At 52.6% G+C, this 144,179-nt stretch overlaps 1 protein-coding gene across 1 annotated transcript; it reads right to left on the bottom strand.

The window, feature by feature from the left end:
* Positions 1-33,169: 33,169 nt before the first annotated feature.
* Positions 33,170-123,166, bottom strand: LOC140392375 (C-type lectin domain family 4 member E-like). Its single transcript, XM_072477670.1, has 8 exons — positions 123,074-123,166; positions 119,566-119,637; positions 117,583-117,654; positions 99,427-99,546; positions 87,335-87,538; positions 83,555-83,697; positions 77,213-77,319; positions 33,170-33,464 (listed from the first exon to the last, which is right to left on the bottom strand). Exons 1-8 carry the CDS (start codon positions 123,138-123,140, stop codon positions 33,269-33,271), a joined length of 981 nt encoding a protein of 326 aa, XP_072333771.1. The 5' UTR covers positions 123,141-123,166; the 3' UTR covers positions 33,170-33,268.
* Between the last annotated feature and the right edge of the window lie 21,013 nt (positions 123,167-144,179).

Below are 144,179 nucleotides of genomic sequence, written 5' to 3'. Positions count from 1 at the left end.
GTCTGGCCCAATTCCCCAGAACTCCCTCAGTCTGACCCAATTCCCCAGAGCCCCCTCAGTCTGACCCAATTCCCCAGAACCCCCTCAGCCTGACCCAATTCCCCAGAACTCCCTCAGTCTGACCCAATTCCCCAGAACTCCCTCAGTCTGACCCAATTCCCAGAACCCCCTCAGCCTGACCCAATTCCCCAGAACTCCCTCAGTCTGACCCAATTCCCAGAACCCCCTCAGCCTGACCCAATTCCCCAGAACCCCCTCAGCCTGACCCAATTCCCCAGAACCCCCTCAGCCTGACCCATTTCCCCAGAACCCCCTCAGTCTGACCCAATTCCCCAGAACTCCCTCAGTCTGACCCAATTCCCCAGAACCCCCTCAGTCTGACCCAATTCCCCAGAACTCCCTCAGTCTGACCCAATTCACCAGAACCCCCTCAGTCTGACCCAATTCCCCAGAACTCCCTCAAGTTGACACAATTCCCCAGAATCCCCTCAGTCTGACCCAATACCCCAGAACCCCCTCAGTTTGACCAAATTCCCCAGAACTTCCTCAGTCTGACCCAATTCCCCTGAACTCCCTCAATCTGACACAATTTCACAGAGCCCGCTCAGTCTGACCCAATTCCCCAGAATGCCCTCAGTCTGGCCCAAGACCCCAGAACTCCATTAGTCTGACCCAATACACCAGAACTCCCTCAGTGTGACCCAATTCCCCAGAACACCCTCAGTCTGACCCAATTCCCCAGAACTCCCTCAGTCTGACCCAATTCCCCAGAACCCCCTCAGTCTGACACAATTCCCCAGAACCTCCTCAGTCTGACACAATTCCCCAGAACCCCCTCAGTCTGACACAATTCACCAGAACTCCCTCAGTCTGACACAATTCACCAGAACTCCCTCAGTCTGACCCAATTCCCCAGAACTCCCTCAGTCTGACCCAATTCCCAGAACCCCCTCAGCCTGACCCAATTCCCCAGAACTCCCTCAGTCTGACCCAATTCCCAGAACCCCCTCAGACTGACCCAATTCCCCAGAACCCCCTCAGCCTGACCCAATTCCCCAGAGCCCCCTCAGCCTGACCCAATTCCCCAGAACCCCCTCAGTCTGACCCAATTCCCAGAACTCCCCTCAGTCTGACCCAATTCCCCAGAACTCCCTCAGTCTGACCCAATTCCCCAGAACTCCCTCAGTCTGACCCAATTCCCCAGAACTCCCTCAGTCTGACCCAATTCCCCAGAACTCCCTCAGCCTGACCCAATTCCCCAGAACTCCCTCAGTCTGACCCAATTCCCAGAACTCCCTCAGTCTGACCCAATTCCCAGAATTCCCTCAGTCTGACCCAATTCCCCAGAATCCCCTCAGTCTGACCCAATTCCCATAACTCCCTCAGTCTGACCCAATTCCCAGAATTCCCTCAGTCTGACCCAATTCCCCAAAACCCCCTCAGTCTGACCCAATTCCCAGAACTCCCTCAGTCTGACCCAATTCCCAGAATTCCCTCAGTCTGACCCAATTCCCCAGAACTCCCTCAGTCTGACCCAATTCCCCAGAACTCCCTCAGTCTGACCCAATTCCCAGAACTCCCTCAGTCTGACCCAATTCCCAGAACCCCCTCAGCCTGACCCAATTCCCCAGAACCCCCTCAGTCTGACCCAATTCCCCAGAACCCCCTCAGTCTGACCCAATTCCCCAGAACCCCCTCAGTCTGACCCAATTCCCCAGAACTTCCTCAGTCTGACCCAATTCCCCTGAACTCCCTCAATCTGACACAATTTCACAGAGCCCGCTCAGTCTGACCCAATTCCCCAGAATGCCCTCAGTCTGGCCCAAGACCCCAGAACTCCATTAGTCTGACCCAATACACCAGAACTCCCTCAGTGTGACCCAATTCCCCAGAACCCCCTCAGTCTGACCCAATTCCCCAGAACTCCCTCAGTCTGACCCAATTCCCCAGAACCCCCTCAGTCTGACCCAATTCCCCAGAACTCCCTCAAGTTGACACAATTCCCCAGAATCCCCTCAGTCTGACCCAATACCCCAGAACCCCCTCAGTTTGACCAAATTCCCCAGAACTTCCTCAGTCTGACCCAATTCCCCTGAACTCCCTCAATCTGACACAATTTCACAGAGCCCGCTCAGTCTGACCCAATTCCCCAGAATGCCCTCAGTCTGGCCCAAGACCCCAGAACTCCATTAGTCTGACCCAATACACCAGAACTCCCTCAGTGTGACCCAATTCCCCAGAACACCCTCAGTCTGACCCAATTCCCCAGAACTCCCACAGTCTTACTGAAGTCCCCTGAACTCCCTCAGTCTAACCCAATTTCACAGAGCCCGCTCAGTCTGACCCAATTCCCCAGAATGCCCTCAGTCTGGCCCAAGTCCCCAGAACTCCCTCAGACTGACCAAATTTCCCAGAACCCCCTCAGCCTGACCCAATTCCCCAGAACCCCCTCAGCCTGACCCAATTCCACAGAACCCCCTCAGCCAGACCCAATTCCCCAGAACTCCCTCAGTCTGACCCAATTCCCCAGACCTCCCTCAGTCTGACCCAATTCCCCAGAACTCCCTCAGTCTGACCCAATTCCCCAGAACCCCCTCAGTCTGACCCAATTCCCCAGAACTCCCACAGTCTGACACAATTCCCCAGAACTCCCTCAGTCTGACCCAATTCCCCAGAATTCCCTTTGTCTGACACAATTCCTCAGAACTCCCTCAAGTTGACACAATTCCCCAGAACTCCCTCAGTCTGACCCAATACCCCAGAACCCCCTCAGTTTGAGCAAATTCCCCAGAACTCTCTCAGTCTGACCCAATTCCCCAGAACCTCCTCAGCCTGACCCAGTTCCCCAGAACTCCCTCAGTCTGACACAAGTCCCCAGAACTCCCTCAGCCTGACCCAATTCCCCAGAACTCCCTCAGTCTGACCCAATTCCCCAGAACTCCCTCAGTCTGACCCAATTCACCAGAACTCCGTCAGTCTGACCAAAATCCCACGAACCCCCTCAGTCATGCCCAATTCCCCAGAACTCTCTCAGTTTGACCAAATTCCCCAGAATCTCCTCAGCGTGACCCAATTCCCCTGAACCCCCTCAGTCTGACCCAATTCCCCAGAACTCCCTCAGTCTGACCCAATTCCCCAGAACTCCCTCAGTCTGACCCAATTCACCAGAACTCCCTCAGTCTGACCCAATTCCCCAGAACCCTCCCTCAGTCTGACCCAATTCCCCAGAACTCCCTCAGTCTGACCCAATTCCCCAGAACTCCCTCAGTCTGACCCAATTCCCCAGAGCTCCCTCAGTCTGACCCAATTCCCTAGAACCCCCTCAGTGTGACCCAATTCCCCAGAACCCTCCCTCAGTCTGACCCAATTCCCCAGAGCTCCCTCAGTCTGACCCAATTCCCTAGAACCCCCTCAGTGTGACCCAATTCCCCAGAACCCTCCCTCAGTCTGACCCAATTCCCCAGAACTCCCTCAGTCTGACCCAATTCCCCAGAACTCCCTCAGTCTGACCCAATTCCCCAGAACCCTCCCTCAGTCTGACCCAATTCTCCAGAACTCCCTCAGTCTGACCCAATTCCCCAGAACTCCCTCAGCCTGACCCAATTCCCCAGAACTCCCTCAGTCTGACCCAATTCCCCAGAACCCCCTCAATCTGACCCAATTCCCCAGAACACCCTCAGTCTGACCCAATTCCCCAGAACTCCCTCAGTCTGACCCAATTCCCCAGAACTTCCTCAGTCTGACCAAAGTCCCCAGAACTTCCTCAGTCTGACCAAAGTCCCCAGAATTCCCTCAGTCTGACCCAATTCCCCAGAACTCCCTCAGTCTGACCCAATTCCCCAGAACCCCCTCAGCCTGACCCAATTCCCCAGAACTCCCTCAATCTGACCCAATTCCCCCGAATTCCCTCAGTCTGACCCAATTCCCCAGAACTCCCTCAGTCTGACCCAATTCCCCAGAACTTCCTCAGTCTGACCCAATTCCCCAGAACTCCCTCAGTCTGACCCAATTCCCCAGAACCCCCTCAGTCTGACCCAATTCCCCAGAACCCCCTCAGTCTGACCCAATTCCCCAGAACTCCCTCAGTCTGACCCAATTCCCCAGAACTCCCTCAGTATGACCCAATTCCCCAGAACTCCCTCAGCCTGACCCAATTCCCCAGAACTCCCTCAGTCTGACCCAATTCCCCAGAAATCCCTCAGTCTGACCCAATTCCCCAGAACTCCCTCAGTCTGACCCAATTCCCCAGAACTCCCTCAGTCTGACCCAATTCCCCAGAACTCCCTCAGTCTGATCCAATTCCCCAGAAATCCCTCAGCCTGACCCAATTCCCCAGAACTCCCTCGGTCTGACCCAATTCCCCAGAACTCCCTCAGTCTGACCCAATTCCCCAGAACTCTCTCTGTCTGACCCAATTCCCCAGAATTCCCTCAATCTGACCCAATTCCCCAGAACCCCCTCAGTCTGACCCAATTCCCCAGAACTCCCTCAGTCTGACCCAATTCCCCAGAACCCCCTCAATCTGACCCAATTCCCCAGAACTCCCTCAATCTGATCCAATTCCCCAGAACCCCCTCAGTCTGACCCAATTCCCCAGAAATCCCTCAGTCCGACCCAATTCCCCAGAACTCCCTCAGTCTGACCCAAATCCCCAGAACTCCCTCAGTCTGACCCAATTCCCCAGAACTCCCTCAGTCCGACCCAATTCCCCAGAACTCCCTCAGTCTGACCCAATTCCCCAGAACTCCCTCAATCTGACCCAATTCCCCAGAACTCCCTCAGTCCGACCCAATTCCCCAGAACTCCCTCAATCTGACCCAATTCCCCAGAACCCCCTCACCCTGACCCAATTCCCCAGAACCCCCTCAGTCTGACCCAATTCCCCAGAACCCCCTCACCCTGACCCAATTCCCCAGAACCCCCTCAGTCTGACCCAATTCCCCAGAACTTCCTCAGTCTGACCCAATTCCCCAGAACTCCCTCAGTCTGACCCAACTCCCCAGAACTCCCTCAGCCTGACCCAATTCCCCAGAACCCCCTCAGTACGACCCAATTCCCCAGAAATCCCTCAGTCTGACCCAATTCCCCAGAACTCCCTCAGTCTGACCCAATTCCCCAGAACTCACTCAGTCTGACCCAATTCCCCAGAACCCCCTCAGTCTGACCCAATTCCCCAGACGTCCCTCAGTCTGACCCAATTCCCCAGAACTCCCTCAGTCTGACCCAATTCCCCAGAACCCCCTCAGTCTGACCCAATTCCCCAGAACTCCCTCAGTCTGACCCAATTCCCCAGAAATCCCTCAGTCTGACCGAATTCCCCAGAACTCCCTCTGTACTTCTCTGAGCCCAGTTACCGGGTTAAACACAACGGACCAGGGGCGAAATTCTCCGTTATCGGCGGAAAGTCCGCCGATCGGCGCAAAAAACGGCGCAAATCCCACTTGCGTCACGTCATAAAAATGGGCCGATAGTCACCGGCCCGAAATGGGCTAGCAGCGACGTAACGTGATCCGCGCTTGCGCAGTGGTTCACGCCGTGCAGCGTCATACGCGCTGCACGGCGTGACGGCTCATTAGGCCGCGCAGCTCCCCCCCACCCGACCGGAACACCCGACCGCAACACCCGACTGGATGGCTGGCCGTCGCTCAGCCCCGAGGTTCGAGTCACGTGATGTGGAGGCGCTCCTGGACGCGGTGGAGCAGAGGAGGGATGCCATGTATCCCGGGCACGGCCGCAGAGTTGCCCCACGCCACAGCCGGCGTCTGTGGAGGGAAGTGGCAGAGGCCGTCACCGCTGTGGCCCTGACACCACGGACAGGCACCCAGTGCCACAAGAAGGTGAACAACCTCGTTAGAGCAGGCAGGGTGAGCCTCCCCATATCCCCCCTCCCCCATATCCCCCCTCCCCCATATCCCCCCTCCCCCATATCCCCCCTCCCCATATCCCCCCCTCCCCCATATCCCCCCTCCCCCATATCCCCCCTCCCCCATATCCCCCATATCCCCCTCCCCCATATCCCCCACTCCCCCATATCCCCCCCTCCCCCATATCCCCAAGTGAATCCAGCCCTAACCTTAACCTCTGCAATGCACGCGCAACCGATGGCGTGCATTCATATACCTGCCTAACACTGTTGCCTTTTACCCCTGCCACCACCCGCCCCCCCCCCCCCCCCCCCACAGGAGAAGCGCGCACACAACAATAGGGAGCATGTGAGGACTGGAGGAGGGCCCGCTGATGAGAGGCCACTGACCGTACACGAGGAAAGGGCCCTGGAACTGGCTGGCGGACCTGAGGACCGGGAGGTTGCTGATGCAGAGGTCGGGGGCCCACGAGCAAGTGAGCCACCAACAGCCCGTCCCCATATCCCCCCTCCCCTATATCCCCCTCCCCCGTATCACTTGATCACTGCCTGATGTCTAACCATGCATGCTTCATTGTGTATCGCAGGACCAAACGTCCTGGCACCCATCCCCGCAGATGCACACCGCCCGCAGGATGCCCCTCGGAGACCACGGGAGATGGAGAGACCCGGACCCTCCAGCATGCGACGCCCGCAGGATGCCCCTCGGAGACCACGGGAGACGGAGAGACCCGGACCCTCAAGCATGCGACGCCCGCAGGATGCCCCTCGGAGACCACGGGAGACGGAGAGACCCGGACCCTCCAGCATGCGACACCCGCAGGATGCCCCTCGCACACCACGGGAGACGGAGAGACCTGGAGCAACAGGGAGACGACACCCCCGTCACGTGCGGGAGCGACCACCCAGCGATGAGGGGGGCAGCCACAGACCCCCGTCACATCCGAGCCAGGACACCACTACCCAGGACACCACTATCCAGGACACCCCTACCCGGGACACCACTACCCAGGACACCCCTACCCGGGACACCACTACCCAGGACACCCCTACCCGGGACAGCACTACCCGGGACACCACTACCCAGGACACCCCTACCCGGGACAGCACTACCCGGGACAGCACTACCCGGGACAGCACTACCCAGGACACCCCTACCCGGGAAGACGAAATACCGGACAGTGACTCAGAGTGGATGGGTGGAGACGAACCCCCACCCCAAAGTGCCATGGAGTCAGAGTGGGACGAAGAGCACGACACAACGCCACTGCTGTCACCAACACCCTCCACCATCGCAGAAACACTCACCACGGTTGGGCACTTTAGTGATGAGGCGTCTGGTACACTCACTGGTGCGCACAACACAGCCGTCCCGGTACAGCAGGTGGAGGTAGGAGCAGCAGAGGGACCGGGCGGTCGGAGGGCAGCCCAGGCCAAGCGAACATCTGCCGCCCAGATGGATCCCGGGTTCCTGCAGTTACCACACCCACACATAGATCCGATGCAACCACCGACACGGAGACGAGCGAATAGGGTGACAGGTGGCTTGCGGCGGCTGCGGTCGCAGGTGGAGGAGTCCACCCGCGTCCAGGAGCTGGGAGTGGTCCCGGTCATGCGTGCCACCCAGGCTGACACCGCACGGGTGGCGTCCGCGGTGGAGGCAATGGGTGCGACGGTGTCAGACATGGGGAACGGTTTGCGAGGCCTGGGGCCTTCCGTGCAGGCGGCGTCTGTGGCCCAGGAAATGGCTGCCCTCTCACAGGAGGCCATGAGCCAGTGCCAGCGCCAGATGGCAGAGGCGCTCAACGCCATAGCCCAGTCTCAGCAGGCCATGGCCCAGTCTCAGCAGGCCATGGCCCAGTCTCAGCAGGCCATAGCCCAGTCTCTGCAGGCCATGGCCCAGTCTCTGCAGGCCATGGCCCAGTCTCTGCAGGCCATGGCCCAGTCTCTGCAGGCCATGGCCCAGTCTCAGCAGGCCATCGCTGAGGGCATCGGCGCCAGTGGCCATGTGCGAGCCGGCGTCGCACTGTCACAGACAGGGTTTGACAACCCCCTGGGCTCCATGGCTGCAAACCTGCAGACCCCTGTCGATACCAGCACGGGCCTCCAGGACTGGCAGCGCCAGATGTCGGGGGCGCGTCGGATGGCCAGTCCGTTCGCATCCCCCACCCATGTAAGGCCTGGGGGCCATCGGGCACCCCGAGGGAGGAGGAGGTGGTGTGGTCCGTCCCGGCTCCCTCTGTAGGGGAGGTCCCGGTACACCGCGACACCTCGAACTCCCCCCCTTCCGTCCCAGGTGCATCGGGTGGGCAACGGGCAGGACAGGCTGGCAGCTCGCCATCCCAGTCGCCCGGGCCGCAGCCTGGCCCATCTAGGCCAGGACGCCCCAGGAAACGGCCACCTAAGGGATCCAGTGTCAGAGGGCAGGAATCACAGGAGTCCACCTCCAGTTCTGCTGTACCGTCTGGGGAACCACGTAGACGTAGCCAAAGGGCCCGTAAGGCCAAACAATTAGACACTGAGTAAGTTGGCACGGGTGCAGGGCACAGATGAGTTTTAGGGGCTAGGGCACGTGCATGAACTCCTTTGGTTATTAAAGTCAATGTTACACCTACCGAAGCTGCCTTTGTGCTCTGTCCAAAGTGTGCGGGCGTGTCATGTACGTTGAGCGCAAGTGTGTGTGTGACGGGTGGTCTTACCTCAGCCCCAGGTGAGTCTGCCCCCTTCCCCCTGGGCCGTCATCAACATCCCCCGGGCAGAGGACGGGACCGTGCGCTGCAGTGTCACAGCCGCATGCAGGGATGGTCCGGGTGGATGGTGGTACTGTGGCCATGGGTCAGACATAGACCAACGATGTAGAGCCAGGAGCTCATCGGAGGCGGGTTGTCATCATCCTCCATGGCCTGCGATAGACACGCGTCCACCCGCAACTGGGTGAGCCCGGCCCGTTGTGCCGCCGGTGGATCGGCAATTGGGGGGGGGGGGGGTGGTGTGCATGCGGGTGGGGTGGGTGGGGTTGGGGAGGGGGGTGAGGGTGCTGGGTGGGTGGATGGGTGGGGGGTGTGGGTGGTCGGCTGTTGCCATGGTGTGCGGTCTGTGGCCATACTACCCGATTCCCACGCCCATCTAGTCAGTGAAGCGGGCGTCTATCAGTCTGTCCCGTGCCCGCTGGGCCAGCCGGTAACGGTGGACAGCCACCCGCCTGTGTCTACCCCGTCTGCCCTGACCATTGCCCCCATCCCCCTCATCTGGGGAGGACTGGGCCTCTTCCTGCTGCTCCTCCACTCCGCCCTCCTCTGCCTGCGGCACATCGCCCCTCTGCTGGGCTATGTTGTGCAGGACGCAGCACACCACAATGATGCGGCCGACCCTATCTGACCGATACTGGAGGGCGCCCCCAGAGAGGTCCAGGCACCTGAAACGCATCTTCAGCACGCCAAAGCACCTCTCGATCACTCCCCTTGTCGCTACATGGGCATCATTGTAGCGGTTCTCCGCCTCATTGCGTGGCCTCCGTATAGGCGTCATCAGCCACGATCGCAATGGGTAGCCCCTGTCGCCCAGCAACCAGCCCCTCAGCCGGGGATGGCGTCCCTCGTACATGCTGGGGATGGATGACCGCGACAACACGAATGAGTCGTGTACACTGCCTGGGTGACGGGCGCAGACGAGCAGGATCATCATGCGGTGGTCGCAGACCACCTGTACGTTCATCGAATAGGTCCCCTTCCTATTAGTGAACACGGCCCTGTTCTCTGCAGGTGGCCGCACGGCGACGTGCATCCCATCGATCGCGCCCTGGACCATGGGGAACCCGGCAACGGCAGAGAAGCCCACGGCCCGGGCATCTTGGCTGGCCCGGTCCACGGGGAAGCGGATGTAGCGGTGCGCCATGGCATAAAGGGCATCTGTCACTGCCCGGATGCACCGATGCACCGATGTCTGCGATATGCCGGACAGGTCCCCACTCGGTGCCTGGAATGACCCCGTTGCATAAAAGTTCAGGGCCACCGTAACCTTGACGGACACGGGGAGAGGGTGTCCCCCGCCAGTGCCACGCGGTGACAGGTGTGCCACCAGGTGGCAGATGTGTGCCACGGTTCCCGGCTCATCCGGAGCCTCCTCCTGCATTCCCGGTCCGTGAGGTCCTGGTATGACTGCCGGGGCCGGTACACACGGGGCTCCCTCGGGTGCCTCCGTTGCCGTGGGGCCGCGACGTCCTCCTCCCCCTCCTCGTCCTGTCGGTCAGGTGTCCCTCCAGCCTGGGCGGCTGCCGCCTGCCCCTCTGCGGCAGCCTGCGCCGCCTCTCTGGCACGCTCCTCCTCCTCCTCCTCCTCATCCAGGGCAACATAGACATGAGCGGCTGCCACCACGGCGGCCAACATCGCTGGATGGTCTGAAAACATGACGGCCTGGTGGGGGGGGAGGGGAACGACGACATGTCATCATTGCCCATATCCCCTCCTCCCCCCAGCCAGGTGGCATGGACCGCATGGGTCCAACTGTTGGAGGCTGGCACCTCGCCAGGTGGACCAACTAATTTGCCCTCCCATCACCCACCCCGGCACGGACCCCCTCCCCAACCTCCACCCCGGCACGGACCCCCCCCAACCCCCAACCTCCACCCCAGCACGGACCCCCCCCAACCTCCACCCCGGCACGGACCCCCTCCCCAACCCCCAACCTCCACCCCAGCACGGACCCCCCCAACCCCCAACCTCCACCCCGGCACGGACCCCCCCCAACCTCCACCCCGGTACGGACCCCCCCCAACCACCAACCTCCACCCCAGCACGGACCCCCCCCCAACCTCCACCCCGGCATGGACCCCCCCCAACCCCCAACCTCCACCCCAGCACGGACCCCCCCCCCAACCTCCACCCCGGCACGGACCCCCTCCCCAACCCCCAACCTCCACCACAGCACGGACCCCCCCCAACCCCCAACCTCCACCCCGGCACGGACCCCCCCCCCCAACCTCCACCCCAGCACGGACCCCCCCCAACCCCCAACCTCCACCCCAGCACGGACCCCCCCCCAACCTCCACCCCAGCACGGACCCCCTCCCCAACCCCCAACCTCCACCCCGGCACGGACCCCCTCCCCAACCCCCAACCTCCACCCCAGCACGGACCCCCCCAACCCCCAACCTCCACCCCAGCACGGACCCCCCCCAACCCCCAACCTCCACCCCGGCACGGACCCCCTTCCCAACCTCCACCCCGGCACGGACCCCCCCCAACCCCCAACCTCCACCCCAGCACGGACCCCCCCAACCCCCAACCTCCACCCCGGCACGGACCCCCTCCCCAACCCCCAACCTCCACCCCAGCACGGACCCCCCCAACCCCCAACCTCCACCCCAGCATGGACCCCCTCCCGGCACTCCCCCGGAGCCCAGCCTACTCTAACCACCCCCCCCCCCCCGCCGCACACACACACACACAACCCGAGACACACCTCTCCTCACGCAATCAGTCTGCGGCCACGCCATTTCCTGCCCAGAGCCAACCCCCCAGGCCGTCACTCACCTCCTCGCTGGTCGGCGTGAGCCTGGAGCACCGGGTCACGCCGATGAAAAGGAGGTTTGATTCACGTCGACGGGACTTCGGCCCATCCGGAAGGGAGAATATCGGCAGGCCGAAAATCGGCTGCCTTGCGCAGACCCGTGACATTCTCCGCGGCAGCGGCGCCATTAACGCCCCGCCGACTTTTCTCCCTTCGGAGACTTCGGCGGGGGCGGGGGCGGGATTCACGGCGGCCAACGGCCATTCTCCGACCCGGCGGGGAGTCGGAGAATGACGCCCCAGATGTCTACAGCCTCCAGGCTAGTTTCTCTTTAAAAAATGGTTAAACGCGTCAACATAACACACCAATTTTCTTTTTAAAATATTGCTCCAATCCTCAGCAAATCTTTCTCCAAATCAACCTCAGGACTTTCTTGCTTCTAAGAGCCTCTCTACTGTGGCAAAGGTTCAAAATCATTCAGACATAACAACCAGGCATGCTCATCCCGACCCGACAGAGCACAACCCCACAAGGGGGTGGCGCTGTGGCAGAGGGATACAGAGAGAGGACACACTGGGGGAACAGAGGGATACCGAGAGGGGAAAAACTGGGGGACAGAGGGATATATAGAGAGAGGACACAGTGGGGAACAGAGGGAGAGCACACTGGGGAACAGAGGGATATAGAGAGAGAGCACACTGGGGAACAGAGGGAGAAAGAGAGATGATACATTGGGAGACAGAGGGATATATGGAGAGAGGACACACTGGAAAACAGAGGGATATATAGAGAGAGGCCACACTGGGGAACAGAGGGATATATAGAGCGAGCACACTGGGGAACAGAGGGAGAAAGAGAGATGACACACTGGGGAACAGAGGGATATAGAGAGAGGACACACTGGAAAACAGAGGGATATATAGAGAGAGGCCACACTGGGGAACAGAGGGATATATAGAGAGAGCACACTGCGGAACAGAGGGAGAAAGAGAGATGACACACTGGGGAACAGAGAGATATAGAGAGAGGACACACTGGGGAACAGAGGGATATATAGAGAGAGCACACCGGGGAACAGAGGGAAATAGAGAGAGGACACACTGGGGAACAGAGGGATATATCGAGAGAGCACACTGGGGAACAGAGGGATATAGAGAGATGACACACTGGGGAACAGAGGGACATAGAGAGAGGACACACTGGGGAACAGAGAGATTTTAAGAGAGAGATCATAATGGGAACAGAGATATGTAGAGAGATGTCACAGCCTGGAACGGAGGGAGATAGAGAAACGTCACACTAGGAAAAGAGGGATCTAGAGAGAGGATACGCTGGGAGAGAGAATGAAATAGAGAGAGGACACACTGCGGAACAGAGGGATATAGAGAAGGACTCCAGCGAATCAAGAAGGCAACTCACCACCACCTTCTGAACGGCAACTCGGGATGGGCAATAAATGCTGGCCGAGTCAGCAATGCCCACATCCCGTCAAAATGAATTAAAAAACACACACCGAGGGGACAGAGGTAAAGAGGAAGAGGACACAATGAGGACACACTGGGGAACAGAGGGATACAGAGAGAGGACACACTGGGGAACAGAGGGATATAGAGAGAGGACTCACTGGGGATCAGAGGGATACAGAGAGAGGACACACTGGGGAACAGGGGTATATAGAGAGAGGACACACTGCAGAACAGAGGGATATAGAGAGAGGACACACTGCGGAACAGAGGGATATAGAGAGAGGACACACTGCGGAACAGGGGGATACAGAGAGAGGACACACTGGGGAACAAGGGGATATAGAGAGAGGACACACTGGGGAACAGAGGGATATAGAGAGAGGACACACTGCGGAACAGAGGGATATAGAGAGAGGACACACTGCGGAACGGGGGATACAGAGAGAGGACACACTGGGGAACAAGGGGATATAGAGAGAGGACACACTGGGGAACAGAGGGATATAGAGAGAGGACACACTGCGGAACAGAGGGATATAGAGAGAGGACACACTGCGGAACAGGGTGATACAGAGAGAGGACACACTGGGGAACAAGGGGATATAGAGAGAGGACACACTGGGGAACAGGAGTATATAGAGAGAGGACACACTGCAGAACAGAGGGATATAGAGAGAGGACACACTGCGGAACAGAGGGATATAGAGAGAGGACACACTGCGGAACAGAGGGATATAGAGAGAGGACACACTGCGGAACAGGGGGATACAGAGAGAGGACACACTGGGGAACAAGGGGATATAGAGAGAGGACACACTGGGGAACAGAGGGATATAGAGAGAGGACTCACTGGGGATCAGAGGGATACAGAGAGAGGACACACTGGGGAACAGGGGTATATAGAGAGAGGACACACTGCGGAACAGAGGGATATAGAGAGAGGACACACTGCGGAACAGAGGGATATAGAGAGAGGACACACTGCGGAACAGAGGGATATAGAGAGAGGACACACTGCGGAACAGGGGGATACAGAGAGAGGACACGCTGGGGAACAAGGGGATATAGAGAGAGGACACACTGCGGAACAGAGGGATATAGATAGAGGACACACTGCGGAACAGGGGGATATAGAGAGAGGACGCATTGCGGAACAGGGGGATATATAGAGAGGACACAATGCAGAACAGGGGGATATAGAGAGAGGACACACTGCGGAACAGGGGGATATAGAGAGAGGGCACACTGCGGAACAGAGGGATATAGAGAGAGGACACACTGCGGAACAGAGGGATATAGAGAGAGGACACACTGCGGAACAGGGGGATACAGAGAGAGGACACACTGGGGAACAAGGGGATATAGAGAGAGGACACACTGGGGAACAGAGGGATATAGAGAGAGGACTCACTGGGGATCAGAGGGATACAGAGAGAGGACACACTGGGGAACAGGGGTATATAGAGAGAGGACACACTGCGGAACAGAGGGATATAGAGAGAGGACACACTGCGGAACAGAGGGATATAGAGAAGGACTCCAGCGAATCAAGAAGGCAACTCACCACCACCTTCTGAACGGCAACTCGGGATGGGCAATAAATGCTGGCCGAGTCAGCAATGCCCACATCCCGTCAAAATGAATTAAAAAACACACACCGAGGGGACAGAGGTAAAGAGGAAGAGGACACAATGAGGACACACTGGGGAACAGAGGGATACAGAGAGAGGACGCACTGGGGAACAGAGGGATATAGAGAGAGGACTCACTGGGGATCAGAGGGATACAGAGAGAGGACACACTGGGGAACAGGGGTATATAGAGAGAGGACACACTGCAGAACAGAGGGATATAGAGAGAGGACACACTGCGGAACAGAGGGATATAGAGAGAGGACACACTGCGGAACAGGGGGATACAGAGGGAGGACACACTGGGGAACAAGGGGATATAGAGAGAGGACACACTGGGGAACAGAGGGATATAGAGAGAGGACACACTGCGGAACAGAGGGATATAGAGAGAGGACACACTGCGGAACGGGGGATACAGAGAGAGGACACACTGGGGAACAAGGGGATATAGAGAGAGGACACACTGGGGAACAGAGGGATATAGAGAGAGGACACACTGCGGAACAGAGGGATATAGAGAGAGGACACACTGCGGAACAGGGTGATACAGAGAGAGGACACACTGGGGAACAAGGGGATATAGAGAGAGGACACACTGGGGAACAGGAGTATATAGAGAGAGGACACACTGCAGAACAGAGGGATATAGAGAGAGGACACACTGCGGAACAGAGGGATATAGAGAGAGGACACACTGCGGAACAGAGGGATATAGAGAGAGGACACACTGCGGAACAGGGGGATACAGAGAGAGGACACACTGGTGAACAAGGGGATATAGAGAGAGGACACACTGGGGAACAGAGGGATATAGAGAGAGGACTCACTGGGGATCAGAGGGATACAGAGAGAGGACACACTGGGGAACAGGGGTATATAGAGAGAGGACACACTGCGGAACAGAGGGATATAGAGAGAGGACACACTGCGGAACAGAGGGATATAGAGAGAGGACACACTGCGGAACAGAGGGATATAGAGAGAGGACACACTGCGGAACAGGGGGATACAGAGAGAGGACACGCTGGGGAACAAGGGGATATAGAGAGAGGACACACTGCGGAACAGAGGGATATAGATAGAGGACACACTGCGGAACAGGGGGATATAGAGAGAGGACACATTGCGGAACAGGGGGATATATAGAGAGGACACAATGCAGAACAGGGGGATATAGAGAGAGGACACACTGCGGAACAGGGGGATATAGAGAGAGGGCACACTGCGGAACAGGGGGATATAGAGAGAGGGCACACTGCGGAACAGGGGGATATAGAGAGAGGACACACTGGGGATCAGAGGGATATAGAGAGAGGACACACTGGGGATCGGAGGGATATAGCGAGAGTACATACTGGGGATCAGAGGGATATAGAGAGAGGACACACTGGGGAACAGAGGGATATGGAGAGAGGACACACTGGGGATCAGAGGGATATAGAGAGAGGACACACTGGGAACAGAGAGATATAGAGAGAGGACACACTGGGGATCATAGGGAACTGTTCCCCACTTTGGGGATACTGGGGAAAGGGGCACAGGGTGGGGACAATGCGGATGGGAGGAGGGTTGGGGATCGGGGTGATGCACAATCAATACTCTCGAGACAAAGAGGAGTCATATCTAATCGGCTTTAATCAGCTAGAACTGTACCCAGCAGCGATGATACAGAAAGTGAAGGCTGCTGGGACGGCATGGGTTCTTATACCCCGCCTCTCAGGGCGGGGCTATGTACATTAGCCAATGGTAGACCCCTAGGTCTAGCCAATGGTCATTCACCTCTCAGGTACTGCAATACCTGGTATTACCACATTCACCCCCTGTTAAAAAGAACCCAGCGGAGTGATGGCCAGCTTTACTTTCACCTTTTCATGGTAGGACCAGGTATGGAGGTACCATGATGTCGAGGGTAACAGAAGAAGTGTTTATGGTGCAGCAATCAGACGATCAGGTGGCCTGGTCGTCCTTCTGGAGTGTCTGAGTTTCGGCGACGATCCTGGTGGGGTCCCTGGCGGTTGTGGCTCCGGGAACGTGGTGTCTTCCTCCCAGGCAGCTTCGTCACCCCTAGGCGGCGCTGTTGGGGCGAAAAGTGGGCAGGGGGGAGGGGCGCCTGTAGGGGGCGTCGGTGCTTGTTCGGCGCTGGGTAGGGGCTCCGGCGGCAGTACTGACCCTGCGGTCAGGTGCTGCGGGGGGGCGGGGGCAATGGTGCGGGTGCGCGTGGGGCTCCAGTGGGCGCCTGGTCCCGAAGGGAGACCATGTCTTGGCGGCCGTCGGGGAACGCTACATAGGCGTGCTGGGGGTTGGCATGCAGCAGGTGGACCCTCTCGACCAACGGGTCCGACTTGTGCGCCCTCACATGTTTCCGCAGCAGGACGGGTCCGGGTGTCGCTAGCCAGGTGGGGAGCGAGGTCCCGGAGGAGGACTTCCTGGGGAAAACAAGGAGACGTTCGTGAGGTGTCTAGTTTGTGATAGTACTGAGCAGCGACCGAATGGACTGAAGGGCCACTGGGAGGACTTCTTGCCAGCGGGAGATGGGGAGATTCCTGGACCGAAGGGCCAGCAGGACGGTCTTCCAGACCGTTCCGTTCTCCCTTTCTACCTGCCCGTTTCTCCGGGGGTTGTAACTGGTCGTTCTGTTCGAGGCAATGCCTTTGCAGAGCAGGAACTGACGCAGTTCGTCGCTCATAACGGAGGACCCCCTATCACTGTGAATGTATGCGGGGAAACCGAACAGTGTAAAAATACTTTGGAGGGCCTTGATGACGGTGGTTGTGGTCATGTCCGGGCAGGGGATGGCGAAAGGGAATCGGGAGTACTCGTCAATCACGTTAAGGAAGTACGTGTTGCGGTCGGTGGAGGGGAGGGGGCCTTTGAAATCCATGCTGAGGCGTTCAAAAGGACGGGAAGCCTTTATCAAATGCGTTCTCTCTGGCTGGTAGAAGTGCGGTTTGCACTCCGAGCAGATTTGGCAGTCCCTGGTGACTGTCCTGACCTCCTCGATGGAATAAGGCAGGTTTCGGGACTTAACAAAATGGAAGAACCGAGTGACCCCCGGGTGGCAGAGGTCCTCGTGGAGGGTTTGGAGACGGTCCACTTGTGCGGTGGCACAAGTGCCATGGGACAGGGCATCAGGAGGCTCGTTCAGCTTCCCGGGACGGTACAAGATCTCGTAATTGAAGGTGGAGAGTTCGATCCTCCACCGCAAGATCTTGTTGTTTTTTGTCTTGCCCCGCTGCGCATTATCGAACATGAAGGCCACGACCGTTGGTCCGTGAGGAGAGTGAATCCTTACCGGAGGTAATGCCTCCAGTGCCGCACAGCTTCTACTATGGCCTGGGCCTCCTTTTCGACCGAGGAGTGGTGAATTTCGGAGGCATGGAGAGTGCGAGAGAAGAAGGCCACGGGTCTGCCCGCTTGGTTGAGTGTGGCGGCCAGAGCTACATCGGACGCGTCGCTCTCAACCTGGAAGGGGAGGGACTCGTCGATGGCGTGCATCGTGGCTTTTACGATGTCCGCTTTGATGCGGCAGAAGGCCTGGCGGGCCTCCGTCGACAGGGGGAAGGTTGTGGACTGGATCAGGGGTCGAGCCTTGTCGGCGTAATTAGGGACCCATTGTGCATCATAGCTAAAAAAGCCGAGGCAGCGCTTTAGGGCCTTGGGGCAGTGAGGGAGGGGGAACTCCATGAGGAGTTCATGCGTTCGGGGTCGGGGCCTATGACTCCATTTCGCACTACGTAGCCTAGGATGGCTAGACGGTCGGTGCTAAACACGCATTTCTCCTTAATGTAGGTCAGATTAAGGAGGTTCGCGGTCTGGAGAAATTTTCGGAGGTTGGTGTCGTGGTCCTGCTGGTCATGGCCGCAGATGGTGACGTTATCCAGATACGGGAACGTTGCGCGTAACCCGTACCGGTCAACCATTCGGTCCATCTCACGCTGGAAGACCGAGACCCCGTTCGTGACTGTGGTAGTATGTATTAGGGGTCATGTGGGACTGGAAGCCCTAATGTCATTGGCTGACAGATCCCGGGTCCTGGTTGGCCGTTGACCTCTAGCTCCGCCCTGAAGGCGGAGTATAAGAAGCCGGAGTCCTCCCCCGCAGGCCATTCTACTATCGAGCTGCGGGGGAACAGACACGCTTAATAAAGCCTCATCGACTTCACTCTATTCGTCTCACGGAGTCTTTGTGCGCTACAATTTATTAAGCGTGCTTAAAAAGGACTATGGAGCTCAGGATCATCCCGGAATGCCTGAGGATCAGCCCCCATGCAGTGAACGCGGCAGCAGCCTTCAAGCACTGGCAGACTTGTTTCGAGGCCTACCTCAGAACGGCCACCGGCCGGGTCACAGAAGACCAAAAACTACAGGTCCTGCACTCGAGGGTGAGCACGGAGATTTTCTCCCTTATCGAAGACGCGGAGGATTTCCAGACGGCGTTCGCAGCACTGAAAAGTCTCTATGTCCGCCCAGTTAACCAAATCTACGCTCGCTACCAGCTCGCGACGAGACGGCAAGGTCCCGGAGAATCGATGGACGAATTCTACGCCGCGCTGCTGATTTTGGGACGAGCCTGCAGCTGCCCTTCGGTGAACGCAAATGAACACACGGACCCTGTGGCAGGTATGAATTCCTCCCAAATCCGCCAAAGACTTCTAGAAAGAGAGTCGCTAGGACTCTCAGAGGCCCGGGCCCTAGCAGCTTCCCTGGACGTGGCCACGCGTAATACCCGCGCCTACGGCCCCGACCGCGCGGCAGCCCATTGGGCTCCGTACGTACCCGTCGCGACAAACCCACCCCCCCTCCCGGACACCCCACAGGCTTGCGCGGTCCAAACGCCAAGTCGCACCGGGGGCGCCCGCTGCTATTTCTGCGGCCAGGCGAAACACCCCCGGCAGCGCTGCCCGGCCCGCGCAGCAATCTGCAAGAGCTGCGGGAAAAAGGGCCATTTCGTGGTTGTGTGCCGGTCCCGCAAGGTCGCCGCTGTCCCGGGAGAACAGGGAGCCCTGCACGCCGCTTACGCTCCCCAACTCCCCCCCCCGCGCCCCATGTATGACCCGCCGGCGCTACCACTTTGGGTCCTGACCACCGCTCTCCCCGGAGAAGAGGGAGTTCTGCGCGTCTCTAACGCCCCCCAAACCCCCCCCCCCCGCGCCCCACGTCTGACCCGCCGGCGCTACCAACTTGGGTCCCGACCACCGCTGTCCCCAGAGATGAGGGAGCCCCGCGCGGTCCTAACGCTCCCCAACCCCCCCAGCGCCCCATGTGCGACCCGCAGATGCCGCCATTTTGGGTCCCGGCCACCACGAGGGGAGGAAGGGCGCCGCCATCTTGGACCACCCCAGACCTGTACGACGCGTGGGGGCAGCCATTTTGTCCACCCCCGCCGCCATCTTGTGACCCCCAGCCATGTGCGATGTATGGGGGCAGCCATTTTGTTCATCCCCGACGCCATCTTGGACGGCAACAACGGACCCCACTCCACTACTACAACCACGTCTCGCTTCAATTACGCTCGATCAAGCTCGGCCCCGGACACTCCAGACGACGACGACAACGGTGCTAATAAACGGCCACGAGACACCATGCCTAGTCGACTCCGGGAGCACGGAGAGCTTTATCCACCCCGACACGGTAAGACGCTGTTCCTTGACCACCTATCCCAGCGCACAAAAGATTTCCCTAGCTGCAGGATCCCACTCCGTACAGATCCAAGGTTTCTGCATAGTTACCCTAACGGTGCAGGGGAGGGAGTTCAAAAACTACAAACTACACGTCCTTCCCCAACTCTGCGCCCCCACTTTACTGGGATTAGATTTCCAGTGCAATCTACAGAGCCTTACGTTCAAATTCGGCGGCCCAATACCCCCACTCACTATCTGCGGCCTCGCAACCCTCAAGGTGCAACCCCCGTCCTTGTTTGCGAACCTCACCCCGGATTGCAAACCCGTCGCCACTAGGAGCAGACGGTACAGCGCCCAGGACCGGACCTTCATTCGGTCCGAAGTCCAGCGGCTACTAAAGGAAGGCATAATCCAGGCCAGCAATAGTCCCTGGAGAGCACAGGTGGTAGTAGTGAAGACAGGGGAGAAACAAAGGATGGTCATAGACTATAGCCAGACCATCAACAGGTACACACAACTAGACGCGTACCCTCTCCCCCGCATATCCGACATGGTCAATCGGATTGCCCAATATAAAGTCTTCTCCACCGTGGGCCTCAAGTCCGCCTACCATCAGCTCCCCATCCGCCCAAGTGACCGCAAGTACACAGCCTTTGAGGCAGACGGGCGATTATACCATTTCCTAAGGGTCCCATTTGGCGTCACAAACGGGGTCTCGGTCTTCCAATGGGAGATGGACCGAATGGTTGATCAACATGGGTTGCGGGTCACGTTCCCGTATCTCGACAACGTAACCATCTGTGGCCACGACCAGCAGGACCAAGACGCCACCCTCCAAAAATTCCTCCAGACCGCCAAAGCCTTGAACCTCACGTACAACGAGGACAAGTGCGTTTTTAGCACCAACCGGCTATCCATTCTGGGCTACGTAGTGCGCAATGGGATAATAGGCCCCGACCCCGAACGTATGCGCGCCCTCATGGAATTTCCCCTCCCGCACTGCTCAAAAGCCCTGAAACGCTGCCTGGGTTTTTTTTCATACTACGTCCAGTGGGTCCCCCAGTACGCAGACAAGGCCCGCCCCCTAATACAGACCACGACCTTCCCTCTGTTGACAGAGGCTTGCCAGGCCTTCAGCCGCATCAAAGCGGATATCGCAAAGGCCACGATGCCACCGCCGCACCCCGCGACCGCCCCCTTCCCAGGAGGATCGGTTCCCCTCCCCTCAGGCCCGACCAAGAATAAAGCCCAAGCTGAAGCCGTAAGGCTCCCGGAGACGACAACACCGGTACAAGCACCACCACCACCACCGGGGCCGAGGCGATCGACACGGACAACCAGACCGCCCGACCGACTCGTGGCGTCGATCTAAATCAATATATGGACTTTTCACAAGAACATTTTGCTTTTCTCCCGATACCTTCTGTAAATAGTTGAAACAGGACAAAATTGTACATACTGTATTGCCATGTGAATGTTTTCCTCCCAGGACCAGCCCTGTAAACCCTTACCACCATGCGAAGCATCACCCCGCCGGGTTCATTTTTGACAAGGGGTGAATGTGGTAGTATGTATTAGGGGTCATGTGGGACTGGAAGCCCTAATGTCATTGGCTGACAGATCCCGGGTCCTGGTTGGCCGTTGACCTCTAGCTCTGCCCTGAAGGCGGAGTATAAGAAGCCGGAGTCCTCCCCCGCAGGCCATTCTACTATCGAACTGCGGGGGAACAGACACGCTTAATAAAGCCTCATCGACTTCACTCTATTCGTCTCACGGAGTCTTTGTGCGCTATAGTGACACCGAAGGGAACCCTTAAAAAGTGGTTGAGCCGCCCATCTGCTTCGAAGGCAGTGTACTGGCGGTCACTATTACGAAGGGGTAGATGGTGGTAGGAGGACTTGAGATCCATCGTGGAGAAGACCTTGTATTGCGCAATCCTGTTTACCAGGTCGGCTATACGGGGAAGAGGGTACGCGTCCAGCTCCGTAAACCGGTTCATGGTCTGGCTATAGTCGATGACCATTCAATGTTTTTCCCCGGTCTTTACCACCACTACTTGAGCCCTCCAGGGGCTGTTGCTCGCTTCGATGACCCCTTCCTTCAGCAGCCGTTGGACCTCGGACCTGATGAAGGTCCGGTCCTGGGCACTATACTGTCTGCTCCTGGTGGCGACGGGTTTGTAATCCGGGGTGAGGTTTGCAAACAGGGAATGCGGGTCGACCTTAAGGGTCGCGAGGCCGCAGACAGTAAGGGGGGGGTATAGGACCTCCAAATTTAAAGGTCAGGCTTTGTAGGAGGCACTGGAAATCCAGCCCAAGAAGGGTGGCTGCGCAGAGGTGCGGCAGCACGTACAGGCGGAAATTGTTGAATTTCCTACCTTGGACAGTGAGGTTCGCTAGGCAGAACCCCTGTATCTTCACCGAGTGTGACCCGGAGGCCAGGGAGATCCTTTGATTTACAGGGTGGGTTACAAGTGAACAGCGCCATACCGTGTCGGGGTGAACAAAGCTTTCTGTGCTCCCAGAGTCAATCAGGCACGACGTCTCGTGGCCGTTGATGAGGACCGTCGTTGTAGTCGTTGCGAGTGTCCAAGGTCGACTTTGGTCCAGTGTTACCGAGGCCAGATGAAGCAGCTGCGAGTTCTGATCAGGCAGCGTGGAGTCGACCGAGCTGGGGGCCTGGGGCCCCATCCAAGATGGCGTCACCCATGGGTCACACATGGTGTCCGGGGATGAAGAGAATGGTGGCGGCGATGGACAAAATGGCGGCGCCCATCCATCCAGCGTGGAGTCCGGGGGGCAAGATGGCCGCGCCCGTGGGTCGCACGTGGCGTTAGGATATGGGGGGGGCGGTGAGCGCTGGCCGGTCGGGGCCTGAAGGGAGGGTTGCCGCGGCGGTCCATAGTCGCTGGAGACCGCGGCCACTGCGTGGACCTGGCAAACCCCCACATAGTGGCCCTTCTTGCCGCACCCTTTGCAGGTGGCGGTGCGGGACGGGCAGCGCGGGCGGGGATGATTCGCCTGCCCGCAGAAGAAACAGCGGGGTCCGGCGGCGTTAGCGGGCCGTCTCGCCATGCAGGCTTGCGGGGTCAGGGGGAAGGTCTGAGGGGCTGCCGCTGCGGGGTGCCACGCAGCCCAGGGGGCCGCCGCGCGATCGGGTGCAAAGGACAGCACGTTTTTATAGGCAACGTCCATGGACCCTGCCAGGGCCCGTGCCTCTGTAAGTACCAGAGTGTCCCTTTCGAGGCGTCTTCGGCGGATATCGGGGGAGCTCATACCTGCAACGAAAGCATCCCTAATGCAAAGTTCCGTGTGCTCGCTCCCCGAAACTCACGGGCAGCCACAGTTTCGGCCCAGCACCAGTAGCGCCCGGTAGAAATCTTCCAACGTTTCCTCGGGGCTTTGCCGCCTAGTCGCCAGCAGGTGACGAGCATAGACCTGGTTTACCGGGCGGATGTAATGTCCTTCCAGCAGTTCGATAGCGGCAGCATAGTTCTCCGCCTCCTCGATAAGGGGGTAGATCCCAGGGCTGACCCGGGAGCGCAGGAGATGCATCTTCTGTCCTTCTGTGGGGGTGCCTACGGCCGTGTCGAGGTAGCCCTTAAAGCACGCCAGCCAGTGTTTAAAAATAGCAGCAGAGTTATCCGCGTGGGGGCTGAGCTGGAGGTTTGATGCGGAGATCCATCCTTCCAACTGAAGTTGTAGCAGATTAAATTGATGCGCAATCAATTACACTCAAGACGAAGCGATTCCATAACTGAAGGCTTTAATCTGATAGAACTCTTCCCCAGCAGCTTCGATACAGAAAGTGAAGGCTGCTGGGACGGCACCGGCTCTTAAACTCCGCTTCTCAGGGCGGAGCTATGTACAACAGCCAATGGTCGACTCCTGGGTCTAACCAATGGTCATCCACCTCTTAGGTACCGCAATACCTGGTATTATCACAGTGGGGACAGTGGGGAAGGGAGGAGGGGGTGGGGAAAGTGGGGAAGGGAGGAGGGGGTGGGGACAGTGGGGAAGGGAGGAGGGGGTGGGGACAGTGGGGTAAGGCAGGAGGGGGTGGGGACAGTGGGGAAGGGAGGAGGGGGAGGGGGTGGGGACAGTGGGGAAGGGAGGAGGGTGTGGGGACAGAGGGGTTGGGTGGAGGGGCTGGGGACAGTGGGGAAGGGAGGTGGCGGTGGGGACAGTGGGGTTGGGTGGAGGGGCTGGGGACAGTGGGGAAGGGAGGAGGGGGTAAGGACAGTGGGGAAGGATGGAGGGGGCGGGGACAGTGGGGAAGGCAGGAGGGGTGGGGACAGTGGAGAAGGGGGAGGGGATGGGGACAGTGGGGAAGGGAGGAGGGGGTGGGGACAGTGGGAATGGGAGGAGGGGGTGGGGACAGTGGGGAAGGGAGGTGGGGGTGGGGAAGGGAGGAGGGGGTGGGCACAGTGGGGATGGGAAGAGGGGGTGGGGACAGTGGGGAAGGGAGGTGAGGGTGGGGAAGGGAGGAGGGGGTGGGCACAGTGGGGATGGGAAGAGGGGGTGGGGACAGTGGCGAAGGGAGGAGGGAGTGGGGACAGTGGGGATGGGAGGAGGGGGTGGGGACAATGGGAAAGGGAGGTGGGGAAGGGAGGAGGGGGTGGGGACAGTGGGGAAGGGAGGAGGGGGTGGGGACAGTGGAGAAGGGAGGATGGGGTGGGGACAGTGGGGAAGCGATGAGGGGATGGGGACAGTGAGGGAGGGAAGAGTGGGTGGGGACAGTGGGGAAGGGAAGAGGGGGTGGACACAGTGGGGAAGGGAGGAGGGGGTGGGGACAGTGGGGAATGGAAGAGGGGGTGGGGACAGTGGGGAAGGGAGGAGGGGGTGGGGACAATGGAGAAGGGGGGAGGGGATGGGGACAGTGGGGAAGGGAAGAGGGAGTGGGGAAGGGAGGAGGGTGTGGGCACAGTGGGGAGGGGAGGAGGGGGTGGGGACAGTGGGGAAGGGAGGAGGGGGTGGGAACAGTGGGGAAGGGATGAGGGGGTGGGGATAGTGGGGAATGGAGGAGGGAGTGGGTGCAGTGGGTGTCATGATATTCAAACACACACATCATGATGGACACACTAACAGGCAAATCAGAGTACACAACACCACAACCAATCACAGACAAGAACACCAACCACATAAAAAGCACGAGCACGACACCTGGAGGTCAGTAGGTCTGGGGAGAAGGAAACATGAAAGAGCTGTTGAAACACCACAAGCAGGGAGCCCCCCACGTGCAGAGTGCAAAGACCAAGTTGTAAATAGTGAGTTTAAATAAAGAAGCGTTGTACCATATGCAACTGTGTTGGCTCTTCTGTGTGTCAGAACACCCAACACCACATGGTACAGGAGTGGATCGATACCTGCCTACCAACCTGCCATTCTGGACATGGACCACACCGGCAAACCGCAGCCGATGCAAGTCACGGGGAACCTAGGCACCAACTGGAAGCTCTACAGGCAGCGATTTGACCTGTACATCCGTGCCACCGAAAAACAGAATGCCTCGGATGATTCGAAGATTGCAATGCTCCTCTTCTACGCAGGCCCCCACCCAAACGATGTCTTTAATTCACTGGTGTTCGAGGAAGGCGAAAACCAGGCCAAATATGACACGGTCATCCTCAAAATGGACCAGCACTTTCAAACTGAAGTAAACGAAACTTTCGAAAGATACATCTTTCAGCAACGCCTGCAAGGTAAGGAGGAGCTTTTTCAACCCTTTTTGACGCACCTCCGGATTCTGGCGCAGTCCTGCGGTTACGGCACCACCACAGAGTCCATGATCAGGGACCAGATTGTTTTTGGCGTTGCCTCTAGTGGCCTACGCCAGCAGCTTCTTAAAATAAAGAGCCTCACCTTAGCGTCTGCTGTGGAAGCCTGTGTCCTCCATGAAAATGCTGCCTGCCGTTTTGCCCGATTTCAGGCGTCCGAGTTGGCACGGAGGGGGTCCCCAGCCGTCGAATCGGCAAGCCAGGCCGCCCACGACGTTGAACGCATCCAGGCCGTCGATTTCTTCCCGCCCCACGGCCCGGACGACAGCGGCCGCTTCCCGCGCTTTTCGCGGTCTCCCGCGCAGGTGCGCGCCAAGAATAACGGCCACAACGAGGGACGCACTGCGCAGGCGCGCCCACCGCAAGATCGCACTGCGCATGCGCAGTGGCGCAACGAACGTCGTGATGTCATGACGTGCAGCAAGTGTGGAGGTCTACACTTAAAAGGGCAATGTCCTGCAAAATACCGACAGTGCAACAGATGTGCCATGATGGGCCACTACGCAGCCCGCTGTCGTGCGGCTCAACCCATGGATCCGGCGCATCCTCGACAACCTCGCGCACGAGTCAGGACCGTCCAGCCCACGCATCACGACTTCCAGTTAAGTGATGCAGATGACCAGGATGACTTCCGAGTTGCCGTCATTGATGTCAACAAGGTCAATGCCATCAATCCAGACGATGAGTGGTGTGCCACCCTGACGGTCAACCGATCGCGCGTCGCCTTCCGTCTGGACACCGGCGCATCCGCCAACCTGATTGCTTACTCTGCAGTCCAGGCCATGAAGGTCAAACCACCCATCACACCATCCCGGCTTAAGATGGTTGACTATAACGGGAACGTTATCCCGTCCGTAGGATCTTGCCAGCTACAGGTGACTCACAAGAGGTACACGGCCACACTCCCCTTCGAAGTTGTGGGCTCATCAAAGGACTCGTTACTGGGCGCACAAGCGTGTAAGGTCCTTCACCTGGTACAGCGCATCATGTCTCTCTCTCCAGATGAGATATCCGACTTCCCGGATGCTGAGTTCCACGCGAATCTCCATTCCCTCCTCGCTCACAACCAGGAGGTTTTTGAAGGCATGGGGACATTGCCACACACGTACAAGATTCGACTCAGACCGGACGCCATCCCTGTCGTTCACGCACCTCGCAGGGTTCCTGCGCCTCTCAAAGACCGCCTCAAGGCACAACTGCAGATTCTTCAGGACCAAGGGGTCCTATCCAAGGTCACGGAGCCCACGCCATGGGTCAGCTCCATGGTCTGTGTAAAGAAGCCCTCTGGTGAGCTCCGTATATGTATAGATCCAAAAGATCTGAACAACAACATCATGCGGGAGCACTATCCCATCCCGAAACGAGAAGACCTCACCAGCGAGATGGCGCGAGCCAACATATTCACTAAATTGGATGCGTCCAAAGGATTCTGGCAGATCAAACTGGACCCGGCCAGCCGAAGACTATGCACATTCAACACCCCTTTTGGCAGATTCTGCTACAACCGGATGCCATTCGGCATCATTTCGGCATCTGAAGTATTCCACCGCATTATGGAGCAGATGATGGAAGGCATCGAAGGGGTACGTGTATATGTGGACGATATCATCATTTGGTCCACCACTCCGCAGGAACACATGCATCGTCTTCGACGTGTCTTCACCCGCATACGGCAAAATGGCCTGCGTCTCAACCGTGCGAAGTGTGCTTTCGGCCAGACGGAGCTGAAATTCCTCGGGGACCACATCTCAAGGTCCGGGGTCCGTCCCGATGCAGACAAGGTTAGCGCCATCACAGCCATGCCACGACCGGCTGACAAGAAGGCTGTCTTAAGATTCCTGGGCATGGTCAACTTCCTTGGGAAGTTCATTCCCAACCTGGCTTCTCATACAACAAACATGCGCCATCTCGTAAAAAAATCGACGGAATTCAACTGGCACCAGTCGCATCAGCGGGAATGGGAGGAGCTCAAGCACAAACTGGTCACGGCACCAGTGCTGGCCTTCTTTGACACGACTCGCCCTACAAAGATCTCAACAGACGCCAGCCAATCTGGTATTGGAGCGGTACTCCTGCAAAAAGACAGCACGTCATCATGGGCCCCGGTTGCGTATGCCTCACGAGCCATGACCCCTACCGAACAGCGCTACGCGCAAATCGAAAAAGAATGCCTGGGCTTGTTAACTGGACTGGACAAGTTCCACGACTATGTGTATGGCCTGCCACGATTCACGGTCGAAACTGACCACCGCCCCCTGGTCAACATCATTAACAAAGACCTGAACGACATGACTCCTCGCCTCCAGCGCATCTTACTTAAACTCAGGAGGTACGATTTTGAACTGATCTACACTCCGGGGAAGGAACTCATAGTGGCGGACACTCTTTCCCGAGCAGTGAGCACACCACCAGATGCGGAGGGGTTCGTGCGTCAAATTGAGGCACACGTGACTCTGACAGCAGCAAATATGCCAGCTGATGATCCTAGTCTGGCCCACATACGCGCAGAGACGGCGACTGACCCTCTGCTGCAGCGAGTGATGCGCCACATGACGGAAGGGTGGCTAAAAGGGCAGTGCCCCCAGTTTAATAATGTGCGAGATGATCTCACCAATATTGACGGGGTCCTTATGAAATCGCATAGGATCGTCATTCCACACAGTGTGCGCCAGATGATTCTTCGTCAACTACACGAAGGCCACTTGGGCGTCGAAAAATGCAGACGAAGGGCCCGGGAGGCGGTATATTGGCCGGGTATTAATGAAGACATAGCCAACATGGTGCTCAACTGCACAACCTGTCAGAGGTTTCAGCCAGCGCAACCTCCGGAAACACTTCTACCACACGAGATGGTGACGTCCCCCTGGGCGAAGGTGGGTGTTGACCTATTTCACGCGCTCGGCAGAGATTACATTGTTATTATAGACTACTTCTCAAACTACCCGGAAGTCATGCCTCTCCATGATCTGACGTCGTCCGCAGTCATTGGGGCCTGCAAGGAAACGTTTGCTCGCCATGGCATTCCAAGGACTGTCATGTCAGACAATGGACCTTGTTTTGCCAGCCGTGAATGGTCGTCCTTTGCCGCAGCATATGGTTTCACTCATGTGACATCCAGCCCTCTGCATCCACAATCGAACGGGAAGGCTGAAAAGGGTGTCCACATCGCAAAGCGGCTCCTGTGCAAGGCGGCTGATGCCGGATCGGACTTTAACCTTGCCTTGCTGGCCTATCGATCGGCCCCGTTATCCACGGGCCTCTCGCCAGCGCAGCTACTAATGGGTCGCTCCCTCAGGACGACGGTACCTTCCGTCCTGGCACCGACAACAGACCATGAGGCGGTTCTTCGGAACATGCAACTGCAGCGTGATCGCCAGAAAGGTCGGTACGACACACGAGCGACGGACCTGCCCCCCCTGTCCTCCGGAGACAAAGTACGCGTCCATCAACCGTATGGTGGCTGGTCAGCACCGGCCGAAGTCCTCCGACAAGTGGCTCCCCGCTCGTTCCTGGTTCGCATGCCGGATGGTTCCGTGCGTCGCCGCAATCGGCGCGCCCTTCGCCGACTTCCACGCTCACAGCCACACAACACGCCAGATCCTCAACAGGCTTCCGAGGATGACTTTGTGGAGCTGCCGCACATCACGCCCTTTCCATCGCCACCCATGGCCATGCCTGCACAGCAGCCGGTGGTTCTTGATCCACCCTTAAGGCGGTCAACCCGAATTCGTCGCAAACCCATTAGAATGGACTTATAATACAGTTCATATGTTTAATAAGTTGGACAATTTTACATGATAACCTGTTGTTGTTTATCGTTCCAGATGTCGTCTGACTGGACAACTGTTCAAATTTTTTTTTTCTTCTTCTCTCGTTCGCATTTCTGTTATGTTATGGTACAACTGGATTCATGTGACGCACTCGACATCGCCCCATGTACATAGTTCCGTCATAGACACATGCTGCACACGACACACACACACTCTTAGATGCACTCACGTCACGATCATATTTATTACCACGTAGGCACATATCTTTGTAAAAAGGGGGGATGTCATGATATTCAAACACACACATCATGATGGACACACTAACAGGCAAATCAGAGTACACAACACCACAACCAATCACAGACAAGAACACCAACCACATAAAAAGCACGAGCACGACACCTGGAGGTCAGTAGGTCTGGGGAGAAGGAAACATGAAAGAGCTGTTGAAACACCACAAGCAGGGAGCCCCCCACGTGCAGAGTGCAAAGACCAAGTTGTAAATAGTGAGTTTAAATAAAGAAGCGTTGTACCATATGCAACTGTGTTGGCTCTTCTGTGTGTCAGAACACCCAACACCACAGTGGGGAAGAGAGGAGGGGGTGGGGACAGTGGGGTAAGGCAGGAGGGGGTGGGGACAGTGGGGAAGGGAGGAGGGGGTGGGGACACTGGGGTAAGGCAGGAGGGGGTGGGGACAGTGGGGAAGGGAGGAGGGGGAGGGGTGGGGACAGTGGGGAAGGGAGGAGGGGGTGGGGACAGAGGGTTTGGGTGGAGGGGCTGGGGTCAGTGGGGAAGGGAGGAGGCGGTGGGGACAGTGGGGTTGGGTGGAGGGGCTGGGGACAGTGGGGAAGGGAGGAGGGGGTGATGACAGTGGGGAAGGAAGGAGGGGGCGGGGACAGTGGGGAAGGCTGGAGGGTGTGGGGACAGTGGAGAAGGGGGAGGGGATGGGGACAGTGGGGAAGGGAGGAGGGGGTGGGGACAATGGGAATGGGAGGAGGGGGTGGGGGCAGTGGGGAAGGGAGGTGGGGGTGGGGAAGGGATGAGGGAGTGGGGACAGTGGGGAAGGGAGGAGGGGGTGGGGACAGTGGGGAAGGGAGGAGGGGGTGGGGACAGTGGGGAAGGGAGGAGGGGGTGGGGACAGTGCGGAAGGGAGGAGGGGGTGGGGACAGTGGGGAAGGGAGGAGCGGGGTGGGGACAGTGGGGAAGGGAGGAGGGGGTGGGGACAGTGGGGAAGGGACGAGGGGGTGGGGACAGTGGGGAAGGGACGAGGGGGTGGGGACAGTGGGGAAGGGAGGAGGGGGAGCGGGTGGGGACAGTGGGGAAGGGAGGAGGGGGTGGGGACAGTGGGGAAGGGAGGAGCGGGAGGGGGTGGGGACAGAGGGGAAGGGAGGAGGGGGTGGGGACAGTGGGGAAGGGAGGAGGGGGTGGGGACAGTGGGGAAGGGAGGAGGGGGTGGGGACAGTGGGGATGGGAGGAGGGGCTGGGGACTGTGGGGAAGGGAGGAGGGGGTGGAGACTGTGGGGAAGGGAGGAGGGGGTGGGGACAGTGGGGATATGAGGAGGGGTTGGGGACAGTGGGGAAGGGAGGAGGGGGTGGGGACAGTGGGGAAGGGAGGAGGGGGTGGGGACAGTGGGGAAGGGAGGAGGGGGTGGGGACAGTGGGGAAGGGAGGACGGGGTGGGGACAGTGGGGAAGGGAGGAGGGGGTGGGGACAGTGGAGAAGGGGGGAGGGGATGGGGACAGTGGGGAAGGGAAGAGGGGGTGGGGAAGGGAGGAAGGGGTGGGCACAGTGGGGAGGGGAGGAGGGGGTGGGGACAGTGGGGAAGGGAGTAGGGGGTAGGGACAGAGGGGAAGGGTGGAGGGGGTGGGGACAGTGGGGAAGGGAGGAGGGGGTGGGAACAGTGGGGAAGGGAGGAGGGGGTGGGGACAGTGGGGAATGGAGGAGGGAGTGGGTGCAGTGGGGAAGAGAGGAGGGGGTGGGGACAGTGGGGTAAGGCAGGAGGGGGTGGGGACAGTGGGGAAGGGAGGAGGGGGTGGGGACACTGGGGTAAGGCAGGAGGGGGTGGGGACAGTGGGGAAGGGAGGAGGGGGAGGGGTGGGGACAGTGGGGAAGGGAGGAGGGTGTGGGGACAGAGGGGTTGGGTGGAGGGGCTGGGGACAGTGGGGAAGGGAGGAGGCGGTGGGGACAGTGGGGTTGGGTGGAGGGGCTGGGGACAGTGGGGAAGGGAGGAGGGAGTGATGACAGTGGGGAAGGAAGGAGGGGTTGGGGACAGTGGGGAAGGGAGGAGGGGGTGGGGACAGTGGGGAAGGGCGGAGGGGGTGGGGACAGTGGAGAAGGGGGGAGGGGATGGGGACAGTGGGGAAGGGAAGAGGGGGTGGGGAAGGGAGGAGGGGGTGGGCACAGTGGGGAGGGGAGGAGGGGGTGGGGACAGTGGGGAAGGGAGTAGCGGGTAGGGACTGAGGGGAAGGGTGGAGGGGGTGGGGACAGTGGGGAAGGGAGGAGGGGGTGGGAACAGTGGGGAAGGGAGGAGGGGGTGGGGACAGTGGGGAATGGAGGAGGGAGTGGGTGCAGTGGGGAAGAGAGGAGGGGGTGGGGACAGTGGGGTAAGGCAGGAGGGGGTGGGGACAGTGGGGAAGGGAGGAGGGGGTGGGGACACTGGGGTAAGGCAGGAGGGGGTGGGGACAGTGGGGAAGGGAGGAGGGGGAGGGGTGGGGACAGTGGGGAAGGGAGGAGGGTGTGGGGACAGAGGGGTTGGGTGGAGGGGCTGGGGACAGTGGGGAAGGGAGGAGGCGGTGGGGACAGTGGGGTTGGGTGGAGGGGCTGGGGTCAGTGGGGAAGGGAGGAGGGGGTGATGACAGTGGGGAAGGAAGGAGGGGGCGGGGACAGTGGGGAAGGCAGGAGGGTGTGGGGACAGTGGAGAAGGGGGGAGGGGATGGGGACAGTGGGGAAGGGAGGAGGGGGTGGGGACAATGGGAATGGGAGGAGGGGGTGGGGACAGTGGGGAAGGGAGGTGGGGGTGGGGAAGGGAGGAGGGAGTGGGGGCAGTGGGGAAGCGAGGAGGGGGTGGGGTCAGTGGGGAAGGGAGGAGGGGGTGGGGACAGTGGGGAAGGGAGGAGGGGGTGGGGACAGTGGGGAAGGGAGGAGAGGGTCGGGACAGTGGAGAAGGGACGAGGGGGTGGGGACAGTGAGGAAGGGAGGAGGGGGAGCGGGTGGGGACAGTGGGGAAGGGAGGAGGGGGTGGGGACAGTGAGGAAGGGATGAGGGGGAGGGGGTGGGGACAGTGGGGAAGGGAGGAGGGGGTGGGGACAGTGGGGAAGGGAGGAGGGGGTGGAGACAGTGGGGAAGGGAGGAGGGGGTGGGGACAGTGGGGAAGTGAGGAGGGGGTGGGGACAGTGGGGAAGGGAGGAGGGGGTGGGGACAGTGGGGAAGGGAGGAGGGGGTGGGGACAGTGGGGAAGGGAGGAGGGGGTGGGGACAGTGGGGAAGGGAGGAGGGGGTGGGGACAGTGGGGAAGGGAGGAGGGGGTGGGGACAGTGGGGAAGGGAGGAGGGGGTGGGGACAGTGGGGAAGGGAGGAGGGGGTGGGGGATCTTTACACATCCTGAGTCTCTCGTTCTGTGTCACAGTCTCTCTTCAGGAACAGAATTTCTCAAAGTCAGCAGCGGCGATGATGTGGGGCAGAGCCGATTTCTCACAGATAAAAAGATGACCTGTTCCACAATTGGCATCATTCCAGCCGACTGTTTGGTCCCTGTAATCTTCACCGATTAGGGCACAGTTTTCATTATTCTGAAAGTTATCTGGTTGTCCTTTCTGCCAATTCAAAGAACTGGGGAATATGGAAAAAATAATATCCATTAAAATCCCACAGAAATCCTGCACAAAGTGTGAAAAGAAATCCGACAACCTCGTACCAATCCCAAACTAATCCCACTGCGCAGCTCACTTCCCATAGCCCTGTATCAATCCGAAACTAATCCCACTGTCCCACAGTCTCCCTATAGCCCTGTTCCAATCCCAAACTAATCCCACTGCCCCACTTTTTCCCCATAGCCCAGTATCAATCACAAACAATTCTCACGGCCCAGTTCACTTCCCATAGCCCAGTATCAATCCCAAACTAATCCCACTGCCCCACTCTTTCCCCATAGCCCTGTATCAATCACAAACAATTCTCACGGCCCAGTTCACTTCCCATAGCCCAGTATCAATCCCAAACTAATCCCACTGCCCACATCATTCCCCAGAGCCCTGTATCAATCCCAAACTAATCCCACTGTCCCACAGTCTCCCAATAGACCTTTTCAAACCCAAACTATTCCCACTGCCCCACTCTTTCCCCATAGCCCTGTATCAATCCCAAACTAATCCCACTGTCCCATTTTCTCTCCGTAGCCCAGTATCAATCCCAAACTAATCCCACTGTCCCGCTCTCTCTCCATAGCCCAGTATCAATCCCAAACTAATCCCACTGACCGGCTCTCTCCCCATAGGCCTGTATCAATCCCAAACTGAATCCACTGTCCCACAGTTTCCCTATAGGCCTGTTCCAATCACAAAATAATCCCACTGTCCCGCTTTCTCCATAGCCCTGTACCAATCCCTAATTAATCCAAATGTCCCACACTCTCCCGATCACCCTGTATCAATCCCAAACTAATCCCACTGCCCATCTGATGCACTCAGCGTCAAGAACCACAAGACATGTGAGACTTTAACCAAGGCTTTAATACACTACATAGGAAGCTTACCCGACACAGACGACCCCAGACACAATGGGTCAGGTCTCAGAAGCTGGGTCTTATACCAAACTCCTGGGGGAGTGGCCAAGGCAGAGCTCTCCGTGGCCAGGTCAGGTTACATACAGGTGACCGAACCTCTACAGAGCTACAGTACAATACACAGTACAATACACAGGATTACAGGGCCACGTTACACACAACAATTATATAACTATGTACAATGCTAGGGAAGTACAGTGGTGTATCACCACACCAGCTCACTTTCCATAGCCCAGTATCAATCCTAAACTAATCCCACTGACAACTCACTCCCCATTGCCCTGTATCAATCCCAAACCAATCCCACTGCCCACATCACTCCCCATAGCCCAATACCAATCCCAAACTAATCACACTGTCCAGCTCATTTCCCATACCCCAGCACCAATCCCAAACTAATCCCACTGCCCAGCTCACTAACCACAGCCCTGTATCAATCCCAAACTAATCCCACTGTCTCCTCACTCCCCATAGCCCAGTATCAAACCCAAACTAACCCCACTGTCCCGCTCTCCCCATAGCCCATTATCAATCCCAAACTAATCCCACTGTCCCGCTCTCTCTCCATATCCCAGTAGCAATCCCAAACTAATCCCACAGTCCCACAGTCTCCCTATAGCCCTGTTCCAATCACAAACTAATTCCACTGTCCTGCTTCCTCCATAGCCCTGTATCAATCCCTAATTACTACCAATGTCCCACCCTCTCCTTCTTGCTCTGTATCAATCACAAACTAATCCCTCTGCTCAGCTCATTCCCCATAGCCCTGTATCAATTCCAAACTAATCCCACTGCCCAGCTCACTCCCCACAGCCTTGTCCCAATCCCAAACTAATCCCACTGCCCACCTCACTCCCCATAGCCCTGTAGCAATCTCAAACTAATCCCACTGCCCAGCACACTTCACATAGCCCTACATCAATCCCAAACTAATCCCACTCCCCACTCTCTCCCCATAGCCCAGTACCAATCCTAAACTAAGCCCGCTGCTCCATTCTCTCCCCATAGCGCAGTGCCAATCCCAAACTAATCCCACTGCCCAGCACACTTCCCATAGCTATGAATGAATCCCAAACTAATCACATTGCCCCGTTCCCTCCCCATAGCCCAGTACCAATCACAATCTAATCCCACTGCCCCACTCTCTCCCCAGAGCCCAGTACCAAACCCAATCGATTCCTACTGCCCAGCTCACTCCCCATAGACCTGTATCAATAACAAACTAATGCCCCTGCCCAGCTCACTTCCCATAGCCCAGTATCAATCCCAAACTAATCCAACTGCCCAGCTCACCTTCCATAGCCCAGTACCAATCCAAAACTAATCCCACTGCCCGGCTCTTTCCCATAGCCCAGTACCAATCCCAAACTAACCCCATGTCTTGCTCTCTCCCCTTACCCCTGTACCAACCCCAAACTAATCCCACTGTCAAGCTCTCTCTCCATAGCACTGTACCAATCCCAAACTAATCCCACTGCCCACATTACTCCCAAGTGCCCTGTTTGAATCCCAAACTAATCCCGCTTTCCAGCTCATTTCCCACAGCCGAGCACCAATCCCAAACTATTCCCTCTGCACAGCTCACTTCCCATAGCCCTGTATCAATTCCAAACTCATCCCACTGCCCAGCTCACTCCCCACATCCTTGTCCCAATCCCAAACTAATCCCACTGCCCACCTCACTCCCCATATCCCTGTAGCAATCTCAAACTAATCCCACTGCCCAGCACACTTCCCATAGCCCTACATCAATCCCAAACTAATCCCACTGCCCAGCTCTCTCCCCATAGACCTGTATCAATCCCAAACTAATCAAACTGACCAGCTCATTTCCCATAGCCCAGTACCAATCACCAACTAATCCCACTGCCCCACTCTCTCCCCATAGCCCTGTACCAATCCCAAACTAATCGAACTGCCCAGCTAATTTCCCATAGCCCAGTACGAATCACAAACTAATCCCACTGCCCCACTCTCTCTCCATATCCCAGTAGCAATCCCAAACTAATCCCACAGTCCCACAGTCTCCCTATAGCCCTGTTCCAATCACAAACTAATTCCACTGTCCTGCTTCTTCCATAGCCCTGTATCAATCCCTAATGAATACCAATATCCCATCCTCTCCCTCTCGCTCTGTATCAATCCCAAACTAATCCCACTGCCCAGCTCACTCCCCACAGCCCTGTCCCAATCCCAAACTAATCTCACTCCACACTCTCTCCCATAGCCCAGTTCCAATCCCAAACTAAACCTACTGCTCCATTCTCTCCCCATAGCCCAGTGCCAATCCCAAACTAATCCCACTGCCCCATTCCCTCCCCATAGCCCAGTACCAATCACCAACTAATCCCACTGCCCCACTCTCTCCCCATAGCCCAGTATCAATCACAAACTAACCCCACTGCCCAGCTCACTTCGCATAGCCCAGTATCAATCACAAACTAATCCAACTGCCCAGCTCACTTTCCATAGCCCTGTACCTATCCGAAACTAATCCCACTGTCCGCTCTCTCTCCATAGCACTGTACCAATCCCAAACTAATCCCACTGCCCACATCACTCCCCAGTGCCCTGTATGAATCCCAAACTAATCCCACTGCCCCATTCCCTCCCCATAGCCCAGTACCAATCACCAACTAATCCCGCTGCCCCACTCTCTCCCCATAGCCCTGTATCAATCCCAAACTAATCAAACTGCCCAGCTCATTTCCCATAGCCCAGTACCAATCACAAACTAATCCCACTGCCCCACTCTCTCTCCATATCCCAGTAGCAATCACAGACTAATCCCACAGTCGCACAGTCTCCCTATAGCCCTGTTCCAATCACAAACTAATTCCACTGTCCTGCTTCCTCCATAGCCCTGTATCAATCCCTAATTAATATCAATGTCCCACCCTCTCCTTCTCGCTCTGTATCAATCCCAAGATAATCCCACTACCCAGCTCACTCCCCACAGCCCTGTCCCAATCCCAAACTAATCCCACTGCCCACCTCACTCCCCATAGCCCTGTACCAATCTCAAACTAATCCCACTGCCCAGCACACTTCCCATAGCCCTACATCAATCCCAAACTAATCCCACTGCCCACTCCCTCCCCATAGCCCAGTACCAATCCCAAACTAATCCCACTCCCCACTCACTCCCCATAGCCCTGTACCAATTCCACTCCCACTCACTCCCCATAGCCCTGTACCAATCCCAAACTAATCCCATTCCCCACTCTCTCCCCATAGCCCAGTACCAATCCCAAATTAATCCCGCTGCTCCATTCTCTCCCCATAGCCCAGTGCCAATCCCAAACTAATCCCACTGCCCAGCATACTTCCCATAGCTATGAATGAATCCCAAACTAATCCCATTGCCCCATTCCCTCCCCATAGCCCAGTACCAATCACAATCTAATCCCACTGCCCCACTCTCTCCCCAGAGGCCAGTACCAAACCCAAACGATTACCACTGCCCAGCTCACTCCCCATTGCCCTCTATCAATCACAAACTAATGCCACTGCCCAGCTCACTTCTCATAGCCCAGTATCAATCCCAAACTAATCTAACTGCCCAGCTCACCTTCCATAGCCCAGTACCAATACAAAACTAATCCCACTGCCCGGCTCATTTCCCATAGCCCTGTACCAATCCCAAACTAATCCTACTGTCCCGGTCTCTCCCCATAGCCCTGTATCAATCCCAAACTAATCCCACTGTCCCGCTCTCTCCCCATACCCCTGTACCAATCCCAAACTAATCCCACTGTCAAGCTCTCCCTCCATAGCACTGTACCAATCCCAAACTAATCCCACTGCCCTCATCACTCCCAAGTGCCCTGTATGAATCCCAAACTAATCCCGCTGTCAAGCTCATTTCCCATAGCCCAGCACCAATCCCAAACTATTCCCTCTGCACAGCTCACTTCCCATAGCCCAGCACCAATCCCAAACTAATCGCACTGCCCAGCTCACTTCCCATAGCCCTACATCAATCCCAAAATAATTCCACTGCCCAGCTCACTTCCCATAGCCCTGTATCAATCACAAACGAATCACAATGTCCCACTTTCTCACCACTGCCCTGTATCAATCCCAAACTAATCACAATATCCCATTTTTACACCGTTGCCCTGCATCAATTCCAAACTAATCCCACTGCCCAGCTCACTTTCCAAAACCCAGGATCAATCCTAAACTAATCCCATTGCCAGCTCACTCCCAATTGCCCTGTATCAATCCCAAATTGATCTCACTGCCCAGTTCACTCCCCACACCCCGGTTTCAATCCTAAACTAATCTCACTGTCCATCTCTCTCCCCATAGCCCAATATTGATCCCAAACTAATCCCACTGCCCAGCTCACTCCCCATAGCCCTGTGTCAAAGCCAAAATAATCCCACGGCCCAGATCACTTCCCATAGCCCTATACGAAGCCCAAACTAATCCCACTGCCCCATTTGCTCCCCATAGCCCAGTACCAATCACAAACTAATCCAACTGCCCCACTCTCTCCCCATAGCCCTGTATTAATCCCAAACTAATCACACTGCCCAGTTCTCTCCCCATAGCCCTGTATCAATCCCACAATAATCCCACTGCCCCACTCGCTACCCATAGCCCAGTGCCAATCCCACTGCCCCACTATCTCCCCATAGCCCAGTGCCAATCCGAAACAAATCCCACTACCCATCTCAATCCCCATAGCCCAGTATCAACCTCAAACTAATCCCACTGCCCACATCACTCCCCAGTGCCCTGTATCAATCCCAAACTAATCCCACTACCTAGTTCACTCACCATAGCCCTGTATCAATCCCAAATTAATCACACTGCCCAGCTCATTTCCCATAGCCCAGCACAAATCCCAAACTAATCCCACTGCCCAGCCCACTTCCCATAGCCCGGTAACAATCCCACACTAAACACACTGCCCAGCTCATTTCCCATAGCCCAGCACCAATCCCAAACTAATCACAATGTCCCACTTTCTCCCAATTGCCCTGCATCAATCCCAAACTAATCACAATGTCCCATTTTCACACCATTGCCCTGCATCAATTCCAAAGTAATCCCACTGCCCAGCTCACTTTCCATAGCCCAGTATCAATCCTAAACTAATCCCACTGACAACTCACTCCCCATTGCCCTGTATCAGTCCCAAACCAATCCCACTGCCCACATCACTCCCATAGCCCAATACCAATCCCAAACTAATCACACTGTCCAGCTCATTTCCCATACCCCAGCACCAATCCCAAACTAATCCCACTGCCCAGCTCACTAACCACAGCCCTGTACCAATCCCAAACTAATCCCACTGTCTCCTCACTCCCCATAGCCCAGTATCAAACCCAAACTAACCCCACTGTCCCGCTCTCCCCATAGCACATTATCAATCCCAAACTAATCCCACTGTCCCGCACTCTCTCCATATCCCAGTAGCAATCCCAAACTAATCCCACAGTCCCACAGTCTCCCTATAGCCCTGTTCCAATCACAAACTAATTCCACTGTCGTGCTTCCTCCATAGCCCTGTAACAATCCCTAATTACTACCAATGTCCCACCCTCTCCTTCTCGCTCTGTATCAATCACAAACTAATCCCTCTGCCCAGCTCATTCCCCATAGCCCTGTATCAATTCCAAACTAATCCCACTGCCCAGCTCACTCCCCACAGACTTGTCCCAATCCCAAACTAATCCCACTGCCCACCTCACTCCCCATAGCCCTGTAGCAATCTCAAACTAATCCCACTGCCCAGCACACTTCACATAGCCCTACATCAATCCCAAACTAATCCCACTCCCCACTCTCTCCCCATAGCCCAGTACCAATCCTAAACTAAGCCCGCTGCTCCATTCTCTCCCGATAGCGCAGTGCCAATCCCAAACTAATCCCACTGCCCAGCTCACTTCCCATAGCTATGAATGAATCCCAAACTAATCACATTGCCCCATTCCCTCCCCATAGCCCAGTACCAATCACAATCTAATCCCACTGCCCCACTCTCTCCCCAGAGCCCAGTACCAAACCCAATCGATTGCTACTGCCCAGCTCACTCCCCATAGACCTGTATCAATAACAAACTAATGCCCCTGCCCAGCTCACTTCCCATAGCCCAGTATCAATCCCAAACTAATCCAACTGCCCAGCTCACCTTCCAGAGCCCAGTACCAATCCAAAACTAATCCCACTGCCCGGCTCATTTCCCATAGCCCAGTACCAATCCCAAACTAATCCTACTGTCCCGCTCTCTCCCCATAGCCCTGTATCAATCCCAAACTAACCCCACTGTCTCACTCTCTCCCCTTACCCCTGTACCAATCCCAAACTAATCCCACTGTCAAGCTCTCTCTCCATAGCACTGTACCAATCCCAAACTAATCCCACTGCCCACATCACTCCCAAGTGCCCTGTTTGAATCCCAAACTAATCCCGCTTTCCAGCTCATTTCCCATAGCCCAGCACCAATCCCAAACTATTCCCTCTGCACAGCTCACTTCCCATAGCCCTGTATCAATCCCAAACTAATCCCACTGCCCAGCTCTCTCCCCATAGCCCTGTATCAATCCCAAACTAATCAAACTGACCAGCTCATTTCCCATAGCCCAGCACCAATCCCAAACTAATCCCACTGGCCAGCTCACTTCCCATAGCCCTGTATCAATTCCAAACTCATCCCACTGCCCAGCTCACTCCCCACAGCCTTGTCCCAATCCCAAACTAATCCCACTGCCCACCTCACTCCCCATAGCCCAGTAGCAATCTCAAACTAATCCCACTGCCCAGCACACTTCCCATAGCCCTACATCAATCCCAAACTAATCCCACTCCCCACTCCCTCCCCATAGCCCAGTACCAATACTAAACTAAGCCCGCTGCTCCATTCTCTCCCCATAGCGCAGTGCCAATCCCAAACTAATCCCACTGCCCAGCACACTTCCCATAGCTATGAATGAATCCCAAACTAATCACATTGCCCCATTCCCTCCCCATAGCCCAGTACCAATCACAATCTAATCCCACTGCCCCACTCTCTCCCCAGAGCCCAGTACCAAACCCAAACGATTCCTACTGTCCAGCTCACTCCCGATAGACCAGTATCAATAACAAACTAATGCCCCTGCCCAACTCACTTCCCATAGCCCAGTATCAATCCCAAACTAATCCAACTGCCCAGCTCACCTTCCATAGCCCAGTACCAATCCAAAACTAATCCCACTGCCCGGCTCATTTCCCATAGCCCAGTACCAATCCCAAACTAATCCTACTGTGCCGCTCTCTCCCCATAGCCCTGTATCAATCCCAAACTAACCCCACTGTCCCGCTCTCTCCCCTTACCCCTGTATCAATCCCAAACCAATCAAACTGACCAGCTCATTTCCCATAGCCCAGCAACAATCCCAAACTAATCCCACTGCCCAGCTCACTCCCATAGCCCTACATCAATCCCAAAATAATTCCACTGCCCAGCTCACTTCCCATAGCTATGTATGAATCCCAAACTAATGCCACTGCCCAATTCCCTCCCCATAGCAAAGTACCTATGACAAACTAATCCCACTGACCCACTCTCTCCCCCAAGGCCCAGGACCAATAACAAACTAATTCCACTGTCCCGCTTCCTCCATAGCCCTGTATCATCCTCAATTAATGCCAATGTCCCACACTCTACCTATCGCTCCGTATCAATCACAAACTAATCCCTCTGCCCAGCTCACTCCCCGTAGCGCTGTATCAATCCCACACTAATCCCATTGCCCAGCTCACTCCCAAAAGCCCTGTCCCAATTCCAAACTAATCCCACTGCCCGCCTGACTCCCCATAGCCCTGTGTCAATCCCACAATAATTCCACTGCCCAGCTCACTTCCCATAGCTATGTATGAATCTCAAACTAATCCCACTGCCCCATTCCCTCCCCATAGCCCAGTACCAATCCCAAACTAATCCCACTGCCCCACTGTCTCCCCATAGCTCAGTACCAATCACAAACTAATCCCACTGCCCAGCTCACTCCCCATAGCCCTGTACCAATCCCAAACTAATCCCACTCCACACTCTCTGCCATAGCCCAGTTCCAATCCCAAACTAACCCCACTGCTCCATTCTCTCCCCATAGCCTAGTGCCAATCCCAAACTAATCCCACTGCCCAGCACACTTCCCATAGCTATGTGTGAATCCCAAACTAATCCCACTGCCCTATTCCCTCCCCATAGCCCAGTACCAATCACCAACTAATCCCACTGACCCACTCTCTCCCCGTAGCCCAGTACCAAAACCAACAGATTCCCACTGCCCAGCTCACTCCCCATAGCCCAGTATCAATCACAAACTAATCCCATTGCCCAGCTTACTCCATAGAGCCCTGTCCCAATCCCAAACTAATACCACTGCCCACCTCACTCCCCAAGCCCTGTACCAATCTCAAACTAATCCCACTGCCCAGCACACTTCCCATAGACCTACATCAATCCCAAACTAATCCCACTGCCCCAATCTCTCCCCATAGCCCAGTACCAGTCACTAACTAATCCCACTGACCCACTCTCTCCCCATAGCCCAGTACCAATCCCAAACTAATCCCACTGCCCAGCTCACTCCCCATAGCCGAGTACCAATCACAAACTAATTCCACTGCCCCACACTCTCCCCATGGCCCAGTACCAATCACAAACTAATTCCACTGTCCCGCTTCCTCCATAGCCCAGTATCAAACCCTAATTAATCCCACTGTCCCACACTCTCCCTATCGCTCCGTTTCAATCACAATATAATCCCTCTGCCCAGCTCATTCCCCATAGCCCTGTATCAATCCCAAACTATTCCCACTGCCCAGCTCTCTCCCCATAGCCCTGTATCAATCCCAAACTATTCCCTCTGCACAGCTCACTTCCCGTAGCGCTGTATCAATCCCAAACTAATCCCATTGCCCAGCTCTCTCCCCATAGCCCAGCACCAATCCCAAACTAATCCCACTGCCCAGCTCACTTCCCATAGCCGTGTATCAATTCCAAACTAATCCCACTGCCCAGCTCACTCCCCACAGCCTTGTCCCAATCCAAAACTAATCCCACTGCCCATCTCTCTCCCCATTGCCCTGTAGCAATCCCAAACTAATCCCACTGCCCAGCACACTTCCCATAGCCCTACATCAATCCCAATCTAATCCCACTCCCCACTCTCTCCCCATAGCCCAGTACCAATCCTAAACTAAGCCCGCTGCTCCATTCTCTCCCCATAGCGCAGTGCCAATCACAAACTAATCCCACTGCCCAGCACACTTCCCATAGCTATGAATGAATCCCACACTAATCACATTGCCCCATTCCCTCCCCATAGCCCAGTACGAATCACAATCTAATCCCACTGCCCCACTCTCTCCCCAGAGCCCAGTACCAAACCCAAACGATTCCTACTGCCCAGCTCACTCCCCATTGACCTGTATCAATAACGAACTAATGCCCCTGCCCAGCTCACTTCCCATAGCCCAGTATCAATCCCAAACTAATCCAACTGCCCAGCTCACCTTCCATAGCCCAGTACCAATCCAAAACTAATCCCACAGCCCGGCTCTTTTCCCATAGCCCAGTACCAATCCCAAACTAATCCTACTGTCCCGCTCTCTCCCCATAGCCCTGTATCAATCCCAAACTAACCCCACTTTCCCGCTCTCTCCCCTTACCCCTGTACCAATCCCAAACTAATCCCACTGTCAAGCTCTCTCCATAGCACTGTACCAATCCCAAACTAATCCCACTGCCCACATCACTCCCAAGTGCCCTGTTTGAATCCCAAACTAATCCCGCTTTCCAGCTCTCTCCCCATAGCCCTGTACCAATCCCAAACTAATCAAACTGACCAGCTCATTTCCCATAGCCCAGCAACAATCCCAAACTCATCCCACTGCCCAGCTCACTTCCCATAGCCCTTCATCAATCCCAAAATAATTCCACTGCCCAGCTCACTTCCCATAGCTATGTATGAATCCCAAACTAATGCCACTGCCCCATTCCCTCCCCATAGCAAAGTACCAATGACAAACTAATCCCACTGTCCCGCTTCCTCCATAGCCCTGTATCATCCTCAATTAATCCCAATGTCCCACACTCTACCTATCGCTCCATATCAATCACAAACTAATCCCTCTGCCCAGCTCACTCCCCGTAGCGCTGTATCAATCCCAAAGTAATCCCATTGCCCAGCTCACTCCCCAAAGCCCTGTCCCAATCCCAAACTAATCCCACTGCCCGCCTGACTCCCCATAGCCCTGTGTCAATCCCACAATAATTCCACTGCCCAGCTCACTTCCCATAGCTATGTATGAATCCCAAACTAATCCCACTGCCCCATTCCCTCACCACAGCCCAGTACCAATCCCAAACTAATCCAACTGCCCCACTCTCTCCCCATAGCTCAGTACCAATCACAAACTAATCCCACTGCCCAGCTAACTCCCCATAGCCCTGTACCAATCCCAAACTAATCCCACTCCACACTCTCTGCCATAGCCCAGTTCCAATCCCAAACTAACCCCACTGCTCCATTCTCTCCCCATAGCCTAGTGCCAATCCCAAACTAATCCCACTGCCCAGCACACTTCCCATAGCTATGTGTGAATCCGAAACTAATCCCACTGCCCCATTCCCTCCCCATAGCCCAGTACCAATCACCAACTAATCTCACTGACCCACTCTCTCCCCATAGCCCAGTACCAATCACAAACTAATCCCACTGCCCAGCTCACTTCCCATAGCCCAGTATCAATCACAAACTAATCCCACTGCCCAGCTCTCTCCCCATAGCCCAGTATCAATCACAAACTAATCCCACTGCCCAGCTCACTCCCCATAGCCCAGTATCAATCACAAACTAATCCCACTGCCCAGCTCTCTCCCCATAGCCCTGTATCAATCACAAACTAATCCCACTGCCCAGCTCACTTCCCATAGCCCAGTATCAATCAGAAACTAATCCAACTGCCCTGCTCACTTTCCATAGACCAGTACCAATCCAAAACTAATCCCACTGCCCGGCTCATTTCCCATAGCCCTGTACCAATCCCAAACTAATCCTACTGTCCCGCCCTCTCCCCATAGCCCTGTATCAATCCAAAACTAATCCCACTGTCCCGCTCTCTCCCCCTGCCCCTGTATCTATCCGAAACTAATCCCACTGTCCCGCTCTCTCTCCATAGCACTGTACCAATCCCAAACTAATCCCACTGCCCACATCACTCCCCAGTGCACTGTATGAATCACAAACTAATCCCACTGCCCAGCTCTCTCCCCATAGCCCTGTATCAATCCCAAACTAATCAAACTGCCCAGCTCATTTCCCATAGCCCAGTACCAATCACAAACTAATCCCACTGCCCCACTCTCTCCCCATAGCCCTGTACTAATCCCACTCCACACTCTCTACCCATAGCTCTGCACCAATCCCAAACTAATCAAACTGCCCACCTCATTTCCCATAGCCCTGTACAAATCCCAGTGCCCCTCTCTCTCCTCACAGCCCAGTTCCAATCACAAACTAATTTCACTGTCCCGCTTCCTCAATAGCCCTGTATCAATCCCTAATTAATCCCACTGCCCCACACTCTCCCTATCGCTCCGTATCAATCACAAACTAATCCTCCTGCCCAGCACACTCCCCAAAGCCCTGTATCAATCCCAAACTAATCCCATTGCCCAGTTTACTCCCCAGAGCCCTGTCCCAATCCCAAACTAATACCACTGCCCACCTCACTCCCCAAGCCCTGTACCAATCTCAAACTAATCCCACTGCCCAGCACACTTCCCATAGACCTACATTAATCCCAAACTAATCCAATGGCCCCACTCGCTCCCCATAGCCCAGTACCAATCCCAAACTAATCCCACTGCTCCATTCTGTCCCCACAGCACAGTGCCAATCCCAAACTAATCCCACTGCCCAGCTCACTCCCCATAGCCCCGTGTCAATCCCAAAATAATTCCACTGCCTAGCTCCCTTCCCATAGCTATGTATGAATCCCAAACTAATCCCACTGCCCCATTCCCTCCCCATAGCCCAGTACCAATCACAAACTAATCCAACTGCCCAGCTCACTTCCCATAGATCAGTACCAATCACAAACTAATCCCACTGCCCCACTCTCTCCCCATAGCCAAGTACCAATCACAAACTAAATCCACTGTCCCGCTTCATCCACAGCCCTGCATCAATGCCTAATTAATCCCAATGTCCCACACTCTCCTTATCGCTCTGTATCAATCCCAAACTAATCCCTCTGCCCAGCTCACTCCCCATAGCCCTGTATCAATCCCAAACTAATCCCACTGCCCATCTCACTACCCCTAGTGCTGTATCAATCCCAAACTAATCCCATTGCCCAGCTCACTCCCCATAGCCCTGTCCAAATCCCAAACTAATCCCACTGCCCACCTCACTCCCCATAGCCCTGTACCAATCTCAAACTAATCCCACTGCCCAGTATACACCCCCTAGCCCTGTGTCATTCCCACAAAAATCCCACTGCTCCATTCTCTCCACATAGCCCAGTTCCATTCCCAAAATAATCCCACTGCCCAGCACACCTCCCATAGCTATGTATGAATCCCAAACTAATCCCACTGCCCCATTCCATCCCCATAGCCCAGTGCCAATTACCAACTAATCCCACTGCACCACTCTCTCCCCATAGCCCAGTACCAAACACAAACGATTCCAACTGCCCAGCTCACTCCCCATAGCCCTGTATCAATCACAAACTAATCCCACTGCCCAGTTCACTTCCCATAGCCCAGTATCAATCCCAAACTAATCCAACTGCCCAGTTCACTTCCCATAGCCCTGTATCAGTCACAAACTAATCCAACTGCCCACCTCACTCTCCATAGCCCTGTATCAATCACAAACTAATCCCACTGCCCAGTTCACTTCCCATAGCCCTGTATCAATCACAAACTAATCCAACTGCCCAGCTCACCTTCCATAGCCCAGTACCAATCCAAAACTAATCCCACTGCCCGGCTCATTTCCCATAGCCCTGTACCAATCCCAAGCTAATCCCACTGCCCCGCTCTCTCCCCATGCCCTGTATGAATCCCAAACTAATCCTGCTGTGCAGCTCATTTCCCATAGCCCAGCACCAATCGCAAACTATTCCCTCTGCAAAGCTCACTTCCCATAGCCCTGTATCAATCACAAACTAATCCCACTGCCCCGCTCTCTCCCCATGCCCTGTATGAATCCCAAACTAATCCTGCTGTGCAGCTCATTTCCCATAGCCCAGCACCAATCGCAAACTATTCCCTCTGCACAGCTCACTTCCCATAGCCCTGTATCAATCACAAACTAATCCCACTGCCCAGCTCTCTCCCCATTGCCCTGCATCAATCCCAAACTAATCACAATATCGCAATTTTTCACCATTGCCCTGCATCAATTCCAAACTAGTCCCACTGCCCAGCTCACTTCCCATAGATCAGTACCAATCCAAAACTAATCCCACTGCCCAGGTCACTTCCCATAGCCCAGTACCAATCCAAAACTAATCCCACTGCCCAGCTCTCTTCCGATAGACCTGTATCAATCCCAAACTAATCCCACTGTCCTGCTCTCTCTTCATAGAACTGTACCTGTCCCAAACTAATACCACTACCCACATCACTCCCCAGTGCCCTGTATGAATCACAAACTAATCCCACTGTCCCGCTCTCTCTCCATAGCCCAGTATCAATCCCAAACTAATCATAATGTCCCACTTTCTCACCATTGCCCTGCATCAATCCCAAACTAATCACAATATCGCAATTTTACACTATTGCCCTGCATCAATTCCATACTAATCCCACTGCCCAGCTCACTTTCCATAGCCCAGTATCAATCCTAAACTAATCCCACTGACAGCTCACTCCCAAATGCTCTGTATTAATCCCAAACTGATTTCACTTCCTAGTTCACTCTCCATAGCCCGGTATCAATCCTAAACTATTCCCACTGTCCCGCTCTCTCTCCATAGCCCAATACTAATCCCACTGTCCCGCTCTCTCCCCATAGCCCGGTATATATGTTAAACTAATCCCACTGTCCCGCTCTCTCTCCATAGCCCAATATCAATCCCAAACTAATCCCACTGTCCCGCTCTCTCCCCAAAGGACTGTATCAATCCTAAACTAATCCCACTGTCCCGCTCTCTCTCCATAGCCCAGTATCAATCACAAACTAATCCCACTGTCCCGCTCTCTCTCCATAGCCCCGTATCAATCCCAAACTAATCCCACTGTCCCGCACTCTCCCTATCGCCCTCTATCGATCGCAAACTAATCCCACTGCCCAGCTCAATCCCCATAGCCCTGTATCCATCCCAAATTAATCCCACTGCACATCTCACTTCCCATAGCCCAGTACCAATCCCAAACTAATCCCACTGCCCAGCTCACTTCCCATAGCCCCGTATCAATCCCAAACTAATCACAATGTCCCAGTTTCTCCCCATTGCCCTGTATCAATCCCAAACTAATTCCATAGCCCAGTCTCACTCCTAAAGTAATGCCACTGACAGCTCACTCCGCATTGCCCTGTATCAATCCCAAACTGATCTCACTGCCTCGTTCACTCCCCAGTGCCCTGTATCAATCCCAAACTAATCCCACTGCCCACATCACTCCGCATAGCCCTGTATCAATCCCAAACTAATCACACTGTCCAGCTCATTTCCCATAGCCCAGCACCAATACCAAATTTATCCCACTGCCCAGCTCACTAAACATAGCCCTGCACCAATCCCAAACTTATCCCACTGTCTCCTCACTCTCCATAGCCCAGTTTCAATCCCAAACTAACCCCACTGTCCTGCACTCCCCATAGCCCTGTATCAATCCTAATCTAATTCCACTCTCCCGCTCTGTCTCCATATCCCAGTAGCAATCCCAAACTAATCCCACTGTCCCGCTCTCTCCCCATAGCCCTGTAACAAACCCAAACTAATCCAACTGTCCCACAGTCTCCCTATAGCCCTGTTCCAATCACAAACTAATTCCGCTGTCCCGCTTCCTCCATAGCCCTCTATTAGTACCTAATTAATCCCAATGTCCCACACTCTCCCTGTCGCTCTGTATCAATCACAAACTAATCCCTCTGCCCAGCTCACTCCCCATTGCCCTGTATCAATCCCAAACTAATCCCACTGCCCATCTCACTTCCCATAGCTCAGGACCAATCCGAAACTAATCCCACTGCCCAGTCCACTTCCCATAGCGCGGTATCAATCCCAAACTAATCCCACTGCCCAGCTCACTCCCCTTGGCCCTTTATAAATCTCAAACTAATCCCACTGCCCAGCACACTTCCATTGCCGTACATCAATCCCAAACTAATCCCACTGCCCCACTCTCTCCCCATAGCCCAGTACCAATCCCATACTAATCCCACTGCTCCATTCACTCCCCATAGCCCAGTGCCAATCCCCAACTAATCCCACTGCCCAGCTCACTCCCCATAGCCCTGTGTCAATCCCAAAATAATCCCATTGCCCAGCTCACTTACCAGAGCTATGCATGAATCCTAAACTAATCCCACTGCCCCATACGCACCCCTTAACCCAGTACCAATCACAAACTAATCCCACTTCCCAGCTCACTTTCCATAGCCCTGTATCAATCCCAAACTAATCCAACTGCCCAGCTCACCTTCAATAGCCCAGTACCAATACAAAACTAATCCCACTGCCCGGCTCATTTCCCATAGCCCTGTGCCAATCCCAAACTAATCCCACTGCCCAGCTCACTCCCTATAGCCCAGTGTCAATCCCAAAATAATTCCACTGCCCAGCTCACTTCCCATAGCTATGTATGAATCCCAAACTAATACCACTGCCCCACTCTCTCCCCATAGCCAAGTACCAATCACAAACTAAATCCACTGTCCCGCTTCATCCACAGCCCTGCATCAATCCCTAATTAATCCCAAATGTCCCACACTCTCCCTATCGCTCTGTATCAATCCCAAACTAATCTCTCTGCCCAGCTCACTCCCCATAGCCCTGTATCAATCCCAAACTAATCCCACTGCCCATCTCACTTCCCGTAGTGCTGTATCAATCCCAAACTAATCCCATTGCCCAGCTCACTCCCCATAGCCCTGTCCAAATCCCAAACTAATCCCACTGCCCACCTCACTCCCCATAGCCCTGTACCAATCTCAAACTAATCCCACTGCCCAGCACACTCCCCCTAGCCCTGTGTCAATCCCACAATAATTCCACTGCCCAGCTCACTTCCCTTAGCTATGTATGAATCCCAAACTAATCCCACTGCCCCATTCCCTCCCCATAGCCCAGTACCAATCACAAACTAATCCCACTGCCCCACTCTCTCCCCATAGCCCAGTACCAATCACAAACTAATCCCACAGCCCAGCTCACTCACCATAGCCCTGTACCAATCCCAAACTAATCCCACACCACACTCTCTCCCATAGCCCAGTTCCAATCCCAAAATAATCCCACTGCCCAGCACACCTCCCATAGCTATGTATGAATCCCGAACTAATCCCACTGCCCCATTCCCTCCCCATAGCCCAGTACCAATCACCAACTAATCCCACTGCCCCACTCTCTCCCCATAGCCCAGTGCCAATCCCAAATTTATCCCACTGCCCAGCACACCTCCCATAGCTATGTATGAATCCTGAACTAATCCCACTGCCCCATTCCCTCCCCATAGCCCAGTACCAATCACCGACTAATCCCACTGCCCCACTCTCTCCCCATAGCCCTGTACCAATCTCAAACTAATCCCACTGCCCAGCACACGCCCCCTAGCCCTGTGTCATTCCCACGAAAATTCCACTGCCCAGCTCACTTCCCACAGCTATGTATGAATCCCAAACTAATCCCACTGCCCCATTCCCTCCCCATAGCCCAGTACCAAGCACAAACTAATCCCACTGCTCCATTCTCTCCCCATAGCCCAGTGCCAATCCCAAAATAATCCCACTGCCCAGCACACCTCCCATAGCTATGTATGAATCCCAAACTAATCCCACTGCCCCATTCCCTCCCCATAGCCCAGTACCAATCACCAACTAATCCCACTGCCCCACTCTCTCCCCATAGCCCAGTACCAAACCCAAACGATTCTAACTGCCCAGCTCACTCCCCATTGCCCTGTATCAATCACAAACTAATCCCACTGCCCAGTTCACTTCCAATAGCCCAGTATCAATCACAAACTAATCCAACTGCCCAGCTCACCTCCCATAGCCCAGTACCAATCCAAAACTAATCCCACTGCCAGGCTAATTTCCCATAGCCCTGTACCAATCCCAAGCTAATCCTACTGTCCCGCTCTCTCCCCATAGTCCTGTATCAATCCCAAACTAATCCCACTGCCCCGCTCTCTCCCCATGCCCATGTACCAATCGCAAACTAATCCCACCGTCCTGCTCTCTCTCCATAGCATTGTACCAATCCCAAACTAATCCCACTGTCCCGCTCTCTCTCCATAGCACTGTACCAATCCCAAACTAATCCCACTGCCCACATGACTCCCCAGTGCCCTGTATGAATCCCAAACTAACCCCGCTGTGCAGCTCATTTCCCATTGCCCAGCACCATTCGCAAACTATTCCCTCTGCACAGCTCACTTCCAATAGCCCTGTATCAATCACAAACATATCCCACTGCCCAGCTCTCTCCCCATAGCCCTGTATCAATCCCAAACTAATCAAACTGCCCAGCTCATTTCCAATAGCCCAGTACCAATCACAAACTAATGCCACTGCCTGACTCTATCCCCATAGCCCAGTACCAATCACAAACTAATTCCACTGTCCCGCTTCCTCAATAGCCCTGTATCAATCCCTAATTAATCCCACTGTCCCACACGCTCCCTATCGGTCCGTATCAATCTCAAACTAATCCCACTGCCCAGGACACTTCCCATAGACCTACATCAATCCCAAACTAATCCCACTGGCCCACTCTCTCCCCATAGCCCAGTACCAATCCCAAACTAATCCCACTGTCCATTCTCTCCCCATAGCCCAGTGCCAATCCCAAACTAATCCCACTGCCCAGCTCACTCCCCATAGCCCAATACCAATCACAAACTAATTCCACTGTCCCGCTTCCTCCATAGCCCTATATCAAACCCTAATTAATCCCACTGCCCCACACTCTCCCTATCGCTCCGTATCAATCACAATCTAATCCCTCTGCCCAGCTCATTCCCCATAGCCCTGTATCAATCCCAAACTGATCCCTGTGCCCATCTTACTCCCCATAGCCCTGTATCAATCCCAAACTAATCCCACTGCCCATCTCACTTCCCGTAGCGCTGCATCAATCCCAAACTAATCCCATTGCCCAGCTCGTCCCCATAGCCCTGTCCCAATCCCAAACTAATCCCACTGCCCACCTCACTCCCCATAGCCCTGTACCAATCTCAAACTAATCCCACTGCCCAGCGCACTTCCCATAGACCTACATCAATCCCAAACTAATCCCACTTCCCCACTCGTTCCCCACAGCCCAGGACCAATCCCAAACTAACCCCACTGCTCCATTCTCTCCCTATAGCCCAGTGCCAATCCCAAACTAATCCCACTGCCCAGCACACATCCCATAGCTCTGTATGAATCCCAAACTAATCCCACTGCCGAGCTCACTCCCCATAGCCCTGTATCAATCACAAACTAATCCCACTGCCCAGCTCACGCCCCATGACCCTCTATCAATCGCAAACTAATCCCACTGCCCAGCTCTCTCCCCATAGTCCTGTATCAATCACAAACTAATCAAACTGTCCAGCTCATTTCCCATAGCCCAGCACCAATCGCAAACTAATCCCACTGCCCTGCTCACTTCCCATAGCCCTACATCAATCCCAAAATAATTCCACTGCCCAGCTCCATTCCCATAGCTATGTATGAATCCCAAACTAATCTCACTGTCCCGCTCTCTCTCCATAGCCCAGTATCAATCTGTAAACTAATCATAATGTCCCACGTTCTGCCCATTGCCCTGCATCAATCCCAAACTAATCACAATATCGCAATTTTTCACCATTGCCCTGCATCAATTCCAAACTAGTCCCACTGCCCAGCTCACTTCCCATAGATCAGTGCCAATCCAAAACTAATCCCACTGCCCAGCTCACTTCCCATAGCCCAGGACCAATCCAAAACGAATCCCACTGCCCAGCTCTCTTCCGATAGACCTGTATCAATCCCAAACTAATCCCACTGTCCCGCTCTCTACCCATAGCCCTGTACCAATCCCAAAATAATCCCACTGTCCTGCTCTCTCTTCATAGAACTGTACCAGTCCCAAACTAATCCCACTACCCACATCACTCCCCAGTGCCCTGTATGAATCCCAAACTAATCCCACTGTCCCGCTCTCTCTCCATAGCCCAGTATCAATCCCAAACTAATCATAATGTCCCACTTTCTCACCATTGCCCTGCATCAATCCCAAACTAATCACAATATCGCAATTTTACACCATTACCCTGCATCAATTCCAAACTAATCCCACTGCCCAGCTCGCTTTCCATAGCCCAGTATCAATCCTAAACTAATCCCACTGACAGCTCACTCCCCATTGCTCTATATTAATCCCAAACTGATTTCACTGCCTAGTTCACTCCCCATAGCCCGGTATCAATCCTAAATTATTCCTACTGTCCCGCTCTCTCTCCATAGCCCAATACTAATCCCACTGTCCCGCTCTCTCCCCATAGCCCGGTATCTAATTTAAATTAATCCCACTGTCCCGCTCTCTCTCCATAGCCCAATATCAATCCCAAACTAATCCCACTGTCCCGCTCTCTCCCCAAAGGACTGTATCAATCCTAAACTAATCCCACTGTCTCGCTCTCTCTCCATAGCCCAGTATCAATCACAAACTAATCCCACTGTCCCGCTCTCTCTCCATAGCCCCGTATCAATCCCAAACTAATCCCACTGTCCCACAATCTCCCTATCGCCCTCTATCGATCGCAAACTAATCCCACTGCCCAGCTCAATCCCCATAACCCTGTATCCATCCCAAATTAATCCCACTGCACATCTCACTTCCCATAGCCCAGTACCAATCCCAAACTAATCCCACTGCCCAGCTCACTTCCCATAGCCCTGTATCAATCACAAACTAATCACAATGGCCCACTTTCTCCCCATTGGCCTGTATCAATCCCAAACTAATCCCACTGCCCAGCTCACATTCCATAGCCCAGTCTCACTTCTAAAGTAATGCCACCGACAGCTCACTCCGCATTGCCCTGTATCAATCCCAAACTGATCTCACTACCTCGTTCACTCCCCAGTGCCCTGTATCAATCCCAAACTAATCACAATATTGCATTTTTACACCATTTCCCTGCATCAATCCCAAACTAATCCCACTGCCCAGCTCACATTCCATAGCCCAGCATCAATCCTAATGTAATGCCACTGACAGCTCACTCCGCATTGCTCTGTATCAAACCCAAACTGATCCCACTGCCCACATCACTCCGCATAGCCCTGTATCAATCCCAAACTAATCACACTGTCCAGCTCATTTCCCATAGCCCAGCACCAATCCCAAATTTATCCCACTTCCCAGCTCACTAACCACAGAACTGCACCAATCCCAAACTAATCCCACTGTCTCCTCACTCTCCATAGCCCAGTTTCAATCCCAAACTAACCCCACTGTCCCGCACTCCCCATAGCCCTGTATCAATCCTAATCTAATTCCACTCTCCCGCTCTATCTCCATATCCCAGTCGCAATCCCAAACTAATCCCACTGTCCCGCTCTCTCCCCATAGCCCTGTAGCAAACCCAAACTAATCCCACTGTCTCACAGTCTCCCTATAGCCCTGTTCCAATCACAAACTAATTCCGCTGTCCCGCTTCCTCCATAGCCCTGTATTAGTACCTAATTAATCCCAATGTCCAACACTCTCCCGATCGCTCTGTATCAATCACAAACTAATCCCTCTCCCCAGCTCACTCCCCATTGCCCTGCATCAATCCCAAACTAATCCCAATGTCCCGCTCTCTCTCCATAGACCTGTATCAATCCCAAACTAATCCCACTGTCCCACACTCTCCCTATCGCCCTCTATCATTCACAAACTAATCCCACTGCCCAGCTCAATCCCCATAGCCCTGTATCAATCCCACTGCACATCTCACTTCCCATAACCCAGTACCAATCCCAAACTAATCCCACTGCCCAGCTCACTTCCCATAGCCCTGTATCAATCCCAAACTAATCACAATGTCCCATTTTCTCCCCATTGCCCTGTAACAATCCCAAACTAATCACAATATTGCATTTTTACACCATTACCCTTCATCAATCCCAATCTAATCCCACTGCCCAGCTCATATTCCATAGCCCAGTATCAGTCCTAAAGTAATGCCACTGACAGCTCACTCCGCATTGCTCAGTATCAAACCAAACTGATCCCACTGCCCACATCACTCCGCATAGCCCTGTATCAATCCCAAACTAATCACACTGTCCAGCTCATTTCCCATAGCCCAGCACCAATCCCAAATTAATCCCACTGTCCCGCTCTCTCCCCATAGCCCTGTAACAAACCCAAACTAATCCCACTGTCCCACAGTCTCCATCTAGCCCTGTTCCAATCACAAACGAATTCCGCTGTCCCGCTTCCTCCATAGCCCTGTATTAGTACCTAATTAATCCCAATGTCCAACACTCTCCCGATCGCTCTGTATCAATCACAAACGAATCCCTCTGCCCAGCTCACTCCCCATTGCCCTGCATCAATCCCAAACTAATCCCACTGCCCATCTCACCTCCCATAGCCCAGGGCCAATCCAAAACTAATCCCACTGCCCAGTCCACTTCCCATGGCGCAGTATCAATCCCAAACTAATCCCACTGCCCAGCTCACTCCCCATAGCCGTGTCCCAATCCCAAACTAATACCACTGCCCACTTCACTCCACATAGCCCGGGACCAATAACAAACTGATCCCACTGCCCAGCACACTTCCCATAGCCGTACATCAATCCCAAACTAATCCCACTGCCCCACTCTCTCTCCATAGCCCAGTACCAATCCCATTCTAATCCCACTGCTCCATTTTCTCCCCATAGCCCAGTGCCAATCCCAAACTAATCCCACTGACCAGCTCACTCCCCATAGCCCTGTGTCAATCCCAAAATAATCCCACTGCCCAGCTCACTTTCCATAGCTATGTAGGAATCCCAAACTAATCCCACTGCCCCATTCCCTCCCCATAACCCAGTACCAATCACAAACTAATCACACTGCCCAGCTCACTTCCCATAGCCCTGTATCAATCCCAAACTAATCCAACTGCCCAGCTCACCTTCCATAGCCCAGTACCAATACAAAACTAATCCCACTGCCCGGCTCATTTCCCACAGCCCTGTGCCAATCCCAAACTAATCCTACTGTCCCGCTCTCTCCCCATAGCCCTGTATCAATCCCAAACTAATCCCACTGTCCCGCTCTATCCCCATATCCCTGTACCAATCCCAAACTAATCCCACTGTCCCGCTTTCTCTCCATAGCACTGTACAAACCCAAACTAATCCCACTGCCCACATCACTCCCCAGTGCCCTGTGTGGATCCCAAACTAATCACGCTGTCCAGCTCATTTCCCATAGCCCAGCACCAATCCCAAACTAATCCCACTGCCCAGCTCACTCCCCATAGCCCAGTACCAATCACAAACTAATTCCACTGCCCCACTCTCTCCCCATTACCCAGTACCAATCACAAACTAATTCCACTGTCCCGCTTCCTCCATAGCCCAGTATCAAACCCTAATTAATCCCAATGTCCCACATTCTCCCTATCGCTCCGTTTCAATCACAATATAATCCCTCTGCCCAGCTCATTCCCCATAGCCCTGTATCAATCCCAAACTATTCCCTCTGCACAGCTCACTTCCCATAGCCCTGTATCAATCCCAAACTAATCCCACTGCCCAGCTCTCTCCCCATAGCCCTGTATCAATCCCAAACTAATCAAACTGACCAGCTCATTTCCCATAGCCCAGCACCAATCCCAAACTAATCCCACTGCCCAGCTCACTTCCCATAGCCCTGTATCTCTTCCAAACTAATCCCACTGCCCAGCTCACTCCCCACAGCCTTGTCCCAATCCCAAACTAATCCCACTGCCCACCTCACTCCCCATAGCCCTGTAGCAATCTCAAACTAATCCCACTGCCCAGCACACTTCCCATAGCCCTACATCAATCCCAATCTAATCCCACTCCCCACTCTCTCCCCACAGCCCAGTACCAATCCTAAACTAAGCCCGCTGCTCCATTCTCTCCCCATAGCCCAGTACCAATCACAATCTAATCCCACTGCCCCACTCTCTCCCCAGAGCCCAGTACCAAACCCAAACGATTCCTACTGCCCAGCTCACTCCCCATAGACCTGTATCAATAACAAACTAATGCCCCTGCCCAGCTCACTTCCCATAGCCCAGTATCAATCCCAAACTAATCCAACTGCCCAGCTCACCTTCCATAGCCCAGTACCAATCCAAAACTAATCCCACTGCCCGGCTCATTTCCCATAGCCCAGTACCAATCCCAAACTAATCCTACTGTCCCGCTCTCTCCCCATAGCCCTGTATCAATCCCAAACTAACCTCACTGTCCCGCTCTCTCCACTTACCCCTGTACCAATCCCAAACTAATCCCACTGTCAAGCTCTCTCTCCATAGCACCGTACCAATCCCAAACTAATCCCACTGCCCACATCACTCCCAAGTGCCCTGTTTGAATCCCAAACTAATCCCGCTTTCCAGCTCATTGTCCATAGCCCAGCACCAATCCCAAACTATTCCCTCTGCACAACTCACTTCCCATAGCCCTGTATCAATCCCAAACTAATCCCACTGCCCAGCTCTCTCCCCATAGCCCTGTATCAATCCCAAACTAATCAAACTGACCAGCTCATTTCCCATAGCCCAGCAACAATCCCAAACGAATCCCACTGCCCAGCTCACTTCCCATAGCCCTTCATCAATCCCAAAATAATTCCACTGCACAGCTCACTTCCCATATCTATGTATGAATCCCAAACTAATGCCACTGCCCCATTCCCTCCCCATAGCAAAGTACCAATGACAAACTAATCCCACTGTCCCACTCTCTCCCCATAGCCCAGTACCAATCACAAACTAATCCCACTGCCCAGCTCACTCCCCATAGCCCTGTACTAATCCCACTGCCCCTCTCTCTCCCCACAGCCCAGTTCCAATCACAAACTAATTTCACTGTCCCGCTTCCTCAATATCCCTGTATCAATCCCTAATTAATCCCACTGTCCCACACTCTCCCTTTCGCTCCGTATCAATCACAAACTAATCCTCCTGCCCAGCTCACTCCCCATAGCCCTGTATCAATCCCAAACTAATCCCACTGCCCAGCTCACTCCCCATAGCCCTGTACCAATCCCAAACTAATCCCACTCCACACTCTCTGCCATAGCCCAGTTCCAATCCCAAACTAACCCCACTGCTCCATTCTCTCCCCATAGCCTAGTGCCAATCCCAAACTAATCCCACTGCCCAGCACACTTCCCATAGCTATGTGTGAATCCGAAACTAATCCCACTGCCCCATTCCCTCCCCATAGCCCAGTACCAATCACCAACTAATCCCACTGACCCACTCTCTCCCCATAGCCCAGTACCAAACCCAACCGTTTCCCACTGCCCAGCTCACTCCCCATAGCCCAGTATCAATCACAAACTAATCCCACTGCCCAGCTCACTTCCCATAGCCCAGTATCAATCACAAACTAATCCCACTGCCCGGCTCACTTTCCATAGACCAGTACCAATCCCAAACTAATCCTACTGTCCCGCCCTCTCCCCTTAGCCCTGTACCAATCCCAAACTAATCCCACTGTCCCGCTCTCTCCCCCTGCCCCTGTACCTATCCGAAACTAATCCCACTGTCCCGCTCTCTCTCCATAGCACTGTACCAATCCCAAACTAATCCCACTGCCCACATCACTCCCCAGTGCCCTGTATGAATCACAAACTAATCCCACTGCCCCACTCTCTCCCCATAGCCCTGTACTAATCCCACTCCACACCCTCTACCCATAGCCCTGTACCAATCCCAAACTAATCAAACTGCCCAGCTCATTTTCCATTGCCCAGTACCAATCAAAAACTAATCCCACTGCCCACCTCACTCCCCATAGCCCTGTACCAATCTCAAACTAACCCCACTGCCCAGCACACTCCCCCTAGCCCTGTGTCAATCCCACAATAATTCCACTGCCCAGCTCACTTCCCATAGCTATGTATGAATCCCAAACTAATCCCACTGCCCCATTCCCTCCCCATAGCCCAGTACCAATCACAAACTAATCCCACTGTCCCACTTTCTCCCCATAGCCCAGTACCAATCACAAACTAATCCCACTGCCCAGCTCACTCCCCATAGCCCTGTACTAATCCCACTGCCCCTCTCTCTCCCCACAGCCCAGTTCCAATCACAAACTAATTTCACTGTCCCGCTTCCTCAATAGCCCTGTATCAATCCCTAATTAATCCCACTGTCCCACACTCTCCCTTTCGCTCCGTATCAATCACAAACTAATCCTCCTGCCCAGCTCACTCCCCATAGCCCTGTATCAATCCCAAACTAATCCCATTGCCCAGTTTACTCCCCAGAGCCCTGTCCCAATCCCAAACTAATACCACTGCCCACCTCACTGCCCAAGCCCTGTACCAATCTCAAACTAAGCCCACTGCCCAGCACACTTCCCATAGACCTACATCAATCCCAAACTAATCCCACTGCCCCAATCTCTCCCCATAGCCCAGTACCAATCCCAAACGAATTCCACTGGTCCATTCTCTCCTCATAGCCCAGTGCCAATCCCAAACTAATCCCACTGCCCAGCTCACTCCCCATAGCCGAGTACCAATCACAAACTAATTCCACTGCCCCGCTTCCTCCATAGCCCAGTATCACACCCTAATTAATCCCAATGTCCCACATTCTCCCTATCGCTCCGTATCAATCACAATCTAATCCCTCTGCCCAGCTCATTCCCCATAGCCCTGTATCAATCCCAAACTATTCCCTCTGCCCATCTCACTTCCCGTAGCGCTGTATCAATCCCAAACTAATCCCATTGCCCAGCTCTCTCCCCATAGCCCTGTATCAATCCCAAACTAATCCCACTGCCCAGCTCATTTCCCATAGCCCTGTATCAATTCCAAACTAATCCCACTGCCCAGCTCACTCCCCACAGCCTTGTCCCAATCCCAAACTAATCCCACTGCCCACCTCACTCCCCATAGCCCTGTTGCAATCTCAAACTAATCCCACTGCCCAGCACACTTCCCATAGCCCTACATCAATCCCAATCTAATCCCACTCCCCACTCTCTCCCCACAGCCCAGTACCAATCCTAAACTAAGCCCGCTGCTCCATTCTCTCCCCATAGCGCAGTGCCAATCACAAACTAATCCCACTGCCCAGCACACTTCCCATAGCTATGAATGAATCCCACACTAATCACATTGCCCCATTCCCTCCCCATAGCCCAGTACGAATCACAATCTAATCCCACTGCCCCACTCTCTCCCCAGAGCCCAGTACCAAACCCAAACGATTCCTACCGCCCAGCTCACTCCCCATAGACCTGTATCAATAACAAACTAATGCCCCTGCCCAGCTCATTCCCCATAGCCCTGTATCAAACCAAACTATTCCCTCTGCCCATCTCACTTCCCGTAGCGCTGTATCAATCCCAAACTAATCCCATTGCCCAGCTCTCTCCCCATAGTCCTGTATCAATCACAAACTAATCAAACTGTCCAGCTCATTTCCCATAGCCCAGCACCAATCGCAAACTAATCCCACTGCCCTGCTCACTTCCCATAGCCCTACATCAATCCCAAAATAATTCCACTGCCCAGCTCACTCCCCATAGCCCTGTACCAATCCCAAACTAATCCCACTCCACACTCTCTGCCATAGCCCAGTTCCAATCCCAAACTAACCCCACTGCTCTATTCTCTCCCCATAGCCTAGTGCCAATCCCAAACTAATCCCACTGCCCAGCACACTTCCCATAGCTATGTGTGAATCCGAAACTAATCCCACTGCCCCATTCCCTCCCCATAGCCCAGTACCAATCACCAACTAATCCCACTGACCCACTCTCTCCCCATAGCCCAGTACCAAACCCAACCGTTTCCCACTGCCCAGCTCACTCCCCATAGCCCAGTATCAATCACAAACTAATCCCACTGCCCAGCTCACTTCCCATAGCCCAGTATCAATCACAAACTAATCCCACTGCCCAGCTCACTTCCCATAGCCCAGTATCAATCACAAACTAATCCAACTGCCCTGCTCACTTTCCATAGACCAGTACCAATCCCAAACTAATCCTACTGTCCCGCCCTCTCCCCTTAGCCCTGTATCAATCCCAAACTAATCCCACTGTCCCGCTCTCTCCCCCTGCCCCTGTACCTATCCGAAACTAATCCCACTGTCCCGCTCTCTCTCCATAGCACTGTACCAATCCCAAACTAATCCCACTGCCCACATCACTCCCCAGTGCCCTGTATGAATCACAAACTAATCCCACTGCCCCACTCTCTCCCCATAGCCCTGTACTAATCCCACTCCACACCCTCTACCCATAGCCCTGTACCAATCCCAAACTAATCAAACTGCCCAGCTCATTTCCCATTGCCCAGTACCAATCAAAAACTAATCCCACTGCCCACCTCACTCCCCATAGCCCTGTACCAATCTCAAACTAACCCCACTGCCCAGCACACTCCCCCTAGCCCTGTGTCAATCCCACAATAATTCCACTGCACAGCTCACTTCCCATAGCTATGTATGAATCCCAAACTAATCCCACTGCCCCATTCCCTCCCCATAGCCCAGTACCAATCACAAACTAATCCCACTGTCCCACTTTCTCCCCATAGCCCAGTACCAATCACAAACTAATCCCACTGCCCAGCTCACTCCCCATAGCCCTGTACTAATCCCACTGCCCCTCTCTCTCCCCACAGCCCAGTTCCAATCACAAACTAATTTCACTGTCCCGCTTCCTCAATAGCCCTGTATCAATCCCTAATTAATCCCACTGTCCCACACTCTCCCTTTCGCTCCGTATCAATCACAAACTAATCCTCCTGCCCAGCTCACTCCCCATAGCCCTGTATCAATCCCAAACTAATCCCATTGCCCAGTTTACTCCCCAGAGCCCTGTCCCAATCCCAAACTAATACCACTGCCCACCTCACTGCCCAAGCCCTGTACCAATCTCAAACTAAGCCCACTGCCCAGCACACTTCCCATAGACCTACATCAATCCCAAACTAATCCCACTGCCCCAATCTCTCCCCATAGCCCAGTACCAATCCCAAACGAATTCCACTGGTCCATTCTCTCCTCATAGCCCAGTGCCAATCCCAAACTAATCCCACTGCCCAGCTCACTCCCCATAGCCGAGTACCAATCACAAACTAATTCCACTGCCCCGCTTCCTCCATAGCCCAGTATCACACCCTAATTAATCCCAATGTCCCACATTCTCCCTATCGCTCCGTATCAATCACAATCTAATCCCTCTGCCCAGCTCATTCCCCATAGCCCTGTATCAATCCCAAACTATTCCCTCTGCCCATCTCACTTCCCGTAGCGCTGTATCAATCCCAAACTAATCCCATTGCCCAGCTCTCTCCCCATAGCCCTGTATCAATCCCAAACTAATCCCACTGCCCAGCTCATTTCCCATAGCCCTGTATCAATTCCAAACTAATCCCACTGCCCAGCTCACTCCCCACAGCCTTGTCCCAATCCCAAACTAATCCCACTGCCCACCTCACTCCCCATAGCCCTGTTGCAATCTCAAACTAATCCCACTGCCCAGCACACTTCCCATAGCCCTACATCAATCCCAATCTAATCCCACTCCCCACTCTCTCCCCACAGCCCAGTACCAATCCTAAACTAAGCCCGCTGCTCCATTCTCTCCCCATAGCGCAGTGCCAATCACAAACTAATCCCACTGCCCAGCACACTTCCCATAGCTATGAATGAATCCCACACTAATCACATTGCCCCATTCCCTCCCCATAGCCCAGTACGAATCACAATCTAATCCCACTGCCCCACTCTCTCCCCAGAGCCCAGTACCAAACCCAAACGATTCCTACCGCCCAGCTCACTCCCCATAGACCTGTATCAATAACAAACTAATGCCCCTGCCCAGCTCATTCCCCATAGCCCTGTATCAATCCCAAACTATTCCCTCTGCCCATCTCACTTCCCGTAGCGCTGTATCAATCCCAAACTAATCCCATTGCCCAGCTCTCTCCCCATAGTCCTGTATCAATCACAAACTAATCAAACTGTCCAGCTCATTTCCCATAGCCCAGCACCAATCGCAAACTAATCCCACTGCCCTGCTCACTTCCCATAGCCCTACATCAATCCCAAAATAATTCCACTGCCCAGCTCCATTCCCATAGCTATGTATGAATCCCAAACTAATCTCACTGTCCCGCTCTCTCTCCATAGCCCAGTATCAATCTGTAAACTAATCATAATGTCCCACGTTCTGCCCATTGCCCTGCATCAATCCCAAACTAATCACAATATCGCAATTTTTCACCATTGCCCTGCATCAATTCCAAACTAGTCCCACTGCCCAGCTCACTTCCCATAGATCAGTGCCAATCCAAAACTAATCCCACTGCCCAGCTCACTTCCCATAGCCCAGGACCAATCCAAAACGAATCCCACTGCCCAGCTCTCTTCCGATAGACCTGTATCAATCCCAAACTAATCCCACTGTCCCGCTCTCTACCCATAGCCCTGTACCAATCCCAAAATAATCCCACTGTCCTGCTCTCTCTTCATAGAACTGTACCAGTCCCAAACTAATCCCACTACCCACATCACTCCCCAGTGCCCTGTATGAATCCCAAACTAATCCCACTGTCCCGCTCTCTCTCCATAGCCCAGTATCAATCCCAAACTAATCATAATGTCCCACTTTCTCACCATTGCCCTGCATCAATCCCAAACTAATCACAATATCGCAATTTTACACCATTACCCTGCATCAATTCCAAACTAATCCCACTGCCCAGCTCGCTTTCCATAGCCCAGTATCAATCCTAAACTAATCCCACTGACAGCTCACTCCCCATTGCTCTGTATTAATCCCAAACTGATTTCACTGCCTAGTTCACTCCCCATAGCCCGGTATCAATCCTAAATTATTCCTACTGTCCCGCTCTCTCTCCATAGCCCAATACTAATCCCACTGTCCCGCTCTCTCCCCATAGCCCGGTATCTAATTTAAATTAATCCCACTGTCCCGCTCTCTCTCCATAGCCCAATATCAATCCCAAACTAATCCCACTGTCCCGCTCTCTCCCCAAAGGACTGTATCAATCCTAAACTAATCCCACTGTCTCGCTCTCTCTCCATAGCCCAGTATCAATCACAAACTAATCCCACTGTCCCGCTCTCTCTCCATAGCCCCGTATCAATCCCAAACTAATCCCACTGTCCCACAATCTCCCTATCGCCCTCTATCGATCGCAAACTAATCCCACTGCCCAGCTCAATCCCCATAACCCTGTATCCATCCCAAATTAATCCCACTGCACATCTCACTTCCCATAGCCCAGTACCAATCCCAAACTAATCCCACTGCCCAGCTCACTTCCCATAGCCCTGTATCAATCACAAACTAATCACAATGGCCCACTTTCTCCCCATTGGCCTGTATCAATCCCAAACTAATCCCACTGCCCAGCTCACATTCCATAGCCCAGTCTCACTTCTAAAGTAATGCCACCGACAGCTCACTCCGCATTGCCCTGTATCAATCCCAAACTGATCTCACTACCTCGTTCACTCCCCAGTGCCCTGTATCAATCCCAAACTAATCACAATATTGCATTTTTACACCATTTCCCTGCATCAATCCCAAACTAATCCCACTGCCCAGCTCACATTCCATAGCTCAGCATCAATCCTAATGTAATGCCACTGACAGCTCACTCCGCATTGCTCTGTATCAAACCCAAACTGATCCCACTGCCCACATCACTCCGCATAGCCCTGTATCAATCCCAAACTAATCACACTGTCCAGCTCATTTCCCATAGCCCAGCACCAATCCCAAATTTATCCCACTTCCCAGCTCACTAACCACAGAACTGCACCAATCCCAAACTAATCCCACTGTCTCCTCACTCTCCATAGCCCAGTTTCAATCCCAAACTAACCCCACTGTCCCGCACTCCCCATAGCCCTGTATCAATCCTAATCTAATTCCACTCTCCCGCTCTATCTCCATATCCCAGTCGCAATCCCAAACTAATCCCACTGTCCCGCTCTCTCCCCATAGCCCTGTAGCAAACCCAAACTAATCCCACTGTCTCACAGTCTCCCTATAGCCCTGTTCCAATCACAAACTAATTCCGCTGTCCCGCTTCCTCCATAGCCCTGTATTAGTACCTAATTAATCCCAATGTCCAACACTCTCCCGATCGCTCTGTATCAATCACAAACTAATCCCTCTCCCCAGCTCACTCCCCATTGCCCTGCATCAATCCCAAACTAATCCCACTGTCCCGCTCTCTCTCCATAGACCTGTATCAATCCCAAACTAATCCCACTGTCCCACACTCTCCCTATCGCCCTCTATCATTCACAAACTAATCCCACTGCCCAGCTCAATCCCCATAGCCCTGTATCAATCCCACTGCACATCTCACTTCCCATAACCCAGTACCAATCCCAAACTAATCCCACTGCCCAGCTCACTTCCCATAGCCCTGTATCAATCCCAAACTAATCACAATGTCCCATTTTCTCCCCATTGCCCTGTAACAATCCCAAACTAATCACAATATTGCATTTTTACACCATTACCCTTCATCAATCCCAATCTAATCCCACTGCCCAGCTCATATTCCATAGCCCAGTATCAGTCCTAAAGTAATGCCACTGACAGCTCACTCCGCATTGCTCAGTATCAAACCAAACTGATCCCACTGCCCGCATCACTCCGCATAGCCCTGTATCAATCCCAAACTAATCACACTGTCCAGCTCATTTCCCATAGCCCAGCACCAATCCCAAATTAATCCCACTGTCCCGCTCTCTCCCCATAGCCCTGTAACAAACCCAAACTAATCCCACTGTCCCACAGTCTCCATCTAGCCCTGTTCCAATCACAAACGAATTCCGCTGTCCCGCTTCCTCCATAGCCCTGTATTAGTACCTAATTAATCCCAATGTCCAACACTCTCCCGATCGCTCTGTATCAATCACAAACGAATCCCTCTGCCCAGCTCACTCCCCATTGCCCTGCATCAATCCCAAACTAATCCCACTGCCCATCTCACCTCCCATAGCCCAGGGCCAATCCAAAACTAATCCCACTGCCCAGTCCACTTCCCATGGCGCAGTATCAATCCCAAACTAATCCCACTGCCCAGCTCACTCCCCATAGCCGTGTCCCAATCCCAAACTAATACCACTGCCCACTTCACTCCACATAGCCCGGGACCAATAACAAACTGATCCCACTGCCCAGCACACTTCCCATAGCCGTACATCAATCCCAAACTAATCCCACTGCCCCACTCTCTCTCCATAGCCCAGTACCAATCCCATTCTAATCCCACTGCTCCATTTTCTCCCCATAGCCCAGTGCCAATCCCAAACTAATCCCACTGCCCAGCTCACTTTCCATAGCTATGTAGGAATCCCAAACTAATCCCACTGCCCCATTCCCTCCCCATAACCCAGTACCAATCACAAACTAATCACACTGCCCAGCTCACTTCCCATAGCCCTGTATCAATCCCAAACTAATCCAACTGCCCAGCTCACCTTCCATAGCCCAGTACCAATACAAAACTAATCCCACTGCCCGGCTCATTTCCCATAGCCCTGTGCCAATCCCAAACTAATCCTACTGTCCCGCTCTCTCCCCATAGCCCTGTATCAATCCCAAACTAATCCCACTGTCCCGCTCTATCCCCATATCCCTGTACCAATCCCAAACTAATCCCACTGTCCCGCTTTCTCTCCATAGCACTGTACAAACCCAAACTAATCCCACTGCCCACATCACTCCCCAGTGCCCTGTGTGGATCCCAAACTAATCACGCTGTCCAGCTCATTTCCCATAGCCCAGCACCAATCCCAAACTAATCCCACTGCCCAGCTCACTCCCCATAGCCCAGTACCAATCACAAACTAATTCCACTGCCCCACTCTCACCCCATTACCCAGTACCAATCACAAACTAATTCCACTGTCCCGCTTCCTCCATAGCCCAGTATCAAACCCTAATTAATCCCAATGTCCCACATTCTCCCTATCGCTCCGTTTCAATCACAATATAATCCCTCTGCCCAGCTCATTCCCCATAGCCCTGTATCAATCCCAAACTATTCCCTCTGCACAGCTCACTTCCCATAGCCCTGTATCAATCCCAAACTAATCCCACTGCCCAGCTCTCTCCCCATAGCCCTGTATCAATCCCAAACTAATCAAACTGACCAGCTCATTTCCCATAGCCCAGCACCAATCCCAAACTAATCCCACTGCCCAGCTCACTTCCCATAGCCCTGTATCTCTTCCAAACTAATCCCACTGCCCAGCTCACTCCCCACAGCCTTGTCCCAATCCCAAACTAATCCCACTGCCCACCTCACTCCCCATAGCCCTGTAGCAATCTCAAACTAATCCCACTGTCCAGCACACTTCCCATAGCCCTACATCAATCCCAATCTAATCCCACTCCCCACTCTCTCCCCACAGCCCAGTACCAATCCTAAACTAAGCCCGCTGCTCCATTCTCTCCCCATAGCCCAGTACCAATCACAATCTAATCCCACTGCCCCACTCTCTCCCCAGAGCCCAGTACCAACCCCAAACGATTCCTACTGCCCAGCTCACTCCCCATAGACCTGTATCAATAACAAACTAATGCCCCTGCCCAGCTCACTTCCCATAGCCCAGTATCAATCCCAAACTAATCCAACTGCCCAGCTCACCTTCCATAGCCCAGTACCAATCCAAAACTAATCCCACTGCCCGGCCCATTTCCCATAGCCCAGTACCAATCCCAAACTAATCCTACTGTCCCGCTCTCTCCCCATAGCCCTGTATCAATCCCAAACTAACCTCACTGTCCCGCTCTCTCCACTTACCCCTGTACCAATCCCAAACTAATCCCACTGTCAAGCTCTCTCTCCATAGCACCGTACCAATCCCAAACTAATCCCACTGCCCACATCACTCCCAAGTGCCCTGTTTGAATCCCAAACTAATCCCGCTTTCCAGCTCATTTCCCATAGCCCAGCACCAATCCCAAACTATTCCCTCTGCACAACTCACTTCCCATAGCCCTGTATCAATCCCAAACTAATCCCACTGCCCAGCTCTCTCCCCATAGCCCTGTATCAATCCCAAACTAATCAAACTGACCAGCTCATTTCCCATAGCCCAGCAACAATCCCAAACGAATCCCACTGCCCAGCTCACTTCCCATAGCCCTTCATCAATCCCAAAATAATTCCACTGCACAGCTCACTTCCCATATCTATGTATGAATCCCAAACTAATGCCACTGCCCCATTCCCTCCCCATAGCAAAGTACCAATGACAAACTAATCCCACTGTCCCACTCTCTCCCCATAGCCCAGTACCAATCACAAACTAATCCCACTGCCCAGCTCACTCCCCATAGCCCTGTACTAATCCCACTGCCCCTCTCTCTCCCCACAGCCCAGTTCCAATCACAAACTAATTTCACTGTCCCGCTTCCTCAATATCCCTGTATCAATCCCTAATTAATCCCACTGTCCCACACTCTCCCTTTCGCTCCGTATCAATCACAAACTAATCCTCCTGCCCAGCTCACTCCCCATAGCCCTGTATCAATCCCAAACTAATCCCACTGCCCAGCTCACTCCCCATAGCCCTGTACCAATCCCAAACTAATCCCACTCCACACTCTCTGCCATAGCCCAGTTCCAATCCCAAACTAACCCCACTGCTCCATTCTCTCCCCATAGCCTAGTGCCAATCCCAAACTAATCCCACTGCCCAGCACACTTCCCATAGCTATGTGTGAATCCGAAACTAATCCCACTGACCCACTCTCTCCCCATAGCCCAGTACCAAACCCAACCGTTTCCCACTGCCCAGCTCACTCCCCATAGCCCAGTATCAATCACAAACTAATCCCACTGCCCAGCTCACTTCCCATAGCCCAGTATCAATCACAAACTAATCCAACTGCCCTGCTCACTTTCCATAGACCAGTACCAATCCCAAACTAATCCTACTGTCCCGCCCTCTCCCCTTAGCCCTGTATCAATCCCAAACTAATCCCACTGTCCCGCTCTCTCCCCCTGCCCCTGTACCTATCCGAAACTAATCCCACTGTCCCGCTCTCTCTCCATAGCACTGTACCAATCCCAAACTAATCCCACTGCCCACATCACTCCCCAGTGCCCTGTATGAATCACAAACTAATCCCACTGCCCCACTCTCTCCCCATAGCCCTGTACTAATCCCACTCCACACCCTCTACCCATAGCCCTGTACCAATCCCAAACTAATCAAACTGCCCAGCTCATTTCCCATTGCCCAGTACCAATCAAAAACTAATCCCACTGCCCACCTCACTCCCCATAGCCCTGTACCAATCTCAAACTAACCCCACTGCCCAGCACACTCCCCCTAGCCCTGTGTCAATCCCACAATAATTCCACTGCCCAGCTCACTTCCCATAGCTATGTATGAATCCCAAACTAATCCCACTGCCCCATTCCCTCCCCATAGCCCAGTACCAATCACAAACTAATCCCACTGTCCCACTTTCTCCCCATAGCCCAGTACCAATCACAAACTAATCCCACTGCCCAGCTCACTCCCCATAGCCCTGTACTAATCCCACTGCCCCTCTCTCTCCCCACAGCCCAGTTCCAATCACAAACTAATTTCACTGTCCCGCTTCCTCAATAGCCCTGTATCAATCCCTAATTAATCCCACTGTCCCACACTCTCCCTTTCGCTCCGTATCAATCACAAACTAATCCTCCTGCCCAGCTCACTCCCCATAGCCCTGTATCAATCCCAAACTAATCCCATTGCCCAGTTTACTCCCCAGAGCCCTGTCCCAATCCCAAACTAATACCACTGCCCACCTCACTGCCCAAGCCCTGTACCAATCTCAAACTAAGCCCACTGCCCAGCACACTTCCCATAGACCTACATCAATCCCAAACTAATCCCACTGCCCCAATCTCTCCCCATAGCCCAGTACCAATCCCAAACGAATTCCACTGGTCCATTCTCTCCTCATAGCCCAGTGCCAATCCCAAACTAATCCCACTGCCCAGCTCACTCCCCATAGCCGAGTACCAATCACAAACTAATTCCACTGCCCCGCTTCCTCCATAGCCCAGTATCACACCCTAATTAATCCCAATGTCCCACATTCTCCCTATCGCTCCGTATCAATCACAATCTAATCCCTCTGCCCAGCTCATTCCCCATAGCCCTGTATCAATCCCAAACTATTCCCTCTGCCCATCTCACTTCCCGTAGCGCTGTATCAATCCCAAACTAATCCCATTGCCCAGCTCTCTCCCCATAGCCCTGTATCAATCCCAAACTAATCCCACTGCCCAGCTCATTTCCCATAGCCCTGTATCAATTCCAAACTAATCCCACTGCCCAGCTCACTCCCCACAGCCTTGTCCCAATCCCAAACTAATCCCACTGCCCACCTCACTCCCCATAGCCCTGTTGCAATCTCAAACTAATCCCACTGCCCAGCACACTTCCCATAGCCCTACATCAATCCCAATCTAATCCCACTCCCCACTCTCTCCCCACAGCCCAGTACCAATCCTAAACTAAGCCCGCTGCTCCATTCTCTCCCCATAGCGCAGTGCCAATCACAAACTAATCCCACTGCCCAGCACACTTCCCATAGCTATGAATGAATCCCACACTAATCACATTGCCCCATTCCCTCCCCATAGCCCAGTACGAATCACAATCTAATCCCACTGCCCCACTCTCTCCCCAGAGCCCAGTACCAAACCCAAACGATTCCTACCGCCCAGCTCACTCCCCATAGACCTGTATCAATAACAAACTAATGCCCCTGCCCAGCTCACTTCCCATAGCCCAGTATCAATCCCAAACTAATCCAACTGCCCAGCTCACCTTCCATAGCCCAGTACCAATCCAAAACTAACCCCACTGCCCGGCTCATTTCCCATAGCCCAGTACAATTCCCAAACTAATCCTACTGTCCCGCTCTCTCCCCATAGCCCTGTATCAATCCCAAACTAATCTCACTGTCCCGCTCTCTCCCCTTACCCCTGTACCAATCCCAAACTAATCCCACTGTCAAGCTCTCTCTCCATAGCACTGTACCAATCCCAAACCAATCTCCCTACCCACATCACTCCCAAGTGCCCTGTTTGAATCCCAAACAAATCCCGCTTTCCAGCTCATTTCCCATAGCCCAGCACCAATCCCAAACTATTCCCTCTGCACAGCTCACTTCCCATAGCCCTGTATCAATCCCAAACTAATCCCACTGCCCAGCTCTCTCCCCATAGCCCTGTATCAATCCCAAACTAATCAAACTGACCAGCTCATTTCCCATAGCCCAGCAACAATCCCAAACGAATCCCACTGTCCCGCTCTCTCCCCATAGCCCAGTACCAATCCCAAACTAATCCCACAGCCCAGCACACTTCCCATAGCCCAACATCAATCGCAAATTTATCCTACTGCCCCAATCTCTCCCCATAGCCTAGTACCAATCCCAAACTAAACCCACTGCTCGATTCTCTCCCCATAGCCCAGTGCCAATCCCAAACTAATCCCACTGCCCAGCTGACTCCCCATAGCCCTGTATCAATCCCAAAATAATCCCACTGCCCTACTCCTTCCCCATAGCCCAGTACCAATCCCACTGCCCCACTCTCTCCCCATAGCCCATATCAATCCGAAACTAATCCCACTGCCCAGCTCACTTCCCATAGCACTGTACCAATCCCAAACTAATCCCACTGTCCCGCTCTCTCTCCATAGCACTGTATCAATCCCAAAGTAATCCCACTGTCCCGCCGCCCCCCATAGCCCTGTACCAACCCAAACTAATCCCACAGACCCGCTCCTTCTCCGTAGCACTGTACCAAACCCAAACTAATCCCACTGCCCAGTTCACTTCCCATAGCCCAGTATCAATCTCAAACTAATCCAACTGCCCACATCACTCCCCAGTACCCTGTATCAATCCTAAACTAATCCCACTGCCCACCTTACTTCCCATAGCCCAGTATCAATCTCAAACTAATCCCACTGCCCACATCACTCCCCTGTGCCCTGTATCAATCCCAAACGAATCCCACTGCCCAGCTCACTCACCATAGCCCTGTATCAATCCCAAACTAATCCCACTGCCCCACTTTCCCAATAGCCCTGTATCAATCCCAAACTAATCCCACTGTCCCGCTCTCTCTCCATATCCCAGTAGCAATCCCAAACTAATCCCACTGTCCCGCTCTCTCCCCATTGCCCTGCATGAATTCCAAACAAATCCCACTGCCCAGCACACTTTCCATAGCCCAGTATTGATCCTAAACTAATCGCACTGACAACTCACTCCCCATTGCCCTGTATCAACCCAAACTGATCTCACTGCCTCGTTCCCTCCCCATAGCCTGGTATCAATCCTAAACTAATCCCACTGTCCCGCTCTCTCTCCATAGCCCAATACCAATCCCAAACTAATCCCATCGTCCCGCTCTCTCTTCAAAGACCTGTATCAATCCTAAACTAATCCCATTGTCCCGCTCTGTCTCCAAATCCCAGTATCAATCCCAAACTAATCCCACTGTCCCGCTCTCTCCCCATAGCCCAGTACCAATCCCAAACTAATCCCACAGCCCAGCACACTTCCCATAGCCCAACATCAATCGCAAATTTATCCTACTGCCCCAATCTCTCCCCATAGCCTAGTACCAATCCCAAACTAAACCCACTGCTCGATTCTCTCCCCATAGCCCAGTGCCAATCCCAAACTAATCCCACTGCCCAGCTGACTCCCCATAGCCCTGTATCAATCCCAAAATAATCCCACTGCCCTACTCCTTCCCCATAGCCCAGTACCAATCCCACTGCCCCACTCTCTCCCCATAGCCCATATCAATCCGAAACTAATCCCACTGCCCAGCTCACTTCCCATAGCACTGTACCAATCCCAAACTAATCCCACTGTCCCGCTCTCTCTCCATAGCACTGTATCAATCCCAAAGTAATCCCACTGTCCCGCCGCCCCCCATAGCCCTGTACCAACCCAAACTAATCCCACAGACCCGCTCCTTCTCCGTAGCACTGTACCAAACCCAAACTAATCCCACTGCCCAGTTCACTTCCCATAGCCCAGTATCAATCTCAAACTAATCCAACTGCCCACATCACTCCCCAGTACCCTGTATCAATCCTAAACTAATCCCACTGCCCACCTTACTTCCCATAGCCCAGTATCAATCTCAAACTAATCCCACTGCCCACATCACTCCCCTGTGCCCTGTATCAATCCCAAACGAATCCCACTGCCCAGCTCACTCACCATAGCCCTGTATCAATCCCAAACTAATCCCACTGCCCCACTTTCCCAATAGCCCTGTATCAATCCCAAACTAATCCCACTGTCCCGCTCTCTCTCCATATCCCAGTAGCAATCCCAAACTAATCCCACTGTCCCGCTCTCTCCCCATTGCCCTGCATGAATTCCAAACAAATCCCACTGCCCAGCACACTTTCCATAGCCCAGTATTGATCCTAAACTAATCGCACTGACAACTCACTCCCCATTGCCCTGTATCAACCCAAACTGATCTCACTGCCTCGTTCCCTCCCCATAGCCTGGTATCAATCCTAAACTAATCCCACTGTCCCGCTCTCTCTCCATAGCCCAATACCAATCCCAAACTAATCCCATCGTCCCGCTCTCTCTTCAAAGACCTGTATCAATCCTAAACTAATCCCATTGTCCCGCTCTGTCTCCAAATCCCAGTATCAATCCCAAACTAATCCCACTGTCCCGCACACTCCCCATAGCCCTGTATCAATCCCAAACTAATCCCACGGTTCCACACTCTGCCTATAGCCCTGTACCAATTCCAAACTAGTCCCACTGTCCCACTCTCTCTCCATAGCCCGGTATTAATCCCAAACTAATCCCACTGCCCTGTTTGTTCCCGATAGCCCAGTATCAATCCAAATTAATCCCACTGTCCCGTTCCCTCCTCATAGCCTTGTGACTATCCTAAACTAATGCCACTGTCCCACACTCTCCCCAAAGCCCTGTATCACTCTCAAATTAATCCCACCGTTCCGTTCTATTCCCATAGTCCTGTATCAATTTCAAACTAATCCCACAGTCCTGCCCTCTCCCCATAGTTCTGTATAAATCCCAAACTAATCCCACTGTCCTGTTCTCTTCTCATAGCCCTGTATCAATCCCAAACTTTTCCCACCGACCCACTCTCTCCCCATAGCCCTGTATCAATACCAAACTAATCACACTGACAATCTCATTTCCAATAGCCCAGCACCAATCCCAAACTATTCCCACTGACCAGCTCACTTCCCATAGCCCTGTATCAATCCCAAACTAATCACAATGTCCCATTTTCACACCATTGCCCTGCATCAATCCCAAACTAATCCCATTGCCCCACTGTCTTCCCATAGCCCAGTACAAATCCCAGACTAATCCCACTGCCCAGCTCACTCCCCATACCCCTGTATCATTTCCAAACTAATCCCACTGCCCCACTGTCTTCACATAGCCCAGTACAAATCCCAAACTAATCCCACTGCTCAATTCCCTCGCCCATAGCCCAGTGCCAATTCCAAACTAATCCCACTGCCCAGCTCACTCCATATAGCCCTGTATCAATCCCAAAATAATCCCATAACCCAGCTCACTTCCCATACCACTGTATGAATCCCAAACAAATCCCACTGCCCCACTCTCTCACCATAGCCCAGTACCAATCGCAAACTAATCCCACTGCCGCACTCTCTCCCCATAGCCCAGTACCAATCCCAAACTAATCCCACAGCCCAGCACACTTCCCATAGCCCAACATCAATCGCAAATTTACCCTACTGCCCCAATCTCTCCCCATAGCCTAGTACCAATCCCAAACTAAACCCACTGCTCGATTATGTCCCCATAGCCCAGTGCCAATCCCAAACTAATCCCACTGCCCAGCTGACTCCCCATAGCCCTGTATCAATCCCAAAATAATCCCATTGCCCTACTCCTTCCCCATAGCCCAGTACCAATCCCACTGCCCCACTCTCTCCCCATAGCCCATATCAATCTGAAACTAATCCCACTGCCCAGTTCACTTCCCATAGCCCTGTACCAATCCCAAACTAATACCACTGTCCCGCTCTCTCTCCATAGCACTGTATCAATCCCAAACTAATCCCACTGTCCCGCCGCTCCCCATAGCCCTGTACCAACCCAAACTAATCCCACTGACCCGCTCCCTCTCCGTAGCACTGTACCAATCCCAAACTAATCCCACTGCCCAGTTCACTTCCCATAGCCCAGTATCAATCTCAAACTATTCCCACTGCCCACATCACTCCCCTGTGCCCTGTATCAATCCCAAACGAATCCCACTGCCCAGCTCACTCACCATAGCCCTGTATCAATCCCAAACTAATCACACTGCCCAGCTCATTTCCCATAGCCCAGCACCAATCCCAAACTAATCACACTGCCCAGCTCACTTCCCATAGCCCAGTATCAATCTCTAACTAATCCCACTGCCCACATCACTCCCCTGTGCCCTGTATCAATCCCAACCTAATCCCACTGCCCAGCTCACTCACCATAGCCCTGTATCAATCCCAACCTAATCACACTGCCCAGCTCATTTCCCATTGCCCAGCACCAATCCCAAACTAATCCCACTGTCCCGCTCTCTCCCCATTGCCCTGCATGAATTCCAATCTAATCCCACTGCCCAGCTCACTGTCCATAGCCCAGTATCAATCCTAAACTAATTCCACTGCCCAGCTCACTCCCCATACCCCTGTATCAATCTCAAACTAATCCCACTGTCCCGCACTCTCCCCATAGCACTGTACTAATCCCATGGTTCCACACTCTCCCTATAGCCCTGTACCAATCCCAAACTAATCCCACTGTCCCACTCTCTCTCCATAGCCCTGTATCAATCCCAAACTAATCCCACTGCCCAGTTTGTTCCCGATAGCCGAGTATCAATCCCAAACTAATCCCACTGTCCCGTTCCCTCCCCATAGCCTTGTGTCAATCCTAAACTAATGCCAGGGTCCCACACTCTCCCCAAAGCCCTGTATCAATCTCAAATTAATCCCACTGTTCCGTTCTATTCCCATAGCCCTGTATCAATTCCAAACGAATCCCACAGTCCTGCCCTCTCCCCATAGTTCGGTATAAATCCCAAACTAATCCCACTGTCCCGTTCTCTTCTCATAGCACTGTATCAATCCCAAAATTTTCCCACCGACCCACTCTCTCCCCATAGCCCTGTATCAATCCCAAACTAATCACACTGACCAGCTCATTTCCAATAGCCCAGCACCAATCCCAAACTAATCCCACAGTCCCTCTCTCTCCCCATTGCCCTGTATCAATCCCAAACTACACTCTCTCCCGTTCTCTCACCTCACTGTGATCCCATTCACCCATTTCCATTTCCCTTCCTCCGTTCGATCCGTTAGTCCAATCCAATAATTTTCATTCTTGGTCTTGATCAATTCGTTGAGTAAATTCTGCAGCAGAAATAAAAATGGAATTTGAGCAGTTTTTGCTGTAAACTCTATTCACACACACAGCTCGGTATCTATATATTTACACTGTACCTATCCCTGTGTCATTCCTGTCCTCAGAGTGTTTGATGGGGACAGTGTTGAAGGAGCTTTATTCTGTATCTAACCCCGTGCAGTACCTGTCCTGGGAGTGTTTGATGGGGACAGATTAGAGAGAACTTTCTTCTATATCAAATCCATCTTGTACCTGCCCTGAGAGTGTTTGATGGGAACAGTGTAGAAGAAGCTTTACTCTGTATCTAACCCCATGCTGTACCTGTCCTGGGAGTGTTTGATGGGAACAGTGTAGAGGGAGCTTTACTCTGTATCTAACCCTGTGCTGTACCGGTCCTGAGAGTGTTTGACGGGGACAGTGTAGAGGGAGCTTTATTCTATATCAAATCCATGCTGTACCTATCCTGGGAGTGTTTGATGGCGACAGTGTAAAGGGAGCTTTAGTCTGTACCTAGCTCCGTGCTGTACCTTTCCTGGGAGTGTTTGATGGGGACAGTGTAGAGCGAGCTTTACTCTGTATCTAACCCCGTGCTGTACTTGTCCTGGGAGTGTTTGATGGGGACAGTGTAGAGGGAGCTTTCCTCTGTATCTAACCCCATGCTGTACCTGTCCTGGGAGTGTTTGATGGCGACAGTGTAAAGGGAGCTTTAGTCTGTACCTAGCTCCGTGCTGTACCTTTCCTGGGAGTGTTTGATGGGGACAGTGTAGAGGGAGCTTTACTCTGTATCTAACCCGTGCTGTACCTGTCATGGGAGTGTTTGATGAGGACAGTGTAGAGGGAGCTTTAGCCTGTATCTAACGCCTGTTATGTTATGCTGGTTGATTGACATAAGTTTCCATTGACCACAGTCGATGTTGACAGACACTCCAGTCATTGAAGTAAGTTGAAAGGATTTATTCAGTAACACCAACTAGATAAATGAGTTCGACACTCTGCTGATCTAACTCTAGTAACTCAGTGATAATGACTAACTGTACAACTGGGATCTGAGCCACATGTGGTGACCCAGCCTGAGATCTAAACTATTCTGATGCTAATCCTACAGTCCCTGCCATGAGTGAGAGGGAGGCTCTCGTGTGTGTCTGGTTTTATAATGAGTCGTGTAGTGCCCTCTAGTGGTCGTGCCACAACCAGGTGTTCTGATTAACCCCTTAGTTTCATGTCCCCTTCATTACATCTACCCTTTTTGTTTTACATTACAGGTGTGGTACTAGGGTAATTGTGTGACAGGGCTGGATATAATGATATGATATGTACAATTTTGTTATGTACAGAGAAAACGCCTTGTCTTTGATGACCTCCTGAGAGGTGGCGTTGGAGATGCTGTTGGCTTGATCATTGTGTGTGTCTCACGACCAGTGGAAACATCGGTCAGGATGTCTTGAGGGATTGCCTCAACAAACGGCAGCGAAAGGGCGATCAGTGGCGGCCGTATTTTCTGAAGTGCCCTTCGATTTCTGCGGACGATGGCACCATCAGCCGTTTGTATCACGTATTATCTGGGTGCAGCTTGTCGAACAACAACAGCTGGAGCAGACCAGCCACCATCAGGTATTCTGATTCTGACGGTGTCTGCTGGAGATAGCGTGTCCAGATCGGTTGCATGTTTGTCACAGTGATGCTTCTGACCATCACAAAGCCATCGCATCTTGTGTATCTCCGGTAGGAGATCTGGATTAGGCAGGTGTAGGGCCGGAAGCGTTGTTCGCAGGTCCCTGTTCATCAGCAGTTGAGCCGGTCACATGCCAGATGCTAAGGGAGCAGCACGATACGAGAGTAGTGCTAGATGAATGTCGGATGCAGATTCCAAGGCTTTGTTGATGAGCTGTTTAACTATGTGCACCCCCTTTTCCAGCTTGCCGTTGGACTGCGGGTAGTACGGACTAGAGGTGATGTGCTTGAAATTATAGCACTTTGCAAAGGTGATCTATTCTCGACTGTGAAAGCATGGTCCATTGTCAGTCATGATCGTGTTTGGGATGTCATGATGAGAGATGGTCTCTTTGCACGCTTTGATCACGGTTTGTGAGGTGAAGTCAGACATCTTCAGCACTTCAGGGAAGTTCGAGTGGTAGTCTATGAGTAGTACGTAGTCACGACCATTGGAGTGGAAGAGGTCAATGCCTACCTTGGACCACGGAGAGGTTTCCATGTTGTGTGGTTGCAGATCCTCCTTACACATTGCTGGTTGGAACTTCTGGCATGTCTCACAGTTCAAGACCATGTCCGTGATGTCCTGATTGATGCCAGGCCAGTACATGGCTTGTCGAGCCCTTCGTCTGCTCCTATGCCCAGGTGGTCTTCATGGATCTGATGAAGTACCATGATCCTGAGACGCAGCGGAATCAGTATTCGGTCCATTCTCAGCAGTATACCATTGATGCCAGGTCGTCTTTGATGTTGTAGAATTGCGGGCATTGCCCTTTCGGCCACCCATGGTTTAGGTTGTGAATTACTCGTTGCAGCAAGGGATCTGCGCCCGTCTTTGCTCTGATGAGACTTATCTTTTTGTCCGTTGCAGGAAGGTTGTCTGCGTACATTTGTACCTGGGCTCCAATTTGTTGGATCATCACTAGTGGTTCACTTGGTGAAGTGACTGAGCGAGACAACGCGTCGGCAATGATGAGTTCCTTGCCAGGCGTGTATATAAGATTGAAGTCATACTTTCTAAGTTTGAGTAGAATGTTTGAGCAGTCATGTCATTGAGATTCTTCTGTATGACGTGTACCAGAGGTCCGTGGTCTGTTTCAACGGTGAATGTTGGTAGGCCGTAGACGTAATCATGAAATTTCAAAATGCCTGTGAGAAGGCCGAGACACTCCTTTTCAATTTGAGCATACCGAGTCTCTGTCGGTGTCATATGTGATGCATATGCTATTGGGATCCATGACGAGGTGTCATCTTTCTGCAGCAACACTGCTCCAATGCCAGCCTGACTGGTGTCAGTCGAAATCTTGGTTTCACGAACAGGGTCATAGGATGCGAAAACGGGTGCAGTGGTGAGCTTTGCCTTCAACTCCAACCATTCATTTTGATTTTCTGTCTTCCATTCAAAAGAGGTGGACTTCTTATTCAGTTGTCGTAGAGACGTGGTGTGTGTGGCCAAATTTTAGATAAATTTGCCGAACAAATTCCCCTTCCAAGGAAGCAAAGTACCGCGTTCTTGTCCTCGGGGAACTTCATTGCTTCAATGGCCTTCATCTTGTCCTTGTCGGGGCGTACACCGCGTTCCAATATCTGGTCGCCCAGGAACTTGAGCGTGGACATTCCAAAGCTGCATTTGGATCTGTTTAACTTGAGGCCATGCGCGTGTATGCGCCTGAATACCCTCTTCAGTCGCGACACATGTTCTTCTGGAGTCGAGGACCAGATGATAAACATCATCCACGTAGACACGAACTCCATCTATCCCTGCCATCATCTGTTCCATGATGCGGTGGAAGATTTTAGATACCGAGATGATCCCAAATGGCATTCGATTGCAGCAGAATCTGCCGAAAAGCGTGTTGAAGGTGCAGAGCTTTCTGCTGGATTCTTCGAGTTGGATTATGCCAGAATCCTTGGGATGCATCTAGCTTGGTAAAGAAACTCGCATGTGCCATTTCGCTTGTGATCTCTTCTCTTTCTGGGATCGGGTAGTGTTCCCTCATGATGTTTTTGTTGAGATCTTTGGGATCGATGCAGATTCTTAAGACCCCCAAGGGCTTTTTGACGCACACCATCGAACTGACCTAGTCAGTTGGTTCAGTGACTTTGGAGATGATGCCTTTCTTCTGAAGACTCGCGAGTTCTGATTTTAACCGTTCCCTCAGGGGAGCGGGCACTCTCCTGGGTGGGTGAACCACTGGTTTCGCACCAGCACGCTGCAGAATCTGATATTGATATGGAAGTGTGCGCATGCCGCTGAAGACAGCTGGGTATTGTTCCAGTATTCCATCAATGCTGGTCTGGAGAGCGTGATGAGAAGACGTGATGGTGTGGACTCTTTGAATGAGGTTCAGTTGCTTGCAGGTTTGCGCACCTAACAGCGATGACTTGTCAGGTTGAACAATCTCAAACCTCAGGCTCGCCTCCCTGTCTTTGTTGAATATAGCTAAATGACATGACCCCAGTGAGGAGTTCGCGCTGCCATTGTAGTCCTGGAGTTGGCAGGCAGCTGGAAGGATTTTGGGAGCGTTCTTGATCTTCGTAAAGTCGAGCTTCGAGATCAGGTTAGCAGAGGCACCTGTGACCAGTTTGAACTTAATGGGGCAGTTGTTTACAGTCAACACTGTGTTATATTCAGCTTCAGCGTCAATGGCATGGATTGACTTCACTTTCGAAGTGTTCTGTGCGGAGGTTTCAAACTTGGTGATGATTCCCACTTGGAATGGTTTATCCAGGTATTCCTTGTCTGGATTCATTGCACTACCTTGATCACCTCATCCATTTGAAATTGCACACTTTTGATGCGACTCTGCTTTAAGAGGGGTCTTTGATTTCTGAATTGAGGTGCAGATCTGCACTGGGCAGCATAATGATTAAGTTTCCCGCAGTTGAGACTGTATTTGCCGGTTGCAGGGCATTTTTTTCTAAAGTGGGCAGTTCCACAATTTGTGCATGTCATCGCATCACCGTCATGACGTTCCGTGCATCTTTGCGCATGCGTGATGCGGTTTTCGGCCATTTCATACCTTCGCTCGTGGTGCGCCTGCGCGGAGCAGTTTGCAGGCATTTCATACATCTTCTTTCGCTGCGCATGTGCAGGGCCCGAATTCGGCGCAAGATGGCTGCCGTCAGAAACATGGGGGCGCTGCAATTGGGAGATGGCCTGGACACACTCGACCTTGAGGGAGGCTTTTTTACCATGTTCAGAGCTCTTATACTGTAGGTAGTGGTTTTTGAGTGTTCATGCACCGTGCACGCTTCTTTGGCAATTTCTAAAGTCATGTGTTTGAGCTTTAGTAGTTGCTCTCTGAGAGGATCAGAGTGGATTCCAAAAACTATCTGGTCTCTGATCATCGGGTCAGCCAGTACACCAAAGTTACAAGATTGGGCGAGCAGTCTGAGGTTAGTGAGAAAACTGTTGAAGGATTCATCTGTTCCTTGCATCCTTTTCTTAAAAATGTAGCGCTCAAACATTTCATTTTCCTGGACCTCGCAATGGCTATCAAATTTTTTAAGGACGGTTTCATACTTAGTTTTGTCCTGCCCATCTGTATAGTTAAACGATTTGTAGATCTCTAATGCGTGATCACCAGCAGTAACCAATAAGAGCTGTTTTCCGAGCATCGGTCGCGTTTGTTAAATCAGACGCCTCTACATACAGTTGGAATTTTTGTTTAACCAAGTGTCAGTTAACACTAAGGTTACTGTTGGTCCTGAGGTGATGAGGAGCTTGTGGTGTGTCCATCGTGCCTGGATTCGACAGGGTCGTTCCGGATGCTTCTGTTGTCGAATAGCTGTCTTGATTGTTTCCCTAAACTTACTGAATTTACCTAGGTAGATGCAGCAGCCACTACCGGTACCATGTTATGTTATGCTGTTTGATTAACATAAGTTGCCACTGACTATAGACGACGTTGAAAGACACTCCAGTCCTTGAAGTAAGTTAAAAGGATTTATTCAGTAATAACAACTGGATAAATAACTCTGCTGATCTAACTCTCGTAACTCAGTATAATGACTAACTGTACAACTGGGATCTAGGCCACATGTGGTGACCGAGCCTGAGATCTAAACTATTCTGGTGCTAACCTTACAGTCCCTGCCAGGAGTGAGAGGAGGGTCTCGTGTGTGTCTGGTTTTATAATGAGATGTGTAGTGCCCTCTAGTGGCCGTGCCACAGCTGGGCGTTCTGATTCCCCCTTCGTTTCATGTCAGTCTACATGTCATTACAACCCCGTGCTGTCCCTGTCCTGGGAGTGTTTGATGGGGACAGTGTAGAGGGAGCTTTACTCTGTACCTAACCCCGTGCTGTTCCTGTCCTGGGAGTGTTTGATGGGGACAATGTAGAGGGAGCTTTACTCTGTATCTAACCCCGTGCTGTACCTGTCCTGGGAGTGTTTGATGGCGACAGTGTAGAGGGAGCTTTACTCTGTATCTAACCCCGTGCTGTACCTGTCCTGGGAGTGTTTGATGGGGACAGTGTCGTGGGAGATTCTCTCTCTAACTCATTCTGATAGATGCTCGCATCATTCTCACCTGTTTCTCTGGTGTATTTATGATGGCGAGGTGTGCGTTTTGGGATTCACATTCTTGTTTTGAGTTGTTCCAGTCTCTTTGAACCGTTGAAAATTTATAGCATGTTTGGTCCTGAACGTTCCAATCTCTCAGACAGAGAGACCCTGAGAAATAATAACGACTTCAATCAGTGAAATACATTAGAACAGGAAGAGGTCCATTCAGCCCCTCTCAAGCCAGTTACGCAGGAACAATTGGAGGCCATTCAACCCCTCTTGAGCCTGTTACACAGGACCAGGAGGTGACCCATTCAGTCCATCTCGAGCCTGTTACACAGGACCAGGAGGAGGCCCTTCAGCCCCTTTTGAGCCTGTTTCAGAAGGCCAAGTGGAGGCCCATGCAGCTCTTCTTGAGTCTGTTACACAGGAGCAGGAGGAGGCCATTCAGCCCATCTCAATCTTATTACACAGGAACAGGATTAGCCCATTCAGCTCTTCTCGAGCCTGTTACACAGGAACATGGGGTGCCCGATTGATTTTATTGGGCAGAGAGTTTCTGGGCACGGGCGGGCCTGTGCCGTGGGGGCACCCTTTCCCTTCCGCCTTCGCCACGGTCTCCATCATGGCGGAGGCGGAAGAGACTCCCTCCACTGCGCATGCGCAGGAATGCCGTCAGCGGCCGCTGACGCTCCCGCGCATGCGCCGCCCGGAGATGTCATTTCCGCGCCAGCTGGCGGGGCACCAAGGGCCATTTCCGCCAGCTGTCGGGGTGGAAATTCGTCCGGCGCGGGCCTAGCCCCTTAACATTGGGGCTCGGCCCCCAAAGATGCGGAGCATTCCGCACCTTTGGGGTGGGGCGATGCCCGACTGATTTGCGCCGTTTTGGGTGCCACTCGGCGGACATCACGCCGTTTCCGGAGAATTTCGCCCATGATTCTGGACTCTGGACACGTGTAAATCTGACATTCGTGTTTTATTGCTGTGGTGCCCAGAATCCTGTTCCTTTTCCCACAATTCCCATTTATTGTGTGTGTGTAAAATGGGATGGAATGTGTGAAACCCCTCTCGCCTGTGTGTGTGTAAAATGGGGTGGAATGTGTGAAACCCCTCTCGCCCGTGTGTGTGTAAAATGGGATGGAATGTGTGAAACCCCTCTCGTCTGTGTGTGTATAAAATGGGATGGAATGTGTGAAACCCCTCTCGCCTGTGTGTGTAAAATGGGATGGAATGTGTGAAACCCCTCTCGCCTGTGTGTGTGTAAAATGGGATGGAATGTGTGAAACCCCTCTCGCCTGTGTGTGTAAAATGGGATGGAATGTGTGAAAGCCCTCTCGCCCGTGTGTGTGTAAAATGGGATGGAATGTGTGAAACCCCTCTCGCCCGTGTGTGTGTAAAATGGGATGGAATGTGTGAAACCCCTCTCGTCTGTGTGTGTATAAAATGGGATGGAATGTGTGAAACCCCTCTCGCCTGTGTGTGTAAAATGGGATGGAATGTGTGAAACCCCTCTCGCCTGTGTGTGTGTAAAATGGGGTGGAATGTGTGAAAGCCCTCTCGCCCGTGTGTGTGTAAAATGGGATGGAATGTGTGAAACCCCTCTCGCCCGTGTGTGTGTAAAATGGTATGGAATGTGTGAAACCCCTCTCGCCTGTGTGTGTGTAAAATGGGATGGAATGTGTGAAACCCCTCTCGCGCGTGTGTGTAAAATGGGATGGAATGTGTGAAACCCCTCACGCCCGTGTGTGTAAAATGGGGTGGGATGTGTGAAACCCCTCTCGCCCGTGTGTGTAAAATGGGATGGAATGTGTGAAACCCCTCTCGCCTGTGTGTGTGTAAAATGGGATGGAATGTGTGAAACCCCTCTCGCCTGTGTGTGTGTAAAATGGGATAGAATTTGTGAAACCCCTTTCGCCTGTGTGTGTGTAAAATAGGATGGAATGTGTGAAACCCCTCTCGCCTGTGTGTGTGTAAAATGGGATGGAATGTGTGAAACCCCTCTCGCCTGTGTGTGTGTAAAATAGGATGGAATGTGTGAAACCCATCTCGCCTGTGTGTGTGTAAAATGGGATGGAATGTGTGAAGCCCCTCTCGCCTGTGTGTGTGTAAAATAGGATGGAATGTGTGAAACCCCTCTCGCCTGTGTGTGTGTAAAATGGGATGGAATGTGTGACACCCCTCTCGCCTGTGTGTGCGTAAAATAGGATGGAATGTGTGAAACCCCTCTCGCCTGTGTGTGCGTAAAATGGGATGGAATGTGTGAAACCCCTCTCGCCTGTGTGTGTGTAAAATGGAATGGAGTGTGTGAAAACCCTCTCGCCTGTGTGTGTGTAAATTGGGATGGAATGTGTGAAACCCCTCTCGCCCGTGTGTGTGTAAAATGGTATGGAATGTGTGAAACCCCTCTCGTCTGTGTGTGTGTAAATTGGGATGGAATGTGTGAAACCCCTCTCGCCTGTGTGTGTCTGTAAAATGGGATGGAATGTGTGAAACCCCTCTTGCCCGTGTGTGTGTAAAATAGGATGGAATGTGTGAAACCCCTCTCGCCTGTGTGTGTGTAAATTGGGATGGAATGTGTGAAACCCTTCTCGCCTGTGTGTGTGTAAAAATAAACCAACTCTTTCATTTTCAGCTTGCCTCGAGTGTGCTATGCATGTTATGAACAGAGGATTGGAAACTCTCCAAAGTTAAGGGTTGGGAAAATATGTCACCATTTATACCATCATTCATGAAGGGGGAAGCAGAAAAAAAAATCATTTCTGTTCACAGAGGGGTGGAGAGCGGGAAAATTGGGTGATGTTTAAATGACTCCACCGCCCCCACCCCCTCCACTCCTGTCCGCGAGAAATACCACCGACTGTGAGATTGATCCTTCTCTGCGTGCTTTCCTCATTGTCAAAATCATCTTCCACGGACAGTGAGCCAGGGCAGGGATCGAACCTGTGACCCTAGCACCATGAGGCAGTAATGCTAACCACTGTGCCAGCGCGCTGCCCCCGCATCAGTCTTCAACGTGCCGTTCTCTGTGAAGGAATACACCACTGGATTTTTGATTCGGGAATTTGGACTGGCACAGAACAATAATTGACTTCACTGGGATCTTTGCCCTGTGTCTCTTACATTCTCTATTCATAGGCACCTTGCACCCCCCTCCCAATCTCCCCACCACCCCCACTCTCTTTCTTCCTGTGGGCCAAGGAGAAGGCAAACATGCAACCCAGCTCCAGCGTTTGAGTGTGCCCGAATAAACTAACCCCCTGAGTTCATCATGTCTTGGTTTTCCGGTGGGATGAATTTCCAGTGGCTAGAAAATTGGAATGCGCCAAATATGTGGGGTTGTCCTTCCGAAGGACGGAATCAAAAACACCTTTATCTGAATGGACAGCTGCTGAGAGACGTGGGGCGGGATTCTCCGACCCCCTGCCGAGTGGGAGAATCGCCGAGGGTCAGCGTGAATCCCGCCCCCACCGTCCTCCCAATTCTCCCGCCATCCAAAAACCGGGCCGGCGTGAGTCGCGCCGGAGAATGGCGGGGTCCGGTGCGACTCAATGGGCGCCAGGGCCGCCCGAATTCTCCGGCCCACGATGGGCCGAAGTCCCGCCCGTCTGTAGCTGGTCCCGCCGGCGTAAATTAGAGTAGGTCCCTTACCGGCGGGACCTGGTGGCGCGGGCGGGCTCCGGTGTTCCAGGGGGTCGTGGGGGGATCTGGCCCCTTGCAGGTGGGGAAAGAAGGGGCCAGGAATCCCAGAAAGGGACAAAATGTGGGAGGTACAGTGGGGAAAAGTGAACTGTTAGCTTGCACGCACCTGATAATTTGTGGAAGGTGTTGCAGAGCGAGTTTGCCCTCTCGCTGGTCAGGGCGAAGGCCGCAGACAAGTTCTGGAACTTTCCCTCCAGCATTGACTGGTTCCACATAGACCCAGCCAAGGTCCTGTTCAACAGGCCAGCACGTTGGCGTTCGATGGCTTGATCATTTTGACACATGTCTAACATCCGGTTGGATAGAAAACCTGGGAGATGGAGAAAGAGTGAGAGAGTGGAATATATCAGAGTGTTACAGTGAGGGGTGTGGGGTATATCAGAGTGTCACAGTGAGGAGTGTGGGATATATCAGAGTGTTACAGTGAGGGGTGTGGGATATATCAGAGTGTCACAGTGAGGGGTGTGCGATATATCAGAGTGTTACAGTGAGGAGTGTGGGGTATATCAGTTTGTTACAGTGAGGGGTGTGGGGTATATCAGAGTGTCACAGTGAGGGGTGTGGGATATATCAGAGTGTTACAGTGAGGGGTGTGGGATATATCAGTTTGTTACAGTGAGGGGTGTGGGGTATATCAGAGTGTTACTGTGAGGGGTGTGGGATATATCAGAGTGTTACTGTGAGGGGTGTGGGATATATCAGAGTGTTACTGTGAGGGGTGTGGGATATATTAGTGTGTTACAGTGAGGGGTGTGGGATATATCAGAGTGTTACTGTGAGGGGTGTGGGATATATCAGAGTGTTACTGTGAGGGGTGTGGGATATATCAGTGTGTTACAGTGAGGGGTGTGGGATATATCACAGTGTTACAGTGAGGGGTGTGGGATATATCAGAGTGTTACTGTGAGGGGTGTGGGATATATCAGAGTGTTACTGTGAGGGGTGTGGGATATATCAGAGTGTTACTGTGAGGGGTGTGGGATATATCAGTGTGTTACTGTGAGGGGTGTGGGATATATCAGAGTGTTACAGTGAGGGGTGTGGGATATATCAGAGTGTTACTGTGAGGGGTGTGGGATATATCAGTGTGTTACAGTGAGGGATGTGGGATATATCACAGTGTTACAGTGAGGGGTGTGGGATATATCACAGTGTTACTGTGAGGGGTGTGGGATATATCAGAGTGTTACTGTGAGGGGTGTGGGATATATCAGAGTGTTACTGTGAGGGGTGTGGGATATATCAGTGTGTTACTGTGAGGGGTGTGGGATATATCAGAGTGTTACAGTGAGGGGTGTGGGATATATCAGAGTGTTACTGTGAGGGGTGTGGGATATATCAGTGTGTTACAGTGAGGGGTGTGGGATATATCAGAGTGTTACTGTGAGGGGTGTGGGATATATCAGAGTGTCACAGTGAGGGGTGTGGGATATATCAGTTTGTTACAGTGAGGGGTGTGCGATATATCAGAGTGTCACAGTGAGGGGTGTGCGATATATCAGAGTGTCACAGTGAGGGGTGTGGGATATATCAGTTTGTTACAGTGAGGGGTGTGGGATATATCAGAGTGTTACTGTGAGGGGTGTGGGATATATCAGTGTGTTACAGTGAGGGGTGTGGGGTATATCAGGGTGTTACAGTGAGGGGTGTGGGATATATCAGAGTGTTACTGTGAGGGGTGTGGGATATATCAGAGTGTTACTGTGAGGGGTGTGGGATATATCAGAGTGTTACTGTGAGGGGTGTGGGATATATCAGTGTGTTACAGTGAGGGGTGTGGGATATATCAGAGTGTTACTGTGAGGGGTGTGGGATATATCAGAGTGTTACTGTGAGGGGTGTGGGATATATCAGTGTGTTACAGTGAGGGGTGTGGGATATATCACAGTGTTACAGTGAGGGGTGTGGGATATATCAGAGTGTTACTGTGAGGGGTGTGGGATATATCAGAGTGTTACTGTGAGGGGTGTGGGATATATCAGAGTGTTACTGTGAGGGGTGTGGGATATATCAGTGTGTTACTGTGAGGGGTGTGGGATATATCAGAGTGTTACAGTGAGGGGTGTGGGATATATCAGAGTGTTACTGTGAGGGGTGTGGGATATATCAGTGTGTTACAGTGAGGGATGTGGGATATATCACAGTGTTACAGTGAGGGGTGTGGGATATATCAGAGTGTTACTGTGAGGGGTGTGGGATATATCAGAGTGTTACTGTGAGGGGTGTGGGATATATCAGAGTGTTACTGTGAGGGGTGTGGGATATATCAGAGTGTTACAGTGAGGGGTGTGGGATATATCAGAGTGTTAATGTGAGGGGTGTGGGATATATCAGTGTGTTACAGTGAGGGGTGTGGGATATATCAGAGTGTTACTGTGAGGGGTGTGGGATATATCAGAGTGTCACAGTGAGGGGTGTGGGATATATCAGTTTGTTACAGTGAGGGGTGTGCGATATATCAGAGTGTCACAGTGAGGGGTGTGCGATATATCAGAGTGTCACAGTGAGGGGTGTGGGATATATCAGTTTGTTACAGTGAGGGGTGTGGGATATATCAGAGTGTTACTGTGAGGGGTGTGGGATATATCAGTGTGTTACAGTGAGGGGTGTGCGATATATCAGAGTGTCACAGTGAGGGGTGTGGGGTATATCAGAGTGTTACAGTGAGGGGTGTGGGATATATCAGAGTGTCACAGTGAGGGGTGTGGGGTATATCAGAGTGTTACAGTGAGGGGTGTGGGATATATCAGTTTGTTACAGTGAGGGGTGTGGGATATATCAGAGTGTTACTGTGAGGGGTGTGGGATATATCAGTTTGTTACAGTGAGGGAAGTGGGATATATCAGTGTGTCACAGTGAGGGGTGTGCGATATATCAGAGTGTCACAGTGAGGGGTGTGCGATATATCAGTGTGTTACAGTGAGGGGTGTGGGATATATCAGTGTGTCACAGTGAGGGGTGTGCGATATATCAGAGTGTCACAGTGAGCGGTGTGAGGTATATCAGTGTGTCACAGTGAGGGGTGTGCGATATATCAGAGTGTCACAGTGAGGGGTGTGGGATATATCAGAGTGTTACAGTGAGGGGTGTGGGATATATCAGTGTGTTACAGTGAGGGGTGTGGGATATATCAGTGTGTCACAGTGAGGGGTGTGCGATATATCAGAGTGTCACAGTGAGCGGTGTGAGGTATATCAGTGTGTCACAGTGAGGGGTGTGCGATATATCAGAGTGTTACAGTGAGGGGTGTGGGATATATCAGTGTGTTACAGTGAGGGGTGTGGGGTATATCGGAGTGTTACAGTGAGAGGTGTGGGATATATCAGAGTGTGACAGTGAGGGGTGTGGGGTATATCAGAGTGTTACAGTGAGGGGTGTGGAATATATCAGAGAGTTACAGTGAAGGGTGTGGGATATATCAGAGTGTTACAGTGAGGGGTGTGGGATATATCAGAGTGTTACAGTGAGGGGTGTGGGATATATCAGAGTGTTACAGTGAGGGGTGTGGGGTATATCAGAGAGTTACAGTGAGGTCTGTGGGATATATCAAGAGTTACAGTGAGGGGTGTGGGATATATCAGAGTGTTACAGTGAGGGGTGTGGAATATATCAGAGAGTTACAGTGAAGGGTGTGGGGTATATCAGAGAGTTACAGTGAGGGGTGTGGGATGTATCAGAGAGTTACAGTGAGGGGTGTGGGATATATCAGAGAGTTACAGTGAGGGGTGTGGAATATATCAGAGAGTTACAGTGAGGGGTGTGGGATGTATCAGAGAGTTACAGTGAGGGGTGTGGGATATATCAAGAGTTACAGTGAGGGGTGTGGGATATATCAGAGTGTTACAGTGAGGGGTGTGGGATATATCAGAGTGTTACAGTGAGGGGTGTGGAATATATCAGAGAGTTACAGTGAAGGGTGTGGGGTATATCAGGGAGTTACAGTGAAGGGTGTGGGGTATATCAGAGTGTTACAGTGAGGGGTGTGGAATATATCAGAGAGTTACAGTGAGGGGTGTGGAATATATCAGAGAGTTACAGTGAAGGGTGTCGGGTATATCAGAGAGTTACAGTGAAGGGTGTGGGGTATATCAGAGTGTTACAGTGAGGGGTGTGGGGTATATCAGAGTGTTACAGTGAGGGGTGTGGGGTATATCAGAGTGTTACAGTGAGGGGTGTGGAATATATCAGAGAGTTATAGTGAAGGGTGTGGGGTATATCAGAGAGTTACAGTGAGGGGTGTGGGATGTATCAGAGAGTTACAGTGAGGGGTGTGGGATATATCAGAGAGTTACAGTGAGGGGTGTGGAATATATCAGAGAGTTACAGTGAAGGGTGTGGGGTATATCAGAGTGTTACAGTAAGGGGTGTGGGGTATATCAGAGAGTTCCAGTGAGGGGTGTGGAATATATCAGGGTGTTACAGTGAGGGGTGTGGGGTATATCAGAGTGTTACAGTGAGGGGTGTGGGGTATATCAGTGTTACAGTGAGGTGTGTGGGTTATATCAGAGTGTTACAGTGAGGAGTGTGGGATATATCAGAGAGTTACAGTGAGGGGTGTGGGATATATCAGAGAGTTACAGTGAGGAGTGTGGGATATATCAGAGAGTTACAGTGAGGGGTGTGGGATATATCAGGGTGTTACAGTGAGGGGTGTGGGGTATATCAGTGTTACAGTGAGGGGTGTGGGGTATATCAGTGTTACAGAGAGGAGTGTGGGTTATATCAGAGTGTTACAGTGAGGAGTGTGGGATATATCAGAGTTTTACAGTGAGGAGTGTGGGATATATCAGAGTTTTACAGTGAGGGATGTGGGGTGTATCAGAGTGTTACAGTGAGGGGTGTGGGATATATCAGAGTGTTACAGTGAGGAGTGTGGGATATATCAGAGTGTTACAGTGAAGGGTGTGGGGTATATCAGAGAGTTACAGTGAAGGGTGTGGGGTATATCAGAGTGTTACAGTGAGGGGTGTGGGATATATCAAGAGTTACAGTGAGGGGTGTGGAATATATCAGAGAGTTACAGTGAGGGGCCTGGGGTATATCAGAGAGTTACAGTGAGGGGTGTGGGATATATCAGAGTGTTACAGTGAGGGGTGTGGGGTATATCAGAGAGTTCCAGTGAGGGGTGTGGGATATATCAGGGTGTTACAGTGAGGGGTGTGGGGTATATCAGAGTGTTACAGTGAGGGGTGTGGGGTATATCAGTGTTACAGTGAGGTGTGTGGGTTATATCAGAGTGTTACAGTGAGGAGTGTGGGATATATCAGAGAGTTACAGTGAGGGGTGTGGGATATATCAGAGAGTTACAGGGAGGGGTGTGGAATATATCAGAGAGTTACAGTGAGGGGTGTGGGATATATCAGAGAGTTACAGTGAGGGGTGTGGGATATATCAGGGTGTTACAGTGAGGGGTGTGGGGTATATCAGAGTGTTTCAGTGAGGGGTGTGGGGTATATCAGTGTTACAGAGAGGTGTGTGGGTTATATCAGAGTGTTACAGTGAGGAGTGTGGGATATATCAGAGTGTTACAGTGAGGAGTGTGGGATATATCAGAGTTTTACAGTGAGGGATGTGGGGTGTATCAGAGTGTTACAGTGAGGGGTGTGGGATATATCAGAGTGTTACAGTGAGGAGTGTGGGATATATCAGAGTGTTACAGTGATGGGTGTGAGATATATCAGAGTGTTACAGTGAGGGGTGTGGGATATATCAGAGTGTTACAGTGAGGGATGTGGGGTGTATCAGAGTGTTACAGTGAGGGGTGTGGGAAATATCAGAGTGTTACAGTGAGGGCTGTGGGATATATCAGAGTGTTACAATGAGGGGTGTGGGTTATATCAGAGTGTCAGAGTGAGGGGTGTGGGGTATATCACAGTGTTACGGTGAGGGGTGTGGGATATATCAGAGTGTTACAGTGAGGGGTGGGGGGTATATCAGTGTTACAGTGAGGTGTGTGGGATGTATCAGAGTGTTACAGTGAGGGGTGTGGGATATATCAGAGTGTTACAGTGAGGAGTGTGGGATATATCAAAGTGTTACAGTGAGGGATGTGGGGTGTATCAGAGTGTTACAGTGAGGGGTGTGGGAAATATCAGAGTGTTACAGTGAGGGCTGTGGGATATATCAGAGTGTTACAATGAGGGGTGTGGGTTATATCAGAGTGTTACAGTGAGGGGTGTGGGGTATAACAGTGTTACAGTGAGGTGTGTGGGATATATCAGAGTGTTACAGTGAGGGGTGTGGGATATACCAGAGTGTTACAGTGAGGAGTGTGGGATATATCAAAGTGTTACAGTGAGGGGTGTGGGATATATCAGAGTGTTACAGTGAGAGTGTGGGATATATCAGAGTGTTACAGTGAGGGCTGCGGGATATATCAGGGTGTTACAGTGAGAGGTGTGGGTATGAGTGTTACAGTGAGGGGTGTGGGATATATCAGAGTGTTACAGTGAGGAGTGTGGGATATATCAGAGTGTTACAGTGAGGGGTGTGGGTTATATCAGAGTGTTACAGTGAGGGGTGTGGGATATATCAGAGTGTTACAGTGAGGGGTGTGGGTTATATCTGAGTGTTACAGTGAGGAGTGTGGGATATATCAGAGTGTTACAGTGAGGGGTGTGAGATGTATCAGAGTGTTACAGTGAGGGGTGTGGGGTATATCAGTGTTACAGTGAGGTGTGTGGGTTATATCAGAGTGTTACAGTGAGGGGTGTGGGATATATCAAAGTGTTACAGTGAGGAGTGTGGGATATATCAGAGTATTACAGTGAGGGGTGTGAGATATATCAGAGTGTTACAGTGAGGGCTGTGGGATATATCAAAGTGTTACAGTGAGGAGTATGGAATATATCAGGGTGACACAGTGAGGGGTGTGGGATATATCAGTGTGTTACAGTGAGGAGTGTGGGATATATCAGAGTGTTACAGTGAGTGCTGTGGGATATATCAGAGTGTTACAGTGAGAGTGTGGGATATATCAGGGTGTTACAGTGAGAGGTGTGGGTATGAGTGTTCCAGTGAGGGGTGTGGGATATATCAGTGTTACAGTGTGGTATATATCAGAGTGTGACAGTGAGGGGTGTGGGATATATCAGTGTTACAGTGAGGGGTGTGGGATATATCTGGGTGTTACAGTGAGAGGTGTGGGTATGAGTGTTACAGTAAGGGGTGTGGGATATATCAGTGTTACAGTGTGGAGTGTGGGATATATCAGAGTGTGACAGTGAGGTGTGTGGGGTATATCAGTGTTACAGTGAGGTGTGTGGGATATATCAGAGTGTTACAGTGAGGGGTGTGGGATATATCAGAGTGTTACAGTGAGCGGTGTGGGGTATATCAGTGTTACATTGAGGTGTGTGGGATATATCAGAGTGTTACAGTGAGGGGTGTGGGATATATCAGAGTGTTACAGTGAGGAGTGTGGGATATATCAAAGTGTTACAGTGAGGGGTGTGGGATATATCAGAGTGTTACAGTGAGAGTGTGGAATATATCAGAGTGTTACAGTGAGAGCTGTGGGATATATCAGGGTGTTACAGTGAGAGGTGTGGGTATGAGTGTTACAGTGAGGGGTGTGGGTTATATCAGAGTGTTACAGTGAGGAGTGTGGGATATATCAGAGTGTTACAGTGAGGGGTGTGGGTTATATCAGAGTGTTACAGTGAGGGGTGTGGGATATATCAGGGTGTTACAGTGAGGGGTGTGGGTTATATCAGAGCGTTACAGTGAGGAGTGTGGGATATATCAGAGTGTTACAGTGAAGGGTGTGGGGTATATCAGAGAGTTACAGTGAAGGGTTTGGGGTATATCAGAATGTTACAGTGAGGGGTGTGGGATATATCAAGAGTTACAGTGAGGGGTGTGGAATATATCAGAGAGTTACAGTGAGGGGCCTGGGGTATATCAGAGAGTTACAGTGAGGGGTGTGGGATATATCAGAGTGTTACAGTGAGGGGTGTGGGGTATATCAGAGAGTTCCAGTGAGGGGTGTGGGATATATCAGGGTGTTACAGTGAGGGGTGTGGGGTATATCAGAGTGTTACAGTGAGGGGTGTGGGGTATATCAGTGTTACAGTGAGGTGTGTGGGTTATATCAGAGTGTTACAGTGAGGAGTGTGGGATATATCAGAGAGTTACAGTGAGGGGTGTGGGATATATCAGAGAGTTACAGGGAGGGGTGTGGGATATATCAGAGAGTTACAGTGAGGGGTGTGGGATATATCAGAGAGTTACAGTGAGGGGTGTGGGATATATCAGGGTGTTACAGTGAGGGGTGTGGGGTATATCAGAGTGTTACAGTGAGGGGTGTGGGGTATATCAGTGTTACAGAGAGGTGTGTGGGTTATATCAGAGTGTTACAGTGAGGAGTGTGGGATATATCAGAGTTTTACAGTGAGGAGTGTGGGATATATCAGAGTGTTACAGTGAGGAGTGTGGGATATATCAGAGTTTTACAGTGAGGGATGTGGGGTGTATCAGAGTGTTACAGTGAGGGGTGTGGGATATATCAGAGTGTTACAGTGAGGAGTGTGGGATATATCAGAGTGTTACAGTGATGGGTGTGAGATATATCAGAGTGTTACAGTGAGGGGTGTGGGATATATCAGAGTGTTACAGTGAGGGATGTGGGGTGTATCAGAGTGTTACAGTGAGGGGTGTGGGAAATATCAGATTGTTACAGTGAGGGCTGTGGGATATATCAGAGTGTTACAATGAGGGGTGTGGGTTATATCAGAGTGTCAGAGTGAGGGGTGTGGGGTATATCACAGTGTTACGGTGAGGGGTGTGGGATATATCAGAGTGTTACAGTGAGGGGTGTGGGGTATATCAGTGTTACAGTGAGGTGTGTGGGATGTATCAGAGTGTTACAGTGAGGGGTGTGGGATATATCAGAGTGTTACAGTGAGGAGTGTGGGATATATCAAAGTGTTACAGTGAGGGATGTGGGGTGTATCAGAGTGTTACAGTGAGGGGTGTGGGAAATATCAGAGTGTTACAGTGAGGGCTGTGGGATATATCAGAGTGTTACAATGAGGGGTGTGGGTTATATCAGAGTGTTACAGTGAGGGGTGTGGGGTATATCAGTGTTACAGTGAGGTGTGTGGGATATATCAGAGTGTTACAGTGAGGGGTGTGGGATATATCAGAGTGTTACAGTGAGGAGTGTGGGATATATCAAAGTGTTACAGTGAGGGGTGTGGGATATATCAGAGTGTTACAGTGAGAGTGTGGGATATATCAGAGTGTTACAGTGAGGAGTGTGGGATATATCAGAGTGTTACAGTGAGGGGTGTGGGTTATATCAGAGTGTTACAGTGAGGGGCGTGGGATATATCAGAGTGTTACAGTGAGGGGTGTGGGTTATATCTGAGTGTTACAGTGAGGAGTGTGGGATATATCAGAGTGTTACAGTGAGGGGTGTGAGATGTATCAGAGTGTTACAGTGAGGGGTGTGGGGTATATCAGTGTTACAGTGAGGTGTGTGGGTTATATCAGAGTGTTACAGTGAGGGGTGTGGGATATATCAAAGTGTTACAGTGAGGAGTGTGGGATATATCAGAGTATTACAGTGAGGGGTGTGAGATATATCAGAGTGTTACAGTGAGGGCTGTGGGATATATCAAAGTGTTACAGTGAGGAGTATGGGATATATCAGGGTGACACAGTGAGGGGTGTGGGATATATCAGTGTGTTACAGTGAGGAGTGTGGGATATATCAGAGTGTTACAGTGAGTGCTGTGGGATATATCAGAGTGTTACAGTGAGAGTGTGGGATATATCAGGGTGTTACAGTGAGAGGTGTGGGTATGAGTGTTCCAGTGAGGGGTGTGGGATATATCAGTGTTACAGTGTGGTATATATCAGAGTGTGACAGTGAGGGGTGTGGGATATATCAGTGTTACAGTGAGGGGTGTGGGATATATCTGGGTGTTTGAGTGAGAGGTGTGGGTATGAGTGTTACAGTAAGGGGTGTGGGATATATCAGTGTTACAGTGTGGAGTGTGGGATATATCAGAGTGTGACAGTGAGGTGTGTGGGGTATATCAGTGTTACAGTGAGGTGTGTGGGATATATCAGAGTGTTACAGTGAGGGGTGTGGGATATATCAGAGTGTTACAGTGAGCGGTGTGGGGTATATCAGTGTTACAGTGAGGTGTGTGGGATATATCAGAGTGTTACAGTGAGGGGTGTGGGATATATCAGAGTGTTACAGTGAGGAGTGTGGGATATATCAAACTGTTACAGTGAGGGGTGTGGGTATGAGTGTTACAGTGAGGGGTGTGGGTTATATCAGAGTGTTACAGTGAGGAGTGTGGGATATATCAGAGTGTTACAGTGAGGGGTGTGGGTTATATCAGAGTGTTACAGTGAGGGGTGTGGGATATATCAGGGTGTTACAGTGAGGGGTGTGGATTATATCAGAGCGTTACAGTGAGGAGTGTGGGATATATCAGAGTGTTACAGTGAGGGGTGTGAGATATATCAGAGTGTTACAGTGAGGGGTGTGAGATATATCAGAGTTTTACAGTGAGGGCTGTGGGATATATCAGAGTGTTACAGTGAGGGGCGTGGGTTATATCAGAGTATTACAGTGAGGGGTGTGGGATATATCAGAGTGTTACAGTGAGGGGTGTGGGGTATATCAGTGTTACAGTGAGGTGTGTGGGTTATATCAGAGTGTTACAGTGAGGGGTGTGGGATATATCAAAGTGTTACAGTGAGGAGTGTGGGATATATCAGAGTATTACAGTGAGGGGTGTGAGATATATCAGAATGTTACAGTGAGGGCTGTGGGAAATATCAAAGTGTTACAGTGAGGAGTATCGGATATATCAGGGTGACACAGTGAGCGGTGTGGGATATATCAGTGTGTTACAGTGAGGAGTGTGGGATATATCAGAGTGTTACAGTGAGTGCTGTGGGATATATCAGAGTGTTACAGTGAGAGTGTGAGATATATCAGGGTGGTACAGTGAGAGGTGTGGATATGAGTGTTCCAGTGAGGGGTGTGGGATATATCAGTGTTACAGTGTGGTATATATCAGAGTGTGACAGTGAGGGGTGTGGGATATATCAGTGTTACAGTGAGGGGTGTGGGATATATCTGGGTGTTACAGTGAGAGGTGTGGGTATGAGTGTTACAGTAAGGGGTGTGGGATATATCAGTGTTACAGTGTGGAGTGTGGGATATATCAGAGTGTGACAGTGAGGGGTCTTGGATATATCAGTGTTACAGTGAGTTGTGTGGGATATATCAGTGTTACAGTGAGGGGTGTGGGATATATCAGAGTGTAACAGTGAGGGGTGTGGGATGTATCAGAGTGTTACAGTGAGGGGTGTGAGATATATCAGTGTTACAGTGAGGGGTGTGCGACATATCAGAGTGTGACAGTGAGGGGTGTGGGATATATCAGTGTTACAGTGAGCTGTGTGGGATATATCAGTGTTACAGTGAGGGGTGTGGGATATATCAGAGTGTTACAGTGAGGGGTGTGGGATGTATCAGAGTGTTACAGTGAGGGGTGTGGGATATATCAGTGTTACAGTGAGGGGTGTGGGATATATCAGTGTTACAGTGAGGGGTGTGGGATATATCAGTGTTACAGTGAGGGGTGTGGGATATATCAGGGTGTTACAGTGAGAGGTGTGGGATATATCAGAGTGTTACAGTGAGGGGTGTGGGATATATCAGAGTGTTACAGTGAGGTGTGTGGGATATATCAGAGGGTTACAGTGAGGGGTGTGGGGTATATCAGAGTGTTACAGTGAGGTGTGTGGGATATATCAGAGTGTTACAGTGAGGGGTGTGCGATATATCAGAGTGTGACAGTGAGGGGTGTGGGATATATCAGAGTGTTACAGTGAGGGGTGTGGGTTGTATCAGAGTGTTACAGTGAGGGGTGTGGGATATATCAGTGTTACAGTGAGGGGTGTGGGATATATCAGTGTTACAGTGAGGGGTGTGGGATATATCAGGTTGTTACAGTGAGAGGTGTGGGATATATCAGAGTGTTACAGTGAGGGGTGTGGGGTATATCAGAGTGTTACAGTGAGGGGTGTGGGGTATATCAGAGTGTTACAGTGAGGGGTGTGGGATATATCAGTGTGTTACAGTGAGGGGTGTGGGATATATCAGAGTGTTACAGTGAGGGGTGTGAGGTACAGCAGAGTTTCTCAGGGTGATGTTTATCGACGTACCAAATACACCGATTCCGATTATAATTGCGAAAAGACAGATTATGACAATGAGAGCGACAAGACGAAGACACCTCGTGTCATCTGAGTTTCTTCCTCCAGCTGGTTCCTGTCTGCTCTGATCTGGAATAGAAAAGTTGCAAATGCTGTGAATCTTGTGTAATTTCACGGAACAGACAATGTTGATGACCTGACATCCGTTATAGACATAAGCAACATCGAGGTCACCCGTTTATCTCACTCTGTTCGGCACGCCAGCATTCTGTGTAGAAGGATTAGCAAAGAAAACATCTCTTGGGCAACATTGGTGACTGGGCAATCGAGAGGTTGCTCAACGAGGCCTGTTTCCCTCTTCAAAATATGTTTACTGGTTGATGGGTGTGAGTGTGAAATCCCCCCCCCCCACAGCCCAATGCAATGACAGGATCAAATTGTAAAATACATGACCAAACTGCTCACCACCTCCCCAGGCTGCACAGGCCCACAAACACCTCAAAAACACAATCGAGCGTCCAACTCTGTGACGCGACGAGGCCGTTAAATCTCATGAGGGGTCTCCACGCGGGATTTGCGATGCTCCCAATGCCTCATGAGATCTAATGAGACTTTGCGATCTGGATCTCGCCCTCGTTGGGTGAGATCCAGATGAACATATTTAAATGAGCTATTGGCTTAAGTTAAATATGTCTGTACCTGTTTCCCCCCAGGGGAAGGAGGCCTGGGAGACCACGTCAAGGCGCCATTTAGTATTGCTCCACACAAACGTAGACTAGGTGTAACAGCACCTGGGGCAGGTCTCCCAGGCTATTGGAGGGATTAGGCCCAGGGGTGTCCTGCTCTTAAGAGGTGGGGTCAGGAGTGGAGCATGAGTACCCACTCGAGTTAAGTTTGAGGAGGTCTGGAGGCCGGGGTGTGGTGTCAGAGGAAGGTCGAGAGATAGGGGTTTAAAAATGACCAAGCTTTCGAAGGATAAGGGCCTGGATTCTTAAATTTGACAAGATTAAAATTCGACAGAACGGATTATGCCAAAAATAAACAAGAAACAGATTTGCTATAACTGGGCGATGAGGGTCCCATTCTCAGTCTAAGCGAGGACGGAACTAACCCCACCATCCCAGCCACCCACCCCTCTCCACACCTAGTAATTACAGAGGTCCATTTCAGGAGTGTCTGGAAGAAGGAGGGAGGGAGAGAGAGAGAGAGACAGAGGCAGAAAGAGAGTGAGGAGGAGGAAGAGAAAGTGAGAAAGGCAGAGGGAGAGTTAGACAGTCAGAGAGAGACAGAGAGTGACAGAGAGAGAAAGAGAGACAGAGAGTGACAGAGAGTGAGAGAGAGAGACAGAGAGAGAGACAAAGAGAGAGAGAGACAGAGAGTGACAGAGAGAGAGAGACAGAGAGAAAGACAGGGGGTTAGATTCTCCCAAAATGAGACTACGTCCTGATGCACGATCAATGACCACTAAAACGAGGTTGTAGTCCAACTGAACGCTTTAATGAGCTAGATGTTTCCCCCAGCAGCTCAGGTACAGAATGAAGGTTGCCGGGGGGGCACGGGCTCTTATACCCTGCCTAGCAGGGCGGAGATACCATACAGCTTGACCAATAGGAAACATACAATATCTACCAATGGTGTTCCAGCATTACCATGTACCATAATACCTCTACACAGACTACCACATTCACCCCCTGTTAAAAAGGAGTCTGGCGGGCGTGGTGGCCTGATATATCAACATGGTTACGTGGTAGAAATGATAGTTATGGAGGTACCGTAATACCTCCGTACAGCATTTTGTAACTATTTGCAGATTCACAATTAACTATAAACACTTTAAAATGAAGCAATCAGTCGATCGGGGGCCCTGATCATCCTCTGTGATCGTCGAAGCTTCGGTGGTGACTCCGGTGGAGGCTCGGGCGTCTGTGACTCCGGGAGCATGGCCTTGATCTCTGTGGCAGCTTCGACACCCCTAGACAGCGCTGGTGGGGAAAACGGTTGACCTGGGAAGGGAGCGTCTGCGGGCTGCGTCGGTGGGTGGGGGGGCCTAGACGGGGCCGGTGGAAGGACCGATCCTCCTGTAAGGTGCCCCGGTGGAGGGGAGCGTGGAACTGGTGGCAGGGGTGTGCGTGGGGCTCCGGCGGGTGCCAGGTCTCGTAGGGAGACCGTATCTTGTCGGCCGTCGGGGTATGCCACGCAGGCGTACTGGGGTTAGCGTGGAGAAGATGGACCCTCTCGACCAACGGGTCCAACTTGTGCGCCCGCACGTGTTTTCGGAGCAGGATGGGTCCGTGAGCTGCCAGCCAGGTCGTGAGCGAGGTCCCAGAGGAGGACTTCCTGGGGAAGACAAGGAGATGTTAGTGAGGTGTTTGGTTGGTTGTGGTACAAAGCAGTGACCGGATGGAGTGGCGGGCATCCGGGAGGACGTCCTGCCAGTGGGAGACTGGGAGATTCCTGGACCGTAGGGCCAGTAGGACGGTCTTCCGTCCTCCCTCTCTACCTGTCCGTTACCCCGGGGCTTGTAACTGGCTGTCCTGCTCGAGGCGATCCCCTTGCTGAGCAGGAATTGATGCAGTTCGTCACTCATAAAGGAGGACCCCCTATCACTATGTATGTAAGCGGGGAACCCAAACAGTGCAAAGATGCTATGGAGGGCCTTGATGACGGTGGTTGCGATCATGTCGGGGCAGGGGATGGCAAATGGGAACCGGGAGTACTCGTCAATCATGTTCAGGAAGTACGTGTTGCGTTCGGTGGAGTGGAGGGGACCCTTGAAGTCCATGCTGAGGCGATCAAAGGGATGGGAAGCCTTTAGGGGGTGCGCTTTCTCTGGCCGGTAGAAGTGCGGCTTGCACTCCGCGCAGATTTGGCAGTCCCTGGTGACTGTCCTGACCTCCTCGATGGAGTAGGGCAGGTTGCGGGTCTTGATAAAGTGGAAAAAGCGAGTGACCCCCGGGTGGCAGAGGTCCTCATGGAGGACGCGGAGGCGGTCCACTTGTGCATTGGCACATGTGCCGCGGGACAGGGCATCAGGAGGCTCGTTTAGCTTCCCGGGACGATACAAGATCTCATAGTTGTAGGTGGAGAGTTCGATCCTCCACCGCAAGATCTTGTCGTTTTTTGTCTTGCCCCGCTGTGCATTGTCGAACATGAAAGCAACCAACCGTTGGTCAGTGAGGAGAGTGAATCTCCTGCTGACCAGCTAATGCCTCCAATGTCGCACAGCTTCTACTATAGCCTGGGCCTCCTTTTCGACTGAGGAGTGGCGAATTTCGGAAGCATGGAGGGTGCGTGAGAAGAAGGCCACGGGTCTGCCAGCTTGGTTGAGGGTGGCCGCCAGAGCTACGTCAGACGCATCACTCTCGACCTGGAAGGGGAGGGACTCGTCGATGGCGTGCATCGTGGCCTTTGCAATGTCTGCTTTGATGCAGCTGAAGGCCTGGCGGGCCTCTACCGACAGGGGAAAAGCTGTGTATTGGATCAGGGGACGGGACTTGCCCACATAGTTGGGGACCCACTAGGCATAGTAAGAGAAAAACCCTAGGCAGCGCTTCAGGGCCTTGGAGCAGTGAGGGAGGGGGAACTCCATAAGGGGGCGCATGCGTTCAGGGTTGGGGCCGATAACTCCATTTCGCACTACGTAGCCAAGGATGGCGAGGCGGTCGGTGCTAAACACGCACTTATCCTTGTTGTATGTAAGGTTGAGGATCTTTGCGGTCTGGAGGAATTTTCGGAGGTTGGTGTCATTGTCCTGCTGGTCGTGGCCGCAGATGGTGACATTATCGAGAAATGGGAAAGTTGCCCGTAAACCGTACCGGTCAACCATTCGGTCCATCTCGTGCTGGAAGACCGAGACCCCGTTGGTGACACCGAAGGGAACCCTTAAGAAGGATAGAGACGCCCATCTGCCTCGAAGGCAGTGTATTTGTGGTCACTAGTGCGGATGGGGAGCTGATGGTAGGCGGATTTAAGGTCCACCGTGGAGAAGACCTTGTAATGCGCGATCCTGTTTACCAGGTCGGATATGCGGGAGAGAGGGTACGCGTCCAGCTGTGTAAACCTGTTGATGGTCTGACTGTAGTCGATGACCATCCTATGCTTCTCCCCGGTCTTTACCACCACTACTTGAGCTCTCCAGGGACTGTTGCTGGCTTCAATGACTCCTTCCCTCAGTAGCCTTTGGACCTCTGACCTAATAAAGATCCGATCCTGGGCACTGTACCGTCTGCTCCTGGTGGCGATGGGTTTGCAATCCGGGGTGAGGTTCGCAAACAGGGAAGGCGGATCGACCTTGAGGGTCCTGAGGCCGCAGACAGTGAGAGGGGGTATAGGGCCGCCAAATTTGAAAGTTAGAGTTTGGAGATTACACTGGAAGTCTAAACCTAGGAGTGTGGCTGCGCAGAGGTGGGGAAGGGTGTAGAGCCGGTAATTTTTAAACTCCCTTCCCTGGACTGTGAGATTTGCTGCACAAAATCCCTTTATCTCTATTGAGTGGGAACCGGAGGCCTGGGAGGTTTATTGATTAACGGGGTGGACGAGGAAAGAACAGTGCCCTACCGTGTCGGGGTGTATGAAGCTCTCCGTGCTCTCAGAGTTGATTAAGCAGGATGTCTCATGCCTGTTGATTAGCACTGTTGTTGTAGCAGTTGAGAGTGTTCGAGGCCGGGACTGGTCCAGGGTCACCGAGGCTAATCTCAGCAGTTGAGTGTTCTCTTCGGGCGGTGTGCAGTCAGCCGAGCTGGGGTCCTGGGAGTCCATCCAGGATGCCTGCTCCCATTGGTCGCACATGGCTGGGGTGCACAAAATGGCGGCACCCATCCATCGAACGTGGCATCCGCGGGACAAGATGGCGGCACCCGGGGGTCGCACGTGGCCCTGGAGTAGGAAGATGGCGGCACCCACTGGCCGCACGGGGACCGTGGAGAGGTTTGTGGTGGCGGTCCGCATTCGCCGCCGGAGACCGCGGCAACCGCACGGGCCTGGCATACCACTACGAAGCGGCCCTTTTTACCGCATCCCTTGCAGGTGGATGCGCGGGCCGGGCAGCGCTGCCGGGGGTGCTTGGCCTGCCCACAAAAGTAGCAGCGGGGCCCCCCGGGGTTGTCAGGCTGCCTTGCATCACAAGCTTGTGGGGGGATGGGGGATGTCTCGGCGTCGGCTGCGGATGGGTTCCACGCTGCCCAGGGGGCTGCCGCGCAGTCGGAAACGTAAGCGCGGGCGTTTCTGGAGGCCACATCCAGGAGCCTGCAAGGGCCCATGCCTCTTTGAGGCCTAGGGTGTCTTTTTCCAGCAATCGCTGGCAGATTTGGGAGGACAGCATACCTGTCACGAAAGCGTCCCGGATCAAGTGTTCTGTGTGTTCGCTCGCCGAAACTTGCGGGTAGCTGCAGTTTCTCCCCAACACCAGGAGGCACGGTAGAACTCTTCCAGCGATTCCCCAGGGATTTGTTGCCTCGTTGCTAGCAGATGTCGGGCATAGACCTGGTTTACCGGGCGAATATAATGTCCTTTTAGCAGCTCTATTGCTGCATCGAAGTCTTCCGCACCCCCGATGAGGGTGTACATTTCCGGGCTCACCCTCGAGTGCAGGACTTGCATTTTCTGTTCTTCCGTGGGTGTCTTTTCGGCTGTTCCGAGATATCCTTTAGAACACGCCAGCCAGTGTTTGAAGATTGCCGCTGAGTTTGCCACGTGGGGGCTGAGTTGCAGATACTCCGGCTTGATTCGGAGCTCCAACCTTTTTAATCTAGCTTATTAAATTGATGCACAATCAATGACCACTAAAGCGAGGTTGTAGTCCAACTGAAGACTTTAATAAGCTAGATTTTTCCCCCAGCAGCTTAGGTACAGAATGAAGGCTGCTGGGGCGGCACGGGCTCTTATACCCCGCCTTGCAGGATGGAGCTACCATACAGCTTGACCAATAGGAAACATACAATATCTACCAATGATGTTCCAGCATTACCAGGTACCGTAATACCTCGGCATAGACTACCACACGTCCCCACACCGGCGAAATTCCTGCAAATAAGTTCAACTAATTCCTAGCCCTGCAGGGGGGGGAGGGGGCGAGCAGGGAACCAGAGTGAATCTTGCAGCTTTTGCTGCAGATACGGACCCCCGCACTTCCGGGTCAGGAGCCGCACATGTGCATGGCGGCGGCCTCCAGCAGCCGCGCCGTGTTCCATGGCGGACCCGGACCGCGGAGACCCATGGAAGAATTAGACCTCTCGATTGGCTGCGCGCCCGATCCTCAAACCCTGTGCATTTAATCGCCGACCGTTGCTAAGGCCCCCCCCGCTGGTTTCCGATCTGTCTGCTCCCGACCAGGGCAGCCGCAGACTGAGCCCGCAGCCGCCACGCGAGCATCCCGACCGGCAATAGGTGGTTAGTTCCACACTGTCGGGAACTCGGCTGGTCGGAAACGGAGGTTCGCTGAGCGGGCCTCTGGCAATGGGCCCCTGGCGGCGCGGCGTACTCCACGGTGATGCCGATTTTCGGTGCCCAGTGAATCGCTGGACCGCCGCCGGTCCCGATTACGGCGTCCAGCCCAGAGAGTCAGACAGAGACAGTGATAGACAGTGAGAGATAGAGAGAAACAAAGAGAGCAACAGAGAGAGAGAGACAGAAAGAGAGAGAGAGAAAGAGTCAGAGAGAGAGACAGAGTGAGACGGAGCCAGAGCGCAACCGAGAGAGGGAGAGACAGAGAGAAACAGAGAGAGAGAGAAAGAGACAGGGGGATAGAGAGACAGAAAGAGAGAGAAAGAGAGACAGAGAGGGAGAGACAGAGAGAGAGAGGCAGTAAGGGAGAGGAAGAGACATAGACAGTGTGATAATACCAGGTATTGCGGTACCTGAGAGGTGGATGACCATTGGTTAGACCCAGGAGTCTACCATTGGCTGTTGTGCATAGCTCCGCCCTGAGAGGCGGAGTCTAAGAACTGGTGCCGTCCCAGCAGCCTTCACTTTCTGTATCGAAGCTGCTGGGGAAGAGTTCTAGCAGATTAAAGCCTTCAGTTATGAATCACCTTCGTCTTGAGAGTAATTGATTGCGCATCAGACAGAGAGTCAAAGAGAGCGAGACAGAGAGAGAGAGACAGACAGATGGAGAGAGACAGAGAGAGAGACACACACACAGAAAGACACAGAGAGTCAGAGAGAGGCAGAGAGAGAGACAGACAGACAGAGAGAGAGAGACAGAGAGGGAGAGACAGGGAAAGACAGACTGAAAGGGAGAGACAGATACAGACCGAGAGAGAGAGAGAATCAGGGGAACAGAGAGGGAAAGACAGAGACAAAGGGAGAGACAGAGAGAGAGCCACAGAGAGAGAAACAGACAGTGAGAGACAGCGAGAGAGAATGACAGAGAGAGAGAGATAGAAAGAGAGAGAGGGAGTCAGAGAGAAAGACAAAGAGTCAGTGAGACAGATAGAGAGAGAGAGAAGGAAAGACAGATGGAAAGAAACAGAGAGATAGACAGACAGGGAGACAGAACGAGAGAGAGAAGAGAGAGACAGAGACAGAAAGAGACACAGAGAGAGTCAGAGACAGACACAGAGAGAGACAGGGGGATAGAGAGACAGACAGGCAGAGAGAGAGGCAGAGAGCGAGACAGAGGGAGAGAGCGAGACAGACAGACAGAGAGAGACAGAGTCAGAGAGAGAGCGAGAGAGAGAGACATAGAGAGATGGGGCTAGTTTAGCACACTGGGCTAAATTGCTGGCTTTTAAAGCATCCAAGGCAGGCCAGCAGCACGGTTCAATTCCCATACCAGCCTCCCCGAACAGGCGCCGGAATGTGGCGACTAGGGGCTTTTCACAGTAACTTCGTTTGAAGCCTACTTGTGACAATAAGCGATTCTCATTTTCATTTTTCATTTTTATGAGAGACGGAAAGACACAGAGACAGACAGGGTGAGAGAGAGAAACGGGGAGACAGAGGGTGGGACTCTCCGACCCCCCCCCGCCGGGTAGGGGAATCCCCGGGGGGGCGGCGAGATCCCGCCCTGCCGCTCCAACGCCAACTGCCGAATTCCCCGGCGCCGGTTTTCCGGCGAGGGCGGGATTCCCGCCGTGCCGGTCGGGGGCCACTGGCAGCAGCACCCCGGCAACTCTCTGGGCCGAGCGGCCGCCAGTTTTCGGCCAGCCCCGCTGGCGTGCAATGGACATGGTCCCACACGGCGTGACCTGCCTGGTAGGCCGGCTGGTGTGCTCCTCTGGGGAGAGCAGTGGGAATCCGGACCCGGGGGGGGGGGGAGCCCCCACGGTGGCCTGGCCCACGATCAGGGCCCATCGATCTGCTGGCAGGCCATTGCTGTGGGGGCACTCCTTCCTTCCGCGCCGGCCTCAGTGGGGCTATGCCATGGGCTGGGGCCCTACAGAAACCCCCCCTGCGCTTGCGCAAGAACATGCTGGCCCTTGAGCGCCGGTTGGCGCGAAGCCAACCCCTCCGGAGGGTGACCCCAATAGAGCGATCTCGGGCTTGACACACTTGTCCACTCCACCGTCACTCACAACCCCCCACTCCCTTCCCACGGCAGCTTGCCATGCAATCCTCTACCCCGGTCACTTCCTCTCTCCTCACCGCCCAAGGCTCAAGACACTGGGTTCAGGCGAAGCCCTCCTTAAACTCGGTCCCCTGGATTCACTGCTCCCAATGCGCTCCTCTCTACGCTGGGGGCACTAAACGCAGACCGCAAGGCGACTTTGCGGAGCACCTTCACTCCGTTTGGAAGCGTGACCCCAAACTTCTCACCAGCTGCCATTTTAACTCAGCACCTTGGTCTCGTGCACACGCATCCATCCTCAACCTGCTGCAATGTTCCAGTGAATTCCAGTGTAAAATGGAGCAGCAATGCCTCGTTTTCCGATTAGGCACGGTACCGGCCCTCGGGACCCTGCATTGAGGTCAACAACTTTAGACTGTGACCTTTGCCCTCCATCTTGATCCTTTTTTTAAAAGATCAGGGGCGAAATTCTCCAGAAACGGCGCGATGTCCGCCGACTGGTGCCCAAAACGGCGCCAATCAGATGGGCATCGCGCCGCCCCAAAGGTGCGGAATGCTCCGCATCTTTGGGGGCCGAGCCCCAACATTGAGGGGCTAGGCCGACGCCGGAGGAATTTCCGCCCCGCCAGCTGGCGGAAAAGGCCTTTGTTGCCCCGCCAGCTGGCGTGGAAATGACATCCCCAGGCGGCGCATGCGCGGGAGCGTCAGCGGCCGCTGACAGTTTCCCACGCATGCGCAGTGGAGGGGGTCTCTTCCGCCTCCGCCATGGTGGACTCCGTGGCGGAGGCGGAAGGGAAAGAGTGCCCCCACGGCACAGGCCCGCCCGCGGATCGGTGGGCCCCGATCGAGGGGCCAGGCCACCGTGGGGGCACCCCCCGGGGCCAGATTGCCCCGCACCCCCCCCCCAGGACCCCGGAGCCCGCCCACGCTGCCTTGTCCCGCCGGTAAGGTAGGTGGTTCAATTTACGCCGGCGGGACAGGCAATTTATCAGCGGGACTTTGGCCCATTCGGGCCGGAGAATCGAGCGGGGGGGGCCCGCCAACCGGCGCGGCGTGATTCCCGGCCCGCCGAATCTCCGGTGCCGGAGACTTCGGCAACCGGCGGGGGCGGGATTCACGCCAGCCCCCGGCGATTCTCCGACCCGGCGGGGGGTCGGAGAATTTCGCCACAGGTTTATTTGCCCAAACAACCCAGCACCCCGACAGGGCCATCTGTCACTTGTTCTTCAGTTTTGCACTCACAAGGGTGACAACTGGGAGACTTTAGGAATATTGCATTCTAAATATTGGGCAGTTTACGGTTAAAATCCTGGGGTTATACTGTGTTTGAATGCAGTGGTCATGTTTTTTTTAAAAGGATTCTGTTTGGCAGGTCCTGGGGGCTTTTAGCAGCAAAAAGGTGGCATTGGGAAAGAAATGTGTTTTTCAATCAAGGCTAATGGGCTGTGGTCTGACTGGGAAAGTACTTTGCAGCCAGAGAAACATTTTGAAAGGCTCTAGAGAGGCAGGTTTTGGAGCAAGCTTTGGAGAAAGGAGTTGAATTCTGATCTGTCTGAAGCTGAGTCTACAGTTCTCCCACATTAAGATGGGTTACGTGCTGTATGTTTCTTTTCTGCTTGTTTATTGAGAAATAGAGTAGGAGTGGTCAAGGGGTAAATTTTAAGTTGTTCCTTTTGGGTGTGAAGTTAAAGGTTCAGTAGTTAGCACTGCTGCCTCACTGTGTCGAGGACTCGGGTTCGATCCTGGCCTCGGGTCACTGCTCATGTGGGGTTTGCACGTTCTCCCCGTGTCTGCGTGAGTCTCACTCCCACAATCCAAAAACATGTGCAGGGTAGGTGAATTGGCCACACTAAATTGCCCCTTAATTGGAAAAAATTGGATACTCTAAATTTATATTTAAAAGTTAAAAGTTTGAATATTGTATTCATAATAAAGTTTTGTTTTAAAAATAAACAAGCTCTATTTCTTCAATCAATCGCCCCCGGGCGAATCATTCTTTCTGCACAGAATTACAAATAAACTAAAATATTGGGGATTCGGTTCAGTGTCCCAGCCACTGTTGGGTCTGGTCTGAGATTGGAATATAAGAGCTCTGAACCTCGTTCTCCCAGGAACACGTTCCGCTGCTTTACCTTTTTGCCGCAATCAGCACCTGCTTTTGTCTTTAACACTCGACCTTTAACATTCCCTCTGTCTCGTGCCAGTGACGTCGCGGCCTCAGTTGTATCCAACTCTAGTCTTTGTACAATTGATCATGCATCAATTTATTGCTCTAAGATTTTCTAAAAGATGGACCTCCGTATCAAACCAGATCGCCTGCAGCTGGATCCGCAATCAAGCAACGCCAGAAAGACTTTAATCACTGGCTAGCTTGCTTCGAGGCCGATATCAACTCAGCGACCACCCCTGTTCCGGAGGCTCAGAAGATACAGACCCTGTACTCAAGGTTGAGCTCCAATGTGTTTCCGCTGTTCCAGGACGCCCCGAACTACGCAGACGCCATGGCGCTTCTCAAAGAAAACTACGCACAGAAAACGAACACGCTCTTCGCCAGGCACGTACTCGCCACTCGCTCTTAACTCCCTGGTGAGTCCATAGAAGACTTCTGGCGGGCCCTAATCCCACTCGTCCGGGACTGTGACTGTCAGGCCGTTACGGCCACGGAACACTCCAGCCTTCTTATGCGGGATGCGTTTGTAACGGGGATTGGGTCGGACCTCATATGCCAAAGACTGTTAGAAGGGGCCATGCTCGACCTAGCTGAGACTAAGAAGCTAGCGCTCTCCATGGCGGTCACCTCACGTAATGTTCAGGTCTACCCCTCCGGCCGCGCGGCCCACCCCTCCTATCCCTCGTGGACCCCACAGACAGCTGCCCCAGCCGGGGCTTTACCCAGCCAATACGCCTGCGCCACACGTCAATCCACGCACCCCGGGGGTCCCCGATGTTACTTCTGCGGCCAGCAGAAGCACCCTCGCCAACGCTGCCCGGCCCGCGCTGCCATCTGCAAGGCTTGCGGCAAAAAGGGGCACTTCACCACTGTGTGCCAGGCCTGCACAGTCACCGCTATCGCCCCCTCCCCTCTGACCTACACACAATGGGCGCCGGCATCTTCATCCCGGACCACGCGCGGCCAGTGGGTGCCGCCACCTTCACCTCCCCGGACCATATTCTCTACCATTGGTGGAGAATGTACTTGTTCCCATTGGTTAAGCTTGTATGTTAGCTCCGCCCTGCAAGGTGGGGTATAAGAGCCTGTGCCGCCCCAGCAGCTTTCTTCTGTACCTGCGCTGCTGGGGGAAACATCTAGCGTATTAAAGCCTTCAATTGTCTCCAATCTTGCTTCTGGGGTCATTGATCGTGCATCAATTTAATACGCTAGTTTTTAAAGAATGGAGCTCCGAATCAAGCCGGAGTGTCTGCAACTCAGCCCCCACGCGGCAAACTCAGCGGCAACCTTCAAGCACTGGTTGGCGTGCTTCAACGGATATCTTGGAACAGCCGAAAACACACCCACGACAGAACAGAAACTGCAAGTCCTGCACTCGAGGGTGAGCCCAGAAATCTACACCCTCATCGAGGACGCGGACGATTTTGATGCAGCAATGGAGCTGCTGAAAGGACATTATATTCGCCCTGTAAACCAGGTCTACGCCCGACATCTACTAGCGCCGAGGCGACAAATCCCTGGGGAAATCACTGGAAGAATTCTACCGTACGCTCCTGGTGTTGTGGAGAAACTGCAGCTGCCCGCGAGTTTCGGCGAGCGACCACACAAAACCTTTGATCCGGGACGCTTTTGTTGCAGGTATGCTGTCCTCCCAAATCCACCAGCGATTGCTGGAGAAAGAGACACTAGGCCTCAAGGAGGCACGGGCCCTTGCCTGCTCCCTGGAAGTGGCCTCCCGAAACGCCCACGCTTATGTCCCCGACGGCGCGGCAGCCCCCTGGGCAGCGTGGAACCCCCCCGCGGCCGACCCCAAGGCATCTCCCATCTCCCCACAAGCTTGTGCTGCGAGATGGCCTGGCAACCACGGGGGGCCCAGCTGTTATTTTTGCGGGCAAGCCAAGCACCCCCGACAGCGCTGTCCGGCCCGTTCATCCATCTGCAAGGAATGCGGCAAAAAGGGCCACTTCGTGGCAGTATGCCAGGCCCGGGCGGTCTCTGCGGTCTCAGGAGGCGAATACGGACCACCACCACAACCCTCTCCACGGTCTCCGTGCGGCCAGCCATCGTGTCCCACGGACGCCACGTGCGATGAATGGGCGCTGCCATCTTCCTCCTCCAGGGCCACGTGCGGCCTCCAAGCGCCGCCATCTTGTCCCACGGACACCACGTGAGATGAATGGGCGCTGCCATTTTGTGCACCCCCAGCCATGTGCGACCAATGGGCGCCGCCATCTTGGATGGACTCCCAGGATCCCAGTTCAGCTGACCACACACCGCCCGAAAAGAACATTCAACTGCTGCCACGAGTAGCCTCGCTGACCCTGGACCAGTCTCGGCCCCGAACACTCGTAGGTGCTTATCAATGGGTATGAAACATCCTGCCTAATCGACTATGGGAGCACGGAGAGCTTCATACACCCCGACACGGTAAGACGCTGTTCTCTCCCCGTCCACCCCGTCAATCAAAAAATCTCCCTGGCCTCCGGATCTCACTCAGTAGAGATCAAGGGGTTTTGTGTAGCTAACCTCACGGTCCAGGGAAGGAAATTCAAAACCTATCGACTCTACATCCTTCCCCACCTCTGCGCAGCCACACTCCTAGGGTTGGACTTTCAGTGCAACCTCCAAAGTCCAACTTTCAAATTCGGCGGCCCTATACACCCCCTCACTATCTGCGGCCTCGCGACCCTTAAGGTCGATCCGCCGTCCCTGTTTGCGAACCTCACCCCGGATTGCAAACCAGTCGCCACCAGGAGCAGACGGAATAGTGCCCAGGACCGGATCTTTATTAGGTCAGAGGTCCAACGGTTACTGAGGGAAGGTGTCATTGAGGCCAGCAACAGTCCCTGGAGAGCTCAAGTAGTGGTTGTACAGACCAGGGAGAGGCATAGGATGGTCATCGACTACAGTCAGACCATCAACAGGTTTACGCAGCTTGGCGCGTACCCTCTTCCCCGCATATCCGTCCTGGCCAACAGGATCGCGCAATACAAGGTCTTCTCCACGGTGGATCTTAAGTCCGCCTCCCACCAGCTCCCCATCCGCACTAGTGAACGCAAATACACTGCCTTCGAAGCAGATGGGCGGCTCTACCACTTCTTAAGGGTTCCCTTCGGTGTCACAAATGGGGTCTCGGTCTTCCAACGAGAGATGGACCGAATGGGTGACTGGTACGGTTTACAGGCCACATTCCCATACCTCGATAATGTCACCATCTGTGGCCACGACCAGCAGGACCACGACACCAACCTCCGAAAATTCCTCCAGACCGCAAAAATCCTTAACCTAACGTATAACAAGGATAAATGTGTGTTTAGCACCGACCGCATAGCCATCTTCGGCTACGTGGTGCGTAATGGAGTGATAGCCCCCGACCCTGAACGCATGCGCCGCCTTATGGAGTTCCCCCTCCCGCACTGCTCCAAGGCCCTGAAGCGCTGCCTAGGTATTTTTTCCTACTATGCCCAGTGGGTCCCCAACTATGCGGACAAGGCCCGTCCACTGATCCAATCCACAGTTTTTCCCCTGTCGATAGAGGCCCGCCAGGCCTTCAGCCGCATCAACGCAGACATTGCAAAGGCCATGATGCACGCCATCAACGAGCCCCTCCCCTTCCAGGTCGAGAGTGACGCGTCCGACGTAGCTCTGGCCGCCACCCTCAACCAAGCGGGCAGACCCGTGGCCTTCTTCTCACGCACCCTCCACGCCTCTGAAATCTGCCATTCCTCAGTCGAAAAGGAGGCCCAGGCCATAGTAGAAGCTGTGTGACATTGGAGGCATTACCTGGCCGGCAGGAGATTCACTCTCCTCACTGACCAACGGTCGGTTGCTTTCATGTTCGGTAATGCACAGCGGGGCAAGATAAAAAACGACAAGATCTTACGTTGGAGGATCGAACTCTCCACCTACAACTATGAGATCTTGTATCATCCCGGGAAGCTAAATGAGCCTCCTGATGCCCTATCCCGCGGCACATGTGCCAACGCACAAGTGGACCGCCTCCAAGCCCTCCACGAGGACCTCGGCCACCTGGGGGTCACTCAATTTTTCCACTTCATCAAGACCCGCAACCTGCCCTACTCCATCGAGGAGGCCAGGACAGCCACCAGGAATTGCCAAATCTGCGCGGAGTGCAAGCCGCACTTCTACAGGCCAGAGAAAGCGCACCTGATAAAGGCTTCCCGTCCCTTTGAACCCTTCAGTATGGATTTCAAAGGCCCCCTCCCCTCCACCGACCGCAACACGTACTTCCTGAACGTGATTGACGAGTACTCCCGGTTCCCATTCACCATCCCCTGCCCCGACATGACCGCAACCACCGTCATAAAAGCCCTCCATAGTATCTTTACGCTGTTCGGTTTCCCCGCCTACATACACAGTGATAGGGGTCCTCCTTTATGAGCGACGAACTGCGTCAATTCGTTCTCAGCAAGGGCATTGCCTCGAGCAGGATGACCAGTTACAATCCCCGGGGAAACGGACAGGTAGAGAGGGAGAACGGAACTGTATGGAAGACAGTCCTACTGGCCCTACGATCTAGGAATCTCCCAGTCTCCTGCTGGCAGGAAGTCCTCCCGGATGCCCTCCACTCTATCCGGTCACTGCTCTGTAGCATGACCAACCAAACACCTCATGAACGTCTCCTTGTCTTCCCCAGGAAGTCCTCTTCTGGGACCTCGCTCCCGACCTGGCTGGCAGCTCCCGGACCTGTCCTGCTCCGAAAACACGTGTGGGCGCGCAAATCGGACCCATTGGTCGAGAGGGTCCATCTCCTCCACGCTAACCCTCAGTACGCCTACGTGGCGTACCCCGACGGCCGACAGGATCCGGTCTCCCTACGAGACCTGGCGCCCGCTGGATCCCCACACACACCACCGCCACCAGTCCCACCCTCCCTCCCACCGGCGCACCCCACAGCCGCCCCCTTCCCAGGTGGATCGGTTCGTCCACCGGCCCCGTCTAGGCCCTCCCACCCACCGGCGCACCCCACAGCCACCCCCTTCCCAGGTCAGTCGATCCTTCCACCGGCCCCGTCTCGGGGTGATGAAGCTGCCACAGAAGCCGAAACCACGCTCCTGGAGTCACAGACGCCCGAACCTCCACCGGCATCACCACCAAAGCTACGACGATCGCAGAGGACGACCAGGGCCCCCGATCGACTAATTGCTTCATTTTGAAATGTACATTGCTGTTGTAAATAGTTAAGAGGTAATGAGGCAAAATGCTGTATGGAGGCATTACGGTACTTTCATAACTGTAAGTTCTACCACTTTTACCACGTTGTAATACGAAGCCACCACCCCCGCCGGATTCTTTTTTAACAGGGGTGAATGTGGTAGTCTGTGTCAGGAGGATTACGGTACCTGGTAATGCCGGAATACCATTGGTGGAGAATGTGCTTGTTCCCATTGGTTAAGCTTGTATATTAGCTCCGCCCTGCAAGGCGGGGTATAAGAGCCTGTGCCGCCCCAGCAGCTTTCTTCTGTACCTGCGCTGCTACGGGAAACATCTAGTGTATTAAAGCCTTCAATTGTCTCCAATCTCGCTTCTGGGGTTATTGATCGTGCATCACAGAGATAGGGAGAGGTGTAGGATTTGGAGGAGGTTACAGAGATGGGGATGTAGGGGCTGGAGAATGTTGCAGAAATAGGGAGGAATGTAGGTGGGAGGTTACCGAGAATCGTCCGACTGGCGCCACGCCAACCACGCCAGCGCCAGTGGTGCCGACTCTCCACCCTGCGGAGTATCGCATGCTGCCGTCGGGGGTGGGGGTGGGGGGGGCGTGGCCCGGTCACGGGGATTCTCCGGCCTGGCCCCGGGTTGAGAGAATCCCGCCCAGGGAGAGGTCCAGAGGCTAGAAGAGGTTACAGAGATATGGAGGGTTGTCAGGGCTGGAGGAGGTTACAGAGATTGAGAGGGGTGTTGGGGCTGGAGGAGATTACAAAGATTCGGAGGGATTTAGGGGCTGAAGGAGGTTTCAGAGATAGGGAGGTTGTCAGGGCTGCAGGAGGTTACAGAGATTGGGAGGGATGAGGGAGTGGGGGTGTTTACAGAGATAAGGAGATGTGTAGGTTCTGTAGAAATATTACATAGATTGAGAGGGGTGAAGGGGCTAGAGGAAGTTCCATACATCGGGAGAGGTGTAGGTTTGGAGGAAGTTACAGATATGGGGCGTGGGGTAGGGGCTGGAGGAGGTTACAGAGATAGGGTGGAGTGTCTGGACTGGAGGAGGTTACAGAGATAGGGAGGGGTGTCGGGGCTGGAGAAGGTTACAGAGATAGGGAGGGGTGTCGGGGCTGGAGGAGGCTACAGAAATAGGGAGGTATGTCGGGACTGGAGGAGGTTTCAGAGATATGGGGAGGTGTAGGGGCTGGAGGAGATTACAGAGATAGGGAGCGGTGTTGGAAGTGGTGGAGGTTACAGAGATAGGGAGGGTTGTCAGGGCTGGAGGTAGTTACAGAGATAGGGAGTTATGTAGGGAGCGGAGGTGGTTCCAGAGATAGGGAGGTGTGTCGGGAATAGAGGAGGTTACACAGATAGGGGGGGGTGTAGGGACTGGAGGAGGTTACAGAGATAGGGAGGGGTGTCGAGGCTGGTGGTGGTTACAGAGATAGGGAGGGGTGTCGAGGCTGGTGGTGGTCACAGAGATAGGGAGGGCTGTCGGAGCTGGAGGAGATTAACAAAGTGACTTATTAATGAAAGACGAAGGCAGTTTGATAACGGGCATTGAACATTCTTACTCTTCAACTCCCTGGTCCACACGGCCCGGGGTCTCGCTCCCCGGACCCTGCACAAACTCCATTTTGCCTGGGCTCGAGTGCTCCCAAGCAATTGGCCCCGAGCCTGTCGCGTTGTCCGTGTAGCCCCTTAAAGAGGCCACGCAACCATAAGTATCAATGAGATGTTGCCCAGTCTGGCGAATGTTTTGGGGAGATATGGGGCGGGATTCTCCCAGCACCGCGCTGGACCAGAGAATCGCCGCATCTGCCCTCCGATGGGGCCTGGCCCACGATCGAGGTCCACCGATCGGCGGGCCGGCCTCTCGCTCCCCGGGCCTATTTTCTTACGCGCCGGCCCCTGGACTCCCGCGCCATGTTGAGTCGGTGCCGGCAAGTTGAGGGAGGCCACTGCGCATGCGCGGGTTGGCGCTGGCACCACTGCGCATGTCCTCGTTGACGCCGGTGCCACTGCGCATGCACGGATTCCGCGGCGCACAGTTGGCGCCGGGATGGGAGGCTGGAGCAGCGTGAACCGCACCGGCACCATACTGGCCCCCTGTAGGAGCCAGAATCAGTACTCCCAGCGGCCGTTCATGCCCTCGTGAAACGCGGCAGCTTGGACACTCTACCGCCAAATGGGAGAATCCCACCCGTGGTTTTTCTCGCTCAATCCTCGACACGTGTGTAGCAGTGAATCCCCTCCTCCTTCTCCACGTCCCTCCCCTGGACTGTCCTGAACCACCGTGACCTCGCCCCCAAGGATGACTGACCTTTGTCCGGGGTCACCTCTGGGTCTTGGTTCTTTTGAGGGCTGATTTGAGCATAAGTTGTCTCAGGTTCATCTGCAGGAGACAGAGAGGGAGAGAGAGAGAGAGAGAGAGTGAGAAGATGTGAGGAATGTGAAGGATCTCTGTTCATTATGTGTGACATAGCTGCTACACAGAGGACACCGACACATTGGCAACGCACACATCCCCGTGACCATCAACTCTGATGTAACTCTTACAACCAAGATGTAACAGGAATGTAGTAAGGCGCATCGCCAAACCTTCCTTTGCCAGCACAGACAGTAAGCAGGTAACTGCGACTTAGTAAAGACTTAACTCACATCATACCAAGTCGAACATGCAACAAGAGCACATGGAAATTGTGGACTAACTGACACATAGCTACAATCGACAAATATAGCCAATGTTATTCCCTTGTTTAACAAAGGAAACAGAGATAATCCAGCAAATTCTTGACCGCTGAGCCTGACAGCAGTGGTGGGGAAGCTTTTGGAAAAGATATTGAGGCACAGGATACATGCACATTTGGAGAAAAATGAACTAGTATGTGACAGGCAACATGGTTTTGTCTGGAGAAGGTCATGTCTCACCAACTGAGTGAGTTTTATGAAGAACTGACAAACAAAATTGATGAGGGAAGGGTTGTGGATATAGTTTATAAGGCATTTGACAAGGACCCACATGGAAGAAAAACTAAAATCACATGGGATTCAGGGTGGGCTGGCGAGATGGATGCAGGACTGACTTGGTGATAGAAGACAGAGAGTAGCGGTGGAAGGATGCTTTTCAGAATATAGATTCTGTAGCTAGTGGTGTTCCGCAGGGGTCAATGCTCGGACCTCTGTTGTTTGTAGAATATATAAATGATCTGGCGGAACATGTGGGTGGTCTGATTAGTAAGTTTGCAGATGACACAAAGATTGGCCGAGTTGCTGATAGTGCCGAGGATTTGTCAGGGGATACAACAGGATCTAGGTCGGTTGGAGACTTGGGCAAATAAATGGCAGATGGAGTTTAATCCAGACAAATGCAAGGTGATGCATTTTGGAGGATCAAATCTAGGTATGAATTCTACTGTAAATGGCTGAACCCTGAGGAACATTAACATACAGAGGGATCTGGGCGTGTAGGTCCACAGTTCCCTAAAAGTGGCAACACAGGTGACCAAGGTGATTGAGAAGGCATATGACATGCTTGCCTCCATTAGCCAGGGCATTGAGTACAGGAGTTGGGAATCATGTTGCAGCTAGAAAAACCTTGGTTAGGCCGCATTTGGAGTATTGTGTGCAGTTCTGGTCACCACGTTATCAGAAGGCCATGGAGAGAGTGAAAAGAAGGTTCACCAGGATGTTGCCTGGTCTCGAGGGTGTTGGCTATGAGGGGAGGTTGAATAAACTAGGATTGTTTACACTGCAAAGACGGAGGCTGAGGGGAGACCTGATAGAGGTCGACACAATTAAGAGAGGCATAGGCAGGTTGAATAGAGGCTGTTTCCAAGGGGAGAACTGTCAATTACAAGGGGGGACAGGTTCAAGGTGAGAGGGGAAAGTTTAAGGGAGATGTGCGGGGTAAGGTTTTCACACAGAGAGTGGTGGGTGCCTGGAACGCGCTGCCAGAGGATGTGGTGGGAGCAGGCACATTGGCACCATTTAAGAGGCACCTGGATGGATACATGAATAGGGAGGAAATGGAGGAACAGAGACCAAGTCAGGGCAGAAGGTTTTAGTTTTAGTTACGGCATCATGATTGGCACAGGCTTAGCGGGCCTGTTCCTGTGCTGTACGTTCTTTGTTCTTTTCTTTGTTAAGTATTTGGCTGAGATGAAACAGGTATGTTATTGACGGAGGTGTAACTGAACACGAACCTGAAATAATCATTAATAATTCAATTGAGATGTAATTAAAGTGTAGCAGTTGTGAGACAAAATCTGTATCGCGAGACAGACAAATGATGCCGGTAACCAACCTCTTCTAGGGATCTCAGACGTCGGAGCGCCTGCAGCAAAACTCAGCTCCGAATACATCAAATCAGAATCATCTGGAACAATTAAGAAGACACAGAACACAGTGCAAACAGTTAGATGCAGAAATGAAAATCGCTTATTGTCACAAGTAGGCTTCAATGAAGTTACTGTGAAAAGCCCCTAGTCGCCACATTCCGGCGCCCCTGCGGGGAGGCTGGTGCGGGGACTGAACCGTGCTGCTGGCCTGCCTTGGTCTGCTTTAAAAGCCAGCGATTTAGCCCAGTGTTCTAAACAAGCCAGTAAAGCTCCCTCCACATTGTCCCCATCAAACACTCCCAGGACAGGGACAGCATGGGGTTAGATACAGAGTAAAACTTTCTCTACACTGTCTCCATCAAACTCTCAGGACAGGTACAGTATGGGGTTAGATACAGAGTAAAGCTCCCTCTACACTGTCCCCATCAAACACTCCCAGGACAGGTACAGCACGGGGTTAGATACAGAGTAAAGCTCCCTCTACACTGTCCCCATCAAACACTCCCAGGACAGGTACAGCACGGGGTTAGATACAGAGTAAAGCTCCTTATACACTGTCCCCATCAAACACTCCCAGGACAGGTACAGCACAGGGTGAGGTACAGAGTAAAGCTCCCTCTACACTGTCCCCATCAAACACTCCCAAGGACATGCGCAGCATGGGGTTAGATACAGAGTAAAGCTCCCTCTACACTGTCCCCATCAAACACTCCCAGGACAGGTACAGCACGGGGTTAGATACAGAGTAAAGCTCCCTCTACACTGTCCCCATCAAACTCTCCCAGGACAGGTACAGCACGGGGCTAGATACAGAGTAAAGCTCCCTCTACACTGTCCCCATCAAACACTCCCAGGACAGGTACAGCACGGGGTTAGATACAGAGTAAAGCTACCTCTACACTGTCCCCATCAAACACTCCCAGGACAGATACAGCACGGGTTAGGTACAGAGTAAAGCTCCCTCTACACTGTCCCCATCAAACACTCCCAGGACAGATACATCACGGGGTTAGATACAGAGTAAAGATCCCTCTACACTGTCCCCATCAAACACTCCCAGGACAGGTACAGCACGGGGTTAGATACAGAGTAAAGCTCCCTCTACACTGTCCCCATCAAGCACTCACAGGACAGGGCAGCACGGTGGCAGAGTAGTTAGCACTGCTGCCGCACAGCGCCGAGGACCCGGTTTCAATCCTGGCCCGGGTCACTGTCCGTGGGGAGCGTGCACATTCTCCCCGTGCCTGCCTGGTCTCACCCCAACAACACAAAAAGATGTGCAGGGTAGATGAATTGCCCACCCTAAATTGGAAAAATGATTTGGGCACTCGACATTTATTTCAAAAAACACTCCCAGGGGAGGTACAGCACGGGGTTAGATACAGAGTAAAGCTCCCTCTACACTGTCCCCATCAAACACTCCCAGGACAGGTACAGCACGGGGTTAGACACAGAGTAAAGCTCCCTCTACACTGTTCCCATCTAACATTCCCAGAACAGAGACAGCATAGAGTCACATACCGGGTAAAGCTCCCTCTACACTGTCTCGATCAAACACTCCCAGGACACGTACAGAACGGGATTAGATACAGAGTAAAGCCCCTCTACACTGTCCCCATCAAACACTCCCAGGACAGGTACAGCACGGGGTTAGACACAGAGTAAAGCTCCCTCTACACTGTTCCCATCTAACACTCCCAGGACAGGTACAGCACGGGGTTAGATACAGAGTAAAGCTCCCTCTACACTGTCCCGATCAAACACTCCCAGGACAGGTACAGCACGGGGTTAGACACAGAGTAAAGCTCCCTCTACACTGTTCCCATCTAACACTCCCAGGACAGGTACAGCACGGGGTTAGATACAGAGTAAAGCTCCCTCTACACTGTCCCCAGCAAACATTCCCAGGATATGCACAGCACAGGGTTAGATACAGAGTAAAGCTCCCTCTACACTGTTCCCATCTAACACTCCCAGGACAGGTACAGCACGGGGCTAGATACAGAGTATAGCTCCCTCTACACTGTCCCCATCAAACACACTCAGGACAGGTACAGCACGGGGCTAGTTACAGAGTAAAGCTGCCTCTACACTGTCCCCATCAAACACTCCCAGGACAGGTACAGCACGGGGTTAGACACAGAGTAAAGCTCCCTCTACACTGTTCCCACCAAACACTCCCAGGACAGGTACAGAACGGGGTTAGATACAGAGTAAAGCTCCCAGTACACTGTCCCCATCAAACACTCCCAGGACAGGTACAGCACAGGTTTAGATACAGAGTAAGGCTCCCTCTACACTGTCCCCATCAAACTCTCAGGACAGGTACAGCACAGGGTTAGATACAGAGTAAAACTTCCTCTACACTGTCCCCATCAAACACTCCCAGGACAGGTACAGCACGGGGTTAGTTCCAGAGTAAAACTTCCTCTAAACTGTCCCCATCAAACACTCCCAGGACAGGTACAGCACGGGGTGAGAATCAGAGTAATCCTCCCTCAACATTGTCCCCATCAAACTCTCATGACAGGCACAGCAACGGGTTAGATACAGAATAATAATAAGAATCTTTATTGTGACAAGGTGGCTTACATTAACACTGCAATGAAGTTACTATGCAAAGCCCCCAGTTGCCACATTCCGGCGCCTGTTCGGGTACACTGAGGGAGAATTTAGAATGTCCAAATTACCTAACCTAACAGCACGTCTTTCGGGAAAAGGTCCCTCAATACTGTCCCATCAAATACTTCCAGGACAGATATACCATGCGGTTAGATACAGAGTAAAAGTCCCTCTACACTGTCCCCATCAAACCCTCCCAGGGCAGGTGCAGCACGGGGTTAGATACAGAGTAAAGCTCCCTCTACACTGTCCCCATCAAACACTCCCAGGATTGGCACAGCACGGCGTTAGATACAGAGTAAATCTCCCTTCTCTATGTCTCTCCCTCTCTCTCCCTATCTGTATCTCTCTCTTCATCTCTCACTGCCTGCCTCACTCATTCTTCTCTCTCTCTCTCTCTGCCTATCTCTCTCTATCTCTCTCTGTCTCACTCTGTTTCTGTCTTGCTCTTTCTTCTCTCTCTCTGTCTCTCTGTCTCTCTCATTCTCTCTGTCTCTCTCTCTGTCTCCCTCTCTGTCTCTCTTTCTCTCTCACTCTCTCTTTTTCTGTCTCCCTCTCTGTCTCCCGCTATCTCTCTAACTTGCTCTCTCTGTCTCTCTCTCTGTCTCCCTCTCTGTCCCTGCCTCTCTCTGTCTCTCTGCCTCTGTCTCTCTCTCACTCTGTCTCCCTATTTCTCTCTGTCTCCCTCTCTGTGTCCCTCTCTCTCTCTGTCTCCCTCTCTCTGTCTCCCTCTCTATCTGTCTCTCTCTCTGTCTCCCTCTCTCTGTCTCTGCCTCTCTTTGTCTCCCTCTCTCTGTCTCTCTCTCTCTCTCTCTGTTTCTCTCTGTCCCTCTATTGAAAAGTGTCACCTACGTTCACTGGGTGCTGTGGTCTCGTTTTTGATGGCTTTCATAATCATGTAGCTGCTGTCCTGCTCCATGGTTTGTGTCTGAGGGTCTGTCTCACTCGCCATCTCTCTCTCCTCTGTTCCTCTCCTCTCTTCTTCTCTCTCTCAAGTGTGGCTCAGTCTTTCATCAGATCTGTTGTGAGGGTGAGAACTTCCTCAAAACTTTGTTCCTTTTCGCACAGACACTTCCCGTGATATACAAGTCTGTGGTTATTCTGATTCCGTGTCCAGCAGTTTCCCAGCAACAATCTCTCACTCCATCTTTCACAACTATTACTCTGTCTCTGTCTCTCCTGCATCACCTTTCACACACTCGATCTGTCTCTCTCTGTCTCTCTCACTCTATCTTTCACACATTCTGGGCGTGATTAACCAAAACGTTGTGAAGTGTGAGAGCGAGCGGATACTGCCGCGAGCTTCCCGACCCGAGGCACGGCGAGGCCATCACCGCGATAAAGCATTAATTGTTCCGCTTAACGAGGCCCCGCGGGATTCATGCCACAAATCACGGTTCACCAGCTGATTCGCCCGGGACCGCGCTCGCCAGCCCCCGCTAACAGCACTTTAACCCCTCCCGCACCATCAACCCCACTCAGCTCACAGCCATGTCGTCACGGAGACCAGCCCCATTACTCCGCCATATTTTGGAAAAAGCCAAGGACAGGACTTTTGGCATTATAAAAGTCCGCAGCCACCATCGTTCCTCCCCCCCTGGAAATGTAAAAGCCGACGCGCTGGCTAAGGCAGGATCCAGGCATGGGTACTTTTGGAAGCCCCCCGAAAGCGCCCCAGTGAGTGCGCCAATGAGTGCAGTTCAGATCACGCAGACTAGGATCGAAGATCTGGTAGAGGCCCAGAAGCAGGATAGTGCTCTCACTGAGATCATGAAAGGGAAGTTTCCAGCCTCATACGAGAGGTACAAAAGTACGATAACCACACATGACGGTGTGGTGTTAAAGGACACCCTTTATGTAGTTCCTGAGCAGAATAGGAACCAATTAATCTGTTTATTCCATGATGGTCATGGACACCAGGGCATCGATCCCACCGCAGCCCACCTCAAACAGCTTTGTTGGTGGCCAAATCTCAAAGAGGATGTATCCCATTACATTGAGAATTGCCTCATCTGCGCACAGAACAACCCAGATAGATATGCCAAAAAGGCACAACTCAGCCACACCCGACCCGTAACGGCCCCTGGACTAACCTCCAGATCGATTTTATAGGTCCATTGCCCCCTTGCAGGAATGGCTATAAATATGTTCTGGTGGTCATCGACACTTTTACAAAGTGGGTGGAAGCATTTCCAGCCCGCACCAACACCGCGAAAACCACAGCCAAAATCCTAACCCACCACATTTTTACAAGATGGGGACTCCCCCGCAGTATTGAATCGGACCAAGGTTCTCACTTTACGGGACGGGTCATGCAGAACGTCCTCACGATATTTGGCATAACCCAAAAATTTCACATTGTGTACCACCCTCAGTCGAGTGGTATAGTGGAGCGCATGAATCGGACGCTAAAAACCACCCTCCGAAAAATGGTCCAGCAGAACAACACCACTTGGGATTCTGTCCTCCCCTTTGCGCTGATGTTTTTGCATAACACTGTTTCCACCTCCACAGGTTTTACCCCACACACCCTCATGACCGGATGCCCCATGAAAGGGACAGAGTACTTGTTGGGTTTAGACCTGACCAGCCCTGAAGTTACGGCCCTCACCCACGAGAAAGCCGTTGAGCAATTAGTTGCAGCACGTGGGGCAGCACGGTAGCCTTGTGGATAGCACAATTGCTTCACAGCTCCAGGGTCCCAGGTTCGATTCCAGCTGGGTCACTGTCTGTGCGGAGTCTGCACATCCTCCCCGTGTGTGCGTGGGTTTCCTCCGGGTGCTCCGGTTTCCTCCCACAGTCCAAAGATGTGCAGGTTAGGTGGATTGGCCATGATAAATTGCCCTTAGTGTTGGATGGGGTTACTAGGTTATGGGGATAGGGTGGCGGTGTTGACCTTGGATAGGGTGCTCTTTCCAAGAGCCGGTGCAGACACGATGGGCCGAATGGCCTCCTTCTGCACTGTAAATTCTATGACAATCTATGAATGTAAAACCGGCTCAGTTAGCTGTCGCTGTTAAACTGGGCACTAAAAGAAAACAGAGCAAGGCCTGTTTTGATAAGGCAGTACATGCAACGGAGTATAATGTAGGACAACAAGTGATGTTGTCTGTGTATAACCCCAGCACAATTCTGTCTCTGAAATACTCGGGTCCGTACTCCATTACGGATAAAGCAAGCCCATCGGTATACAAAATCAAATACCAAAATGGTAAGACTGCGTGGTTTCACATAAACCAGCTAAAGGTTTATGGAGCACAGTCAAGCCACGCCCACCACGTCATGCTTGACGCAGCAGACCACACCCCGCCCACAGCCAACGTAACCAGACCAACCCCCACCACGTCCAGCCCAGACACGGACTCGCCCCCGACTCCACCCCCAAAATCTACACTCCGCCCCGGAACGCCCACAGACTGCAGCAGCAGAGACAGCGACTGTGACTCTGACGATAGCCACAGCACACCTCCCCACTATCCTGGTCCCACACCCAGCGACTCCGACTTCGACTCCAGTGACCCCCTTCCTCATCACGTTCTTAAACAAACCACACCACCGACCACCGAACCGTACGGACGACCCCGACATTGTCCCCACGCAACTTGACAAAAGCCATTGGCACCGTGACAACTCCTACAGACTCGTCCGCAACGACGAAAGCAACCCCAACTCACACCACGCTGCCCTCTCAACATTAATTCACTCCAGAATTTGGCACCCGGGGGAAGGGGACGACCCCGAGTCAGACCCCCAATCCACCAACCCCTTTGCGACCCTGTTCGCAACACAGAACTGAGGTGTCCACAAGATGATTTAAAGGAGACACTTGGGGAAAAGTGTTGTCCTTCCTGATGGAACCTGCAGGATGTTTTTTGTTGTTTGTATGTTTTGTTTAAGTGTTGTTCGTCCGACAGGAGAATGTTTCTCACCGTCACACACCCATTCACCTGAAACCTTTTAGCTCTTTCCAACGGACACCCACCACGGCCAGACGCTTGTTCAGCGGTACCAACTTGTCCACAGATACCTGGTCAACAGACAAGACGCTTGTTCAGCGGAACTAGCTTATCTGCAGATACCTGGTCAGCAGATCACACGCTCGTTCAGAGGAACTAGCTTTTCAGCTGGTACTGGTTCGAGTGCCAGATGCCCGATCTGATTTGACGGTAGAATCACAGCAGCAACCCCGCCATGATGACTACATTTTGCCCGTTCTTGTCGGTTGCTCAGGCAGTGGAGAAACAGCGTGAGACCCGCCCTGCCTGGGGACCCCCCCGCTGGTCAAAAACGCTCGGGTAGGGGACATACGGTCTTGGTAGCCGTCCTACCTGGGGACTCCATCCAAATCTTATCCGTCGCGGCCCATACGCACCTCATTCGACCTTTTCCTTTCAAAACTGTTTTATTTATTTAGGCAACCTTTGTGTTGCTGCCTCATGCTATTTACATCCAGGAACATTGGGATGATAAACTTAGCACTGGTCCACCATCGACCAGAAACTGTAAGTTTGACTCCAGCGATCGCTACCCGATAGAGACTCCTAGACATCGACCCGTATCAGCCTTTTGAATCCCGCAGGCCAGACCCAATTTGATAAACCATTCGTTTCCCTGACCTGGTGGGCCATCCCCAAACGTTAAGTATTGGCCAGTTGTGGTAGGTAGTGAAATAGAAAGTAGGATTATTGTGTAAGTATTTATTGCTGTACATAATAAATGACCGTTGATTTCAATCTTACTAAGCAGTGTGCTGACTTATTAATCATAACTCGAGCTTGAACCACGTGGCGGTATCCGAAAGATACCTGGCGACTCGTGAGCAAAGGTGACATAATCAGAGCTAATAAAATGAAGACTAATAAGAGCAACACCAGGAGGACTGGCACCCAATGCCACAAGAAGGTCAATAACCTCCATTGGGCCGCTCGAGTGAGTTTGCACTGGACACCCGAACCCCCCCTCCAACATCCTCTTCCCCCCTCCCCCATACTCCCCACCCTCTCCTTACTCCTCATCTCCTCAAACCAGCTTTCCACAATCCCCAGCCCCCCCCCCCTCCCCCCCCCCCCACCCCGGTGATGAACGACTTGAGTGGCTATTGATGCCCCCTCTGTGTCCCCACAGGAGAAGTTGGCCAACAACCGGCGGGAGAGGGCCCAGGCAGGCAGGGTGCCAGATATCAGAGCCCTCACCCCCTGTGAGGAACGGGCCCTGGAGGTCATGGGGGTAGCTGAGGACTGAGTGGGGATCACCGTAGAGGACAGTGCACGGCGCAGAGGTGAGGATCCTTGACCCCCCACCCAGATGACCTTACAAACGTGAGTTGTTAATGCCATACACACTGACCCACCCCTCCCACTGACCACATGTCCATTCTCCTCCAGGATCTGCAGCTAACGGCACCAGCCCATCCGGTGTGTCCCCTCCCCCCACTTCCCATGAGAACACCTCAGAGGAGAGCTCCAAAGATGCCACCACAATTGTCATGGCACAGCTCTCATCCCCACCCTCCAACAGAACAGAACAGAGCTACACACCTCGGTGGGCGACAGTACTGGTCAGATGGCTGGGGCACAATCTGGTGAGCAGCTCACAGCTGTTGATGTACATCAGGTGGAGGCAAGAACCCCCCAGGCGAGACAGCTATTGGAGTGCTTCTGGATCCCAGGACCCAGCTGAATCCCAGCCAAATGCTGAGCCTCTGGAACAGGTTTACCCGGAGCTGATACAGACAATAGGATGTGGCCGTGAGAGTCTGAGGGGGGTGCCAGCGTCACTCCAGCAGGTCCACATCCAATTGGAGGAGCGGCAGAGGCTACGGGTGCAGGAGGCGGAGCCGGCCATGCGTGGCACCGAGGCCAACACAGCCAGGGCGGTGACCGCAGTGGAGAGCCTGGTACAAGATGCCAGCAGGATGAGTGGAGGTGACCAAGGAGTGGCTGAGTCAGTGACGGCCCTGGCAGGGCACCTCGACAGCATGTGGCAGTCACTGGGGGACGACAGCCAGCAGCAGGATGACCTTGATGAAGCTGTGTCACATGTCTCAGTCCCAGGTGGACATTGCTGAGGCACTGCGAGTATGTCCCGGTGTGGTAGGGGGCAGGGGTTAATTGGGGTGTAAATGGATTAGGTGATAAGGGGGTGTGCGTGGCGAGAAGGTGGGGTGTTCTGAGAAGACTGGATGTTCAGGGAGTGGGACCCCTTCCTGTTGACGTAGGCACTCCCAGATGGCCTGGTGAGCGCAGGCCGACAGGCGTGCCATCCACTGCACCCTGGACCTGGGCATCCAAACGATGGCGGAGCATCTTGTTGGGCCTAGTCCATGTCAAAGTCTATTTAGTTTACTGCCCGGGCAAACAAGGCACCCTTGACTTCACGGATGCGCCTGTGGGTTGTGGCCTATGAGGTGTCGTGTATGTTCCCGCTCGAGCCCTGGAATGACCTGGAGGCGTAGAAGTTCAGGACTTCAGTGACCTTGCCGGCCACCAGCAGCGGGTATCCTCCTACTGCACGTGGTGCTAAATCTGCGAGGACATGGCACAGGTGCTGCACTGTCCTCTTGTTGAGGCGGAGTATCCTGTGGCACACGCCCTCTGTCATCTGTTCGAATGACCAGCGATGCTTGTGCACCCTGGACCGTCGCGGGGCTCCCTCTTCCTGGCCTGATGGACAGCTGGGTCCTCAGGGTGCGGGGCAGGGCTCTGCACATGGGTCACTGCCTCGCGTCTCTGTAGGGGCTGGTTTAGCACACTGGGCTATATCGCTGGCTTTTAAAGCAGACCAAGGCAGGCCAGCAGCACGGTTCAATTCCCTTACCAGTCTCCCCAAACAGGCGCCGGAATGTGGCGACTAGGGGCTTTTCACAGTAACTTCATTTGAAGCCTACTTGTGACAATAAGCGATTTTCATTCATTCGATGCTGCTGCCATTGCCTCCTCTGCCACCTGGCCCCCTACCCTGCCAGCAGCACCACAAGGGCAGCTTCCTCGGGCCCAAGATATCGTCCATACGGGTGTAATACCTGGAAGGAATAGAGAGAGAGAGAGAGAGAGAGTAAGGCTGACATCTTTTCGGGCTGCATCACAGCCTGGTATGGCAACTGCTCGGCACAAGACTGCAAGAAACTTCAGAGAGTCGTGAACACCGCCCACTCCATCACACAAACCTGCCTCCCATCCATTGACTCCATCTACACCTCCCGCTGCCTGGGGAAAGCAGGCAGCATAATCAAAGATCCCTCCCACCCGGCTTACTCACTCTTCCAACTTCTTCCGTCGGGCAGGAGTCAGAGAAGTCTGAGAACACGCACGAACAGACTCAAAAACAGCTTCTTCCCCGCTGTTACCAGACTCCTAAATGACCCTCGTATGGACTGACCTCATTAACACTACACCCTGTATGCTTCATCCGATGCCTGTGTTTATGTAGTTACATTGTGTACCTTGTGTTGCCCTATTATGTATTTTCTTTTATTCTCTTTTCTTCCCATGTACTTAATGATCTGTTGAGCTGCTCACAGAAAAATACTTTTCACTGTTCCTCGGTACACGTGACAATAAACAAAATCCAAATCCAATGTTGTGCCCTGTAATGTTCTTGTCGGATATCCTGATTTATATTACAAGAACACTTGTAGCTAAAGCTATAAACAATTTATCAACATTAACTGTGGGTAAACTATATACAAAACAATAGATGAATAACAGTCAGAACAAGCACAAGCAACCTCTCTTCAGCTTCCTCCAGCCAGTCTGAGATCAGCTGACTCTAACATTCACTTATCTCCAGGGAGACTCAGAGCAATCAGTCGGTGAATTACAACACAATCATGATATCACCACATCCCCCATCCTGGGACTCTTCAGTCCCCCATTGCTCACACCCCGCCCCCCACCCCCCAACCCGCCCTTCCCATGCACCCCCGGCCGCAGCGGGGACCCTGGTCATCGGACCCCAGGCCCTGTACGACAGATGCCTGCACATTATGTTCCCTGGACCAGGCACTGGTGCCCTTCCCCTATGCACCCACTCACCCTCTGGGAACGGAAATGTCTCAGGTGCTGGGGCCCAGCCCGTGGTGGTTCGGATGTTGGTCCCTGCGCCCGTAATGTTGCCTCCTGCAGTGTTCAGACACAGTGTCCAGGCATCTGATTGGAAGGCTAGGAAATAGCACCCACATGCAACATGGCCTGGCCACCCACGGGAATCTACTTGGGATGTTTGCAGTGCTCATTTTACAATGATTGCTAACTATTAGCAATGACCTTCAGTCGAGTGGCCGGACGCTTCTGTGGTCAGTGGAAGTTATGAGTGGTCAGTGGGGCAGGTGGGCTTGGGTCGCTCCTGGAATAGGACCACACAGCACAAAGGTTGGCAAGGCGGATGCGCGCGGTTGCTGAGGCACCCACCTCCCCATCCCCTCCCCAGCCCCCCCCCCCCAACCCCTCCCCCCCCCCCCCCCCCCCCCCCCAAGTCCAGCCAAGGCTATGGGCAGCCACCGTCCTTCCCTGCAACACCTCCCACTGATAGTGGCCCACTCTGACTGAGACTCAGCGCCCAGGGGCTCCCCCACACCCCACCGAGCACTGGGGCAGCAACCGTACTGCCCCCGGGCTCTTTGCCTGAGAGCGATGATGGCTACTCATCTCCTCAGGTCACTGCAGCAGCCCTTCCTCCAGGTTCACATTTATAAAACAGTTTACTGATCAGCGCCCGTGTGGCCACTCGCTGGGGAGGCAGTTGAATCACGGGAGGCCGTTAGATAGGGGGTCTCTCCCGTTAATTGTATGGAGACTGAGCTGAAGCGGTGGTTATCGGTCTCTCGCCATGACATGGCGGGATCCTGATTTGGTCAATGGGAGTGGGCAAGTTCGAGCGCAAACGGATCTTGATTTTGGACTCTCTGGTGATTTAACGGCTTTGTTAAGCTCTCGCTTAAGTTCAACACGGCCAATAAATCACGCCCCCCTCTCTTTCTCTCTCTTTCTCTCTCTGTCTCTCTCACACCATCTCTCACACTCTCTTTCTCTCTTTATCTCTCTCACACCATCTTTCATATCTCCCTCTTGTCGTGTTGGGTGTTCTGCTACATAGATGAACCAACACGGTGACGAATGGTACAACTCAGTTTTATTGCTAACTATATATACATTGGTTAACTGGTTACTGTGGTTCGTTCATTACCCTTGTATCTGTGGACCTAACCCGAACACTAACTAGGAGAAGCACTCAGCACATGGTGAATGTTTCAGTCGCTTGCTGTGAGCTCTGTGCCCTGAGCTGTCTCCTGCTGGGATGCGCGGGAAGTGTTGTGTTCCCTGCTTTATAGTGTGTATGCCCTTGTCTGTGATTGGCTGTGGTGTTGTGTGTGTTGATTGGTCCGTTGATCTGTCCGTCAGTATGTACGTATGTATGTATGTATGTACCATGATGTTTACCTGAATATCATGACATCCCTCCATTTTTACAAGAACACGTGCCTATGTGGTGATAAATAGAGATATGTACTGAGTGCAGCTGAATGTGTGTGTGCGCAATATGTGCAGCATATACATGAGGCTAAACTATATACATGGGACGATGTCAAGTGCAACATGGCAACAAGGTTGTACCATAAACAACCAAGTGGAAATCTTAAACGGCAAAAACGAACTCCTGTAACGACAAGAAAAACGAGAAACATATTAACACAGTGGTATAAAACGTCAGTGAGTTCAATGCCCAAACAGGCTCATGAGTCCAGCCTAGTAGGTGGGCGACGAATTCGGGTTGACCGCCTCAAGGGTGGGTCAGGATCCACCGGCTGAGGAATGGGCCTGGCCACGGGCGACAACGGAATGGGCATGGTGGCAGGAAGCTCTACGAAGTTGACATCCGGAGCAACAAGAGGGCGTGGAACCGGTGTGAGCTCCCGTAGCGAGCGTGAAAGTAGTCGAAGAGCCCGGCGATTGTGCCTGCGAATGGAGCCATCAGGCATGCGAACCAGGAACGAGCGGGGGGGCCACGTATCGGAGAACTTCGGCAGGTGCTGACCAGCCACCTTCTGGTAGGTGGATGCGGACGTCGTCCCCAGGCGCCAGGGCGGGAAGATCAGTTGCCCGTGTGTCATACGATCTCTTCTGGCGAACGCGCTGCAGTTGCATTCTGTGTAGTACCGGAGCATGGTTGGTCGTGGGTGCCAGAATGGAAGGCACAGTGGTCCTGAGGGCGCGACCCATCAACAGCTGGGCTGGTGAGAGGCCAGTGGCTTGTGGGGCCGAGCGATAGGCCAGCAGGGCTAGGCAGAAATCCGATCTGGCAGCAGCAGCCTTGCAAATGAGCCGCTTGATGATGTGAACGCCCTTCTCCGCCCTTCCATTGAACTGGGGATGCAGAGGGCTGGACATCACGTGTGTGAAGCCATACGAAGCAGCAAAGGACGACCATTCCTGGCTGGCAAACCAGGGCCCATTGTCTGACTTGACAGTGATCGGAATGCCGTGGCGAGCGAAGGTGTCCTTGCAGGCCCTTACGACTGCGGACGATGTCAAATCGTGCAGGCGTATGACCTCCGGATAGTTCAAAAAATAATCTATGATGATGACGTAGTCCCTGCCGAGCGCATGGAAAAGGTCCACACCCACCTTCGCCCAGGGGGACGTCACCAGCTCATGGGGCTGAAGCGTCTCAGGAGGTTGTGCCGGCTGAAACCTTTGGCAGGTGGGGCAGTTGAGCACCATGTTGGCAATATCATCACTGATGCCCGGCCAGTATACAGCCTCTCGGGCCCTCCGTCTGCACTTCTCGACCCCCAGATGGCCTTCGTGTAGTTAGTCGAGGACCAGCTTGTGCATACTGTGCGGATTCACAATCCGGTCCAGCTTTAGAAGGACACCATCAATGACGGCCAAGTCGTCCCGGACATTGTAGAACTGCGGGCACTGTCCATTGAGCCACCCACCCGTCATGTGGCGCATCACACGCTGTAGAATGGGGTCAGCCGCAGTTTCCCGGCGAATACGGGCCAGATTTGAGTCATCAGCTGGCAGATTTGCCGATGTGAAGGCCACCTGCGCTTCGACCTGACAGACGAACCCCTCCGAGACGGGCGGTGTGCTCACTGCTCTAGATAGGGCATCCGCAATGATAAGATCCTTTCCCGGGGTGTAGACCAGTTGGAAGTCGTACGTCCTGAGCTTGATTAGGATGCACTGGAGGCGAGGGGTCATCTCGTTCAGGTCCTTATGTATGATGCTGACCAGGGGGCGATGGTCGGTTTCAACGGTAAACTGGGGGAAACCATATACGTAATCATGGAACTTGTCTATTCCGGTTAGCAAGCCCAGGCACACCTTCTCGATTTGTGCGTAGCGCTGTTCTGTGGGGGTCATGGCCCACGAGGCATAGGCGACTGGGGCCCATGACGCAGTGTCATCCCGCTGTAGGAGAACCGCCCCAATGCCGGACTAGCTGGCATCAGTCAAAATTTTAGTGTCACGAGATGTGTCGAAAAGCGCCAATACCGGGGCTGTGGTGAGTTTAACTTTGAGCTCCTCCCATTCTTCTGGTGTGCGGGCAGCCACTGGAACTCCGTGGACTTCTTGACGAGGTGGCGAAGAGCCGTCGTATGGGAGGCAAGGTTGGGAATGAACTTCCCCAGGAAGTTGACCATGCCTAGAAAGCGCAGCACTGCTTTCTTATCTGCCGGCTGCGGCATGGCTGTGATGGCATTCACCTTGTCTGCATCCGGGCGCACTCCTGACCGGGATATGTGGTCCCCCAGAAACTTTAACTCGGTTTGGCCGAAAGAACATTTGGTTCGGTTGAGGCGCAGGCCGTTTTCCCGTATCCGCTCAAAGACGCGCTGGAGGCGACTGATGTGCTCCTGTGGTGTGGTGGACCAGATGATGACGTCGTTAACGTAGACGCGCACCCCTTCAATGCCCTCCATCATCTGTTCCATGATCCTGTGAAAGACCTCGGATGCCGAGATGATGCCAAACAGCATTCTGTTATAGCAGAACCTGCCGAAAGGAGTGTTGAAGGTGCACGGCTTCCGGCTGGACTGATCCAGTTGGATCTGCCAGAAACCCTTTGAGGCATCCAGCTTTGTGAAGATTTTAGCCTGGGCCATTTCGCTCGTGATCTCTTCCCGTTTGGGCATGGGGTAGTGTTCCCTCATGATGTTGTTGTTCAGGTCCTTTGGGTCAATGCAGATCCGGAGTTCGCCAGAGGGCTTCTTAACACACACCATGGAGCTGACCCACGGCGTGGGCTCCGTGACCCGGGGTAGCACCCCTTGGTCCTGGAGATCCTGCAGCTGCTGCTTGAGGCGGTCTTTGAGTGGCGCTGGGAACCTGCGAGGCGCGTGAATGACCGGGGTGGCGTCCGGTTTGAGTCGTATTCTGTAGGTATAGGGCAGTGTGCCCATGCCCTCGAATGCCTCCTGGTTGTGGGCGAGGAGTGAGTGGAGCTGTGCCCTGAAGTCCGCATCCAGGAAGCCTGATGTGCCTTCTGGAGACAGAACGTGGACCCGCTGCACGAGGTGGAGAACCTTGCACGCCTGTGCGCCTAGCAGGGAGTCCTTTGATGATCCAACTATCTCGAAGGACAGTGTGGCCGTGTATGTGTTGTGTGTCACCTGGAGCTGGCATGATCCCATGGCCGGGATAACGTTGCTATTGTAGTCGACCATCTTGCAACGGGATGGCCGAATCGGTGGTCTGACCTTCAAGGCGTAGAAGGCTGACCATGCTATTAGGTTGGCGGAGGCACCAGTGTCCAAGCGGAATGTTATCAGTGATCGGTTGACCGTCAGGGTGGCACCCCATTCTTCACCCGGATTGATACTGTGCACTGGCATCGGCTGGTGGGTCCTGGTTGGAGACATCTGGTTCCTATCGATGACTGCAAAACGGAAGGCGTCCCGATCGTCTGTGTCACTGTGTTGGAAGTCATCTGGGAATGACTCATATTCCGGAGGCTGAATGGTTCGCACATCCCTGCGAGGCTGTCGGAATTGGGGAGCGTTGGCCAGTTGAGGTGCTCGACAGCAGGCAGCGTAGTGGCCCAACTTGCCACAGCGTAGGCATTGTTTGTTCTTTGCCGGACATTGCCGCTTTAAGTGCGCGGCTCCGCATTTGCCGCACGTCGTGACGTCATGGCGTTCGTTATGCCACCGCGCGCCTGCGCATCGCGTCCCTCTGTGTCGATTTCTTTTTTGGCACGCACAAACGCGGGAGGGCGCGAAAAGCACGCGAAATGGCCGCCCTCGTCCAGGCCGGGAGGCACCCGATCGCCTGGACCCGCTCGGCCTCGTAGGACCCCTGCCTTGCCGATTCGGCCGCGTAGGACCCCTGCCGTGCCGATTCGGCCGCTTTAAATTGGGAGTAGCGGCTGGTCGCGTTTTCGTGAAGGACGCAGGCTTCAATGGCGGAGACTAGGATGAGGCGTTTTATTTTGGGGAGCTGCTGGCGTAGGATGCCCGAGCTGACCCCAAAAACAATCTGGTCCCGGATCATTGAGTCGGAGGTGGCGTCGTAACCGCAGAACTGCACGAGGATACGGAGGTGTGTAATGAAAGATTGAAAGGGCTCATCCTTACCCTGCAGGCGCTGCTGGAAGAGATACCTCTCGAAACTCTCATTTACCTCGCCGCTGAAGTGTTGGTCAAGTTTGAGAAGGACCGTCTTGTACTTGGTCTTGTCCTCACCTTCAGCGAATACCAGGGAGTTGTAGACATGGATGGTGTGTTGTCCTGCCGTGGAGAGGAGGAGGGCGATTTTCCTGGTGTCCGAAGCGCCTTCCCTTTCGGTGACTTCCAGGAAGAACTGGGAGCGCTGTTTGAACAGCTTCCAATTGGCAGCGAGGTTTCCAGCGATTTGGAGCAGCTGCGGCGTGCTGACGGTGTCCATGGCGCAGGATGGCAGATTCGTTAGGAGGCGTAGGTAGGTCTCACAGTTACCGGGTTCCACAAACCTGGTACTATGTCGTGTTGGGTGCTCTGCTACATAGATGAACCAACACGGTGGCGAATGGTACAACTCAGTTTTATTGCTAACTATATATACATTGGTTAACTGGTTACTGTGGTTCGTTCATTACCCTTGTCTCTGTGGATCTAACCCTAACACTAACTAGGAGAAGCACTCAGCACATGGTGAATGTCTGAGTCGCTTGCTGTGAGCTCTGTGCCCTGAGCTGTCTCCTGCTGGAATGCGCGGGACGTGTCGTGTTCCCTGTTTTATAGTGTCTGTGCTCTTGTCTGCGATTGGCTGTGGTGTTGTGTGTGTTGATTGGTCCGTTGATCTGTCCGTCAGTATGTATGTATGTATGTACCATGATGTTTACCTGAATATCATGACACCTCTCTACCTGTATCTCTCAATCTCTCTCTCTATCTCTCTCTCTCTCTTTCTCCCTCTCTCTCCTCCGTTGCTCTCCTCACTCCTTTCTTATCTCTCAGCTGTGTCTCATTTTTTCTGTAAACTAACTAATGTGACCAAAACTTCCTCAAACCTGTTTGTGTCTCTTTGTTCCTTTTCGCACTGACACTTCCTCTGAGATCAGAATGAGAGGCTGTTTGCACTGACTCCAGGGGCAGCAGCCCCTCTCTCTGTCTATCTGACACACTCTCTCTCTCCATCTCTCAAATATTTTCAGTTCCTCACCCTCTCTTTCTCTGACTCTCCCTTGAAGTTATTGTTGAATTTGTTGGTGCTTTTTCAATTCGGAGGTTGTTGTTGAATATTATTGTTTTTCAATGTTGAGGTTGTGGTTGAATTTGTTGCTGCTGTTATGACACTCTGGTGAGAGGATGGCCAATTCCAGCCCCACAGACAACACAGGTGAATTAATCAATAACCTATATTTTCTGAAAATCTTCAACGCATATATGTAATACAGACACCTGTGGCGGGATTCTCCGCAACCCCGCGACAAAATTTTGTATGGCGAGGGGGCAGAGAATCGAACTTTACGCGGGAATCACGGCCGGCGCCGCTCCCGCGATTCTCCGGTCCCCGGAGATTCACTCGCGCACGGATTACACGGCGCGGCTGGAGGGCCATTGACAGAGCCCCCCCCCCCCCCCTCAACAATTCTCCGGGCAAAACTGGCCGAGTTCCTAGCGGCGTGGTTTTAACCACGAATTGCCGTTCGGGAACCTCGGGTTGCGGCTGCGGACTCAGGCCACCCTGGTGGGGGGCGGGGGGAATCGAGCACCCCGGGGGGCCTCATGGGCGACCAGGGCAGCGATCGGGAGGCTCGGATCTACGGGCGTGCGTCATCTCGGGGGGGGGGGCTACATTGTCGATGTCGGTCCGCGGTCAGAGTCTGCCATGGCGCACGGCGCAGCTGCTACAGGCTGCCGACGCGACAGGCCGCTGCAGTGCGTATGCGCGGACTGCTGACCGGAAGTGCTGGGGCCCATATCCGCAGCCAGATCTTCGAGAAGCACTCCGGGGCCCTGCCAGCCCCCTGCTGGTAGGAGAATCGCTCTTGACTTGAAACGCCACCATTTTTACACCGGCGTGGGGATGTGGCCCCATTTTTGGAGAATCCAGCCCTGATTTATGAGTAAAACATTAACAAAGTGTTTATTAATAATTAAAGGGAAAGATTAATATATATATAAAGAAATTCCAGGAGAATGGTCTCACAGACTACCTAATCCAAAAGGTCCTTCCCATCCTCCACCCAGACACACAAAAGACAGACGCAAGGTAAGCGTTGGAGAGGATATGAAATGGTGATTACAGGGAAAAGTTTGAGGGGAGACTTCACAGCTGTGGTTGCGGCCTTTGGGAGTAGATTTGCTCAAGAAATTCATGTCGGCACTGTTCCATCCTTCCACGACCGGACGGAGCTAGGTACAGGATGTTCAGGTCAGTGCAATTTCAGTCACCGGTACCAGATTGTGCTATACACACGATTCTCAGATCAGTGAAATTCTGCTCCTCTACCAACAAGTGGAGCTTACATCTCCTTGTGAAATTACTACAGTGGCCTTCCTGAGTAAAGACAGTTTTTATCCCATTTGTTCCTGCACAGGAACTCTGACCATACTTTAAGGAATATTCTCAGTTTAAGGGTGTTGGAATGTTGTGACAGCTAACCAGAAGACTGTACAACCAGAACAGGCAGCAGGACGGGGATTGAAAAGAAAACAGCCGAAAGGTTTTACAACAATGTCCAAACGCAACTCCACCCATAAAAGAATGTAACGTCAAGGTATGGACGTTTAATTATGAGGTATGCGAGACACACAGCACCAACACATAGCTGTCTAAACTAGCCACAATACCATCCCCCTGCCCGGTTTTGTTTCATAGAATTTACAGTGCAGAAGGAGGCCATTCGGCACATCGAGTCTGCACCGGCTCTTGGAAAGAGCACCATACCCAAGACAACACCTCCACCCTATCCCCATAACCCAGTAACCCCACCCAACATGAAGGGCAATTTTGGACACTAAGGGCAATTTAGCATGTCAAATCCACCTAAACTGCACATCTTTGGATTGTGGGAGGAAACCGGAGCACCCGGAGGAAACCCACGCTCACACGGGGAGAACGTGCAGACTCCGCACAGACAGTGACCCAAGCCGGGAATTGAACCTAGGACCCTGGAGCTGTGAAGCAAATGTGCTAACCACTATGTTACCGTGCTGCCCTTTTGGCCTGTAGTTATCTGATAAAGTGTTTGCCAACACATTATTGCCTCCAGGAAATATATATACAGCATTTACATCAAACTATTGCAATAATGACTCTGACAAGAACTCTTGCGTTCTGGGTTTCAAATGTCCCTGTAAATGCAAGTAGTCAGCAATTCAGAAAAGTCTGGGGCGGCTAGCACCGATTCATCCTGCAACATGGTTGTCAACTTTGCAGATTCTCTTCGGTGTTCCGTGGATCACAACAGGGTTGCGTGTTCCTGTAACATGTCCAACATGCATTGCTCCTCAGTTTCCAACTGAGCCAGTCTCTGTGGCTGTAGTCGAGATGGAAGTGGCTTTGGTGGTTCAAAAGGTTTTGTGGTCTACACCATGGGTAGTTAGTGGAGTGCCCCCTGGTACTTCCCTACAACTTTGTCTACACACCTTTGGCACCTGCTCTAGGCCTGTTTCTTTCTGTCCCTGAGATAACACTAACAAGCCTTCCTGATTGTCTGATGAATTTATACAAAAACGTTGAGGGTTTCCTACAACTAGACTACGAGTAGGATTGTCAACGTTTGTACCCTCTGGTTTTCAACACTGGTAGCCAAAGACTCTTCTCAAACCCACCGACCATACACCCTTGATTGGCCTTCACAGGGACCCCTTCAGCAACAAGAGCCACTGAAGGGACGGTCCTCTCAGAGTTAATCGACTCAACAGACACTATTCATGGGGTGGAAACTTTTACTTCCTCGTCGGAGTTTTTGTAATCACCGCCTGTATCGCCACTTTCAGAATCAGAGTATGGGACATCACTGACTACATGAACAACTTGGGTTGTCCTCATCTCTGTGGTGCAAAACCACCACAGGATTCGCCATCCACTTTCCTCTTCACTCCCGAAAAGGATTGATGGCCCAAACACTTCACCTTCCTGGCTGTCAACCTCCGCGACCTCAAAAGTACGCTGGAATCTTTAAAAATGATATGGGCCGACCAGCCACTCACTAGGTACCACTCCACAGTCCTTACTGTGCTTCTCCTGACTAACGGACGCTGTGCAGTCAGGCATACCTTCCTTCAGGGTAAGCTGCTCTTACACCCGAAGAGAATGGCAAGAGAGGTTACTGCAAGCGGCACTAACAAATGACCTTTCGGCAAGTCCAATTCACCTACTTCTGGGTTATTAACGTCTTTACTAGCTTTGGAAGAATTGCTCACCAGTGGTCCAATTTCAATCCGAGTCTGCTCGGAACAACTGTCTCTAATCACATCCTGGTCAGACTCAGATCAAAGCCAAGTTTGTCGTCTGACTCTTCCTCCCTCCTATCACTCTTACAACTATTCACCATCACTTCGTAACCAGGACCTAGGTCGAAGCCATAATCTTTGTCTGACTCCTCGTCCTCACCAACATTCTTGCAACAACTGTTTACCAGCACCTCATAATCATAACCAAAGTCAAACTCAAGACTCTGGTCGAATTCCTCAGCCATACGGTCATCGTCAGTCTGAAAATGCTCGGGATCTGTTTCACTACCATGGCCACTTGAAACATGCTCAATAACCGTCAACATCTCTTTCTCAAAGTCCTCTACTGCCCAAAGAGTCTTCCTAGCTCCTGTATGCCCTTCAGGCATTTCAGGGGCTAACTGCAATACTTCTTTCAGACTCTCTGTAACCATGAGTGAAGCAACAACCTTCACTCCTGCTCAATCGTTCCCCGGAGCAAAGTCTATTCCTTCAACTGGGAATTCCTTAACCACTCCAACGACAACTGGACCTCAAAATAGATCACACTCCAACTGCACTTGATACAATGGAACTGGGATACAACCTCAACCTATCCCATTCACAAATACCTCAGCTTCAACCAAGCTCACTGTAGCAAAAGTCAAATCCTTCTCCAGCACAAGAATTTGAGTAGCCCCGTGTCTCTTAATATCGTTACGAGTTTGGCTACATCTGTCAAGGAAAATGGTGTGACTATCTCTTTAGACACAAATTTGGTATATGTCTCATCTACCTCTTTCTCTACATCTGCTCCAACAACAGGGTTCATCTTGGGTCTCCTAAGTCCAGTCAACACGACCACATGAACTAAGCATTCTCCCCTTTCGCTCCCTTCTCAGAATCCTCCTTCCGAACCCCCAGTCGAGCTATGGGCATTCCCTGCAACTTCCAACAAGCTGAACGAACGTGTCCCACCTTGTTACAATGGGAGAAACAAGGCTCCCAGTCTCACTTCCACCCCTAGTACCTTCATTCCTGGTCTGAGATGGAGATCTCGGAGCCTTCCCAGTGATCCATTCCCTACCTTGGCTACCCGCCGTCCTCTCACTCCCCCGCTTCCTATCCTTTTGAAAATTATGGTGGTGATGGAACAAAGATTTAAATTTATGGATTAGCTTATAATTATCAGCCATAATTGCTGCTGCCTGGCAGTTTGTACCCTCTGGTCTTCAACATGGGTTTCTTATTATCGAATGTTAAGAATTTTTTTGTTTTAAATTTAGAGCAGTCAATTATTTTTTTTCCAATTAAGGGACAATTTAGTGTGGCTAATTCACCTACCCTGCACAGCATTTTGGGTTTTTGGGGTGAGACCCACGCAGACACACGGAGAATGAACACTGAACAGAGACCCGGGGCCGGGATCGAAGCTGGGTCCTCAGTGCCGTGAGGCAGCAGTGCGAACCATGCTGCCCCCGAAGGTAAGGAATTCTTAAACTCCTCTAAGAGAATCACCTCTCTCAGCACCTCATAGGTGGTCGCAACTCCCAATACTCTCACCCATCAAGACAAAATTTTCGTCTTAACCCTCTCAAACTCGGCATAAGTCAGTCCTGGCAGTCTCTTCAAATTCCGAACGTTTTGCTGATATGCTTCGGGAACCAATTCGTATGCATCTAGCCTTTTTCACTGAGTCATAATCTCTAGACTCCTGCTCTGACAAGGCAGCATAAACTTCCTGTGCTCGTCCCGTCAAACTTACTCTGCAGGGATAATATGCACTTCTCTTTAGACCACTCTGTTTGGATTCTTATTTTCTTGAACGCCTGAAAGAATGTTTCATCCTTCTTTCCCTTCAAAGTTTCGGGAGAGACTGGATGAACATAAACACATCACCACTAAATTTGGTTCTGGGACTAAGCTCCACTCTACGTTCTGGCAGCTTTCCACTCAGTGCCAGTACCACAAGCTGGAATTCTCTCTCCCATTCTCTCTCGTCCCTCTCTCTTTCTCTAATTTTTCTTTTCTCTCATTCTCTCTTTCCTCTCTCCTCATTTTCATTTCTTTCTGTTTTTGCTGCATTTTTATTTCTCTGTTATTGGTGTTTTTCAATGTTGAGGTTGTTGTGGAATTTGTTGGTGCTTTTCAATGTTGAGGTTGTTGTTAAATTTGTTGGTGTTTTGCAATGTTGAGGTTGTTGTTGAATTTGTTGGTGTTTTGCAATGTTGAGATTGTTGTTGAATTTGTTGGCGTTTTTCATTATTGAGGCTGTTGTTGAATTTGTTGGTGTTTTCCAATGTTGAGGTTGTTGTTGAATTTGTTGTGCTTTCATTATTGAGGCTGTTGTTGAATTTGTTGGTGTTTTTCAATGTTGAGGTTGTTGTTGAATTTGTTGGTGTTTTTCAATGTTGAGGTTGTTGTTGAATTTGTTGGTGTTTTTCAATGTTGAGGTTGTTGTGGAATTTGTTGGTGTTTTTCAATGTTGAGGTTCTTGTTGAGTTTGTTGGTGTTTTTCAATGTTGAGGTTGTTGTTGAATTTGTTGGTTTTTTTAAATGTTGAGGTTGTTGTTGAATTTGTTGGTGTTTTGCAATGTTGAGGTTGTTGTTGAATTTGTTGGTGTTTTTCATTATTGAGGCTGTTGTTGAATTTGTTGGTGTTTTCCAATGTTGAGGTTGTTGTTGAATTTGTTGTGCTTTGATTATTGAGGCTGTTGTTGAATTTGTTGGTGTTTTTCAATGTTGAGGTTGTTGTTGAATTTGTTGGTGTTCTTCAATGTTGAGTTTGTTGTTGAATTTGTTGGTGTTTTGCAATGTTGAGGTTGTTGTTGAATTTGTTGGTGTTTTTCAATGTTGAGGTTGTTGTTGAATTTGTTGGTGTTTTGCAATGTTGTTGCATTTGTTGGTGTTTTTCAATGTTGAGGTTTTTATTGAACTTGTTGGTGTTTCTCAATGTTGAGATTGTTGTTGAATTTGTTGGTGTTTCTCAATGTTGAGATTGTTGTTGAAGTTGTTGGTGTTTTTCAATGTTGAGGTTGTTGTTGAATTTGTTGGTGTTTCTCAATGTTGAGGTTGTTGTTGAACTTGTTGGTGTTTTTCAATGTTGAGGCTGTTGTGGAATTTGTTGGTGATTTGCAATGTTGAGGTTGTTGTTGAATTTGTTGGTGTTTTCAATGTTGAGGCTTTTGTGGAATTTGTTGGTGTTTTGCAATGTTGAGGTTGTTGTTGAATTTGTTGGTGTTTTTCAATGTTGAGGTTGTTGTTGAATTTGTTGGTGTTTTTCAATGTTGAGGTTGTTGAATTTGTTGGTGTTTTTCAATGTTTATGTTGTTGTTGAATTTGTTGGTGTTTTGCAATGTTGAGGTTGTTGTTGAATTTGTTGGTGATTTTCAATGTTGAGGTTGTTGTTGAATTTGTTGGTGTTTTTCAATGTTGAGGTTGTTGTTGAATTTGTTGTGTTTTGCAATGTTGATGTTGTTATGTAATTTGTTGGTGTTTTTCAACGTTGAGGTTGTTGAATTTGTTGGTGTTTTTCAATGTTGAGGCTGTTGTTGAATTTGTTGGTGTTTTTCAATGTTGAGGTTGTTGTTGAACTTGTTGGTGTTTTTCAATGTTGAGGCTGTTGTTGAATTTGTTGTGTTTTGCAATGTTGATGTTGTTGTTTAATTTGTTGGTGTTTTTCAAAGTTGAGGTTGTTGAATTTGTTGGTGTTTTTCAATGATGAGGTTGTTGAATTTGTTGGTGTTTTTCAATGTTGAGGCTGTTGTGGAATTTGTTGGTGTTTTGCAATGTTGAGGTTGTTGTTGAATTTATTGGTGTTGTTCCATGTTGAGGTTGTTGTTGAATTTGTTGCTGTTCTTCAATGTTGAGGTTGTTGTTGAATTTGTTGTGTTTTGCAATGTTGATGTTGTTTAATTTGTTGGTGTTTTGGAATGTTGAGGTTGATCAATTTGTTGGTGTTTTTCAAAGTTGAGGTTGTTGTTGAATTTGTTGTGTTTTGCAATGTTGAGGTTGTTGTTGAATTTGTTGGTGTTTTTCAATGTTGAGGCTGTTGAATTTGTTGGTGTTTTTCAACGTTGAGGTTGTTGA

Source organism: Scyliorhinus torazame, chromosome 16 (assembly GCF_047496885.1).
Source record: "Scyliorhinus torazame isolate Kashiwa2021f chromosome 16, sScyTor2.1, whole genome shotgun sequence".
In the NCBI taxonomy this organism is placed as follows: Eukaryota; Metazoa; Chordata; class Chondrichthyes; order Carcharhiniformes; family Scyliorhinidae; genus Scyliorhinus; species Scyliorhinus torazame.
Note: the sequence above shows the minus strand (reverse complement) of the source record. Positions and strands in the feature narration are given on the sequence as shown.

Excerpts from the sequence above, each read along its gene's own strand:
- LOC140392375 (XM_072477670.1), bottom strand. The coding sequence starts at position 123,140 with ATGGAGCAGGACAGCAGCTACATGATTATGAAAGCCATCAAAAACGAG. Across the intron at positions 87,539-99,426 it reads AATCGGAATCGGTGTATTTG|GTTTTCTATCCAACCGGATG; the intron begins GTACGTCGATAA and ends TCCATCTCCCAG. Across the intron at positions 33,465-77,212 it reads GTGAATGGGATCACAGTGAG|TTCTTTGAATTGGCAGAAAG; the intron begins GTGAGAGAACGG and ends CATATTCCCCAG.